Source organism: Emys orbicularis, chromosome 6 (assembly GCF_028017835.1).
Source record: "Emys orbicularis isolate rEmyOrb1 chromosome 6, rEmyOrb1.hap1, whole genome shotgun sequence".
In the NCBI taxonomy this organism is placed as follows: Eukaryota; Metazoa; Chordata; order Testudines; family Emydidae; genus Emys; species Emys orbicularis.
In genome coordinates this window covers 122,169,210-122,305,283 of record NC_088688.1, presented here as the reverse complement: position 1 = coordinate 122,305,283, position 136,074 = coordinate 122,169,210, and the positions used below count along the sequence as shown (strand labels likewise).

The window sequence follows — 136,074 nt, the reverse complement described above, 5'->3', positions numbered from 1 at the left end:
ACAAGTCTGCCTTCTGCTAGATCGAATCATTCATGTGCCTGGGGCCTGATCCAGCTCTCACTGAAATCTATGGGAATTGGATCAGGCCCCATGGATGGGAGTCTGGTGGTGGCTTCTGTCTGCAGAGTTCTATGCAAAATTTTCCAGCTTGCTTCCCAGCAGTTCCAACCCTCGAGTTTTTGCTTCAAGCGAACCCCAAATTTTAAGGGGAGAATACTGAAACCTTGTAAGTCTACTGTGATGTGTATAGCTGCAACCTGTCCAAACCAGCCCTTCACCAGATTCACTGGAAACTTGGCACCGATTTCCCAGCCCTACAAGTCACAGCCAGTGAAACAGTTTCCCTGAGAAGTAGGAAGGAGGATTTTTCTCTCTAACATGCTGCTGCACCATTAAACAATGCTGGAGACCACCTAGGGCTTGTCTACACTAGGAGTTTTTGAATCCATAACTCCCACCGTGTGCAGCTCGACCAGTGGAGACTGTAGTGTAGACAAGTGGCCTTGAGTGTTTTGACCACTCTTATTTTCTAACCTTTTCTACACTGCAGCCTTAACTAGAGAAGCTGCTGTCAGGAATTAAGGGTCCGAAAATCCAAGTGTAGGGCCGGTGCAAGGATATTTTGCACTCTAGGCGAAACTTCCACCTTGTGCCCCCTTTTCCCCCCCCCCAACCTCCGAAAACTAGTAAACTTAGCATTATAAACAGCCTGTCAGAATGGGTAAGGGCTTTATAGTGTTGTTTTTTTACCTTTAAGTTGTTTCAATTGTTTGCCATTGCTTCTGATGGTGTCCCATTCAAAGTCTTACTATTGTGCAAAGCTAAACAACTGAGCCTTGCATTGCATCACCAGCCAGGTTAGGCAGGGTGACAAATCCCCCTGGTGACTAATTTCTACTCCAAGTCTATAAAGCAGACTTTTAAGGTAAATACATTATTCCGTTAGTATTACCCATGCACACATCTCACAAAGATTCTCACTCTTGACAAGTTACCAGCCTTGTGTAGATCCCTTCCACGTTCCTCTTTGTGGGCAAGTGCCCTGTAAGACACGTGTGGGGTGCAGTGAGTTTGTCAGGCCTGTGGTGACAGCTGTTTGTGAAGATCAGGGGGCCCTTTGCCAAAGGGTGCTGGTGTCACAGTGAGCTTGGGGTGGCTGACAGTATGGGAATGGGCACTGAGGCTGGTGGGGCAGGTAACACTCACGGCTGGGGTGCAGGCAGTGCCGGGATGGGGCAGGGGCACGTACCTGTCAGTCTCCAGCTCTCGGGCCCCGCCAGCAGCCTCTTCACTTCGGAGTCTCCCCCGCTTGCCCGGGGGCCACTCCTCCTCTCAAGCTCCCCGGCCACCGCGGCCGCCTGGGAGGACGCAGGCGGGGGGTGCCGCCGCGGAGGAGATGCATAATGCCGTGCTCAGCTGGGGCCCTGCACTTGCTGGCTGAGAGCATCAGGAACCGGGCGCCGCTCAGGGGGAGCCGGGAGGCCCGAGCCCAGGGCGGCGGCAGCCTCCACAGCAGCAGGGGCAGGCGGGGAGCGTAGCCCGCCATGGGGCAGGAGAGGCCACGCTGCTGCTGCTGTTTCCCGCCTACAGCCGTCCTTCTATGCCTGGGAGCTGCAGAACCTGAGCGCCGCGAGGGGGGAGCCGGGGGGGGGGGGGGGGTCTGCCCAGGCTGCAGCCCAGCGCCGCCCCCCCGGGGGCTCCTGTACTGGATGCATGCAGGCGGCGGCTCCCGTGCGCCCCCCGGCTCCTCCCTTGCCACACTCGGGCTCTGCGGCTTCCGGGCCTGTGAGCAGCCGCCGCTGGCCCTCCCGGAGCAGGTTAAGGGCCCCGTGCCACAGCGGCGGCTCACATGCCCTGGAGCCGCAGAGCCTGAGCACGGTGAGGGAGGATCTGGGGGGTGTAGGGGGGCTGGTGCCCGCATGCATCCGCTGCAGCCTGCAGGAGCCCCCGGGGAACCGGGCCGCAGCCTGGCCAGGAGGGGCGGGGGGTGCGGTTGCTCCCCGCTAGCGGCGCCACCGCCTTTGCAGGGCTGCTGCCCCCCTGCGCTGCGCTGGCTCCTCGATGGCTGGGGCTCACCACCCCCGCAAGCCGACGCTCTGGCAGGTGTAGGAGAAGTGACGGCAAAAAGATACCTGCCCAAAGTCATAATCTGACAGAAAGCACTGGGGATCTTTAATGTTTATACTAAGTTACCTGAGGGTCTTTATCCTAAAGATCCATGGATGGTAAACCGTATGGAGTTCAATTATGTACCTTGGCAGAATCAGGGCTGGCCCTAGACCAAATGGCACCCTAGGCGAGGAGCGTCTTCGGCGCCCTCTCCCTCCATTTGTTAAACTTTTGAATACCTAATTTTTTATTGCATTTGTAGCCCATTTCATGACTTTGATGCATGCTTTGCATGCATGATTGACCCCTGTGATATAAGATGATAAATTTGCACACTAGGATCTGTAAATCTGTATTTATTCATGCTGTATATAAGCAAATCAAACTATTAGTTTCCTCTAAGCTTATGGCAACTTTTTAATTTTAAGAATAATTGAAATGTACTAACATCAAGAAATGGAACTGTTCATCAACATTGGGTGGATCATTATTAATTAGTGCTACAGCGGTGACAGCCTTAAAACGTTAACCCTAGTCCTTTAGTTCAAAAAGTCGTTTTTCTCGCCTTGCCCCGCGAACTGAAGCATGGCATCAGAGAGATCTAAAGACTGGCCAATTCATTTCCTCGAAGCTTACAGAAACATTCTAGGAGGTTAGTGAAACATGAATCCATGTACGGAATACCGGAAATATTTTACTTCAAACATTCTATTTTCCCTTTTGTCACTAACAACAAAAACAGCACCCCAGGCCAGGCAACCCCCAAGCCTGGCACCCTGCCCCTAAATCCTGCCCTTGACAGGATGATGGACTGAGTTGACCCTTTTGAAATCTGAACATTTGTTTTGAGGGAGTTGAGAAATTTCAAACCTAATATTTGCCCACTATGTTATCCCCCCTGGATGGATGGACAGAGGCACACATGCACACATGCACTCTTTTTGATGTTCAGCGAACATGGTGAAAGGTGCCACTATAATAGGTAGATAACTGCTGGTCTTTTCTGAACAGGTGGGAAAATATTTTTTGGAATTTTTTTTTTTAATTTAAATTGGATGTTTGATGTTATTTAAACTACAAGTTTTTCTTTTGTTTAAAAAAATCTGTTTAAAATGAGAGCTGAATGTAATATAAAATATATTAAGGCCTAAATGTATTATAATCTCTTAACATTTAAATTAAAATATGCTGAATCCATGAGCCTCTATCGAGATTTTGGAGCTAAAGGCTGCTTTTCTATATAGCAAAAGAATCAGGGGGCAAATATCTAACTTTTGTGGTCAAGCTTTATAAATATGGCACAATAGGTCACGTCCTGTATTAAGGACTTGATCCTGTGGGGGACCCAGGGACTTTGCTATAGGTGCAAGAGACTGGCAAAGTCATCACCGGCCTGGGGACTTGGCCTCAGACACCATCAGGTATCTCTCAGGTGCCTCCCCTGAGCCCAGCTGCATGGACTAATACTCCTATTTTATAACTTCTCCCTACCTGAGCTCTGATTGGCTCAGTTCTCAAATGATGAATACTCATGACTCCATATATCAGTTTCTAAAATACTAACAATGCACAATAGGAATTGGAAAATATTAAGCTACATAATGATTTAAATAAATGTATATGGTTATAGTGCACCCTCTAGGTAGCAAAAAGATGTTCCAAAGCCCATGTAAACGCTCTATTTAGTTATAAATCAACATGGTTATATCAGCCAATGAGAATGCATCTTTCTGTAGCAAATAACTGAAGTAGAAATGGAACAGTTGATTCAAATCAGTGATTTAAATGAAGGCTTTCCGCTCAGTGATTTAACTGGCTGATTTAAGTCACTCCACCCTGCTTGTGAAGCATTCTCTCAGCAGTGCTGAATCAAGTCAAAACAGTTTTAGCAGCAATCTGAATGGTGACGTTTCATCCTCAGAGCACCTAAAAGATGCTCAGGAAATAACCACTTACACCCAGGGTTACAGAGCTCACCTCTCCAATCCGCTTCCTAATGCTTTTGGTTGGCCTTGTCCTGAAATCCTCCTCCTCTTTTCTGATGAAGTGGGTTTTAGCCCACAAAAGTTTATGCTCAAATAAATGTGTTAGTGTAGTAGTTTTGGGCCGCGGTTCGGCCCTCAGCGGGGCTGTGAGGTAGCCCACCACCTCGCTACAGTCAGAAAAGAGCCCCGAGCCCTCAATCAGGGTGGGGCAGCAATCACACAGTCAGGCAAACACCCAGGCCCTTAAGCAGGGGCTGGGTCGGAGTTTGTGGCAGCCCAGGCCCTAGGTCAGGGCGGGGCAATAGTCAAGCAAATGCCCAGGCCCTTAAGCAGGGGCTGGGTCAGTTTGTGGCAGCCCAGGCCCTAGGTCAGGGCGGGGCAATAGTCAAATAGTCAAGCAAATACCCAGGCCCTTAAGCAGGGGCTGGGTCAGTTTGTGGCAGCCCAGGCCCTAGGTCAGGGCGGGGCAATAATCAAATAGTCAAGCAGGCACCTAGCCTCTCTAGGCCAGGGAAAAAGGGGGAGTCTGCCACCCAAGGAGTGGGTGGCAGGGGGGACACAGGCCCTCCCACTCCTCTGCATCCCAGCCCGGGGCCCTAGCAGCGACGGACGTTCGCTGCTGTCAGTGGGGATCCTGGCCGCAACACACTGACATCGGCTCTGGCAGTGCAGCAGCCAGACTGGGGTCGGCTGCCCCCGGGCTACTTCCACACTCCCCCTCGTATGGTACCTGGGCCGTCTTGATGTCGTCGGTGCTCTCCACCAGCATTGGCTCCTCTGGGTAGGTAGCGAAGGGCAGGCTCGGCCCGTCCTCCTCGGGGTAGCTGGCCCGGGGCAGGCTCGGCCCGTCCTCCTCGGGGTAGCTGGCCCGGGGCAGGCTCGGCCCGTCCTCCTCGGGGTACCTGGCGAGAGGTAGGCTCGACCGGCCCGGTGAGTCAGCAGGCTGCTCGCGGCCTGCGGCTGTCTCCCAAGCGGGAGCTCGACCAGGGACGTCTGCTCTCTCTGCCGGCCTGGGCTCCACTGAGCTCTGCAGGCAGGCTTTTATACTTCCGGGTCGGGGCCATGACCTCGGAGGGGCGGGCGCCGGACCCGGTGGCTCCGCCCACGTTGGTAGTAGGGGAGGTTCGGCCCTCAGCGGGGCTGTGGGGTAGCCCACCACCTCGCTACAGTTAGTCTCTAAGGTGCCATGAGGACTCGTTGTTTTTGCTGATACAGACTAACACGGCTGCTACACTCTGAAACCTCCTCTTTTTGTTACTTCCCTCCTCTCTCTCTGGACCCTTCCTTCTCACAGGAGGGGACCGGACAGGAAGATAGAGGGAGGGAAAAGGGGACGGATTAGGCAAGAGATGGGAAGGGAAGGAGACAAGAGGCAGGCTGGGAGTGTGGGAAGGAAGGGGAGGAGATTGAATCTACTGGTCCAGCCAGCCTCTCCCCTTTTTATTTAGAAGCAGTCGCGTACTACATAATCCAGCCAAACGAGGACTCCTCAGGGGCAAAGCTCTTCCTGCAGGGCTGTGGCTCAACGTGTTCTCCCAGCAGGGCCGGCTCCAGGCACCAGGCACCCAAGCACGTGCTTGGGGCGGCACCTGGTAAGGGGCGGCGGGAGGAGCGCGGCTCGGCATTCCGGGGGGGGCGCTCCGGCGGCGCTCGGCGGGGGGGGGCAGCGCTCGGCAGGGGTGGGCTCGGGGGGCGGGCTCCAGCGGCCCGGCGCTCGGCGGGGGGGCAGCGCGGGGCTCGCGCTGGGGGGGGGGGGGTTCCGGCGGCTGCGGCGGCGCTCGGCACGGGGGGGCGGGCTCCGGCGCGCGGCAGTCGGCGGGGGCGGGTTCCGGCGCGCGGCGCTCGGCGAGGGGGCGGCGCGGGCGCGGCGCTGGAAGGGGGGTTCCGGCGGCGCTCGGCAGTGGGCGGGGGCGGGCTCCAGCGGCGCTCGGCGGCGGGGGGCGGCTCGGCTAGGGGGGGTTCCGGCGGCGCTCGGCGCAGGGGGGGGTGGGCTCCGGCGCGCGGCGGGGGGGGGCAGCGCTCTGGGAGGGGGTTCCGGCGGCGCTCGGGGGGGGGGGGGGGGGCGGCGCGGCCGCTCGGCTGGGGGGGGCTCAGGGGCAGCAAAAAAGCTAGAGCCGGCCCTGTCTCCCAGTAGCCCGGCAGGATGCTATGGGAAAGCTGACGGGCTGATTTGCAAGGAGACAGAGAAGTCTGTGGGAACAGAGGAGTCACAGCTTGGGAAGCCTAGAGAGCGCAGGTAGGAACTGGGCTCAAAGGCTTGTGCAAAACTGCGGAGCACTGGGGTGCTAAGGGCCAGCTGTTAAAAGCTATGTGCACCCCTCAAGCTGCAGCCAGGCACTTAGGTGCTTTTGAAAAGCTCACCAGGTGCCTGACTCCCATTGATTTCACTGATATTTGCATCTTTAGGGGGCTAAATACATGTAAAAATCTCTTCTTACGTTTGCAGGAAGCTAATTTTCCTTAGCTGCATCCCAAGCCAGGAGAGGGGAAGAGAAAGGAGGTGAAAGACACTGCAACAGGAGCTTATTGTGATTGGGGAGCGAGGCAGTCTTGTGAGCCTGTAGGGATTGAGGGTAGGTGTGTGAGCCTCTGTGGAATCAGCAATATACTCAGGGAATGTCTTTCTGAGTGCGTCTGTTAGTAAACAATTAAGAGAGAATGTCCTGTGTATAAGCAACGGGTAATTGGGTAAAGGCAAAGTCCCAGGTTCCCAGAACAAGTGGCCTCACTAATACCAAGAATGGATTTAGGAGTCAGGGCAGCTTGGAAGTAATCCTGGCTCTGATCCTAACTTGTTGTGTGGCTTTAGGCATGGCACTTGAGTGCTCTGTGCCGCAAATGTAAGTCACGCTGTAGACCTGGACATATTAATTTGTTTCCTATACGTGGATTTGGAAAATGAGCAATTGTTTCTAGCGCGTGGCAGTGCATTCGGGCAGAGGATGTCCTGGAGGATGAAAACACAAAGACGGTGCTTTTGCACCAGCACCTCTAGTATTAAAATGAACAGCTCGACAGTACTAGTTCTCTGTCTTGCAGGAGTGCTGAGGCGAACTGTGTCACAGATGCTTGCATGAATGCTTGTCAAATGCTTTGAGGCCCTGGCACAGAAGATGCTATAGAAGTACTACTATTTCTGCCCAGAGAGCTATACTTCATAGCCAGCTATTGCTGTAGAGGGGCACTCAATAGCTAATAAAACAGAAAAAGCAGAGACAACCAGTTGACACAAATAAAGTCGAGCACTTTGGGCACCAAATAAGTGCCTTAACCGATACAGGCTTTCATAGTATCATTCTGCTCAGTTCTGGAAAATAATCAGCTCTCAAATCTTTCCTCTAAGGCCCCATTATTCAGAAACCCTCAGTTTCAGCTAGAGATGAGCCTGGCCTCTAATTCGCTCTGCTTTAGGTATTTACAGAGCACCAGTCCCTAAATTGTCTGGGTGCTGTAACATACTGAAAGAAAAGAGGAACAAGTTTCAAACAAAAGTTGTCTCTACTCAGTGGGATCTCAACACATTCTCCCTCAAACCCTGAGAAATGTGGTGTGCCGTTGCACTCCGTATGTTTATGGAAATATTCTTATGAGTGTATATATTATGTAAGTGGAATATGCTTTATGCAAAAGGTCTCATATATTGTATCATTACAAAGCTTATGATCTACTGTGTTCATCCTATTTGTTTGCATGTATTATTTCTATGTCTGGAGCTAGGAGAATAAGATATAAACTTGTATTACTGATGTAAACATGTTAAGTGGAAGCCACTAAGGGTGCTTCAGAATCAATGAACTGTGAATGGGTTTGTTTACCTGCAAGCCTTCCTATGTACCTGTCTTCCAGCTATTAGACTATGAAGGAGATCTTACAGTGACATGTGATCATGTCACCTGAACTGGAATCCAGCTTAAACCTGGCACTTTTCCATTTAGAAGGAAGGGTGGGAGCCCAGAGAGAGACAAAGGATTCCTGCCTTGTGCCAAAGCTATAAAAGGGGGTGGAACCGAACAAAGGGGAAGTCAGTCAGGAGAAATCCCTGAGTTACAACCTGAGCTGGAACAAGGGCTGTGCCAGGGGAAAGGATTTGGCCCAGACTAGGAAGAAGTCTAGTCTGTGAAAGAAGTTTATTGGAACATCTCTGAGGGTGAGATATTACCTGTATTCGGTTTCTTAAATGTATTAGGCTTAGACTTGCGTGTTTTGTTTTATTTTACTTGGTGACTTACTTTGTTCTGTCTTATTACTTGAAACCACTTAAATCCTATTTTTTATACTTAATAAAATCACTTTTGTTTATTAATTAACCCAGAGTAAGTGATTAATACCTGGGGGAGCAAAGAGCTGTGCACATCTCTCTGTTAGTGTTCTAGAGGGCAGACAATTTATGAATTTACCCTGTATACGCTTTATACAGAGTAAAAACAGATTTATTTGGGGTTTGGATCCCATTGGAAGCTGGGTGTCTGGGTGCTGGAGACAGGAGTACCTGCTGAGTGGTTTTCAGTTAAAACCTGCAGCTTTTGGGATGTGGTTCAGACCCTGGGTCTGTGTTGCAGCCGGCTAGCGTGTCTGGCTCAACAAGGCAGGGTTCTGGAAGTCCCAAGCTGACAGGGGAAACGGGCTCAGAGGTAGTTTCAGCACATCAGGTGACAGTCCCAAGGGAGTCTCTGTGACCGAACCCATCACATGTGGTTCTTGCACCTCCAGCACATTGCTATTTACATCTTAACTGGGTGTGGAGGTTGCCGTAAAAACTATTCCAAGCAGAGAACTAGCAGATGAGCCCCTTGGTCTATGATCGACAATCCCTGTGGCATCCAGAAATCCTAAGCCCCACAATCAATTGGGCTGTTCCATGTTTTTTTCATGAGTTTCTCTGAACCGTGAGCTCCACTCAGACCTTTGATTCAGTGATGCCTTGGTGACTGCTGCTGAAACCTCCTAGTACACCACATAGCCACGTACACAAGTGCTTCTCACAGTGCACAAGTGTTCACACCATTGTGATTGCATTTGCTGTGAGCAAGACGAAGTATTACCAGGCAATGGGCTGGATGGCCTGACTTAATTGGAATCTTCCATGCCTACCTCCTATTTCAGCACACTGTAGTTTAACCGTTTGGTATTCCTAAGTTCATCCTTTCATCTCTCCTTGTTTCCCAGGGACCTGAGGGCTATCAGCAGCCCCTGCTTTAGCAATGATCAGGCTCACAGTCACCCCGAAGATATCCCTTGCTGATGAACCACTGAAAATCCAGGTCTCTGGCTTGCCCCCCTCCCAGCTGGTGACCCTCCAAGCCTCTCTGACCGATGAGAAAGGGGTGTTCTTCTGCTCCCAAGCGCTCTACTGGTCAGATAAGGCTGGCGAGGTGGACCTGGAGCGGGCTGCTGCCACTGGAGGGGATTACACTGGTGTGCAGCCCATGGGTCTGTTTCAGTGCCTGAAGCCAGAAAAGCTGTTCCATAGGCTGATGAAGCGGGATGTGATGCAGAGTCCCTTCCGGGTTCGCCTGGACTTGTTCGACTCATATCACGTGTTTTCCTCACCCCGCGATCAGCCTGCAGCCAGCCAGACTGTGGAGAGGTGGTACGTGGCACCCGGAGTACAACGGGTCCAGATCAGGGGCAGCAGAGTCCGCGGAGCCCTCTTCCTCCCTCCAGGTGAGAGAATCCCCGTCTCCTCGGTTCTAGAACTGGGTGAATGAGCCATAAATAAGAACTTGATTCAGCAAAGGTTCCTTTTTCTGTTCACGAATGGTCTGCCAACTGATTGCAATCTTCTCCAATGTATTTGTTTGCCAGATAATTTCTGTGACTAATTCCTGGCCTGAAGATTGTCCACAGCAGTTTGTCATGAGTGCACAAATCTCAGCTGCGTTGGTTAGTTATGATTGGATCAAGAGGTCATGTGATGGTGATTTTGCTTCATGCGTGGATGAGCATGACTTTCAGGATTCGGTTTCAATTGCGAATACTCATATTGATGAGTTCTGAATCACTTTCAGTGACTCTCCTCCAGTATTAGCTTACAATTTGCTGTTTCCACAAACATTCCTGCAAGTAAAACGCAAACACAAACACACAAGGGTACACACACAGAGCAAAGCACATTCATTCAAAAAAAATTCATTCATGAGTATTCAAATTTTCCTTGCTTCCCCCCCCCAATTCCATTCCTTTCTCTCTCTTCTCTCTTCTGTCCTCCACCTCTTTCTCATCTGCCTCATCTTTCTACGTAAGGCACAAGCCCCAGTGCTTGTGAACAGCCATGCAGAGCTTTCTTCCTCTTCATAACCGAGCTCTCTGTGTGCAAACTGGAGATCCTGAGGCTGTTACGCTGATGTGATTACAGAGCCATTGGCCATTATCTTTGAAAACTCGTGGCGATCGGGGGAGGTCCCGGAGGATTGGAAAAAGGCAAATATAGTGCCCATCTTTAAAAAAGGGAAGAAGGAGACTCCGGGGAACTACAGACCGGTCAGCCTCACCTCAGTCTGTGGAAAAATCATGAAGCAGGTCCATAAGGAATCCATTTTGAAGCACTTGAAGGAGAGGAAGGTGATCAGGAACAGTAAACATGGATTCACCAAGGGCAAGCCATGCCTGACCAACCTGATTGCCTTCTATGATGAGATAACTGGCTCTGTGGATATGAGGAAAACGGTGGATGTGATATACCTTGACTTTAGCAAAGCTTTTGATACGATCTCCCACAGTATTCTTGCCAGCAAGTTTAAAAAGTATGGATTGGATGAATGGACTATAAGGTGGATAGAAAGCTGGATAGATCATCAGACTCAATGGGTAGTGATCAACGGCTCGATGTCTAGATGGCATCCAGTATCAAGCGGAGTGCCCCAGGGGTTGGTCCTGAAGCCGGTTTTGTTCAACATCTTCAGTAATGCTCTGGATGATGGGATGGATTACACCCTCAGCCAGTTTTCAGATGACACTAAGCTGTGGGGAGAGGTTGATATGCTAAAGGGTAGGGATAGGGTCCAGAGTGACCTAGAGAAATTGGAGGATTTGGCCAAAAGAAATCTGATGAGGTTCAACAAGGACAAGTGCAGAGTCCTGCACTTAGGATGGAAGAATCCCATGCACGGCTGGGGACCGACTGGCTAAACAGCACTTTAGGACAGAAAAGGATCTGGGGATTACAGTGGACGAGAAGCTGGATATGAGTCGACAGTGTGCCCTTGTTGCCAAGAAGGCTAACGGTATATTGGGCTGCATTAGTAGGAGCATTGCCAGCAGATCGAGGGAAGTGATTATTCCCCTCTAGTCGGCACTGGTGAGGGCACATTTGTAGTATTGTGTCCAGTTTTGGGGCCCCCACTACAGAAAGGATGTGGACAAATTGGACAGAGTCCAGCGGAGGGCAATGAAAATGATTAGGGGGCTTGGGCACATGACTTATGAGGAGAGGCTGTGGGAACTGGGCTTATTTAGTCTGCAGAAAAGAAGAGTGAGAGGAGATTTGATAGCAGCCTTCAACTACCTGAAGGGGGGTTCCAAAGAGGATGGCGCTCGGCTGTTCTCAGGGGTGGCAGATGATGGAACAAGGAGAAATGGTCTCACGTTGCAGTGGGGGAGGTTTTAAGTTGGCTATTAGGAAAAACTATTTCACTAGGAGGGTGATGAAGCACTGGAATGGGTTCCCTAGGCAGGTGGTGGAATCTCCATCCTTAGAGGTTTTTAAATGCCCGGCTTGACAAAGCCCTGGCTGGGATGATTTAGTTGGGGTTGGTCCTGCTTTGAGCAGGGGGTTGGACTAGATGACCTCCTGAGGTCTCTTCCAACCTTAGTCTTCTATCATTCTGTGAATCCATGCTTCCCTTTCCTTGTTTATGTCTCTGGTTTTCACTCATTTTCTCTTCCTTGTTCTCCTCAGGGGAAGGTCCTTTTCCAGGGCTGATTGACATGTTTGGTGGCGTGGGTGGACTCATTGAATTCCGAGCCAGCCTCCTTGCCAGTCGTGGCTTTGCTGCACTGGCCCTAGCTTACTTTGCGTATGAAGACCTGCCCAGTTTTCTAGATGAGGTGGATCTGGAATATTTTGAGGAAGCTGCCAACATACTCTTGGAACATCCAAAGGTACTTTCTGCTCACAGATAAGTTCTATATCTTGTCTCCCTATCGCAACTACTGCCGAAGAAATCCAACAACCCTCCATAAGGTGTAGCTTGTGTGTCTAAGGATATAACTACCCTGCAAAAAACAGTGTGTGCTTAACTTGGGTTAGCTGACCCAGGTTAGAAGAGCAGTGAGGACACAGCAACGTGGCTTTTAAATCAGGTTAGCAGCTCAAGGTCACCCCCATTCTCCCATATAATCTTTAACTTGAGCTACTAACCTGAGTCAAAAGCTGAATTGCTGTGTCGTCACTGCTATTTTAACCCGAGTTAGCTAATGTTGGTCAGCTAAACTGAGTTAAGAATACACCATTTTTTTGCAGTGTAGACGTACCTTGAATTACTGCCTGGTCCATATTGCAACTCCCTGCAATCCCCGCCATTAACGGGGTATTCTTACCCACTGTCACACCTCCCGGGAAGACAAAGATGACCAACTGCAAGTTTTATTCTCCTCCTGTTCAGTTTGCTCAGAGGTGCTCCAGACTTCGTCTTATCTTTGGCCTTCTGACTAGATCACAATCTTCTCTGCTTCACAGAATGGGTCCTGTTGGATCCGTAGGAAAACTAGCTCTGCGTTCAGAGAGGAACATGTCCTATCATTTTGAGTCTCACCCAGCGTTAGGCACTACAACTTGTTATTGAGCAATGCAATAGGGTCAAGACACCAAGGTTTTTATCTAACATTTTGAGGGGGGGGGGGAATGCAATGGGATTTCCATGGGAGATGGAAACCTCATCTAAACTTTTTCTGAAGGATGACATGTCTAGTGGTGCAACCCCATTCTCTTCCCTCATACTGCTCAGCAGGGTTAACATCACGCCCCTGCCTGCTAGCTCAAATGTCTACCCAGCTATCAACTAGCATGTATGTAATCAAAGTTGTTATTTTTTAAAGCAGAGGTGGTGATGGTGGTGGTAGGGAGACAGGGAGCTAATTTCCAAGGTAATTATGACAGCCACATTTAAAGTGGAAAATATGGGGAGTGGATACATAGTTCTGGAGATGGAGATAGCAAGATGGAGATTTGCAGTTCATACTTATAATTGCATATTTAATTTAATTGCACAATTGCATGTAGAAAGCTGAATATTTATATACATCTAAGTGGCCATGTGCAAATACAGTCTGCATTTGCAGGCTTGGTGTTTGCCTTGCATAATTTAAGGTGCAATGGTGAATATCCATCTTTCAAACTTATGTCAGTTGGATGCTTATGTTATCTTGACTTACTAGTGAAGGTCCAGATATCTTGGTGATGGCCACACTAAATATGCTTAGATAAGACTGTCACTGTTGTGCCACTTGATCAGAGAACAGGAATCATTAAAGGGCAGAACACACACAAAAAGGCTGCACATTAATTTAACGTTTAATGTATTTCTTTATGGTGTGTTTTCAGGTGGGAGGGGCAGGAGTTGGTGTGGTTGCAACCTGCAAAGGTGCTGAGATTGCACTGGCAATGGCAACGTTCCTACCACAGATCCCAGCCACAGTTTGCATTAACGGGACCAATGCCATCCACGGGACTGCGCTGCGCTACCGTGATCTCCACATCAGTCCAATACCTTGCAAATTTGAGTGTGTGCGGCTCACACCCCTGGGGCTGCTCTCTTTCTTCAGTGTCATTGGGGACACTCGAGCAGAGGCAAATCAAGGTAGCATCATCCCTGTTGAAAAGGCCCAGGGTCAGCTCCTCTTGGTCGTGGGAGAAAGTGACCAGAACCACAACAGCAAAGCATATGCTGAGGAAGTGATGGAGAGGATGAGGAGACATGGGAGAAAGAACTGCACTCTGCTGTCTTATCCAGGCGCCGGGCACCTGATAGAGCCCCCGGGGTCCCCGTTCTGCCCCTGCTCCTGGAACCCCTTTTTCCTCTTGCCCTTGATGTGGGGAGGCGAAGCCCAACCCCATGCTGCCGCACAGGAGCATTCTTGGAGAGAGATCCAAAAATTCCTTTGGCACCACCTGTGCCCAACAGGAAGCAGCAAACTCTGAAAACAGGGAGGCCTGGACCGAAAAGTTTCTGTGCCCCATGCCCTCCTGAACCCGATCAAGAAATATTGGAACAATCTGTGAATTCTGGGTCTCAACTGAAAGAGAAATACACCGCCTGGGGGACGAGGGTGCATTTCCAACCACTAAAACGTGGACATCTTCTCTTGTAGGCCTGCAGCCAATAGCAGGTGGGAAACACAAATGCACGAACAAGTCTGCCTTCTACAAGATCGAATCATTCATGTGCCTGGGGCCTGATCCAGCTCTCACTGAAATCTATGGGAATTGGATCAGGCCCCATGGATGGGAGTCTGGTGGTGGCTTCTGTCTGCAGAGTTCTATGCAAAATTTTCCAGCTTGCTTCCCAGCAGTTCCAACCCTCGAGTTTTTGCTTCAAGCGAATCCCAAATTTTAAGGGGAAAGTACTGAAACCATGTAAGTCTACTGTGATGTGTATAGTTACAACCTGTCCAAACCAGCCCTTCACCAGATTCACTGGAAACTTGGCACCAATTTCCCAGCCCTACAAGTCACAGGCAGTTAAACAGTTTCCCTGAGAAGTAGGAAGGAGGATTTTTCTCTCTGACGTGCTGCTGCACCATTAAACTATGCTGGAGACCACCTAGGCCTTGTCTACACTAGGAGTTTTTGAATCCATAACTCCCACCGTGTGCAGCTCGACCAGTGGAGACTGTAGTGTAGACAAGTGGCCTTGAGTGTTTTGACCACTCTTATTTTCTAACCTTTTCTACACTGCAGCCTTAACTAGAGAAGCTGCTGTCAGGAATTAAGGGTCCGAAAATCCAAGTGCAGCCATAGCTCTGTAGGAGAGATGTGTACCTTAACTTGGACAGCCTCCATTGTTGTATGCAGTGCAGTTGTGGCTGTGTTGGTCCCAGGATATTAGGGAGACAAGATGGGTGAGGTAATATGTTTTACTCGCCTAACTTCTGTTGGTGAGACAGACAAGGTTTCAGCCACACAGAGCTCTTCTTCAAGTCTGGGAATGATACTCCCAGTGACACAGCTAACTACAAGGGGTAACACATTGTTTAGCGTAAGTAGTTAGCATCTATACACATGCACTCTGCCTTGACTGGTCCTTTAGAATATGTGCTAACTACGTGTGCGAAACAATCTGTTCCATCTTCTAGTTAGCTGGGATGCCCGGAGTTCCTTTCCCAGACTTGAAGAAGAGCTCTGTGTAAGCTGGTCTCTCTCACCAACAGAAGTTGGTCCAATAAAAGATATTACCTCACCCACCTTGTCTCTCTAATAACCTGGAGAGGATGGTTCTTAAAAAAAGTCTCCATTCATCCATGCCAGGGAATCAATGATAGAACTATTCTCACTAATACGGTTTCAGCTGTAGTGGGGTAGAACCTGTAAGAGGCAGACCTGCACACTTTGGATCTACCTCACCCAGCTGACAGAAACATGGTTCTGTCTCATCTCCTTTCTACTGGTGTTTGAAAATGGCTGAGCTGCTATTGCAGAGAGCAGGTTAGAGAGCACAGGTTTGTCACATCTACGATAGCAGCAATGGAGAGGAGCACCTGCTCCTGGGAACCTTTGCTAGCAAGTAATCCTCTTCCTGGTACAGCGGGATGTAGGAAATACTCCCACTGATTTCATTGGGCTTTGGATCAAGGCCCGAGCGTGGAAACCTGAGACCTATCAGTGGTTCCACCGGGGGTCGCTCAGGAACCCTAAAACCAATCCCATGTCTACATTCTGCCACTCCCAAGGCAAAAAGTAGATTCCCAAGACAATACCAAGCCAGAAGAGTCACGTGTAAGGCAAGACACAAAGAACCATCCCAGCATCTTCAAAAAACAAATGACAGAACCCTGGATGCAAGTTTTTTTTGTGATTTCACCCCCCCCCCCCAATTTGTTTTGGAAAAAAAAATACGGTATACAAAAAAGCCAAGAACCACCAACTTGGAAGAGTCAGGTAAACATTCCAGTGAAAGTACAGAGAGGCTCCATTCCTTAAAAGGGATATACATCAGTTTTCACCATGCTAGAAAAACGAGAGGCAGGAAAACCCTAGGAACAAGTGAAACTATTGCTCTGGTTCTGTTTGTTGTAAATGGGCTCCCCTTAGTTTATTTTTAATAATACTGTGCAAACTGTAAAAGAGCAGGTTTGTTAAAAACTCTGTATGATATGATTTACAAAAAATGCAGACTCAGCGATTATGGACTGTGCCATTTATTCTTATGGCTCATTGGAGGCTCTGAATGAAACAGCGTGCCAGACCCCATGGAGATCATCAGGGCCAAATTGACCGCTCGGTCACACCAGTCCAAATCCCAAGTAACTCCCTTGACTTTAGTGGTTTTGCTTTTCATTTACACCAGTGTAACTAAGGACACAGATTAAATGCAAGGTTCATGTTATGACACCATAATGCAGTTATGAAACATGGACACGCCCACCTCAGAAAAATACTGTGCAAATCCCCAGTAATGGCTTCAAGCCCATATGGCCCTATTTCTGCCCTTAAATATGCACATCTGACTTCAAGTAGGAGTTGTGTGCGTATATCTGAGGGTGGAATTGGGCCCCGCACCAATGCTCTTGTCAATTGGAGTACCGTGGGTCATCGTTGCAGAATATTCTAGCATTTTTAAAAACACTGACCCTATTATTTTAGTTATTCTCTAAGAACTAGCACAATCTTCCTCCTGCCCCAGCTCAATCAGGCCCTGATACAGCAAGAGTCTAAACACCTTCCTCACTTTAAGCACATGAGTTGTGCCATCAATTTCAAGTGGACTATTCCCATACTTAAAGATAAGCGCATGCTTAAGTAACTTGTTGAATCAGAGCCTGAGGGTTTATTACTTGTTGTCAGTACCCTTCGGGCTAGATTCCTGATCTCAGCCAAATCTGACGTATCTTTATGCCGCTAATACAGATTTACACTAAGATTCCTGAGATCAGAATCTGTCCCTTTGTCCGAAGTGTTTCCTATGATAACAAAAGGTAAAAGTGAATTATTATAATTATTTTATTTCAATGTATATAAAACAAAAAAAAGTCTGTGTACAAATATCACATAACAACATCAACAATTCCATAGATGTAGTTCCTCAGTGCACACTATAAACAAGAAAAGAGGTTGGGTTCTGTTTGTTTTGTTTTTGTTTTTAAATTCTGGCATAAATATATTAAAGCTGACAAAAAAAATCAGGGCAAGCTACATCACTTCCTCATACAAAAAATGTACAAAACATCAGCCTCTAACTAGACATAACATAATACTGGTCGTCACAGTTGGACATTTAGTAACTGTGTGTCTTGGAGCATTGTACTGAAGGGTAATAAAAATAGCTTCTCTTGCCATCTTCCAGCTCAGGTTACTTCAGTCATAGAGGCAGAGTGATTCTACAGAGAGGAAAATGAAAACACATGAAAGCTTTCAATACATTTTGATTAGGGTGTCTAGATATTTGAAAGGGCGGGGAAGAATCTGTATACTGACTCATCAGGAAATAGTCCCTCCATCTCTAAGAGCTTAAAAAGAAAAGATCACAGCAAAGGTATCATTGCTGATTTTTAACCCGGGCCAAGATTTCCAAAAGGGACTAGTGATTTTGGGTGCCTAACTTGAGACACTTTAAAGGGGCCTGGTTCTCAAAGTGCTGAGCACCCTCCCCTCCACCCCCTGAAAATCAGGCCCCACATTGGGCACTGCAGAATTGGGCTACCCACACTTACTGTGTGGCTCTTGAGAATCTTGGTGCCCGTCATATTCCTAATTTGGAATCTCTGGGGACTTCAGTAATAAATGCAACCCCAGGGAGAGTTCGCCCTTCCTTATGGACTGGACTAAGCTCTATCCATGGACGGGGGGAGGGATAGCTCAGTGGTTTGAGCATTGGCCTGCTAAACCCAGGGTTGTGAGTTCAATCCTTGAGGGGGCCATTTAGGGATCTGGGGCAAAAATCTGTCTGGGATTGGTCCTGCTTTGAGCAGGGGGTTGAACTAGATGATCTCCTGAGGTCCCTTCCAACCCTGATAGTCTATGATTCTAGGTGCCAGTGCAGCTACAAAGGAGCGTGACTCAAGATGCACTGGATGTAAATGTTGTCTAACAGTTCTGTCCTCAAGCATGCAGAGCTCTGCAGAAAATGGTCCAGCTGCCCATGCAAACCGTGCACATAGGGGGAAATGGGTAAAAGGGGGCATGTTGAGTCCTGCCCAGCTTGATGATCCTGTAGTGCTAGGCGAATTCATGTCAGGGGGCAAGGAAATATAATGTAGAGCTGACCCGTGTGTACGGGGAGACTTTGGCAAACCACTAAAGTGCCCAAAACCACTATGGCTTATTGTTAAAAGCAAGCTGTAGATTGGCCATTCAGCAATCTCAGCTTGACCAAGGCAGGAGGGGGGGGGACTTTTGGGGTGCCACAGAAAGGGCAGCTTGACCCCGTGTCCTTCCTGATAAGAATTGTGTTGAAGTTGCTGATACATGCATTTTAAAAGAGCAGGACGTGCCCAAGGAATGTCTATTGGGGTCTCAAGGCTGCAAACTCTGGAAAAACCCACACCTGGTTACTCAATAATCAGAAGGAACCTCTTGCTTGATCATTGAAACGGCTTACTTAACAAGGTTTCTTTAAGGGACATGTCATTCTATTACTAATGTATAAATAAGGGGGAAAAGCTTGAGATAGTTGGACTCGTTTGGGGACTCTTCTGGACTCTTTCTCTGGATACATCTTGCGGTCCCCACCAGCAGACGGAAGATTTGGCCACCAGAAGTCTGCCGCTGTGTCACTCGAAAGCCACACTCAGCTTTGGTAATTATCAAGGGTTGGGGGTGTTTTACTAATCTTGTTGCGGACGTGTGTAAGTGCTTGAGAGTAAGTAAAGTTTAGCTTTAAGTGAAAGCACTCTTGTGTTGTCCTGTTTGTGCCAGCCATCTATCGGTCGGACGGCCATGTCGCCCCTGATTTATTTCCTGACACCTCCTCGCACAGAGTAAAAGTTACCAAGAGCTTTGGGTTGAAAGAACCCTGGGTAACACATGCATAGAGGTGGAATAAATCCAGCATAGCAATGCACAGCCAGCAACAATCCAACAAAAAGATCAAGCAATGGAGAGGTGCATATTGTGCAGACACAGCCAGGGTAGACACACCCTCCCCTCACCGTACCGCTTTGAGGGGATGGGACATCCGTTTGGTAGGGCCATTCCATAACTACGGTACTTGGGGAGCGCAAAGGAAAATTAAGTGGGGCCATCTGCAGAAACCTGTGCAGTTGGGGGTGGATCCCTTTCCCACATTTGGAGAATTAGTGCAATAGGTAACCACTCGGATGGTAAACCATAATGTAAAACCCCACTCTGAGCCTACTCAGTGTAGGTGTTTTTACAGCCTGATCTAGAGCCCACCGAAGCAAATGGAAAGACGCTCATTGGCTTCATTGGGCTTTAGATCAGGCCTTTTGGCAATTCTTACACCTAGAAGGAAGCCTTTGGCCTCCTTTATTTATGCCACATATATCAAAAAGCCCCAGATATGTATCTGTATCTGAAAAGACAAAGCACTAATGTTTCCATATACACAGCGTATGCTTACCGGGCTGGTTTTCAGGGTTTTTTTTGACATAAAGTCAAAATTTCCCTGAGGAAAATCCCTCATTTGCTGTACATCCGTAATATCTGTACATAATTTCCGAATGCAGTGCCATTCTCTTAAGTACTACCGTTTCTTTACCAGGAACAATATGTAGGACACAACAGGTGAATTTTGAAGCAAAAACCTGTTACATTAGGCAGCCTGGAAGAAGTTAATCTAATAAACTGCAGCTTCTTCATGTTCCTAGTAATTACTGGGGGCAAAGTCTTCTTGGTTACACCGTACAAACAATGGAAGTGAAAAGGGGAGCATCAATGTAAATGCAGAAAAAAAATGCTCATCCTGCATTACTCAGTTGCAAACACGTAGGAAGTTTCTGTTTTTCTGCTGCTGAGTTAGAGAATGGTTTGCTAGTTGTTATTATTACGAAAGATGCTGAGCATCCCAATGGCCAATGAAGAGGGGGTGTGAGGGCTCAGGATCTGTCCCAGGATTAGGACCATTGTACAGCACATCTGAGTCTGTGTTCTGGATTACGTACATGAATGTCAGATTTAAGGGAAAGAGAGGCATTGTACGGAGAGAGTTCCAAAATGTAATGAGACGGAATTATCTACCTTCCTCCCCTAATTCTCTGCCCAAGCACACAAGGAAAGGGTGAAAGTTTATTCCCCAAGCAACATGAGTGAAGATTCATTGTCATTGATTGCATTTGCTAAATCCTGCCTCTTCAGCTGTAGATGTGTGTCTGTGGCATTTGAAGTCTACAAGGCTGGGACACAAGGGATATGTTAATAGATATGTATAATGGAACAAACTCATCTCTGGTATAACTCCATTGTCTTCGGTGGAGTTATACTGGGGATGAAATTGGCCCTACAATTGCGTGTTTACAGTGAGGTTAAAAGGTGCTTTTACTCAGCTATGCCTGACAATGTTTCTGATGACTGACTGTGACTGAGGGATTTACGATACCTGTGCACTCAGTGTCTCCAGGGGACTTTCCACTCTTGGAAAAGCCATGAGGGGCATCCCTCGGGGATCTTCAGGCTTCGGTTTAGAAGGAGCTCCATGTGTTCCTTTAAAGTTATGGACAACACACATTCCCTGCATGATGTGGAAAAAAGAGCTAAATCATCATATAACCTCCACCGGTAGGTATTAACTGGAACCTTTGCCTTCCAAGCATTAACTCGAAACAGCAAATTTGGGTCCTGAGCCAAATTCTTTCAAAGTTCTGGGTATGCCTGCAGAGGGATTTGATTCCAAACCATCCCCTTCTCAGAACTGGACTACGGGCAACGTGAATGACATAGCTGGGAGCAAGGGGCTCTTTCAGTAACCTAGCCTGTGTAATTGTTACCTGTGGATATGAACCATTCTTACTGTTATTTTATGATGGTCTAGAGAACAGAAGCCTTGATTATAATTGTGTTACTCTTTCAGAACCACTAACTGTAATTGGCACTGAACTCTACAGGCCAAATTTTGCATCAGGATATGTGATTCCCAGGCAAGTAAAATTTGCAACCTCCCATTCCATGAAAAGTGCAAGGATCACTCCTGGATGACACCAGGCTCAATTATTCACGGTTTAAAGCAAAGAACATGTCAGTCTCATGCCTAGTTAAGGACACACTTGCCCATTCCAGGCCTGAACTTTGCCTCCTCCCTGTGTGGTGCTTGCATTGCTGTTCGCAGGGGCTGCTGTATTTCTGAAAGGAGGTTTCACTGGAGTCACAGTGTTTCAGATCCGGCAGGTCACACAGCAGCACACCTGGGCAGTAACGCATGTTCATTGCTAAGCATTCAAAGGCAGAGGACTCTGGAGGTTTTGTGATTAATTTTAATTGGAACCGGGCACATTTCTCAATGCAAATACCTGAATTAGCTAACGAGGGAACAAGAAGTCTGAGGTCTCATCCAGAAAGATGCCATTCCTGGGCACTGTGAGCATTCCAGACCCATGGGCCTTTGATGGGGAGATCCCTGGCTGGCACTGTTGACTATCCCATGTCATCTCATGGGGGTGAAGAATCATCCCAAATCCCCAGTCTCAAGTGCCAGAGTGGGAGGGCTGGTCCACACTAACCCCCCACTTCGAACTAAGATACGCAACTTCAGCTACGTTATTCACATAGCTGAAGTCGAACTATCTTAGTTCGAACTTACCGCGGGTCCACACGCGGCAGGCAGGCTCCCCCGTCGACTCCGCGTACTCCTCTCGCGGAGCAGAAGTACTGGCGTCGACGGCGAGCACTTCTGGGATCGATCCGGGATCGATTTATCGCGTCTAGACAAGACGCGATAAATCGATCCTAGAAGATCGATTGCTTACCGCTGGACCCAGCGGTAAGTATAGACGTACCCAGAGATACACGTCTCCCAGATTGGCTCAGCTTTGAGCCTACCTGATTCTCCTCTCTGTTACACTTGTTTTAAGTCTGTGTGATTCCCCTGTAACAAAGTGGAAAACCAGGCTCTTTGTTTAGAGCCTTATACACTCAAAGTAAGATCTCAAATCCCACATCTGCCAAACAACAGACAGCCAACGAGGCTGTGAAGCATAGGTGCCATGACTCACATAGGCAGTAGCCTTAGGGAAACCATGCTGCCCTTTTTGCACCTGCTGCATTCTTCTGCATGCCAGAAGTGCTTTCCCAGGATGGCCTCAGAGTCGGCACTTTGCAGTGATTAAAATACCCGAAAACGTGTGTAGATACAAGTCTGATTTCATGTTTGGATTTATCTTCAGAGCAAATCCTATTACATTACACTAGAATTAGCAGTTACAGGGTGTGGGTTGAGTAATCAGCTGTGAAAGACAACTATAGTATTACCATGAGAATTTTTCTTTGACTTTAGATTGTCCTGAAATTGGGTGGGAGAGGACTAATTGGCTTACCAGAAACAACGCTACCGCGCTTCCCAAGATGAAGCCTGCAATCACATCCGAACAGTGGTTTCGATACTCGGAAACTCGATTTAGCCCGGTGAGGAAGGCAGCACAGAGGGTCCCCAGACACAGCACAGGCTTTGCTAGTCTGCTGCTCTTTGTTTTAATTGTGCTTGTGATGTACATCTGAAAACACAGCGCAAGCCACACATGAAAGGGCTCGGACAAACATACAGGTCATTTTTCATCTACGCATGTTGTGCCAAGCAGGAATGTGACAGATGTTCTGACTCTGGCACTCTCAGGGGGTTGTGTAGCTTAGGCCTTGGCTACACTTGGCAATTCACAGCGCTGCTGCGGCAGCGCTGTGAAGCGCGAGTGTAGTCGCGCCGCTAGCGCTGCGAGAGCTCTCTCGCAGCGCTGTAAGTACTCCACCTCTCCGAGGGGAGTAGCTTGCAGCGCTGCGAGCGAGCGTGCAGCGCTGCAGGCGCTGATTATACTGGCGCTTTACAGCGCTGCACTCGCTGCGCTCGGGGGGGGGGGGCGTTTTCACACCCCTGAGCGCAGCAAGTTGCAGCGCTGTACAGCGCCAGTGTAGCCAAGGCCAAAGAGAGGGGCCTCAGAAGGGAAAACAGATACTGCAGACACATGGCTTCAGCATGTCTAACATCCACTCAACTATAGCCAGCAATAGGGCAGTCAGGGCTGGTCTAAAAGGGCGCCGTTCCTTTGGCTACCAAAGTCGCACAAGAATTTGCACGTGTGCAGTTGAACACTTATATTGCATAGAGGCTATTGAATGTGTGCATGTGAGTCAGCGATTTGTGCATCTACCCAGCCAGATGCAAATCCCCAATTTTGGCAGACACATACCCGTGCAAAGTAGGCGCGCACGTGACCAAAACCAGACCCTGGGTGTTAAAAAGCAACCAATCACGCCCTTTTTCTTGCCATGGGCCTTTGTTTTGACTTTGGGACTTAATAAGTGACAGAAGTGGAGAAGAGTATGGGAGGGTTTGTTGTGGTTTTTAACAAAAGAGAACTCTGAAAATGTAATTACATGGTAAGAAGTTTTCCTGTGCTCAGAAATATCGGTTCAGTAAACTCCACAAGCTGTGTCAGCTCATTTTTTTAAGGGCATTTTTGACAAAGAAAATAAACGATGTGAGGAGCAATTAACAGCCATGCACTAATTTCAGAGCCTGTGATTACAGGACTAGCATGAATACAAGGATACTGTAACAACAAACAAAATTTGACAGCATAATGATAACCAAGTAAACACAATGGAATCCTCCTCAGTGATGGGTTAAGTGTGAATTTCTTTATGGCTTCCAAACATAGCTTGGCTTTGTTAAGCAAAGCAAACGCATCAAGTGTGCTATTATTTTGCTTGTCAAAAAGGTCTCCAGCAACAGATTTCTCTAGTGTGCCATAAACACTAGGCACTGCAGTGCCACTTCCAAGGGCGATGGGGACCAAGGGGCTTTTGTCCAGAGACTGGGATGATCAGGATGATCCAACTGTAATATTCATTGGTAAGTTATTACCTCATATGTAGTGCCCTATAGCTGCTAGCTTGTAAATGGACCTGAGCCACACATTATGGGCTTGATCAAGGGAAAGAGCCATCAGAGGGTTTGCAAATCCACAGACACACCTCGAGAAGCAGGAACGTTCCTTTGGTAGCTACTGTAAAATGCTGAGGGCTGGTCAAAACATTTCCATAATGGAAAACTGGGTTTTCACCAGAGTAAAAACATTTCATGGACGATGTCAGCTTTCCTTGAAAATTTTTTGTTTTTTTTTGTTGGAAAACCAACAATCCCCAATCTGAAAATACATTGATTTTCAGACAGTAGCTTTTGGTTGCTGAAAACTGAAAGGCAGACAGCACAACAAGAGCTGTGCAAATAACGGATGTGTCGTTTGCTGGCAATTCTGAAAAAATCAGAAAACTGTTTCAGGTCTAACCGAAAACAAATGTTATCAAATTTTCAGTGAATCGAAAAGTTGAAAAAAAATTGTTTCAGGACAAAGCAACATTGAGTATTTATTTTTTTGTAAATGCAAAATGTTAAAAGCAATTTCAAAATGCAATGTTTTGAACAAAACAAAGTATTTTGACTTTTTCGGACATTTATTTTCCAACATGGACAATTCAGTGAAACAGATGTGAATTTGTGACATGTTTTGATGTCACCAAATCTCATTTTTGGCCCGAAAAAAGTTTTGTCTGAAAAATTTCACAAATAAAGCCCTAATCAGAGCTTTATTACACATATAAGCTGTGATATAAAGTTACAGCTTTTTGCTCTGATCAATTAATTGTGTATCTTCAAATTACAAGCCTCCGAGAGTTGTAAAGTTTTTTTTCAAAGGCAAAATACACACGAAGCCAGCCTCTATCTACAGCACAAATTTACAGTAAGTGCTATAAAATTACAGATGATGAGTAAGGGTCAAGGAGGGACACTAGGGGGTACTCTGGATCCACTGCTGGATGGGTAAATTGGAATGAACCTAACTATTGTTACAAAGTGCCAAGTCATTATAAGGTTTTCTATGGAAAACAATGGAGAACATGATATCAAAATAAAGCATGGTTGTATGAATAGTTACACCAATTCTATTCTCCTTCCTATCTCTGTCTTGAAAGAATAGTTCAAAGTACACCGCTACCTCAATATAACGCGACCCGATATAACACGAATTCGGATATAACGCGGTAAAGCAGTGCTCCGGGGGGGGGGGGGGGGGCGGGGCTGCGCACTCCAGTGGCTCAAAGCAAGTTCAATATAACGCGGTTTCACCTATAACGCGGTAAGATTTTTTGGCTCCCAAGGACAGCGTTATATCGAGGTAGAGGTGTATCAACTGGGACTCAAAACTGGAGTCTGTGAGCAGTGTTTTTCCCTTCACCTGACCCAAGTTCTGCCACAGTGATTTTAGAATGTCCTAGTGAACATAACAGTTGAAAGTAACAGTCCAGCCCTAGTGTGATAACTGCCAATTCTATATGGCAGAAAACATTCATTCACACTCGTTTTCTGGGAGCAGGAGAAGACTAGTGTATTATTCACATGGGAAAATGACAGGACATTACAGATGGGACAGGCTATTGATGCTCTGCATTTAATAAAATCAAGGCCCCAAAGTCTAAACATGTAAAAGATGCACGTTTTTTACAGTGAGAACAGATTGTCAAAGGAAGTGGTAACTTCTCCAGAAGGCTTTAAATCTTTAAAGACTCAATATTTTCCTAAAAGACCAGCTCTAGTTCATCCGCACATTATGGATACCTGATGCAGGACTCACTGGGTGGAATTCCACAGCCTCCATTACACAGGAGGTGAGATAGATGATCATAGTGTTCCCTCCTGGCCATAAGATCTATGAATTCTCTGGAGCTTTTTGAAGCTCTACCATTAGTGATGTTTTTTCAGGGTTCACACAACATGTCCGTCCCCCCCGTCCTCCCCACCCGCGCTTAACATAGGGGGAGGTTTTCAAAAGCATCTGAGTGATTTAGGAGTGCAAGTGGCAATCTGAGCCAGTCGGACTTGTGCTCCTAAAACCCTTAGAAGCTTTTGAAAAATCTCCTTTTTACACTGTTGTTTTTCAAGAGCAATTTTGATTTTAAATATTAAAAACATGTATTGGATTTTTTTTACGGGGTGCAAATAGAAAAAGAGGAGGGAAAAAAGGGAAAAGAGAGCAAGAGATCTCATCTTAACACACACACAGCAAAAGGTATCTGTGATTCAATTACAAATTTATACATTAGGACACATATTTGCAGTTATGAAAATTGTACTTCTCTCATTCATTTTTCAGCCAAAAATCATTAACAGGACTCCGTATACTCATAAATATTTCCACTCTATTATTTTTCCACAGGAAATTTAATTAAAAGCATGTATTTCTAACTAAATGGAAGCCTGTGCAATGTAAAATCAAATGACTTTTTTGAAACCAATTCTTGCCCTGCTTCTGGGGGACTAAAATAAAGATGAATGTAGCAGCCCAGGAATGATGTTTTGCCAGTGAAAAAAGCAACTCAGAAACTCAAACATTTCCAGCTCTGACTTAAATCTAGAACCAGTCCTTCTTTCAGTGGGTTCTAAATTTGGCAAAACAGATTCTTCTACCCCTGCTTGGAAGGCGCAAAATCTTCCGTCCCTTACCCCCAAAATATGATTGGAGTCAGTGTGTCTGGATTACGCAAGGGCTGCGGGAATTGGGTTTTTGCTGGTTCATAACCTGTTTGGCATCAGTCAATAAAGCACTGATTTTAAAATAATGATGCAAAAATATTGCACAACTGGTGCAAATCCTCAGCCCAATTAGCTGGGCCTGGTACTGAGCTGACACGTAATTCTGCACTCCAGGGAGTTGGAGGAGAGGAATCTGCAAAGGATATTCTAGTTTAATGACTGAAGTAGGCTCCCTGGCCCCATGTGTGCCTCCCATTGATGTCTGAAGGAGGACAGGAAGACTCACACAGAGCTCTACTCTTCCCCAACCTACTCATACGCCGTCCCCTCAATTATTTTTGTTTGGTGGTTAGAATCCAACTTAGTTCATTGCGTGTTAGGCTCTGTTGTAATAATTGGGCCTTGCATGAGGTCAATTGTGAAAGGGAGCGAAAGTTCATAAAAATGTCACAACAATGTAGAACAATAAACGTGCATGGGAAATGGTGCAAAAGGGAGACAAAAAGACTAGGTTAGTTCAAATAAAAAGGCCTACTGATATAACTCAAGGACTGTCTTAAAATCATGCCTGGTAAACACAAGAAGTGTGGGACCAGATATCAGTGAACCAAACTTGGTGTGCTGGAAATTAGACCTAACTGGTGGGCAAAATAATGAGGATTCCACCCATCCCTCCCTTTCAGGGGACTTTAAAAAAACAGACTTTAGGGGGAAAATATGGATGGACACTACTGTGATGCTGGCTGACTGAAAGCAGGGGATGCGAACGCTGGCTGACTGAAACATGAAAGAAAGGGAAGGAGCGAGCTTCCTACTCATGGCTGCCACCCCCACCATCTCCTGGGACCCTGGGCCTTCTTCATCCTCATCCTAAGAGATGGCCTCACCAGACCAGGCCAGAGAGAGAAACCCAGATAACTTCACCACCTCCATCGGCTTCAGCTCATGTTAACACCAATGACTGTTTGGGCCCAAATAGTCCATCTAAATTAATGCAGCTGGTCACCAGCCCCCACCCTTTTTTATAGGCTTTACCGCAAGCAGGAAAACATTTCCAACACGCTGTGTGGCAAAATGATTAAGTACAACTGGGCTTGAATATAATTCCTAAAGGACCTTGGACAATATAAACATGAGTGTAATGTAAACCATTCCCTTTTGTGGCTATAAAAGTATGTCCATGTTAAGAGTTTGCAGGCAGGCTACTCCCAAATTACAGCATCTTCAGGACTAGATGATGTCTGTAGGCACAGCCCTGAGCGCAGGATGGTATTACCCTTTCCGTGGAGTCTTGGTCCTCAGAGGAGCCGGGGGTAGCGCAGGCAAGGAGGAGAACCGGGTAGCGTGGCTCTAAAGGCATTGTTCTGGGGGCAGGGCTGTCAGTGACAGAGTCAGTGGAGAGGTGTGCAGCCTGCATCTCAAAGCAAGTAGCCAAAAAACCTGCTGCTCCCAAAAGGGTATGTCTACACTGCAATTAAACACCCGCAGCTGGCCTATATCAGCTGACTCAGGATTGTGGGGCTCAGCCTATGGGGCTTTACAATTGGGGTGTAGATGTTTGGGCTTGAACTGGACCCCTCGAGTGGGGAGGGTCCTAGATTCTGGGATCCAACCCAAGTCCCAGTGTCCACACTACAATTTTATAGTCCCACGAGCCTGAGTCAGCTGACACAGGCCAGCCACGGGTGTTTACTTGCAGTATAGAATCTTTGGGTATGTCTATCTACCAGGAGCCTATTTTCATGCATTACTGTTACTAATCATTTGTGGTAGTGCTCACGATGAGCCAGACACCTTCCAAACACCTAAAGGCAACCCCCGCTGAAAGGAACTCACAATTTAAAGACATAAGTCAGGGGAATAACAATAAGCATCTTAGACACAATTTATATTGCTCTAAACTATACACTTTTGCAGGTATAGCTGTGTCAGTCGGGGTGTGAAGAGGTGTGATCCCTGACCAACACAGCGGTGCCAACAGAAACACCTAGTGTAGACACAGTTATACTGGAAATACTGTACTTTTGCTGGGATAGCTTATTTCACTCAGGGCATGTCTACATTACACGCTGGATCGATGGGCAGCGATCAATCTAGTGGGGGTCGATTTATCGCATCTAGTCTAGACGCGATAAATCGACCCCTGAGTGCTCTACCGTCGACTCCGGTACTCCACCAGGGCGAGAAGCGTAGGCGGAGTTGACGGGGAAGCGTCAGCCATCGACTTACCACAGTCAAGACACCGCGGTAAGTAGATCTAAGTACGTTGACTTCAGCTACGTTATTCATGTAGCTGAAGTTGCATAACTTAGATCGATCCCCCCCAGTGTAGACCAGGCCTTAGGATGGAGTGGGTGTGGGTTGGAAGTGCAGTTTTGCTGGTATAGCTCCGCCCACACTAGGAGCACTTTTTGCCAGTAAAGTGCACTAGTATTCCTAGTGAAGTAAAGAGCTCCTAATCTGGTGACGTTTCCAGGCTAGCTAAGTTAATGCTTTTGTGTCACTTTTATAGTTCATGTGACACACAAGAAAAATATGCAACAAACAAAACAGCAACGGCCTTGTCTTTCCCACTCTAAATATAATTAGTGGCCTTTAAGTCTCATTCATCAGCTAACAAAGTACATTTAAAACATTCAGCGTTAGTACGTTGAAACCCTGCATTTGCTGCTACGCCAAGGAGAGAGAACAACTTTCTTGGGCCCAATCCTGCTGTCTTCAAGCCAGATTCTGCCACTCTTATGTTGAGTGGTACCTAACTTCCTGAACAGTCTCATTCATTTTGGGGAGCCTGCTTGTGGATCAAGATGCTACTCAACCTGAGGCAGAATCTAGTCCATTGCAATGAATGGCAAAACTACCAGTGTCTTCAATACTGTTATAACCCTTACTGTATCACTTAAATAGCCCTACACAAACTGCAACTAGTCTTGTATCACACTACAATGTTATAAGGTTGCCAGAGAAAACAAAGGTGGATGATATTTTTAGAGGGGCTTTTACAGACATTGAATATTCCCCATATGGCAGAAAAGCACTATCACCTTTAAACTGTACTGTACCTTTAAACTGACCTTTATTATGCTGGCAAAATTGTAACACTGCCTTTAATGGGACCTTTGCTTGCAAGAGGAGTTTACGCCTAACAGGGGATTAAAATTCAGCCTAAGACTCCCCCCAAAATAGTAACACTTAGCACTCGCTATTGTACGGACACTAAGGAATAGTAACGAGCTTCCCTGTGAGGTAGGTATTATCATCACCGTTTTACAAGTCAGGAAACTGAGGCAGGGAAGTGCGGTGACACATCCTAGGCCACATAAAGTCAGTGGCCTAGCCGGGATTAGAACTGACGATCTCCTAACTGCCAAGCTGGCCCTCATGCCTCCAGATAAGACTGCCCCCTCACTGGGAAAGCCATGGGCGTTGCACTTGTTTACACCAGGGCTGAATTTGGCCCAGAAAAGCCATTGACCCCACGAAAAAAAGAAGGGCTCTTCCCCATACAGCACAGACAAAAGAAAAATATAGATGAGATTTAAATGAGACAGGGTCGCTATAGCAACTGAAGCCCATCATGGGAACTGGCAAACAGCACATGCACTCACCGTGGCGTAAAGGGCTGAGTAAATGCTCAAAGCAGCATGTTTGGATGGAAAGGATCTCCTTGCCTCTTCAATCACCTCCAGGTCCCCGGTGCAGATATTCCCATTGTTTATGAACTGATGGTGAGCCCGGCAGTCGCTCCCCGTGTAGTTGGGTTTACACACCGTCAGGAAGTAAGGAGCCAAGTTCCCGGTCACTACCTGGCCAGCATTTACAAATATGTCAGTGGCAAAAAGTCCAAATGCAAACACCCCTGTGAAAAGGTTAAAAATAATCATTATTCACAAATGTTTAAAACATTCCTGGAGCAGGAGACAAATAGAAGTAATGAGAGACAGAGGCCAAACCCTGCAGTCCTTACTCAGGCAAAACTCCCATTGATGTCAACTGGAGTCTTGCCTAAGACCCTGATTCAGGAAAGCACTTAAGTGTCTGCTTAACTTTAAGCATGTGCTTAACTCCCAGTCAGTCCCATTGACTTCAATGGGAAATAAGCACAAGCTTAAAGTTAAGCAGACACTTTAGTGCTTTCTGAATCAAGGCTTAAGCGATGACTGTGCGAGGACTTTGGGATTTCACCGGAAAACATCAAATCAAAATAATTCTCATAAAGTTTTCCTGATGCCAAAGACCCTGACCCTGTAATGTCCTATGCATGTGCTAACCTATAAGTATATGAGTAGCTAGGACCAGTCGTGTGCTTAAAGTTAAGCATTATGTAAATGTTTACAGGACTGGGACCGAAGACTGGCAGAAAACTGTCCCCCACTGTAACGCAAGAGGCTAAGGAAGCAATCTTAAAAAGACACTATCAGATTATTGAGCCCCAAAATTTGATTTATCAGGGAAGGAATGTCCTCTGGATTCCAAATATCCACCAATCTGATGCTGAGAAATTTATATTCTGATCCAGCAGCACTGACCATCTCCCACAGGCCAGATTCTGCCATCTTCACTTAAGGTGAACAGTATCTTACTCCTTGAGTACATACTGCGGCACATACTGCGGCTCCCAGGAAGCAGCCACCAGATCCCTGCAGCCCCTAGGTGCATGGACAGCCAGGGAGGCTCTGTGCACTGCCTTCGCATCCACAGGCGCTGCCCCCGCAGCTCCCATTGGTAGTGGTTCCCAGCCAATGGGAGCTGCAGAGCCGGCACTCGGGCGGAGGCGGCGCACAGAGCCTTCCTGGCTGCCCATGTACCTAAGGGCTGCAGGGACCTGGCAGCCGCTTCTGGGATCCACGTGGAGCTAGGGCAGGCAGGCTGCTCTGCCGACCGAACTTTTAACGACCCAATTGGCAGTGCTGACCAGAGCCGCCAGGGTCCCTTTTCGACCAGGTGTTCCGGTCGAAAACCGGACGCCTGGCAGCCCTACACCTTGGGAAACATGAGCAGAATCTGTGCTCATGTGACCAGTAACACTGATGTCAACGGGAGCTCCACTTATAGCGCACAGGCGGGGGGGATAGCAGAATGCACACATGTTAAACAGCCGCTCTTTCCAGACCCACGCTAGCATCAGTGTAAATCGGTCCTGCAAGCCTTCCATGCTCCAAGCTCCCAATGACTTTAATAGGAGTTTGATGTTTGCATGGCTGCAGTACGGGGCCCCGTCAATGGTGAACATTCATAAACAAGGAGGTAAGGGAAGGCCCAGCTTACTGGCTTGTGCTCTGTGCACAGCATATACATTGGGGGTGAGGATGAAGGACAATCAATAAAAAGACGGCAGTGGCAGTGCATTGTAGCAGGTTACCCTAACAACCTGTTTTATAAGAACACCCTGCACCTCTATGGTACTTCCCATCCAAAGACCTCAAAGTGCTTTACCAACATTAACAAATTTACCCCCACTCCACTCCTGTACAGCAGCTACTATTCTTCCCATTTGACTTATGGGATAGGGAAACCGAAGCACAATTTTCAAATGTGTCCAGTTAATTTTGGCTGCTTTGATTTTTGAGGTGTCCCACTGAAGACAATCTGAATCTTATTTTCAGTCACCCACGACTCCAGCCAAGGTCAGTGGGAACCGTGGGTGCTCAGCACCTCTGAAAATCAATCCCTCGCTGTCTCAACCTGGACACCAAAGTTGATGGACAGTTTTAAAAACACGACCTGAATTCCTTGCTTAAGGCCACGTGGAAAACTTGTGGCAGAGCTGGGAGCAGAATCCAAATCTAGAACTGGGACTGGAACACAGGTCTGTGCTTTAACGCCAATATCCTCCTTCCTCCCTTTCACACGTAAAATCATTTTAACATAAATTATATAGGTATTAATCATTTATATGAATGTACCCCTATGTCTTGGCCGTATTCCAAAACGGGTAACTCTAAGCGCCTGTTGTAGTTTAAATTTAAAACCGTATTCTTTCCCCCCCCCTTCTTGTCCTAAACTATGGAGTAATGTTGCTGAGTGCTGCTAAACAGCTGCTGTCTTCCACTCTAGAGATGACTGCATTTCAGTGGTGGGTAACGTCATCCTTATGAATCCCTTACCTAGTTCACAGAGTTGTTGTCAGACTAAATTAATGAACGTTTGTAAAATGTTTTGAAATCCTTGGATGACAGACACTGTCTTAGTGTATTATTAAGTATTATTATCATCATGTTTTCAATGTTAGAATAGAATAGAACAGGGGTTGGCAACCTTTCAGAAGTGGTGTGCCGAGTCTTCATTTATTCACTCTAATTTAAGGTTCTGCGTGCCAATAATACATTAACGTTTTTAGAAGGTCTCTTTCTATAAGTCTATAATATATAACTAAACTACTGTTGTAGGTAAAGTAAATAAGATTTTTAAAATGTTTAAGAAGCTTCATTTAAAATTAAATTAAAATGCAGAGCCTCCCGGACCTGTGGCCAGGACCCGGGCAGTGTGAGTGCCACTGAAAATCAGCTCGTGAGCCACCTTTGGCACGCATGCCATAGGTTGCCTACCCCTGGAATAGAATGATCATTTATTATTTAAAAGTAATTTATGTTAACAAAGTATTAATTATTATAATAGTACAGATAAGTTAGCGTACTTTAAAGTGTTACCCATTAACCATGCTGCAAATGACTGATATGAAAATTTAGATAAAATGTTCCACAGAATCAACTATATAAAACAAAGTAAAATAGTCAGAATTGCAGAGTGGCCTTATGTTATATGGATCAAAGTATCCTGCCTATAATACACAAGAAGCAGAACATCATGGTTACAGTATTGCCAACCCTATGCATTCATAAACCATGAATCAAGCTCCCCAAAATCATCAGATTGGCCTAAAATCATGAGATTTTGAAATAAGAAACGTTGGGTCTTTTAAATTTGCTTTCTGGTTCTGAAGCTTTGAGGGGTCATATTTTCAAGTTTTTCTGCACCACCACGACAGTAAGATTTTTTTTTTTGTAAAGTAAGAAAGCTGAGATTCTCAGGTATTCACATAAAATCAGAATCTGGAGCTTCAAGAAAAACACCTAATCTCTTGATGAAATCCCAAAAGCTGGAAACACTATGGTTACGTTTATTTCACTGGTAAGCTGTGTATTTTTTTGCTATATTCAGAGTGATAGACATCCCAAACAGTGACATAAGTAAGAAGCCAGCAGTACAATTCACTGAACAGCTCTTTTCATAAAATTAACGAGGATCAAAGCAAACTGCCATAGATACAGTAATCCATCACGTAATAACAGACCGACAATAGAAGGGAAGTAATTGACGGAGTAACATATACCCAATTTACTCAGGGAGCGTCTATGTAGGGATATTTATACTGGCATAGCTACTCCAGTGCAAACCCCTAGCATATGTTGTACCGATGTAAAATGCGGCTTGTACCAGTGTAACTCACCCAGGGAGTTTGTACCAGCATAGCTATGTTGGTGTACAAATATCTGTCTTAGGCTCTTACATGGTCCCCAGTACCATGGTAGCTGAGGGGTGTGTGTGTGCATGTGTGTGTGTGTGTATTTATCCTCACGACATCTCTGTGCGGTAGGGAGGGATAGCTCAGTGGTTTGAGCATTGGCCTGCTAAACCCAGGGTTGTGAGTTCAATCCGTGAGGGGGCCATTTAGGGATCTGGGGCAAAATCAGTGCTTGGTCCTGCTAGTGAAGGCAGGGGGCTGGACTCGATGACCTTTCAGGGTCCCTTCCAGCTCTATGAGATAGGCATATCTCCATATATCAAGCAACATAGACTGGCCTTTGGGGCAAAATATGCCAAGGCAGTGGGGGAGGGACACTCTTATTTGTCTGTAAAGTACCATGCATATCCGTAATGCTGTATAAATAACCAAACAGCAATAATAAAGAATGGGCTGTGCGCAAGGAGCTAAGGGGGGGGGGGGGGGACAAGAACACAGCCCAGCCCCAATGTGGCTGCCAGGCCACTCAGTGCCAGGGTTCTTAGCCACTGGATTCACATAAGGATGGAGCCAGTTAATCCTTCTGGAAAAGGGGAAAATCCCCAGATACAATCACACTGCTTGCTTGACTCCACACCTCCCTGAACTGCTGCAGGCCTTGTATTGTTGGGAGGGCAGTGGGAGGATCCTCCATGCTGGATGGAAAGTCATCCCCATGAGGGCTTTGCCACATACTGGAGTAGGGAAAGGGCTGCATGAGTATAATACAATGGCTGGCTCTGGGCTGCAGAAGGGGGCATGTTCTCAGATTTATGCACTCTAGGTTTGATGCGAAAGATTTTGTGGGTTTTCATAGAACACATACAAACACCGCCATCAAGCAGCTACCACAGTCAAGCCAGGTGCCATCTGGGGTGGAAAAGCTTGACCAGAGGTCAGAAGTCTTGATGCAAGAGAGAATGGGGCAACAAACTGGTATTAAAATATACCCTCTGTAGCCTGGCCCTTTTAACCTCCCCGCGCCAGACCCACACATGCACTGGAACTCTGTTCACTCAATTTGGTGGCGAGGGTACAGGTGACTTTCTGCCACCTTTCTGTCTCCCACCCCTAAATCCCAGGGGTATCCAGGAGCTAGTTTCACTCCCAGCATAGGTTAGAGCAGTTTCAGGGCCATTATAACTTGTAACTTGGAGGAATGCACTCCAGAACTTGCAACCTGGAGTGCATTCCTCCAACCCAGGGGTTCTCAAACTGGGAGTCGGGACCCCTCAGGGGGTCGCGAGGTTATTATATGGGGGGTCGCGAGCTGTCAGCCTCCACCCCAAACCCCGCTTTGCCTCCAGCATTTATAATGGTGCTAAATATATAAAAAAGTGTTTTTAATTTATAAGGGGGGGTCGCACTCCCTTGCTATTTGAAAGTGGTCACCAGTACAGAAGTTAGAGAACCACTGCTCCAACCTAAGGCAGCTGGAGGACAGCATGCTCCAGTCACGCGGTGTCCCCACCCAGCACATGCCCAGAATGCCTGTTACGCTAGGGGGCCAGAAGCAGGTGGCATAGAGCCAGTTATGCTGGCTTCACCCCATCTAGGGATTCCCTGGCATAAGGGGGTGGTGGGGAGGGGAGCTGAGGATCTGGCCAAGAATCTTCTTGTATTTTAAAGGGGATGGGCTGGAGGAGGGGCTTCCTGTCCCCTTATTCCCCTTTATCCACCAGCGAGGGGCCAGGTCTTGGTCTCACTGACATCAAGAGAAGTTGCATCAACGGTATCAATAGAAACATGCTCAGGTCCTTAAATCCTGATTAAAAAGAATTCATTGCACCAAATTCTTCCCTGGTGCAACAATACTGACTCCAATGGTGTTACACCAGAGGCGAATGTGACCCCTTTTGTTTTAGGTCTAAAAATATGAAGGCTGAATTATCAGTAAATTCCAGCTCTTGTGTTCTGTGAACCAAACTGGGGTGGGGAGGGGGGGGAAGAGTGTCTGCTATGATTATTTTTAATTACTGATCACCACACGTGTACTTGGCCCTGTGCAATACAGGAGAAAAACTCAATCCTTGCTCCATGGACATTACAAATGAACTAGTCAGGTAAAAGCTGAGACACTTAGTGCCAGGTGTTCAAAAGCCCACGTGCAAAAATGCACATGGACTTTTGCAAATCTGGCCTATACGATGACATGAAGAGGTCCACTCTCAAAGCAGTGCAGATATCCTCCCTTCTGGGGCAGCGTAGGGAGAGGGGGAGACTGCCACCTGCGAGGTGGGTGGCAGGGGGGACGCAGGCCCTCCCACTCCACTGCGTCCCAGCCCGGGGCCCTAACAGCGGCAGAAGACCCGCTGCGGTGTCAGTGGGGATCCTGACCGCAACACACTGACATGGGCTCTGGCAGTGCTGCCGCCAGACTCGGGTCGGCTGCTCCAGGGCTACTTCCTACCTCCCCCTCTAGAGGTACCTGGGTCCGGACGGCATCCCCCACAGGGTCACACACTATAGGCTCCTCGGGGTAGCTGGCGAGCAGTTGGTTTGGCAGCTCCTCGGGGTAACTGGGGCACACGGTAGGCCTGGCAGTTCCTCAGGGTAATGGGCGAGCGGTAGGCTTGGTAGCGTCTCTGGGCTCGGGCTAGCATCAGGCGTTGGCTGGTCTGGCCAGTCCTTGGGTCGGCTGCCGATCGCCGTGGTCTCCCCACCGGGAGCTACGCCACAAGCGTCTGGTCGCTCCGGTGGCTGAGCTTCAAGTGAGCTCTGGGCTTTTATACTTCCTGTCCTGCGCCTTGACCTGTGAAGGGGGGGGGGGGGGGCGCGCAGGGTTTGCTGGCTCCGCCCACTTTGGTGTCCAGGGAGACTTGTCCCCCTCCGGGGCGGCGGGGAGCCAGACCGCCTCGCTACAGGCAGCGTGCAAAGGGGTTCCAAGGCTTTGCAGAGTGAGTTTTAAGACCTGTCAAGTATCAGGGGGTCGCCGTGTTAGTCTGTATCTACAAAAACAACAAGGAGTCCGGTGGCACCTTAAAGACTAACCGATTTATTTGGGCATAAGCTTTCGTGGGTAAAAACCTAACTTCTTCAGATGCATGTTTTTTTAAGACCTGGATTTTGATCAGTGCTCTCGTCGTACAGTAAATGCAAGTTGGCCTGTTTTCCGCTTCCAAAGGCGGCAGCACTAAGGATACAGCAGGTCAGGCTACGGCTGAAACCTTTATCAGGCTTTTATTGTGATGTATATTGATCACTGTCATTCCCGTTTTGCAGCTCTGCCCAACTGTGCTCTATGAAAATTACAGCTATGCACAGCAATGAATTCAGCTGGCTGGGTTTTAACCCTTACAGAGAATACTGCTCACATGTCAGACATTCTCCGAATACTTCCAGATGGCTTTCGGGCTCACTCATAATTGACTTTAAGGTTTGAACACTAGTGTACATGAATATCGAGGGTCCAGTCCCCTGATAGCTTTTATATCTGGGGAATCTATGTGTCTCCACAAAGTCACTTCATGATTTTGCCTAAAGTAGCTAAAGTAACTGACCACAGCACAGGAATTCAGAGACTAGGCTGACATCTTTTTAAATGCGAGACAAGGTGGGTGAGGTGATATCTCTTACTGGATCCCCTTCTGCTGGCGAAAGAGACAAGCTTCTGAGCGACACAGAGCTTTTCTTTTTTAAAGGCACAGGAATCACAACTGAAAGCCCTACCGTGAAGGTTACAAGCCACAGCTCTTTAGCGGGAGCTCTGCGGAAGTCAATGGTGACATGCCAGAGTAAGTCTGATGGAAGCGAGAGGTGAATCGGGTCCTGTGAATTCACACCTGTTCCCAGATCCATCAACAAGGCTGTGACCATCTCCTCGCGGCTTGGAAGGGGCTGCTCCAGAACAATGCAAGGTGTGCCCTCTGCATTGGGACTGACCCCATTTATAATATTTTCAGTGCCCCTTGGCCCAGAGAACCAGGGACTGAGCTCCCTTCCCAAATTCAGGATAAAACGATACAGGATGGCAGTGCCCAAGCCAGAGGGCACAAGCTGATCCCTGAGATAAGGAAACGACGCTTCCAAAAGACAGCAATGTGCTATTAGATATACAGCAAAGTGGAACACACACAAAGGGCCTTATTCTCAGTTATACTAAGGCCCCTATAACCTGCTCAGGGAGCAGAAACAGTCCCTGAAAATATTCCCTGCCAGGGGGACTCCCTGGCCAGCAGAGAGCTGGCATAAGGGCTCTATACAGGCCTTGCTCCCAGCTTGTCATGGGCAGCCACTGTGGCTGGAAAGCACTGTGCTATGTCTATTCTCTCTTTCCCAGGGCCGCTAGAGGTCCACGGGAAGCAGAGAGTACATTAGAGCCACCCTGAGACTGCTCTAATTTACACCAGGGGCTTAAGGCTACCTTCTGCTTTTAGCCTCCTGCTTCCCCCAACCAAGCCTGGAGATGGAGGAACTGAGAATCAGGACTGACATGACTTACAAATGTTTCCTCCACTGCTGACATCTTCCCCACAAATCAGCTCGATTTCTCTCCTCTCATTGAGATCTGATGCCTACAGCCCCCTACACCTGTTTCCCCCCCCCCCAATGACTCCCTCCTCAACCCTTTCCTCCCCCAGATCTCTCTGACTCTAATACGTCAGCAGGTAGCAGACTCCATGGAAACGCTCGGCGGCACGGATACTTGATGGTAACTATAAATGGCATTTCTTAAAAAAAGCTGCCTGTGAGTAGTAAAAAAGCAGCTGACAAGCAGGGGGAGGAGAAGAGTGGGAGGCGAGTGGCTGGAGAATCAGGAGCAGAAGCCCTTTATTACAGAAAAAACATGAAGCCCTGTAAGTAAAGTGACAGAGAAACAGTGCGTTGAAGGGTGTGCAGGACATCAGAAGCGCTGCTCCTGCAAGTTACATATCCAGGTCTCCTGTAAGGCACATTTCCTTAAAGCCCACAGTGGACTCACTGTACTTGTCATGTTCAATTTCATCTGCCATAGAAAAGTGATATCATCATATGGCTCCTGAAAAGTACATAGAATTCAATTATAGGGAGTCCGGCAGGATTCTGAGTGTCAGAGGAAAGCTGATCCTCAGTCTGTCTTTGGAGACTTTGCGGTCCTCTAGCCAGCCGCTACCCAAGCATAAAGCCACCAGCTTACAATTTAATTCTAAGTGTTCTGCTGAGGGATCCAGGTAACATCATAATAGCTAGCTCTCACACAACACTTCTCATCCATAGTACTTTACAAAAAAGGTTACTATCATTATCCCCAGTTTAGCGATGGGGGAAACTGAGGCACGGAGCAAACAGACTTGCCCAAGGTCACCCAACAGGCCAGGTGCAGAGCAGGGACGAGGACCCAGGCCTCCTGAGTCCAGGTTTAGTGCTTCACCCGCAAAGCCACACTCCTTTATAGAGACTTTATGTTTACATGGTAGGTTTGTGTCTCAGATTCTTCCATTGATTTTTGGGGCCAAGGAGGTTTGAGTACTCTCTGCTCTGGGGAATGGAGGTGTGGGGAAAACTGAGTTTGCATGAGTCTGGCTCTGATATCTGCTAGAAAGTGGCAGATTAATGGCCAGTTCCTACTCCCACTATGTTACTGGGAAGTTTGTCACTGACTGCAATGGGAACAGGATTGGGCTCTATACCAGGCTTCCTTGGAGCAATCAGACTCTGACCTCGGTGTTAGGATATAGATATTCAGGCCTGTCTGCAAAGGCCTAGACTTTAAGAATTTAGGTGTATTCTTATCACTTAGCTAGTTAGAGAGGTATAAAAGAAAGAATCAAAATCACTGTCTGCCGGTGTAAGGACCTTCTCTCACTGTGACAGTCTGAGGCCCTGTTCTTAGGCTAAGGCCTTTGGCTAAGCAGCAGCGGCAGCCATAAGCTGGGAAATGAATGGTCACATCCTCACCAGTCACACTGAAATAAGGTGCTATTGGGCTGTTAGGAATACAATCCTGTCCTGATATTCCTATCACCTCCAGAGAAAGGGAAGAGCCTAGAAGATGTAAAAGGAAACTTAGTTTGATAGCATCCTGTCTGGCAAGAACTCAGGCTACGTCTACACTACGGGGGGGGGGGGAGGGGGGAGGATCGATTTCAGATACGCAAATTCAGCTACGGGAATAGCGTAGCTGAATTCGACGTATCTGATCCGACTTACCCCGCTGTAAGGACGGCGGCAAATCGACCGCCGCGGCTCCCCCGTCGACAGCGCTTACTCCTACCTGGGCTGGTGGAGTACGTGCGTCGATTCGGGGATCGATTATCGCGTCCCGACGAGACGCGATAAATCGATCCCCGAGAGATCGATTTTCTACCGCCGATCCGGGTGGGTAGTGAAGACCAGCCCTCACTTAGCAATAGCTGGGGTGTGAAATCCTCATTTCTGTGTTGTTCTATCACTGTAGTCTCCACTTCCCTATTGTTTGTCTGTATAATCTCTGTCTGGTTCTGTGATTGTTTCTGACTGCTGTATAATTAATTTTGTTGGGTGTAAACCAATGAAGGTGGTGGGATACAATTGGTTAGATAATCCTGTTACAATATGTTAGGATTGGTTAGTTAAATTTCAGTAAAGTGATTGGTTAAGGTATAGCTAAGCAGAACTGAAGTTTTACTATATAGTCTGCAGTCAATCAGGAAGTAAGGGGGGAATGGGAACAGGGAATGGGGGTGGGGAAATTGGAATCGTGTTTTGCTAAGGGGCGGAATAGGAACAGGGACACAGGCAAGGCTCTGTGGTGTCAGAGCTGGGAAGGGGGACACTGAGGAAGGAAATTGGAATCATTGCTTGCTGGAAGTTCACCCCAATAAACATCAAATTGTTTGCACCTTCGGACTTCGGGTATTGTTGCTCTCTGTTCATGCGAGAAGGACCAGGGAAGTAAGCGAGTGAAGGAATAAGCCCCCTAACACTCAGGACTAGCTTGGGCCTCCACATTTGGACCACAGAGCACTGAGCTCCAGGGAAGAACCAGGTAGCAGGCTGGGAAGCCTGGCCTGGATGAGAGATGGTGGATACAAATTCAGTTTTAACTCTGTTAAGTGCTGATAGGATGACAGCAGGGCATGCATTGCTTTACACATTTTAGAGCAACTGAGTCAAGTAAAGCACCAGTATAAAGGCATGTGAATTACACACTGCAGCTGCCTGGGGAAGTGAGTTCAGAAGCTCTCTGGTTTATATCTTTCCTATCATAATAAACCCAACAAGCATATAAACCCTGTAAGCCTTTACTTGCTGAAATAAAGCCTTAATTTCATTATTCAGCGGCCCCGTGTTAGGTGTCACTGTTTTAAATTTAGCTGTTGGTGGAAGCGGAGCCATGAATTTGTTAACACAAATCATGCAGTCGTAAAATACAAGCTATTGGCAACAAATCCATATGTGTTGCATTTCTAAATGTCTAAACAGGAGAGGTTGTTTGCCTGGTAGCAGGTCGATAGCTTAATCATATGAATTAGAAACCCTAATATAGTGAAACACTCCACAACACACCCTCCAATCACTCTGCCAGCTCCGGAGTCAGTAAGGTTTCAAGCCACAATACAATGAGGCTATAGCCACTGTATATAAACAAACCAAATACTCATTGTGCTCCGTTGATTTAGGACTTCTTGGAGCTAGAGCTGTAGGAGTGCGATGTAGGGTTTAGACACCTGACGTTCTGCCTGCATGGACAACCTTAGTTCTGGGATTTCCTAACTTTCGAGTGCTTATAGTTAAGGTTGTCTGACCTGGATGAGATTTTTGGGGGAAGTTTTAACTAAAATGGTTCAGGCATTTTCGAGCCCAGGTTGAGAAACACTGATCTAAGTGAGTTGACATACCCCCTGGAAGACCTCTGGTACCCTCAGGGGTACACATACCACTGCTCTATAACCCACAATCACCAATGGGTAAAGAGCAGTTGCTCTCACTGTAGGATGTACCACATCTCCGTGTTCAACAACACACAGTTTGATGGCTCAACCTGTGAAAGGAAATTCAGTTCCCATCTTAAAATTTAGTTCTGCAAATTCTGCACCCATTCGTGTCAGCAAAAGGGGACAGAAACCCAATATATGTAAACCCCAGACAGACTTCTGGCTCCTTCTCTGAGCTCCAGGCAGTCTGTAGTACATGGAACAACTGGCCCGCTAGTATAAAAGCCTACCAGAGAATGCATTCATTGCAGAAGCACCATAGAAAGGGAGTTAGCCCCTTGACTTGTGAAAATGAACTTGCAAACATTAACATACTAAGTAGACATTACACTTCCTGTTTCATCCTTGCTCCGGTCAGGGAGTTGTGGGCCCAGCACATGTTTAACAGATGACAAACAGGCTCTGAAAGTGGAAGGGCCCTATTCTGCTGTGTTGAGTGCCTTCTGCAAAATGCAGGACAGCGCCTTAATTTGCTAGCTACAATTAGGGAGCCTAGAAAGATCTGACTGCGGGCTCCTGATTTATGAGGTCATTATTCCCCTCAGCCCAATAAGCATCTGACTACCTAACCCATACCTTGGCCAGCTATTTTAACACCAGCTTAAACACCAGAAAGAACACAGGGCAGGATTTTCCGAAGTGCTCGGCTTCGACCCAACTCTGCCACCATTCAGGTCAATGGGAGGAGTTTTGCCACAGGCTTCAACGGGAGCAGAGTTAGGCCAATGCCGAGCACTTTGGAAAATCCCACCCATAGTGCATTACTCTAGTCAATTTAAATCAATTGTTGTCTAATGTGAGCAAGTGCCTTGGCCAGATATGAAGCAGTGCATCATTCATGCCATTCAGTAGGATGAATAGGGTTGGATGTTTTATTTCATAATAATAATAATATTGTTATGGACTACTCAGGGCTCCTGGGTGCCTTAACAAAATTTAATGAAATCGATTATCAAAAGGCCCCAAACTAACCATCATACTGGTGCAAAATATATCCCCCAGCAATAATCTTTGTTACCCGGAGTTAAGATTGCAAATATCTATCAGTCACTGACAGGGGAAAAGACATTCAGGTAACAGTGCAGATTTCGCATACGACACCAGGGTTGGACAGTGGAAATTCCAAGTTAAGGCTATAGTTAAACAAAACCAACCAAACATGAGAGAATAGAGATAACTGTGGCCAGATGAGAGAAAAGACTAAAATCCCTTCACAGCTAAACAGAAAGGTGCTTTTGGCCACCATCAATCCTGGGAATCCAGAATCCTAAAGCGCCACCAAGCAGAACCTCTTGGACAAAGAGTTGACAAATCCCCTCAATATGACGGACAGGCACCACTCCTGCCATACTCCCTAGATGCTGCCCTCAACCTACAGGCTCATTCTCACCCTGGTCCGTTTTAGCTAAGCACTGAGGAAGTGAAGACCTCCGTAAACAGCCGTAGAGACTGCTGTGACCTGCACTTTGATGGCACTGTGATCCTTGCCACAGTCCCTTTGATAGCAAGGGTGACAGAACAGATCGCTCAGGGAATCCATGTAAGAGAGGCCTTGGGAGGAATTAGCAACCTGTAATGGGATAAAGCTACCATACAGTAGACAGACTATCACCCTAGAGCAGCTGCTATGTACCTCCATAAATGCCAGCCTTGATAAACAATGAAGGATTGTAGTCAAAAATTGTTTGCGGTTGAAATGCTATCCATTTCTACATTAACAAATGCTTCACTCATAGATTAGGCTAGGTGAACAACTGGGATTTCAATCTTTGTCTCCCTAGTCTTGGAGGTGATGTCAACACATCCAATACAATGTAGTTGGCTTCAGTAGAGCTCTGCCAATTTATAGCAGCTGAGGATCTGTCCCCTTGTGTTCTAATTCTACAAACACTTCCAGATAGCATCCTCCTTAACTATTGTGTAGCACGTCTTACACTGACTCAACAGGTTGTACAAATGGCTGTGATAACTACAACACTCTCAGTCAATGGCTGAGCCATAGTATTTGTATATGCTTAAATGAATTCTCTGGGTGGACTTTGTGCTCTGCAAAGTGACAGAGCATTAACCTCATGATGCACTGTCCTCACTGGCTCCCCGTTTACATGCAGGACTCAGTTCCAGGATCTTAAATGTTCTCCAGGACTTGCAATGTATTACTGTACCTAGCTTGTCTTTTAACTTATTAACTCCACATACCATCATTTGCTCCTACACTGCATCTGTCACTCAGAGTATCCAATTGATCTTGGTGGATTCATGGTTGGCTTTATTCTGTGCTTTGCTCAGTCACACTCAATATATATTAGAACTTAATTTTAATTCTGTCTTTTAAACACACTTGTTTATTTATGTGCTGAAATTTGCAGTAATCTGTGCTGATGACTGAAATTTCTCTCTCCTGATACTGAGAGCACAGTATTGAGAATTATGTCAAAGGCACTAAATAGCAAAACTTTTGACAATTATTCTGAAGGTTTTTTTTTTTTTTTTACTTTTTGTACTAACTTCTGTATTGTTTTCTACCATTTCTTTACTTTCAACTTTAGAACCTTCATACATCCAAAGAATAAACAAAATGTGATGGTGGCACAAATACAGAGAATATAACTATGTGACATTACTATGAGACCCTGCTGAATTTAAAGGGAGTTGAAGTGCAACTTATAGAATAGGACCCTTGCTCAGCAATGGCCATGTCTTCCCAACCACCTTGCTAAAATGCATAGAAAAAAGTTTCCCTATATGCCCACTCCACCCACAAATACTGGATTTGGGTCGACAATCCCAGTTTGCACGTGCAAATGTGGGCTGGGGATGGGAGATGCAATATCTGCACATACCCTGTTTGCAAGCATGATTCAGAAGGTCAGTTTGGGCCTGAAGTAACATAGTTAATAGTTAATCTTTTGAACTCAACTACAACCGCTGTGAGCTACAGCCCCCAAAGGAACTAATGTTGAACCTTGTTCCAGCCACGACAACGTTTTATTAGTGAAAACAGATGTAGTGGGAAGAGTTTAATTTCAGCCTTTTCTGAAAACACAATTCCCTGGGAGAAGTTCATTCCTGGTGTTGAACATTCTGCACCACTTCAGCACAGTGCTCACATGCCACATCTCTGTGCTGGGCCCACATACTCCAGCACAGAAAACCACCAATGATGGTGGCCAAGTAGTGTTTGCAGATCTGAGTTTATGCAGATTGCCTGGCCCCCATATCCTTTGAACCCGATGCATAAGGGCTTCCGCTATTATTCTATGTGCTGGAATAGGAGCATGTCTGTGCAGCAAGCCTACATTCCGTCCTTGGGTTGGTGGAGGGGAAATTATCATGTCTCTATGCCGGTGGAGTGAATTTCATGCCTAGTGAATAATACAATTCAGAACTGGAGTCACTGGAAACTGAGACATCCAGCACAGGCCCTAGTCAGTCCCCACATTCTTGTCAAACTAAGGGGAACAGCACAATACTTGGAAGCTCGCTTTTTATTTTAGTTCAGTTTAATTTAAAGTTCACTGCAATGAAGCAACACTGGAAATTGAAGCAACAAGGATAATACATGAATTCATCATGAAGGGGCCTCAGATTCTGTTACTAGGTATTTGGCTAGCTCCTCAGCTGGTGTAACTCCCTTGAAGTCGACGGAGCTGGATCTTTTTACACCAGCTGATTTCAGCACATTAGGAAAAATAATTTACTTCTGGCTCCCCAGAGTCTGAAGCCAGTGGGAGCAGAGGGGCCTCCCTCCTCCCAGGAGATCACCACAGGCTCAGGGGCAGGTTCGGAGAGAACTCAGGGCCTGAACTAATGGCTGGCGAAAGCAATGGGACTCTCTCCTTTGACATCGATGGGCTTTGGAAGATGAGTGTTTTGGAGGCTAAAGTCAATTGGAATTTTTTCTTTTAGATTTGGTGGGCAAAACAGCCTAAACAGAAGCCACGTGCAAACAATCTGATCGTTTGTCCCCATTTATATGTTCCACCAGCTACCTATCTTTCTGGAACAAACAACTATTATTTAGTTACCAGTGACCATCACCACTCAATATCTAGCTCTTATTAGAGCTAGACGCAATTTTACATCAAAATTTGGAATTTTGATTAAAAAAGTGAAATTTTGGCAAAAACATTGCCTGATTTTTTGAGGGGAAGGGACCCCATTTTTCAAATAGCTCCAGTTCTTACATTCTGCAGGGGAAACAGGATGCTCCTTAAAAAGGTCTTATTCCACCATAAGGGGAAAAGAAATCTCACTTTAAAACCAGGGGGGCAGTTCAGAAACATTCAGGGGGAGGGGGTGAAATTGTGTCAGCACCCCTACTTCTGACTCCCCACTGAGCCAATGGCTGCTCATGGGGTGTTAGTGGACCGATTCCATCCTGAGGTTAGAGTGAGGAGGGGGAGCAGGTCATGTGCACGTGTCTCTTACTGATGGCTGGCCCGGGTCAGGGATTGGGGCCTGGCTTGCGCCACACCCAGCTCCGGCCCTGGACAGCAGTGCTGCTTCTTGTCCGGCCAGTGAGACAGCAGAAGCCACTCAAGACAGTCTGCTTCCCTCTCCTCATAGGGCTTGGGTGGCAGATTTGACCTGGCTGTCCTGCTATGAGGGAAGGATAGCTGGGCCCAATCTGAGTGAGTGGCATTGAGACCTAGAGTGAGGGGTTGCAATGCCACTCAAATTTGGCCCAACCATCCGTCTGCCACGATGGTGGGGCAGCCAGGCAAATCTGCCACCCTATGAACCTGTCCAGAAATCTACCCCCATTTGCAGCTGCCCAAAAGACTGGGAGGGCAAACCAAGGTCACCCCCAGCCTACAGCATATGCCTCCCCTGTTTATAACAAGACTCATGTTTAAAGCAATTTATAACCAGGTTAACTTCCTCTCCCTCCGGAAAACAAACAAACCTGCAGAGCTGAGATTGATTTGTGGGGAGAAGTTAATATTTTGCTGCTCTCTGTACACAGTGGTAATTTTTTTTCCCAGATGAGAAATGGCGAGAGCGAATGCTCAGGAATAAAGCTAATTCAAATGAAGGCTACGCACAGGGAGAGCGACATATAAGAAAACACGTACAGCAAATGTTTTGCCTCGTTGGTTTGAGCTCTTTTAGCGCTGGCCCCACAGGCGAGAATATTTGATCAGTCTATTGTCACACGCAGAGAATGCTGGGACAGCATCCTGCTCCCTGTTAATGGCAGTTTACTACCCATTAACGTGTGCTAGAGGCTAGCTGAACTTCAAGGGTATTTGGTTTTTAATGACAGCTCCCTGATCTTTTATTTTCCTACACGGCACAGCTGAATAACTGATCAGAGGAGTGCCATGCTGAGGATCAGACTGTGCCTGCCCCTTGTGTCTAGGGCGGGTGTAGAGTGGGAGAAGGGGCAAGGAGTCTTACTGCGTAAGGATTGCTCTCTCAGTTTGCCCCCGGTGGTGCAAAGTGCCCCAGAGGCAGCAGGAGAGGAGGTAGGACCATGCCCGGTCTGCAGCAGTGAGTGGAGAAGACCAGGCTCAGCCGGGGAGCAGCTTCACAAGGAGAGCTCAAGGAGGAATAAGGGGTCCATGAAGCACAATCCTCCCAACCAGGATGGTGTCTGACTGGAGCAACACAGCCCTTCACCACCAGCATGTCACCCTTTCATTTCCATGCAAAACTGTAAAGCATTGCGAGGGGTGAGGAGAAAACCCCCGCTAACGTTTCATGCCTCATTTCCTTTGGGCTAGAATGTGACTTTAGGCACAGCCCTGAGTAGGGAGCGGTGCATCTCCTCTGAGTCTCAGTTCCTGCTCTTGTTCCGTGGGGCATAGGATTTATGGCTGGCTTATACCAGCAATAAACTAATATTCCCCCACCTGTGTGCTGGTTCAGCTACTCTGACCAGCGAGTGGGGGTCGTGGAGCCCAGGCTGTGCCCGTTCCCTGTCTCTAGCTGTCCACTTCCCACAGACTTGGGAGTAAGTGGTCAAGTAGCCCTGCTAACTTGTACATGGCCAGTCCCAAGATCGTGGTAGGCCATGCAAGGAGAGAAAGGGGTTCTCACTCCCACAGGTGGGACAATCTAGCCCTCAGTCAGTTTGCTTTACAGTGCAAGCTACTGTGCTGTTCTTCCCGCTCTGAAATAACTATAGGATGATTCCCAGTGACAGCTGCCAAGTTTACTTTTCCATTAAGCGAAATTCATGAACTAAACATAGCTGCTGGTAAATGCCACCAGAGGAAGCCTCCACAGTGTTTGGAAGTCACATTTTTTTCACCAGTTCCTTAGCAATTAACTCAATAAAGTCTCAAATGAAAAATGAGAGGAATATTATGTCCGGGGTCTCTGTGTTTGGTTTGTTTGTTGGTTCAGCTCAGCTGAATATTACATACTGTTGCTTCTCAGGTTAATTTATATTTGGAGAGAAAAAAGGGTGAAGAGATGGGCTGCTGAGTAAAAAATTGTAATTTGTAATATCAATGATAGAAGTATTCAGATAAGGATTTAATGGGCATAACCTTGCTTCCAGGGTCCAGGAGAAGCATTACACTTAGCAAAATGGCATATAAATCAGCTCTATATGGCGTGATTTGGCGCATTTTAAACATTACCTTGCAAGTCCTGAGGGGGACTATCCCTCTAAGGTGGAAGAAGCCTGCAAAGATTTCACAGCTTAATTTTGTGCTGTAGATCTTAAGAAGTCGGTGTTCTTTTGTTTTCGCAAGCAGGGGCAAAACTCTCTGTGTTTACGGACACTTACCTATAAACCGTATAATTCTTCGAAGTAATGGGTTCAGGTAACAGCACTCTCCGGTCAAGATAGTTTTCTCCTGGACAATCAGGGTTTCTCGGGTTGACTTTATGAAATACATGGAGATCTCGCCGATAAAAATCTGCAGCAGTGGGGAAAAAAGAAAGGGACGTTTAAGAAACATAAGGACACATGTTCAAAGGTGGATGCCTGAATCAAGGCCATAGACAATACTTCTGCACTAGTGTGCCTACAGAACATTGCACTTACACACTGTTACCTGTCAGCTCTGTGTTCTTGGGGAACCAGGGCGCAGTAGCCAGCCTGTCTGACTCACGAAAGACCCGCCCCCCCCCCCCCCGCCAGCCTCTGCTTGAACCAAAACTGATCAGAAGAAAGACTTACAAAAAGCAATGAAAAGGCAGTGGGAGACACACCTAAACCCCTGGGATAAGGGTGACAGAATTAAGGCAACTCCCCTAGCCTCATTTGCATCGAAGATGGGACAAGGAGGCATCTCCATTAGCATACAGAATGGAGAACAGAGATTCCAAGGCAAGAACCGCACTGAACTCTGGGACCAGCAAAGCAGGGAAGCACTGCATGATGGGGGATCTCTGCTCCAGACGTTAATGAACCCACGCCTGCACACACCCAACTCAGTAGTTATCAGACCAATTCTAGTAATGAATCCTTTATTGGTATCCAAAATAGTGAAGCTGCCTAACTGCATTGTGAGCTCCCTCCAAGGAACACGGCCCATAGCCAGGAATGATCAGTTCCTATTGTCTAGCCTGAACAAAACAATTTTGGTATACTCCCTTGAGCCATCAGTTTACACATAAACAAATCTAGTGTTCTCCCTTGAACCATTGTGTTGTTTCTCTACAAAAACCCCTACCCACGCTCAAGTAAGTGTTCTGATGCCTGGATCCAAAATCTGCATCAGTTCCATTGGGACTTCATCTTCTCCTGACTGATCGTGCTGGGGGCTCTGTCTGTCTCCAGCACTCCAGACCCTCAGCTACTCCCACCACCTGGGACCCCCGATCGATTCAAGCTTCACAGACTGGTGAGAACCTAACTCTCTCTCTCTCTAGGTATAGCCTTCTGACCCTGACTTGTGTGATCAGTTATAGTTTTCTAAACCTGACTTTTATAATCAAGTTTAAGTTAGATTTAATATTATAACTGTTTTGTTTGTTTGGCTCCCCTATGGTTATTACCTGGCAATAAATAATTTTCATGATTGAGCTGGTTGCTTCTCTCTCTCTCTGTCCCCCTCGTGGGTGTTTTTTGGTTTCCTCATTCGCTCTGTAGCAACGCTTCTCGTACCTAAGCTAAAAGATCCCTGCAGCGCCCAAAAATCCTGTGGGGTTTGCTCATCAAGTGGGTTACTACCAGAACAATTGTAACGGGAAAGTGGGGATAGAGACGTGCTGAACCTGGGACACATGAGGGTGGCAGATTGAAAGTGCTGCTCGACCCAGCCTGCTCAGGCGTGCTCTATTCTGGTGCAGTGCCCATGGCATATGAGGGTGACAGCTTGGAGGTGCTGCTCAACCCAGCCTACTGAGTCCAGGGACATATAAAGGGTCAGCTTGGGAGTGCGGATTATCCCGGTCCTCTCAGACGCGCTCTGTTAATGTGTGTGTTCGTCTGATTCTGGGGCTGGAGGAACCCAGCCCTGGGGAACCTAGGTCCTGCAGGATAGCTCCATTGGGAGGGAACTTGCAGCAAGGAGAAGTAGAGCTCCATATGAGAACACAAGTCACACAAGCAGTACATTGACAGAAGTACAGAAGACCCCCTCCAACCCCAGAAGAGTAACCCTAATAAGTGAGCATACGCCAAAGTAACAGGCAAATCTGGTAACAACACCTAGGCTGTATTGTCATTAGGAAATAAATGGTGTGTTCTTAAGTTAGCTAACTCAAGACACCTAATAGGAGGTCAAATCCTAGTGAAGACAAGGCAGTTTGTAGTTTTCATACGCACTGGCAGGTTAAGCTCCCCCATAATCTTTACCTCAACCTGCTAGCACATGTGAACACTACACACAGTCTTGTCTTCCCTAGGATTTTACCTCGAGTTTGCTAACTTAGCTTAAGAACACACCTTTTTCCAAGTGAAGAAAAGCCCCCCAAGCATGATCCTGCTCCCATGAACTTCAATGGCACAGTGTTTATCCCTTAACTAGCCAACACTCACACACACATTTTTTGTGTGTGGATGCAACTGAGGCGTCCACACTGGAAAATGCAGCTCAATTTTCTGGGCCAAATCCTGGCCCACACTCTGGAGATGTAACAGGACCGTAAAGCCTCCTTAGGTAGGCAGTTGAGGATTCCCGTGGCATGGAGGAACCCTCAGCTGGCACAAAGAGGGTCCTATGCCCTCCCCTCCTGGCTTTAGCATAGGGTGGCTCAAATGCACAATGTGGCTACATAAAGGCCTCTTGGGAGCCACTGCAACTACGCATAACTTAGAACAGCCTTGGGACCACTCTAAATTATGCTGGGGATTGGAGGACCAGCAAAAATAAACAGAGATTTGGTGCAACTGTGGATTCTGTGGGCCTCTTTTTTTTTTTTTTTTTTTAACTGGAATTAATATGAACATCATTTCAATGGGAACTAGTCTGAGCTCACTAAACTTATTTGAGATAGGGTCACTAGAAGCTGATTATCTTGGGTTGGGTTTTCAAAAGCTCTTGCTACTGACCTAACTCTGCTGCCATTGAAGTCAGTGGCATTTGACCATTATATATTTCTAATGGACTTCAGTGGATAAAAGAAGCCAGACTGAAGTAACATAAATGAACTTTATACAAAGGGTGTACTCACAGCAATTCTACGTAACTGAGCTAATAAGGATGTGGGAAAAGAAACCACGCCATTAGGAGAAGGCCCAAGTAGTAGATAATAAAACACATGCACTGAGCTCACCTATAAATATCAAATGACTACTCTTAGACCACTTTACTTGTTGCAACAGGACATTGTTTCAAGTGCAACAATAATTTATTCTTATTAACCTGGATGAGCATCCTTATTGATTCAAGCCAGGTATGCCCAGCCCCATTGTAATTCTAACCGCTGATGGTTAGAGATGCCGGCGTTATAAAATGCACATTCAAAATGGAATTTGAGAGGGAAGAGCCAAAGCGTGAGGCTGCATTGAAATATTGTCTTTATCCAGTTTATTCTATCTGCTCTCAGAGCTAGCACGTAGTTCAATAGAGTTCAATTCAGTAGCTAGAGTGGAAGAAAATAAAAGACCATGAGCACCAATACAGTTTAAAAGTGACACATGATTTGTTCCCCTCTATTATTTGTGCTACTGCAGTACCCAGAAGCCCCAGTCATGACCGTGGCCCCATTGTGCTAAGCATGTGTACAGCACCTGTAGAGCTTCCAATCTAGTTTAAGACGAGGTACAATTAGGTGGATAAAAAAAACCAAACGTTTTCAGTCAGGCGACATCGAAGTATAAAACACAAAAATACTGATCAAAATAAAACGTCTCCTTTAAAAACAATCTATTAATTTCAGTAGAGTTACTCCAGATTTAGACCAGTCTGACTAAGAGCAAAAACTAGATACCCACAGTCCCTTGGATTTCTGTGCATATCAAATTAGCGTAGCACTTAAGAAGCAGTTAGATAGTGTTTGTGAGGTAGCATCAAATGATTTGACACAATGGGCCTGATTCTTCTCTCCAACCAGTTTTATAGCAGTGTAACGGGTGTAGACGTTTCTGATGCAGATTGCGGTATGGCAGAGTACACGAGCATATGCACAGCTTTAAGCATCTCTATAGTTCTGCTGACTTCACTAGGACTACTCCCATGCTTGACGTTATGCACAAAAGGACCCTGTTAAATCAGGATATTAACCCACTGTTCGACAAGAATGAGGCCATTGTAAATGGAATTCAATTCCAGATTTGATTGGCGTATGGTATATTTCTAGATAAAGCATCTATTACTGTTACTTCCACTGGGGAAAAAAAAGTAAGGCTCACAAGCTGCCGTTTCACACGAGCTTCCTACTTAATTAAACAGTAGAGCTGACAAGAAAATTGCATTGGAGGGTGGGGCCTTTTATTCAGCGCTGTAAGAACTGATGATGTGCTGTCTATGGTGACGTATGCAAAAGGAAACAAAGCCGGTATGAGATAATTGTTGGCCCTGATACTGATCTCACCTACACTGGTGTAAATCTGGAGTAACGCCACTACATTCAATGGAGTTAGATTGCTATGAGACTAGTTTCAGGAGCTATAGAGTGCCCAGTGAGATCTGGTGGTTGCAATAAGCTTTGTACATTTTCTTACATTTCTGCTTTCGGGGGATCTCGTTATTAACGCATCGCCTCGCTGTTTTTTAAACACAGTCTGCCATTTTTAAGCAAGCATTCAAAAACGCTGCACATACATACAGAAAATAGAATCAATTCTGCAGCGTTGACCGATCAGTAGCAAAGTATTATGTCTGACAGTTTAGACAGTAGAAGCTATTCTCACCAGGTATTAGACGTTTATTTCATGGACCACTACATTATGTAACAGAGGACACCTCTAGTTTGAAAAGGCTTGCAATTACAAGGGAAGGATGTGTGTGTTGGTTCTCTGCTCTGATATTCTGCTTTTGATATATTATCATTATTAGATTTAAATATTCTGGGAGTGCCCATAGGCCCCCAACAGGGATTGTGCTGAGCACTGTGCAAACACAGATCGGAGACAATTCCTGCCCTCAATGGGTGGTGCTCCCCTTTCTTGTACTCTGCTTACAACCAGCCAGTTCCAGAAGAAAACGACCTCCTTAATTTCCTATTGTTTGCCCAGCCCTTGTTCTGTCCATCCTCACCAGTGTCAACAAAAATGTTCCCTTCAGTATAGGAGTTTACCCAATTGTCAAAAATCTGCCATTGTCAATGAATTCCTTACTCCCTCCCCCTGGAGCCTGACATGCTGTCCAATGACTGATCCTCCTCTAACCTCTCCTTTCTGGACAAAGAGTGCAATAAAGAGCCCTTCTCTCATTTCTCTAGCGAACAAAGCACATATCACATAACAATATCCTGGACTGATTCTCATCTGACAGGCCATAGCATGGAAACCACAATCCTCCCTGTGGCCAATTGCCTCCCTCCTTGTATTGAAATTTTACTTCTCTCCTCCTCCACATCCCCCTTGATCTCAGCTCAGCTTTTGACAGTATGGTTCGTGCCATCCTCCTCAACTGCCTCTGGAGCTGCTCAAAATTCTCAATTTTCAATTTTTCAGTGGGAGCAGGGGGAGAAGGAAGTGTTACCATTTTCCAACTAATTCTACTAGATAGCTGTGTAGGCATCTCCTCGGTCTTGTCTTCTTGCCAAATGACTCTTATTTGCCTCTACTGTCCATAAAGTTGGCATCATGCTTAACCCCAAATAAGCCCACCATGTTCCATGTCTGTATATCAGCCTCAACTCTCCCTTTGCTGAAGTCTTCTTCCATGCCTTGCTTGTATCTTGGCCTCCCTGAGCAAACTCCCTTTTAGCCAAGTCCCAGCAGGCACCATGCTGCTGCCTGGCGTCTCACCCTACTTCACTGTCTATCCCTTTGCTTCAGGGTCCAATTTAGAATCACTCTCCTTGCTCTTCATAACCACTATTGGCTCACTCTAGCCTATCTGAAAAGTCTCCTCTCTCTGCTCATTTAGCACTGGCCTCCTCTGTGTTCCTCTACACACACTCAGCATGTGAGATGCAAGAGCCTTCATTTGGAACAAACTTCCTCTCTCTCTCCACCTCCCTTAATCTCCATCTCATTTCAAATCTCAGCTGAAAACATACCCTCTTCCCCTCCCTTCCTTACACCTCTCCCTCAGCTATTATTTATCGCAGTCATTCTATTATTTAACTCTGCAAACGTGTGTGTGTGTGGGGGGGGGGGCATACGGTTTGTCTGAAGGATGCTGGACACAAATTATTATACTTATGTTAATAAGATTTAAACACATGCAGAGAGGACAGAAAGTCAACTGAGATCCATCGAGGGCAGATCTGGTACTAAAATTTTGCCCTAATTTGGAATTGTCTTAAAGTCTGTTTATTAAAAAAACATCCTTTACCAGTTCTCACCAGAAAAACAGACAAAAATAAAAGGAAGGACCTACACCACACAGACTCTCGCAGCCTTTGAGAGCTCTCTCTGTTAGGTACTTACATAGCCTCCATCACCGCAGTATCCAAGAGCCTCGCCATCTTTTAACATAGGTATCCTGACAACACCCCTGTGAGGTGGGGAAGCACTGTTATCCCCATGATACAGAAGGGGAACTGAGGCACAAAGAGAGTTGCCTGAAGTCATACAGGAAGTCTGTGGTGGAGTAAGGAACTGAATGCTGGTCTCCGGAGTGCCGCAGTAGCACCCTAACCATCCTTCCTCCCTATCTATGAGATGCTGACACGGTGCGAACACCTCACCAGCTATCAATTCAAGGCATGAAGCAACTAAGTGCTGTGGGATGTTGACTGAATTTAGTGTATAGGAAAATTTGCGCAGATGCATTTTTAATGCCAGAGTACAACAGCAGAATGAACTAAATTAATCAAGAGCACAGCACTCGATTTGCAGTGGAGGAACGTATCCCATAGGAGAAGGACATACCCTACGAGGCAAGCTGTGAGCAAATCAGCAAGGAAAAGGGAAAGGAAGGATTCAAACTGCTGAAAGTTACTGTGTTCTCAGCCTCAATCAACCAATATTTAAGACCCCATGCAACCACCACCCTCAAGCTTTGAAAAATTACCTTCCCTGGAACAAATCTGTCCTGTCGAGCAAAGCCATGCAAACAGACACAACCATTGCAATGTGACCTTTTCCAAGTCACTGCAGCAGGTTTAACTTTAAGTGAAGGAAAGATGACTGAAAGCCAGCAAGTGATCCAGGTGATTTTGCTTTCCTTGTGGCTCAAACACTCAAGCACATTCGCTCTCTCACATCCCTCAGGATGTGCATGAGCCCAGTTGCAACCATCACCCCCTACCCAGGTGCTGTAAAGTGGTTCATGGCTCCAGTTCGTTTATCGTCACTTACACAGCGGTATATTTTCAAGAGTGTCTAACAGATTGAGGAGCACCGAGAGGGGGTTCACTCAGCCCCGAGCACCATCTCCTCGTGGCCGGGAGTGGCATAATGGCTCCGTTTCCATCCGGTGCCCCCTGCCGATGGATGCTCCAGCATTGCGGTGGTCTCTCTTGCTGTAACGCAGCCCTCCGGCCAGATCATGATTTAAATCCACCCCTTCTGGGGTAACAAACGTACAATGACAAGTCTAGAAGTGTCCCAACACAAGAGATTCTTCCACCGCTCATGGGCTATTTCTTGGCCTCTCCTTCAGGATCAGTCTTCAGCTCCCACCTTGGGCTTGTACACCCCTTCCTTGTGGCTGGTAGGGAAATCCAGGCCCACCCCCTGCTCTGGGTTCTGACCCAGGGACCCTGTATTAAGCAGCTAGGTCTGCTCCTTTAGATGTGCTGCTGCTGTTTCCCTGAGTAACTTCCGACTTCCGAGTCCCTTGTGTTGCTTCCCTGCAGCAGGTGCTTAACGCAGCCTCTCTTCTGAGTCTCAGTCCCCTGGCTTGCTGCTGAGTCCCCCCCAGCTCCTTTCTCTGCTGGAAGGACTGATTCTCTGTGCCTGGTCCCCTTTCCAGGGCCCATCATAGGATTCATTCCATCCCTGTGGCCTTTTTTCAGTCGGCCTTCCCCAGGCCCTTCCCAGAGAGAGGGAACGCCCTACCTCCTGTCTCCTGGGTGTCTCTACTGTTTCTAGTCCGGGAGAGCGACGGCAGACTCTCTCCCTGCACCTTCCCTCTGCTCAAACTCTTACCCTAGTCCTTCCTCAGGTCTGCTTCATCCTCAGTTAAGCCTGGCTCTCCCTCCAGGTCCAGCCTGGTATGTTAATTGGGAGAGCGACGGCAGACTCTCTCCCTGCACCTTCCCTCTGCTCAAACTCTTACCCTAGTCCTTCCTCAGGTCTGCTTCATCCTCAGTTAAGCCTGGCTCTCCCTCCAGGTCCAGCCTGGTATGTTAATTGGGAGAGCGACGGCAGACTCTCTCCCTGCACCTTCCCTCTGCTCAAACTCTTACCCTAGTCCTTCCTCAGGTCTGCTTCATCCTCAGTTAAGCCTGGCTCTCCCTCCAGGTCCAGCCTGGTATGTTAATTGGCCTCTTAGGTCCACATTAACCCTCTTAGAGCCTGTGTGGGGTAAATGCCCCATCACAAATTCCACCGGCTTTCATTGGGATCTGTATTCCTAATTCCCTTAGGCAGTTTTGAAAATCTCCTCAACCGTTGCTTTTAAGAATAAGACAATTCACACTTTTAAAGAGCTATCAATCAGCTTTTGTATCTGCTACCTATAATTTTGTTGCGAGATCCAAGGATACTTGATATTCCATAAGCAAGTCACTGGTAGCAAACACTGAACAAGAGGAAGCACCGGTTTCCTTATTTTTTCTCCCTATGTGTATTAAGCTAATACACCTCTACCTCGATATAATGCTGTCCCCAGGAGCCAAAAAATCTTACCGCGTTATAGGTGAAACTGCGTTATATCGAACTTGCTTTGATCCACCGGAGTGCGCAGCCCCGCCCCGCCCGGAGCGCTGCTTTACCACGTTATATCCGAATTCATGTTATATCGGGTCGCGTTATATCGGGGTAGAGGTGTATCTTTGTTAAAATACATTCAGAAGAGGAGCTCCATTCTCCCTCAACTCACACCCAGATGATGAGACTATCAATGAGTATGAAAAGTACTGAAATCATGACTGATGATTTCTACTCACATAGCCCTTTTCATCTAGAAGGACACCAAAGCGCTTTACCAACCTCATCAATTCTTAACATAGGGCCCACAGAATTTGCCATAACACTGCACATCTGCTCTTGTGAAAAATAGCATGGGATTTTGAGAGCACAAATGGTCAGCACCCGGCCTTTATATCCCCTCCAAAAGACAGCATCTTTGTCTTCCACCTAGCACAGTGGGGTCCTGCTTTAAGACTCGGGCTACTAGGCACTACAATAATACAAATAAATAATAACAACAATAGTACCATGGGCCTGATCCTGGATTAGGTCTCAGGCCTGGACACAGATTCAATATTGATTGAGAGGGAGGAGTCAGTTCCCAATACCAGTCAGTGCATCACCTGAGTTGTTCTCTGGAGATCTCCCATCCTTACTGTCACCCAGGACGACCCAGCTTAGCTTCAATAGGTATGTCTATAGTCTTGTGCCTTTAATTACACGTGAAAATGAAGTATGACAGTCAGTTGAACATTGCAGGGCAAATCTACCCAGGGATCCATTGATCCCATAGATGAGAACAGAACCAAAATTTGAATTCTTCCCTTTGTGTTCCATTTATGACACAATTATTTGAAAATAAAAGAGGCCGTGACAAAGAAATCCATAATCTATTTTAGGGCAAGTATGGAAAAGAATTATTGCAGGAAAAAATTATTGGAGCATTACACTGGTCTTTCTATTGAGATGCTGAGCCTGATACCAAGCCCGATTTTCCAGTGTCTTGCTCCTTGCGCAGACTGAATTGGGAGAGATGAGTTATTTACATGTGTCTGTCACTGGCTTGCTGTGCAAGTCTCTTTGGACCTGGATTCTCCTCTCCTTAACAGACCTGGTCGAAAAGCAGCAATTTTTGCGTGTGGAAAATATCATTTATTTATCCTGAAATTTCCTGCAAGCATTATTTTGGGTTTTTGACTGGGAAAAAAAAAAAGTTTCAGTTTTCAAAAAAAAGTTTGTTTTTTGTTGGAAAACTGGAAAATGTTCAAACTTACAATTTTCCATGAACATTTTTGTTTTGGTTGAAAAGTGATTTTTTTGCCTAAAAATGTTTAGACAACAATATGTACCCCTTAATATCTACTCCTGCGGGGGCGGGGCAGGGGCCAGGGGTCTCCGTGCACTGCCTGCACCCCAAGCCCTGACTCCGCAGCTCCCATTGGCCAGGAACTGCGGTCAATGGGAGCTCCGGGGGCGGTGCCTGCAGGCAGGGGCAGCGCACCTTGCCCCCCCCAGGGGCCGCAGGCACATGCTGGCCACTCTGGGAGCGGCGCGTGGAGGGGGCAGTGGGCAGAGCCCCCTGGCCCCGCTTACCTTGGGCGGCTCCCAATTGGCGGCGCAGCAGGGTAAGGCAGGCTCCATCCCTGCAGCTCTCATTGGCCACAGTTCTCAGCCAATGGGAGCCACGGAGTCGGTGCTCGGGGTGTGAGCAGCGCGTGGAGACACCTGCCCCCGACCAGGGCTGCCGGGCCGCCAGCCGCTTCCTAGAGCAGTGTGGAGCCAGGGCAGGCAGGGAGCCTGCCTTAGCCCCGCTGCATCGCCGCCCGGGAGCTGCCCAAGGTAAGTGCCGCCTGGCCGGACCCCGCACCCCTCACCCCCTCCCACACCCCAACCCCTGCCCTGAGCCCCTTCCAGCACCCAAACTCCCTCCGAGAGCTTTCACCCCACATCCCTTCCTGCATCCCAACCCCGTGCCCCAGGCGCAGCCCAGAGCCCCCTCCCACACTCCGAACCCCTCGGCGCCAGCCCAGAGCCCACACCCCAACCCCCTGCCCCAGCCCAGTGAAAGTGAGTGAGGGTGAGGGAGAGCAAGCGATGGAGGGAGTGGGGCGGGGCCTCAGAGAAGGGGCGGGGCAGGGGTGGGTTCTCGGGGAAGGGGCGGGGCAAGGGTGTTTGTGTTTGTGTTTGTGTGACTAGACAGTTGGCAACCCTAGGAGAGACAGATTGCTTATGAGGGAAACCTGAAATGCTGGAGAATTCCTTCCTCCTGTCTCAGTAACCTCATGGTTCTGCATTTCTGGTGTAAATCATTTCCCAACACTGGAAGTCAGAGGAACCAACATTTATGTGGAACAGAGAGAACTTGGGGAGTGAAATGAGAGACACTGGAAAGCTCTGTATTACACAATACCACATAGAGAAAAAAGGGCCAGATTTTTCTACCAAGGATGACGGTGTGGAGCGGATGCTGCAGGCACACGTTTCCCCTTTCCACAGAGAATTGTCAGCCCTCTACTTTACCCTCACAACTTGCGCTGGCACTGGAGTTCTCTGGTGCTCAGGGATTTCTGCCTGAAAATCTGGGCGGATGTTACTGTAAAACAACCCTGAACTGAATTAACTCCCTTTTGGTTTCCTCAGCATCTGTTGCCGAGCAGCCAAAGGAGGACTCAGCCAACACGATGCAGGATTTTCCTGGCTTCTCTTTTAGAAATAAATCACTATAATAATACGGTTCTAATAAACCAACCCGAGTCAGGAAGGAGAGAAAACACATTTCAAAGGAGCACATTTCCAATCATTCTGGAACAGATTCAAGGGTTGGGGGAAAGCTGCACATGGTTTCTTCCTGCCTTGTACATATTTGATCATCACTGGATTTAGAGATTGGCTTGACCGAATCCTACATGGAAATGTCATCCTCATCCTTTTTGGCCTGTGCAATCCATTCACACAAAGGTTGCTTTTTTCCCCATCAAGAAAACTAGAGATGATATGAAAATGCTAAGGACACTTGTTAAACTTGTTTAAAAAAAACAACACCTGTCTGCTTAAAATTTCCTATTGCAACCCCAAATTCAGTTCAGCATAGAACTTTCTCTTTTTGAAATAAGTTCTCCGTCCAAACAGTCAAACCATAATGGACAGGCCAGTGTAAGCAGAAGCCTTGAATTCTGTAATGATTATTTGGCTTAGGCTAGAGTTTCGCCCAATCACAGTAATCTCATATTTTGGAAATTAGTTTTGAAGGGCAGTAAAATGGCCTGAACCATCTTTTTGTCCTGTTGCTACTCAGGTCTCATGCATCAAGGGATGGAGGGTGCTGAAGTCTACTTTATGTATATACCATATTTACAGATGTGCAACGTGATGTCCCTGGCTAGGTCAATGGCAGTGGGGATCAAACCTGGTACCTTAGAATTTAAAGCATGAGCCTCTACTGCCTGAGCTAAAAGAACCAAGAGCTAAGAGACTCTTACTGAATGGGGCAGGCAGCCTAGTGAGAGATGATGTGGAAAAAGCTGAAGTACTCAATGCTTTTTTTTTTGCCTCGGTCTTCACAGACAAGGTCAGCTCCCACACTGCTGCACTGGGCAGCATAGTATGGGGAGGAGGTGAGCAGCCCTCAGTGGTGAAAGAACAGGTTAAGGACTATTTAGAAAAGCTGGATACACACAAGTCCATGGGGCTGGATGCACTGCATCCGAGGGTGCAGAGGGAATTGGCTGATGTGATTGCAGAGCCATTGGCCATTATCTTTGAAAACTTGTGGCGAATGGGGGAGGTCCCGGACAACTGGAAAAAGGCAAATATAGTGCCCATCTTTAAAAAAGGGAAGAAGGAGAATCCGGGGAACTACAAACCAGTCAGCCTCACCTCAGTCCCCGGAAAAATCATGGAGCAGGTCCTCAAGGAATCCATTTTGAAGCACTTGGAGGATCAGGAACAGTCAACATGGATTTATCAAGGGCAAGTCATGCCTGACCAACCTGATTGCCTTCTATGATGAGATAACTGGCTCTGTGGTTATGGGGAAAGCGGTGGATGTGATATACCTTGACTTTAGCAAAGCTTTTGATACCGTCTCCCACAGGATTCTTGCCAGCAAGTTAAAGAAGTAGGGATTGGATTCATGGACTATAAGGTGGATAGAAAGCTGACTCAATGGGTAGTGATTAACGGCTTGATGTCTAGTTGACAGCTGGTATCAAGCGGAGTGCCCCAAGGGTCGGTCCTGGGGCAGTTTTGTTGAGCGTCTTCATTAATGATCTGGATGATGGGATGGATTGCACCCTCAGTAAGTTCGCGAATGATGCTAAGCTGGGGGGAGAGGTAGATATGCTGGAGGGTAAGAATAGGCTCCAGAGTGACCTAGACAAATTGGAGGATTGGGTCAAAAGAAATCTGATGAGGTTCAACAAGGACAAGTACATTTAGGATGGAAGAATCCCATGCACTGCTACAGGCTGGGGACCGACTGGCTCAGTGCCAATTCTGCAGAAAAGGACCCGGGGATTACAGTGGATGAGAAGCTGGATATGAGTCAGCAGTTTGCCCTTGTGGCCAAGAAGCCTAAGGGCATATTGGGCTGCATTAGTAGGAGCACTGCCAGCCAAAGGAGGGAAGTGATTATTCTCCTTTATTCGGCACTGGTGAGGCCACATCTGGAGCACTGCGTCCAGTTTTGGGGCCCCCACTAAAGAAAGGATGTGGACAAATTGGGGAGAGTCCAGTGGAGGGCAACGAAAATGATTAGGGAGCTGGGGCACATGGCTTATGAGAAGAGACTGAGGGAACTGGGCTTATTTAGTCTGCAGAGGAAAAGAGTGAGGGGGGATTTGATAGCAGCCTTCAACATCCAAAGAGGATGGAGCTCGGCTGTTCTCAGTGGTGGCAGATGACAGAACAAGGAGCAATGGTGTCAAATTGCAGTGGGGGAGGTCAAGGTTGGATATTAGGAAAAACTATTTCACTAGGAGGGTGGTGAAGCACTGGATTCCCTAGGGAGGTGGTGGAATCTCCATCTTTAGAGGTTTTTAAGGCCCGGCTTGACAAAGCCCTGGCTGGGATGATTTAGTTGGTTTTGGTCCTGCATTGTGCAGGGGGTTGGACTAGATGACCTCCTGAGGTCTCTTCCAACCCTAATCTTCTATGATTCTGTGAACCAACTCTGTTAGTCAAAGCTGTAGCAGGCTCATCAACTTCTATATGTGACCCAGCCACCACTAGGAGGGACAGAGTGCCACGCTGCGTGGGTGTGGATTATACATGCAGATGAATTGCACTGATTTTTTTATGATACCCTTGATTTTTAGGATTCCCATCACTGGAAAGCCAGCTAAGATTATGAGGTACATATCCTATATATCTCACATACACAGTTCTCATTTTGAAAACCCAGCTCTGAAAATGATGTTAGCATCCCCACAGCCACTTTGTCTCTTCCCTAGGGACATCTGTCCATTAAATCACTGGAGTGAGAGGTTGGTTAGGGTCATTTGGATTATTAGAACTCCGCAGCATCTAATTTGAGAGTTTAAAAACATTTGGCTCTCTGAATGTGCAGTGATTTCTGTGTATGTCAACTTCAGTCCAGGATAGAAATACCTGATGGAGACTTACGGCGCTATGGCAAGCAGCATTCTGACTTTGTACACTGCAATCTCTTCAAGGCATGGTTCAGTGAAGAAGGAAGTTTGCAAGAAGAGGATAGAAACACTGTAGAGAGGAACAGAGGATTCCACAGACAATAGAGTGCTAGCCTATTTACCCACACACATTAAGCTCTATGAGGAGGTCATCAATATAGAATCATAGAAATGTTGGGCTGGAAGGGTCCTCAAGAGGTCATCAAGTCCAGCCCCCTGTGCTGAGGGAGGACCAAGTAAACCTAGACCATTCCTGACAGGTGTTTGTCCATCCTGTTCTTTAAAACCTCTAATGACAGAGATTCCATAACCTCCATTAGAAACCCATTTCAGAACTTTATTACCTAGTTCATAACTCTAGTTAGAAAGTTTTTCCTAACATCTATCCCAGTGGTTCTCAAACTTCACTGCACTGCAACCCGCTTCTGACAACAAAAACGGCTACACCAGCCCAGTGCTCTGTGTTACTCGAGAATCAGGGCTGGCGTTAGGCAGTGGCAAGCAGGGCAATTGCCCAGGGTCCCACACTATGGGGCCCCCCCGCAAAACTAAATTGCGCAGTGGGGGGTCGGGCTGCTGTTCATCAGTGTCGCGCCACTGAACTATCCTCAATGGAACACTGGGGTGAAAAATGCATTTCTGAGATTTGAGACCAGTGTGTGTACCTTTTATTTATTTAACTGTGACCCAATGAGAGGCAAGCACTTCCCCTTGCAGGGACTTCCTGACAGCAAAAGGTTACGTCACATATTACATCAAAAGATGTTTGTCACGCACGAGCCTAGTGATTAAACATTCAAATAGCTTAATGGATCCACTTGCACAACAGCAAGTTTCAACGAGAGCAGAAGCAGGGGAGTCTCATTCATGTTGCAGGTACTAGATAGCTAAAAGCACACCGCATGTTACTAAATGAAAAGAGTGTTTCTGATAAGCGTTTGATTTGCTTGGGGTACATAGATTTATGCATGCATTTTGCCACCCGTAGTCACAGCCGTTTGATTCCAACTTGGATTGCAAAAAGAAACCCCAAACAAAACAAACTTTCCACAAGATGCTCCGTATTCGCTAACACGCTCCCTTCAAATCCTGCAACATTTCAAAGCTGCACTAGAATTAGGACTTTCAAACATGTGCATGTGGGACCGCACCCAAGCATGCCTGGCTGCTGTATGCCAGTGTACGCACTAGGGTAGGCGTGTGGTTTTACCAAACTCTCTCTAGTTGTTTTTCTTTGAGATGCCAAGAAGCTGGGTTAATAGTTATTTCCCTCATGCCATGTGGTGCTGGCACTGTGATAAAATAAGGGCAAATCAGATTCACAGTAATAAATCCTCTTAGTCAAACTGACCCATTGCTCTGACTTGGACTCTGCTTACAAGCGCATGCAGTGTATTTGGTAAGCCTGAAGCAGCACATTGTTCATGGTTTATGGGTTAATCTGAAGTGGGGTAGTGTCTATTAGCCCCCCCCCCCCCCCCCAGTGCAGACAGCTCTTATCAAATGATCCTGCAGATCATCTTGTAAGAACAGCAGCAATAATCTCACTTGTGAGGATCATTGCTATAAAAGAGGACTGACATTACCCTTGATTTTAATGCACTCTCCATAGGCCTGGCTGTGGGCTGACAATGATTACTCTTGATAGCAGAGTGCCGAGAGTGAAGCTGTGGATTAACCTGCAATGAGTGTAGGCTCTCTACAGGGCCGGTGCAAGGAAGTTTCGCGCCCTAGGCGAAACTTCCACCTTGCGCCCGCCCCCGCCCCCCCAGCCCTGCGGCAGCTCCCTGCCCCCCCCCGCCCTGAGTCACACCCCCCCGCGGCAGCTCCCCCCTCCTGCCCTGAGGCCCCCCCCCCCGCAGGAGCTCTCCCCCCCGGGGAGCCATGTGGCAGCTCCCCACCCCAGCTCACCTCTGCTCCGCCTCCTCCCCGAGCACGCCGCCCCTGCTCTAATTCTCCTCCCCTCCCAGGCTTTGCGGCGCCAAACAGCTGATTGGCGCCGCAAGCCTGGGAGGTGGGAGAAGTGGAGCGGCCGCTGCGCTGGGAGAGGGAGTCTGAGCTGCACGTGTCAGCGCGCCGCCGGCAGCCCAGGCCAGGAATGCTGTAAAAAAAAAAATTGGGGGCACTGCTTTTTGATGCCCCCAAATCCTGGCGCCCTAGGCAACCGCCTAGTTTGCCTTAATGGTAGCACCGGCCCTGGCTCTCTATATGCACCTGTGACTCTCATTCATGTGAAGCAGAGTTAGGCAGATACACTGAGGAGAGAACCAACCCCAGCACACCTAAAACTTTTACCTTGAACATCGTCTGTTCAATGAGCCACAGAGGAGTTCTTAATGGGATGCAGTTTGGTGTTTGAGAAGGAAACCTGATTTGGGGTTGTTCTCTTGAGGATACAATTGCCATAGCATAAATGGAAGAGACAGGATCCTTTCATTTGGCTGAACCTCATGTGGGTTCCACTGGCTTTCAAATCACGCCCCCTGGTGCAAGAGCTGCCAGGACTGTAAGCATCAGTAAGGATGTGTATTGCAGGGTGATTTGGTAGGCAGTGCAATGCACAATGACCAAGTCATGCAGGTTAGGGATGTGGGTGACAGTTTAGAGATGCCACAGTATGGCAGGGGTTGCTGAGACTTGATTAGAGATAATGCTTCTAATGGTTGGTGTGCGAGGAAGGCGTGCATAGAAAGAGCCGCTGAGAGTGGGAATGCGGGCCTGTCGCCTGAGTGTACTGGGGGCGGGTAGGAAATGGTGGCCCGGAAAGAAATGGGTGTGGATGTCTTAGAAATGTATTGAACTCACTCAGATCAAACCATTTGTGAAAGTAGAATGAATTATATTGTAGAAGTAGAATGAATTAATGAAATGCTGTATGTTCCTTTAAAGCAGGAATGAGGAATGTTGAGATAAAGTTGTCAGGAAGAGGAACATTAAGATATTGAACAATGGGTCCACTTAAACTGATGGTGTGACATTAACAGGAGATTGGTGAGAGTTAATAAGGACATGAGATATGTGTCTAGACCCAGGTAAATTTATCAGTTCTGCTCCTTTTGTAATCTTGTTAATTTCGCGCCCTTTTCTCTGTATAAATAAGGTGGTTTGAGCCTTGTATGGGGCTCACATTTTCTGGGTGTGTTAGCAGAGCGCTTTTGCTAATAAACAGAGTGGTCTGACAAATTGTGAGTCCTGAGTCTGACTTTGACACATTCAAGTTTGAAGAAATGAGACAGCCCCTGGCACATGCTTTGTTTTGGGATTAGCTGGGAAAGAGAACCTAGTGCTAGACACCAGAATATACTGAATATGAGACAAAAAAGGCTTTAGATGGCTGGTCCAATAGCTCTGAGTTTGACTCCCAGGCCTGATCTTCCATTCCCTGGGCTGGCAAGGGCTATGTATGCTACAATGGCAGCACTGATCAGCTCCTGGCAGCAGAAGCACATCACATTAGTGTGGGATTGAGGAAGGATCAGCTCTGAAGGACTCCAAAGATAACCCCACTCAGCCTTTCTTGGCCAAGGAAGGTAGCTGAGGGCCCTGATGAAAGAAAGCTCTGTCACTGACCTTTGGGGTGGAGGGGAAATGTTCCCCCAGTGAAACAACATTTAAAATGCCACAGCAACTTTGTCCTGCTCACATGAAGACTCTCAAGGGAAAAAGTTCCCAGAGAGCAGCATTGTACCAAATACTTGGCCATCTCATGCCAGAACCTGTTCCCCTGAAGTCAAAAGACAAGTCTCCCATTGAGTTCAATTGTGCAGTACCAAATCCATAGTGAGGAGTGCATTAAACCTCCCTGTACAAACGCTGCTTTCCAAAAGCTACTTCCCTAGATGGCACAAAATGCATTTTGGTGGGAAAGGATGGGTGTAAAGCGACAACATTCTCTGGTCTCAATGTAACTCCTTCATTTGCAAACCCTGAAATTGGTGCAGCATTAAGTGAACTCGACCAAGTCAAATTACCTATTGAGCTTGGAGTGCTAATGCAGAAAATACAACTGCTAGTAGGGAATATTTTCAAAAGTGCCTAAGGGAATTAGACATAAAAGTCCCATTGGCTTTCAGTAGGACTTGGGCACCTAAATCCCTTAGCCACTTTTGAAAGTCTTCCCCTTATTTTTCTGATTATTTTCTGTATTGTCTGTGTCTGCTATTAGTTCAATTACGATCCCAAAGTTGCAATAAACTAAAAAGAAACCCCAAGAAATTTAATGACATACACTTCTGCAATCACCCGTCTTAAAGATCCACATATACGAGTTAATAACTTTGCAGAAAAAAAGACACACAAAAAGGATAATATCTAATTAAATTGCATTCATTTAGCTAGATTATTAACAAAGCTGGCTATTAATTATATTTGTTATTTTTTGTGCAAAAAAAGAAGAAACACAATGTTTTGAGGTTAGAGTGACTTTAAGAAGCAGTTTAGAGCTTTTGGTGTCCTGCAACTTGAAAACAGCTTTAGCACGGGGGCTGTTTTTATTGTTTTGTGGGATCATAAAAGAAAAACAGGTAAAGAAGAGAGTGAACTGTATGTGTGTGAGAGAGAGAGCAACACACATAAAAATAAAGCACGTTTGCCCTTGTCAAGAACTAGAAACCGTTATAAAGCAGCTTTCCCCTCATCTGAGCCCTCAGCCGTCCTTTCAGAATAGCAGCAAATAGTCCTGGCTGTATCATTTCAGATCTGATGCAAATCTTATTACAGTTATTTTATTGCCAAGAACACATAATCTTTGCATTTGGGGCCTCTCTGGAAACCATGCAATTCATAGCCAACTATTAAAGTGAGCTAGTTACTGTACATTCTTAAACTGCAGGCAGCTTCACCTTGCTTTTTTTTAAGTATTAGAATTAACCAGAACCTCTGTGGATAACTGATGTGGATTTTATGAGTCTGCTCTCTTTGTTTTGCCACAACAGAAACATACATCAACTACAGTTGAAAAGAAGACAGGGGAAAAGGAAAATCAGGGATTACAGGGATTTTCTTTTTCTTTTTCTGCATCAGCATTGAAGAATGAAAGTGTTTTTATACTTACAATAGCTGTCGGGGTCGAAGCCAGCACGCAATACAGCACCAGAGGTGAAATAAAGCTCTCGTCCTCCGTTCCTGGGTAAGGCTTCATCAAATCTCCATCCTGACAGAAGAAACCCTGGATATGCACCTGGAAAGTGTCAGTGCACTCGAAGTAGTAGGCGAGCAGAACGGTCCCAGCCATGATGACAAGCTGAAAATACAGCATGGTCACACGGAGACATTAGTTGCTGTTTAGCAGATGCAGCTGTGCCTCTGTGCTACTTTAGTCCCACAGAATATCCTCCCTCCATCACCCCAACAGCTCTTCCAGTATTGCTCTGTGTGTGTGTGTCTCTCTCTCTCTCTCTCTCTCTGCTTTGTAACATCTGTTACATAAACCTTTTGGCAAACGACACTAATGAATGTCTCAGATCGAAGTGGGTCTGCAGCATGGCTCACAGAGGGACTGGCGCTTTGGCGGCTACTTTATCAAAAGGCGTACGAGTGTCACCAGCAGCGACGTTCCATGCAAACTAACAGGACAGCAGGCAGCACCATAGACTTTGGTGGCAACAACCTAAAAATCAGTGCATACTGGCGGGGTGGGGGTGGGGGGGCGTTTGAAAGAACAAGGGTTGTGGGGACCAAAAGCCGTCGGAATTCAGCCAGTGCAGGGGAGAGTATATACCGTGCTAGTCCAGTGAAGCCCTGTGTGGCCCAGAATGGGGACTACTCTCCAGGTAAAGCAGAATATCGAGTTTGCCTTTTCATGGAGCTGCCACTTAGAAGGGAAACTTTAAAAATCTATTCAGGAGGAGCCCAAAATCTGCCAAGGGGAACAATGGACCCAGCCTGCTTCCCAGACCCAGCAGCTCTTTCTGTGACCACTTCTCTGCTCCGGGCTTCACACTTTCTACAGCCCCTCCTTCCCTTTCCTAGCAAACGGCAGGTGGTTGTGCCTACTTTTGTACTACTAGGATCCCTTTCGGGGTCTGCTCCAGCATAGACCCTGGGCGGAGTCTGGTCCTTCAAACATGCTTATTGCACCAGGATCCATCCTGGTCTCATTTTTTGTTTCACTGTAATGTTTGATAATGTATTGCTGGTGAACAATGCTGGCTTGGCAGCCCTGGAGACTGAAGCCTTCTATTTATCCCCAAACAGATCTGACAGGGCCACAGCAGTGTAAGCTCCTCCCCAAATTGCTGACCCCCACTTCCCTCAGCCCTGACCAGGAGGGATTATGCCACAGAAGTGAGAGGATAAACCAGGGGTTCTCAAACTGGGGGTCGGGACCCCTCAGGGGGTCGCAAGGCTATTACGTGGTGGGTCACGAGCTGTCAACTTCCACCCCAAACCCCGCTTTGCCTCCTGCATTTATAATGGTGTTAAATATGTAAGAAGTGTTTTTAATTTATAAGGGGGGGGGTCGCACTCAGAGGCTTGCTATGTGAAAGGGGTCACCAGTACAAAAGTTTGAGAACCACTGGGATAAACCCATTTGCTGCTTGGCCTCTCTGCCAGCTTGCAATGGGACCAATTAAGCACAACAACCTGTATCCAGCACATCATTTTTTTTAACATTATCATGTTGTCTTGTGAACACATTAAAGGCGCCACAAAATGCTCTTTTCCTTTGTATGATTGACCACCAATCAGAGCTGTGCAGGAGCAAAAGCTGGCTAGTCCAAAGCCGGACTGCTAGAGGCACCATTCAGTACAAAGCAGGCCTGATTCTTATAATCACTTGTGCATCTATCTAGCTCCTGGCCTGACCTTGAGTCTAGATGCCTCTGACATTAGAAAGTTTATTGAAAGTTAGGAAAAGTGATGATTCAGTAGGGTCATTATGACCTGTGTTTTGTAAAAGTTAGTTATAAAAGTTTAGCTAATAGAGTGTACTTTGGAGCAGTCCTCTGAAGCCATCTTGAGAGATGTTTTTCCTGATCCCTTTCTCCGTGGTGGGTGAGCAACTGTCCACTGAGAACCTGTTGTTAATTACTCAATACCGTTAGGCCGCAGCACAGAAGTAAGGGTGGCAATACCATATCATGCCATCCTTACTTCTGTGCTGCTGCTGGCGGCGGCACTGCCTTCAGAACTGGGCTTCCGGCCCAGCAGCCACCGCTCTCTGGCCAACCAGCTCTGAAGGCATCGCCACTGCCAGCAGCAGCACAGAAGTAAGGGTAGCAGTACTGCAATTCCTCTACAATAACCTTGCAACACACAACTCCTTTTTGGGTCAGGACCCCTACAATGACAACACCGTGAAATTTCAGATATAAATATCTGAAATCATGAAATTTATGATTTTTTAAATCCTATGACTGTGAAATTGACCCAAATGGACCATGAATTTGGTAGGTCCCTAATTATAAGGATTAATTACCAAATTTCATTCCATTTGAGTAAGCCTTTAAAAAAGAGGCTATGTTGTTACCGGGGTTTTCAGAACCCCCAACAGGGGCAACTAAACTATTTTGCTCTAGGTGGTGTTAAGAATAAATCAACAAGAACTCAGTGATTCTGTCTGATCAAGGATTAAATGCAAGTCAGCATGCTCTTGTCTAACACTGCAGTTTATTAGATTTAAGCACACACAAACATAAGCAATAGGTTTAGAACATCCCAGATATTTACCTAACATCTGGAACGGTATTGAGTAATTAACAACAGGTTCTCAGTGGACAGTTGCTCACCCACCATGGAGAAAGGGATCAGGAAAAACATCTCTCAAGATGGCTTCAGAGGACTGCTCCAAAGTACACTCTATTAGCTAAACTTTTATAACTAACTTTTACAAAACACAGGTCATAATGACCCTACTGAATCATCACTTTTCCTAACTTTCAATAAACTTTCTAATGTCAGAGGCATCTAGACTCAAGGTCAGGCCAGGAGCTAGATAGATGCACAAACATCTTGTAAATGGCTCTTTGTGGAAGTGTCCAGTTATGCCCACTGGATGCTGTAAGCTTATATGAGTTCATCAATTTAACAAATAAATTGATATGTACCAGGCTTGTTATCCCAAAGGGAGTCTGACACACTTCAAACCAAACGCACTGCTTCAGGTAGAATAAACAAACAAATTTATTAACTACAAAAGACCGATTTTAAGTGATTATAAGTCACAGCACAACAAGTCAGATTTGGTCAAATGAAATGAAAGCAGAACGCATTCTAAGCTGATCTTAACACTTTCAATGCCCTTACAAACTTCGATGCCTCTCACCACAGGTTGGCTGGTTGCCCTTCAGCCAGGCTCTCCCCTTTGATCAGCGCTTCAGTCGCTTGGTGGTGGTGGTTGTAGATGGAGATGGAAGAGAGAGAGCATGGCAAACGTCTCTCCCTTTTATCATGTTCTTTCTTCCCTCTTGGCTTTGCCCCCCCTCTTCAGGGTCAGGTGAGCATTACCTCATCGCAGTCCCAAACTGACCAAAGGAAGGGGGGGTGACTCACTCGAGAGTCCAACAGATCCTTTGTTGCTGCCTAGGCCAGTGTCTTTTGTTCCTGTGAGGCTGGGCTGGGTTTGTCCCATATCTGCCCTGATGAGGTGTGATCTGCCCCTCTCTCCTGGAGAGTTTTGCCTGGGCCTGTTTTAAGCCCTGAGGACACATTTTCAGCCTCATAACTATATACATGAAATTACAACCTATAACATTACTATAACAACAATGCTCAGTGCATCATGAGTCTTCCGAAGACACCCGACATGACAAACTTTGCATTGGATACTACACAATCATATTATAAGGATGAAAATGGGGGTGCAGAGTGTTCCCCCGAGATACAGAGTGTCACAGAGTGACAGTCCTTAAATCTGAGACTTTACAATAAATCACCTTGCAGCCAATGAGAGCTAAGCCATCTGCTTTACCAGAAATCCACATAACTGACAAATGAGCAAGTCTCCCCAGAGATCTGAAAACAACGAAGATGCTCATCACTTTATTGCCCCACTAACGCAGCCTTCTAGGAGAGGAACTAACTCTACATGAATTGGGGACACCCCACCCTGTTGAAAGCTGACATCGATCACTAGGATAGGAATTGATGAAATGCCAGTGCTATAGTTCAGATCTTCACCTCCATCTGCAAGGGGATATCTGCATTGCACAGAAGGCAAGGAGGGAGAAGTGCCAGCTTTGTAGTATTGTTTTTCTCATCCCACTAGATACCCCATCGCCCTAGGAATCAGCATTGACACTAGGAGACTAGGTAGAAGGGGGAGGATGGGTTGGATTGTCTTCTACTCTATGTGCATCTTACCACCCAGTCATATATCCACTTAATACTTATAGAGTCAATATTAACCCAAGTGCTCCCCCTTCCACCTGACAGAATCCACCACAATGGGGAATTCCAAGCACAGTGGCTGGTGGCTGAGCTCTGGCACCGCAGGAAGCAAATGAGCCAAGAGAACCAGAGGGGTTGCACAACACGGGGCCTTGGCCTGGGCAGTTCTTGTATCGTCAGCTTGCACAAAATCCTCTTTCAGCGTTGGAAGCTGCACCCTCATTTGTTCTGCAAAAGGAGGGGCAAGCTTCCTGTTCCTCAGAGTCTCCTGTGTCTGGTCTGTGTTCTCCATCTGCTCAGGGCAAGGACCACGTCTTCTCCTGGGTCTTGTACAGCACCAATCACTCCGTTAGCACTTAATGAGTAATACATGATAACTACAAGGGGAGTTTAGGCAGCAAATAAATAAAATAAAATAAAATAAAATAAAATAAATAATAGTAATCATCATCCAACCTAGCATGAGGACAGGAGACTGGAATTAACATTCTACTTCTGTGAAAGGAGCCATGAGATATTTCATTTTAAATGGCCACAAGTGATCAGGATTTCAATTTACATCTCTTCAGAAAAGCAGCATTCCAGTGGCATAGCACCCCTAGCATCATATTCAGGGACTGACCCGTTACGAAGAGCATCTACTGACTGAAATACAATTTCTCTAGCCACTCGGTGGTCTCCTAAGTACTGATACAGTCTGAAATTGCTTACCTAATGAATCTGATGATAATATGAAGACTCCACAAAGTGCACTAGAGACTTTGTTGTTCCTATTAATTTTATTAAGGTACTCAGATATTTTGGTGATGGACAGCACATAAAACCCTAAGATCCATCTAACTCTAATAATCGTTATTTAAAAAGTGAAACCACACTTTAAAATACACATGCCAACCTAGCCTCCATATCAAGATGACTAATTAGAGCATGACTCATCCTAATAAATATTTGCCATTTGCTAACTTGCCATTCTGTTTGCACGTTGCAAATAAAATGGGTTTTAAACATTCTGTCCATTATTTAATTTGTCTTGCTTAGTGTACTAATGTGCTACACTTTTAAAAGAAATGTATTAATCAATTTCATTTCAAAATGGAATAAAAGGCCACATAAATTACTGCCATGTTTTCCAAATCTACAAACTCCTCTCCTTTTAAAATGTGCTGCCCCATTCTGGGCTTTACTGAGTAACGCTGCCTAACTTCTATTGATAGCCAACCAGTCCCTTTGAAAATCCCAGCCTCAGGCCTGTTATCCAGAATGGAGATTCCAAGCTTGAAAGCTAGTACAACCCCTTCCCCGAGTCCACAGCCCACCCCCCAAAAATAACCTGTCTACTTACCAAACCATGGAAATCTGACATTCTCTTTGTCTGTGTCAAAGAGGGGATTATTTCAAAGATAGCTGACAAGGAAGTCAATATTTATCTAAGATAACAGCCTCAAAGATCCGCTGCCTTAATTATTGTTGTTATAGCTACGATAGCATGTAGGGGCACCAATTAAGAGCAAGGCCACATAGTGCTACGCTCAATGCACTATGAGGGAATACCTACCCAGGTTTTGGTAGACAGTTTTTGGACCAATGTAATTGTATCTGTTTTAGAAAGAGATACTTAAACTGATGCAGCTCTTAGTTGGTTACAGTGACACTCATATAAAGGTGCTTATATTATTTCATGAGCTTTACCTATATAAGCACCTTTGTCCTGCTCTAAAACTTTCCAAACGGATATCATTACATCAGTACAACATGTGCATTTAGACCAACCTTACAAGACAGTCCTGCTCCAAAGGGCGCATAGCTAACCAGACAAGAGTAACAATGTGTTGGAGTGTTATCATGCTTATTTTACAGGTGGGGAACAGAGTGACAGAGATTAAATGACTTGCCCAAGGTCATATGTAGTTGAGCCAGGTATTAAATCCAGTTCTCCCGAGTTCCGTGTCAGTGTCTTGACCACAAGACCACCCTTATTCTTTTGTGCTTTCTGGGTGTTTAAAGGACATTTGGGGAATAAGAACAAAAGAACTGGAGCACTGAAAGGTTATTATTATTATTTTTTCCAAATACACAATTCAAATATTGTTAATAGTAAAGCGTCATGTGAGAAACCAATTCCCATTGAAACTTTCATGATTCCTTGAAATAGACAAATGTTACTGCATCCTCAATATGGACACCAAAGCCATGCTGAAAGTATCTTGCATGATACTAGAGTCTGGGCTATATAATTAAATACTAATTAAAGAAAGCCAGTAAAATAACCCCTTGTCTTTATTTTAAGGTACATTAGGGACCGTACCCAAGCCCACTGAAGTCAAAAGGAGACTTTCCAGTGATTTCAATGGGCTTTGGATAAGAAAAGCCCATTGTAAATGTTTACTTCTTGCACTGTATGTGACTGTGCTGCCCCCAGACGTGCTTTACACAGTCTAGTGTTTCCCTGATTTGGTAATTAATTGAAAGAATGGAGACTTTGTAGGCTGCTAGTATTAGTCTCACATTTTAAAAATAAAATGTCTATCTCTGTACAGATGTGTGCGCATGGACACACACACACACACACTTTATTATAGCGGGCGCATGCAGTAATAGCTCTAATTAAGGTTGCCCGATTGTGTCCAGGCTTTGAGCCACGTTTTCAGTTGCATGTATATTACTTTTACTGATCATGCTGCTATTTTCCAGGCTGGATGTCTGCCCAAGGGTGACGTCTTTAGTAACGTTACAGCAAGAATTACTCAGTTGCCACCTTTGCGTGCATTCCCCCAAAGCCCTGGAAAGAATTCTGACTGACTCCGCCAAAATTCCCTTGAGAGGAAGGATGGAAGCTCTCATCCTCTCGCATCTTGATTACTGCAACATCTTTCCTTGACAACTGCAATCTTGCTCCATCATAGCCATTCAGAATACAGCTGCAAAGAACATTTTCCTAACCTGTCACTTAGACCATGTCACCCCCTCTTTGAATTCCTCCCCTAGCTCTCCCTTCTCCTTGGATTGAACATAGATGCTTGTGATCACTTTAAGGGCTCTTAACAACCTATCATCTCTCATTTGCTACTGAGATATAAATTGGTGCTTCCGATGTGCCAATGATACCAGCCTCCATCATCCGCTTGTTAAATTTTCAAACAAGAATCTTCATGCTTTCTCCCATGCTGCCCCTCAGGCTTGGGATGAACGACACAAACATCCATAAAACTCATTCATTATCCTCCTTCAGAGCCCTCCTTAAAACTCGTTTGCCATGATGCCTGCAAAAAGCTTGACAAAGCTTAGGCTGCTGGCGTGCTGATACCCCTGCCTGTCATGCAGACCAATATTGTCTCATTGTTTTCTTGTACTCACCCATCTATTTGACTGTTGTCTCTTGTCTTGTACTTAGATTGTAAACACTTTGGGGCAGGGACGGTTTTTCTGTTCTGTGTTTGTACAGCACCTAGCACAGTGGGATCCTGGTCCACGTCTAGGGCTCCTAGGTGGTATGGTAATAAATAATAGCAACAGCCCAGAGTTCAGGAAACCTGGGTTCAATTCAGTGCTCCACTCTGGGCTTCTTGTGCGATTTTGATGAAGTCACTTAGGGGATGTCTACACTTTGAAATGGGGGTATAGTTCCCAGCTCAGATATACCCACACTAGCTCTGATTGAGCTAGCAGGTAAAGACAGTGGGTAGGTGAGGGTGGTGTGAGCAGTAAGACTACATACCCCTCCAAGATGCACAGTGTGACATTGCACTCCATATGTTTTATGGAAATATGCTTATGAACGTGAATATGATGTAACTGGAATATGCTTTATGCAAAAGCTCTCTTGTAAGGTATCATAATAAAGGTTATAAACTACTGAATATATTCCTCCTATTTGTATGCATGTATCATTCTTGTACCTGAAGCTAGAAATATGAAGTATAACTCTGAGGTCCTATTGTAATTAAGTGTGAGCCATTAATGGTGGTTTAGAATCTTGATGGCTCCCATTGACTAGGACAATTGGTTGTAAATGGTTTATTTACCTGAAAGCCTTCCTGTGTATGTGTGGGTCAACCCAGGAAGAATGGAGACTAGGGGTCTTACAGTGACACGTGACCATGTCACATGATACTGGAATCCATCTTAATCCTTGTACTTTTCCATTGATGAAGCGGGGGTTGGGACAAGCATAGACAAAAGATTCCCACCTTGTGCCAAAGATATAAAAGGGAGTAGAACAGAACAAAGGGAGGTGCCAGTCATGAGAAAACCCCTAGTTTCCATCTAAGATGCCTACTGGAACTAACAAGGACTGTACCAGGGAAAGGATTGGGCCCAGACTAGGAAGAAGTCTAGTCTGTGAAAAAAGCTTATTGGAACATCTCTGAGGGTGAGATATTACCTGTAATCAGTTTCTTAATGTATTAGGCTTAGACTTGCATGTTTTTGCTTTATTTTGCTTGGTGACTTACTTTGTTCTGTCTGTTATTACTTGAAACCACTTAAAGCCTACTTTTTATACTTAATAAATCCAGAGTAAGTGATTAATACCTGGGGGAGCAAACAGCTGTGCATATCTCTCTATCAGTGTTATAGAGGGCGGACAATTTATGAATTTACCCTGTATAAGGTGTATACAGAGTAGAACAGATTTATTTGGGGTTTGGATCCCATTGGGAACTGGGTGTCTGGGTGCTGGGGACAGGTAACCTGCTGAGCTGTTTTCAGTTAAATCTGCAACTTTGGGGGCATGGACCAGACTCTGGGTCTGTGCTGCAGCAGGCTAACGTGTCTGGCTAAACAAGACAGGATTCTGGAGTCCCAAGCTGGCAGGGAAAACGGGCTCAGAGGTAATTTCAGCACATCAGGTGACAGTCCCAAGAGGGTCTCTGACTGAACCCGTCACACACAGCATATACTTGGAATGGCCAGCCCTTCCTGCCCTTTCCACCTACACTCTATTTTTAGTGTGCTAGCTCAGTCAGAGCTAGCATGGGAATATCTCTGAGCTGGGAATTACCGCCCCCCCCCCCCGCCCCCTCGAAGTGTACATGTACACACGTCTCTCTGTGTCTCACTTCTCTGGGATAATAGCATTGCCTTGCTTCACGGGGATGTTTGCGGGGATAAATACATTAAAGATTGTGAGGCACTAAGGGTATGTCTACTCTGCAATTAGACACTTGCGGCTGGCCTGTGCCAGCTAACTCGGCTCGCTGGACTCGGGCTGTGGGGCTATTTAATTGCAGTGCAGACGTTTGAGTTTGGGCTGCAGCCCGAGCTCTGGGATCCTCCCACCTTGCAGCCTTCGCCCCACGAGCCTGAGTCAGCTGGCACGGACCAGCCACAGGGTTTTAACTGCACTGTAGACATACCCTCAGGGTATGTCTACACTACAGGATTAATTCGAATTTATATAATTCGAATTTAGGAAACCGATTTTATAAATTCGAATGTATTCGGCCACACTAGGCACCATTAATTCGGTGGTGTGCGTCCAAGCTACCATAGTAGCATCGATTTCCAGAGCGTTGCATTGTGGGTAGCTTTTACATAGCTATCCCATAGTTCCCGCAGTCTCCACCCCCCTTGGAATTCTGGGTTGAGACCCCAGTGCATGATGGGGCAAAAAACATTGTCGCAGGTAGTTCTGGGTACAGCCTCCCCCTCCCTCCCTGAAAGCAACGGCAGACAACCATTTCGCGCCTTTTTTCCTGAGTGAACTCTGCAGACTCCATTCTGCATCAAGCATGGATCCCGTTGTGCTCCAGAACGCAGTCTTGAACATTATAAACACCTCGCGCTTTCTCGTGGAGTTTATGCTTACACAGGACCAGAAAAAAGAGGCGAGGAGGAGGAGGAGGCGGCGATTGCAGCGCAGCGACCAGCGTGATGAGGACATGGACACGGACACAGAATTCTCTGAGACCGCGGGCCCCGGTGCTTTGGAGATTATGATGTTAATGGGCCAGGTTATAGGCTTTGAACGCCGATTCTGGGCCCGGGAAACAAGCACAGACTGGTGGGACCGCATAGTGTTGCAGGTGTGGGACGATTCCCAGTGGCTGAGAAACTTTCGCATGCGTAAGGGCACTTTCATGGAACTTTGTGACTTGCTTTCCCCTGCCCTGAAGCGCCAGAATACCAAGATGAGAGCAGCCCTCACAGTTGAGAAGCGAGTGGCGATAGCCCTGTGGAAGCTTGCAACGCCAGACAGCTACCGGTCAGTCGGGAATCAATTTGGAGTGGGCAAATCTACTGTGGGGGCTGCTGTGATGCAAGTAGCCAAAGCAATCACGGAGGTGCTGCTACGAAAGGTAGTGACTCTGGGAAATGTGCAGGTCATAGTGGATGGCTTTGCTGCAATGGGATTCCCTAACTGTGGTGGGGCAATAGATGGAACCCATATTCCTATCTTGGCACCGGAGCACCAGGGTACCCAGTACATAAACCGCAAGGGGTACTTCTCAATGGTGCTGCAAGCACTTGTGGATCACAAGGGACGTTTCACCAACATCCATGTGGGCTGGCCGGGAAGGGTTCATGACGCTCGCGTCTTCAGGAACACCAATCTGTTTAAACGGCTGCAGCAAGGGACTTACTTTCCGGACCAGAAAATAACCGTGGGGGATGTTGAAATGCCAATTGTTATTCTTGGGGACCCAGCCTACCCCTTAATGCCATGGCTCATGAAGCCATACACAGGCAGCCTGGACAGGAGTCAGGAGTTGTTCAACTACAGGCTGAGCAAGTGCAGAATGGTGGTAGAATGTGCATTTGGCCGTTTAAAAGGTCGCTGGCGATCCTTATTGACTCGCTCAGACCTCAGCCAAACCAATATCCCCATTGTTATTACTGCTTGCTGTGTGCTTCACAATCTCTGTGAGAGCAAGGGGGAGACCTTTATGGCAGGGTGGGAGGCTGAGGCAAATCGCCTGGCTGCTGATTACTCGCAGCCAGACACCAGGGCGATTAGAAGAGCACACGATGAAGCGCTGCGCATTAGGGAAGCTTTGAAAACCAGTTTCATGACTGGCCAGGCTACAGTGTGAAATTTATGTTTGTTTATCCTTCCTGAAAACCCGCCCCCTTTATTGACTCATTCTCTGTAAGAAACCCACCCTCCCCCTTCCCCCAGCTTGCTTTCAAAGGAAATAAAGTCACCATTGTTTAAAAATCATTTATTCTTTATTAATTGATTATAAAAAGAGGGAGAGAACCTGATTGGGGTTTGGGAGGAGGATCAGCGGGAAGGAAAAGCCCAGTAAAAAAAGGTTAAGAAAATGGCAGCCTTTTGCTTGGGCTGTCCACTGGGGTGGAATGGGAGGGTGTACGGAGCCTCCCCCCCCCCCGTGTTCTTACACATCTGGGTGAGGAGGCTATGGAACATGGTGAGGAGGTAGGGGGGTTATACAGGGGCTGTAGCGGCACAGAACCTGAGTGGGGTTTGGGAGGAGGATCTGCGGGAAGGAAAAGCCCAGTAAAAAAAGGTTAAAAAAATGGCAGCCTTTTGCTTGGGCTGTCCACTGGGGTGGAATGGGAGGGTGTACGGAGCCTCCCCCCCCGTGTTCTTACACGTCTGGGTGTGGAGGCTATGGAACATGGTGAGGAGGTAGGGGGGTTATACAGGGGCTGTAGCGGCACTCGGTTCTCCAGCAGCCGTTCCTGAAGCTCCACCAGACGCCGGAGCATGTCTGTTTGCTCACGCAGCAGCCCCAGCGTTGCTTCCCGACTCCTCTGATCTTCCTGCCGCCACCTCTCATCTCGAGCGTCTCTCCTCTCCTCACGTTGGTCCCTTCTGTCCTCACGTTGGTCCCTCATGTCCTCACGTTGGTCCCTCATGTCCTCACGTTGGTCCCTCCTGTCCTCACGGTCACTGGCTTCTTTCCTATACTTGCAAACCGTCTCCTTCCACTCATTCAGATGAGCTCTTTCATTCCTGGTGGATTGCATGATTTCGGAAAACATCTCTTCTCTCGTCTTTTTTTTACGACGCCTTATCTGGGATAGCCTTCGGGAAGGAGGAGGGAGGCTTGAAACATTTGCACCTGCTGGAGGGAGTGAAAAAAGGAGAGAATTTTTTTAAAAGATACATTTTTCAGAACAATGCTTATACTCTTTCACGGTGTATACTATTCACATTACATAGCACATGTGATTTCTGTGCAAGGTCGCATTTTGCCTCTTAATATTGAGTGCCTGTGGCTTTGCTGCTAGAGATCACAGACGCAGGTCGGGGCAACAGAATTCACCTTGCATGCTGCCATGGTAAGCCACTGTCTTTAGGCTTCTGCGCCCTGCTTTCCCACATACCAAGCAAAGCCCGTTGTGCTGCAGTTTTCCTGTTAGCTTGTTTTCTGCTGCTGAAGGTTAACACCCCCCCCCCCCATCCAATTCTCTGGGATGAGTGCTTTCTCCCTCCCCCCACCGCGTGGCTGGTATCAGGGAAGATCCCTGCAGGAACCAAACTAACACCAGCCCCCCACCCACCCGCCATGAATTCTCTGGGATGAGTGCTTTCTCCCTCCCCCCACCGCGTGGCTGGTATCAGGGAAGATCCCTGCAGGAACCAAACTAACACCCCCCCCCCACCCGCCATGAATTCTCTGGGATGAGTGCTTTCTCCCTCCCCCCACCGCGTGGCTGGTATCAGGGAAGATCCCTGCAGGAAACAAACTAACACCCCCCCCCCACCCGCCATGAATTCTCTGGGATGAGTGCTTTCTCCCTCCCCCCACCGCGTGGCTGGTATCAGGGAAGATCCCTGCAGGAACCAAACTAACACCACCACCCCCACCCACCCGCCATGAATTCTCTGGGATGAGTGCTTTCTCCCTCCCCCCACCGCCTGGCTGGTATCAGGGAAGATCCCTGCTAGCAAAACGCGAAAAGCTCTGGGCCAATCCTCCCCCCCCCTTTGCACTTGGCTAAATGCAGGGAAGGATTTCTTTTCAGCCACAGGCAAACAGCCCAGTAGGAACGGCCACCTCAGTCCCCTTAATTAAATTCCCTTATTTCAACCAGGTTACCCTAAGCGATATCACTCTCCTGAGGATTACACAGCAAGATAAAGAACGGATGTTGCTTGAATGCCAGCAAACACCGGGACCATACGCTGCCAGGCTCTGTCAGGCAATGATACCAGATTACTTGCTACTAGCATGGCGTGGTCAAGTGTCCTACCATGGAGGACGGAATAAGGCTGCACTGCCCAGAAACCTTGTGGCAAGGCTTTTGGAGTACCTCCAGGAGAGCTTCATGGAGATGTCCCTGGAGGATTTCCGCTCCATCCCCAGACATGTTAACAGACTTTTCCAGTAGCTGTACTGGCTGCGAATGCATCCCAAGTGCTCAGGGCAAATTAATCATTAAAAATGCTTGCTTTTAAACCATGTTTTATATTTTAAAAGGTAAACTCACCTGAGGTCCCTTCCATGGGGTCATGGTCTTGGGTGCTGGCTTGGGAGGCTTGGGAGGGTACTTCAGTCAGGGTGAGAAACAGTTCCTGGCTGTTGGGGAGAACGGAGAGCTGGGTGCTCTCTGCCAGCTCGTCCTCCTCCTCCTCCTCTTCCCCTTCCGCGGAATCATCAGGTGTACCGGATGAGATTATCCCCAGCTCGGAATCCACAGTCAGAGGTGGGGTAGTGGTGGCGGCCCCCCCTAGAAATGCATTTAGCTCAGCGTAGAAGCGGCATGTCCGCGGCTCTGACCCGGAGCGACCGTTTGCCTCCTTTGCTTTTTGATAGGCTTGTCTGAGCTCCTTGACTTTCACGCGGCACTGATCTGTGTCCCTATTGTGGCCTCTCTCCATCATGCCCTTGGAAATTTTTTCATAAGTTTTGGCATTTCGTCTTTTCGAACGCAGTTCAGCTAGCACTGAATCCTCTCCCCATATAGAGATCAAATCCAGTACCTCCTGTATGGTCCATGCTGGTGCTCTTTTTCGATTATCAGCCTGCATGGTTACCTGTGCTGATGAGCTCTCTGTGGTCACCTGTGCTCTCCACGCTGTGCAAACAGGAAATGAAATTCAAATGTTCCCGGGGCTTTTCCTGTCCACCTGGCCAGTGCATGCGAGTTCAGATTGCTGGCCAGAGCGGTCACAATGGTGCACTGTGGGATAGCTCCTGGAGGCCAATAACATCGAATTGCGGCCACACTAACGCTAATTCGAATTGACAAATTCGATTTTGGCGCTACTCCGCTCGTCGGGGTGGAGTACAGAAATCGAATTAAAGGGCCCTTTAATTCGAATTAAATGGCTTCGTTGTGTGGACGGGTCAAGCGTTAATTCGAATTAAGGCAGCTAAATCCGAATTAAAGTCGTAGTGTAGACCAGGCCTTAGATTCTGTGGTAATGGAGAATGTGCAAGTACCATGGAGAGCTCTCTCAGGAGCTCCTTCCCTCACATGCAAACACAGCTTGGGCTGTAGTGGAAAGTTACAATCCACCCTTGTTTCAAGCTTATTAATTAGATTTACAGCTATTACACGACTAAGCCTAGTATGGTCATTGTGCATTATTGTTTTCTCTACTGGAAAGAATTAATACCCAATAAGACTTAATCGCCTAGTAATTGTATTGCCAATTATGGTGGCCCAGAACATAATCGGGTGGTTTACAAGACTACACAACATGCGACAGTTTTGTGTTTGAACGACATTCTTGTACAGTACAATGACAGTCCTTCAAGTGCTGATGCCAAGCTTTAGAAACAGCAACTAATTTAGGCCCCAGTCTTGCAAGCTCATATACACAGGTAGATTCCTTCACCCATGTGAAGCCCCAGTGCCATCATCAGGGCTCTGTACGGGTGCAGAAGTCAATACAGTACTCATGTTATCCTAATCAAGAAAACAATGAGACAATACTGGTCAGCACGATATGCCAGTGTGAGGGGCAGGATGGGAGAGAGCACAAAGGGGCTTGTTTGAAATTTAACAAGTGGATGATGGAGGGTGGCATCATGGGCCGATCGGAGGCAGGAGTCAACATCCTGACAGCGAATGAGACAGGACTGGTGTGGTGTGGATAGGTCATGAAGGGCCATGAAAGTGAAGACAAGCAGCTTATGTTTGATGTGATAAAGAAGAGAGAGCTGGTGGAGGGATTCAAAGAGGGGATGACATGGTCAAAGCGCAGGCTGTGATCTATGCAGCAGTATTCTGAATGGAGATGAGTGGGGCAAGGTTGCATTTGTCAAGGCCAGAGAGAAGGATGTTGCCGTAATCAAGATGAAGGATGATGAGAGCCTGGACAAGAGTTTTAGCTGTGTGGATGAGTAGGAAAGGCCATAACTAGGAGATGTTACGCCGAAAGAATCTTTGACATTGAGAGTGTCTGAGTCATTTAAAACTGCACTTGCTAAAAGTAGTGTAGAATATAATTTACACTAAAGTACTGGCCTAAATGATCTATTTCTAATTCAACTTCAGATTCAGGTGCTTCACATTCGGAGGTAAAGATACAACATGCTGTGTAACTGACTGGGGTCTCTGATTGAGCTTCCGCAGGTATGTTCACCCAGCTTCAGTAGAGACATACCCTGATTGTCTCAATGAGCTCATCATGAAACACCAAAGAAGTGTCATCAACGGCCACTTTGAGCAAAGGAACAGCTTTGATAGCATCCACACTCATTTGACTTTCCTTGTCACCCCAAACACTGTTCATCATACTGTACTCATATTCCAGTGGACTCTTTGTTCCTAGTAAATACAGAGCAAGTTCGAGGCAGTGTTTCCATGTCTCTTGAAGAAACATTTCCTACTTGTAAAAAAATAATTAAATGTTTTTGTTAATAAAATAAACCTGGGGCAAAAAACTGTCCCTATTGAAGCCAGTGGGAGCTGTGTCACCGACTTCAATGGGACAAGGATTTCACCCTAGGTCATTTCAAGCATCCTAAAGAATTTCCTGGGACACGGTATGAAAAACTGGGACTGAGCCAGTGCTTATAAGTAGTACAAGTTTATTTGTAGTGGAATAAGCCCATTGTCATCTAGGAAATTCATGGCATCAGTGGGCTGCAGCCATGGCCAGCTGGGACAGCAAGGATGGGACTCACATCATCTGCTCCAAAAAGATGAGAGCCTAGGATGACCAGATGTCCCGATTTTATAGGGACAGTCCCGATATTTGGGGCTTTTTCTTATATAGGCTCCTATTACCCCCCCACCGTCTGTCCCGATTTTTCACACTTGCTATCTGGTCACCCTAAGAGAGCCCTACTCTTTGTGCTAAAGGAGAGCCTCATTTAACTCTTAGCAGCAGTGTCTTAACATGCACAGGGAAGCAGTTCGGATGTTGTCCAGAAGATGGCAGTGGCAACCATTCAACAGTGCTTAATAATACTGTATGAATTTAGCTATACAAGAGCTAATTGCCCTGGCATATGAGCACCTTGGCAACAGTTAAAACTAATGCAAGCTGTAGTGCAACCTGAGGACATCTTGCCATACAGCACATGTATAGTGCGCCCTCCCCATCCCCACACAATAAATGCAGTGGAGCAGCAAAAAGCATCATCTGTGTGTGCATGTGGTGGTAGAGTCAAATCCTGTCTTAATTCGCCCCAGAGGAGATGAATATTCTCAGCCCTGTGTTCTGCAGGAAGTCAGACTAGATGATTTAATGTTCCCTTCTGGCCTTAAATGAGTCTAAATCTAACTTTCTAAAGACAGCCTGAATTTCAATATTCTGGAGGTTGACTGGTAGGAAGGAACACGTTCCAAAAACATGGATAATGAGAAAGATTGAGACAACATGATAATTACAAGTCCATCCAATCCAGATGCTGATCCGGGGAGGTTGTGGAATCTTCAGTTCTGCAGAAAAGGACCTAGGGGTTACAGTGGACAAGAAGCTGGATACGAGTCAACAATGTGCCCTTGTTGTCAAGAAGGCTAACAGCATTTTGGGCTGTATAAGTAGGGGCATTGTCAGCAGATCGAGGGACGTGATCATTCCCCTCTATTCGGCTTTGGTGAGGCCTCAGCTGGAGTACTGTGTCCAGTTTTGGGCCCCACACTACAAGAAGGATGTGGAAAAATTGGAAAGAGTCCAGCGGAGGGCAACAACAATGATTAGGGGGCTGAAGCACATGATTTATGAGGAGAGGCTGAGGGAACTGGGATTGTTTAGTCTGCAGAAGAGAAGAATAAGGGGGGATTTGATAGCTGCTTTCAACTACCTGAATGGGGGTTCCAAAGAGGATGAATCTAGACTATTCTCAGTGCTAGCAGATGACAGAACAAGGACTAATGGTCTCAAGTTGCAGTGGGGGAGGTTTAGGTTGGATATTAGGAAACACTATTTCACTAGGAGGGTGATGAAGCACTGGAATGGGTTCCCTAGGGAGGTGGTGGAATCTCCTTCCTTAGAGGTTTTTAAGGTCAGGCTTGCCAAAGCCCTGGCTGGGATGATTTAGTTGGGGATTGGCCCTGCTCCTCCTGAGGTCTCTTCCAACCCTGATATTCTATGATTCTACAATTTTTCACTGGAGATTTTTAAGAGCAGGTTAGACAAACACCTGTCAGGGATGGTCTAGATAATACTTAGTCCTGCCTTAAGTGCGGGGGACTGGACTAGCTGACCCTTGAGATGCCTTCCAATCCTACAATTCTATGTTTCTAACTGCTACAAAGTCTATTCTCCCATTGAGGTGTGAGGATATTAGATCTGTAGCTCCCATTAACATTAATGCAACTTAATGGTTTAAATTCCTTGGGAATCGGCACAAGACTAGGCCTATAGAGCAGTTGCTTAAGCATCTGTTCTATTCCATTTAATCACGAATGACATTCTTTGGGCGAATGGCTCATCTTGATAGGTCTACAGCACATCCAAGCGCACAGAACAGGGGAAGAACATATACACAGCAGGGGTCACTTCCTGCTCATCTTGCTCTTGCAATCTCCAGCTGAAGTCCATGGAAGATTTGCACGAGAAAGGCAGGAAGGATTTGGCCCTCTCTGTAACCTTGCACGGTTGGGGAGCGATTCGATGCAGTGAGCAATCTTTGTCATAGGTGAAAAACGTTATACCAGCAATGAAGTCCAGACACTACAGAGAGGAAGTGAGAGGCCTGCTTATACAATTAATAATTCACTTGCAGTGAGGAGGAAAAATAACCTGGACTGGGTTTCTGTGCACTAAAGAAATGATTCTAAATGAGTGGCCTTAATATGCACAATACATATTTTTAAATAATATCAGAACATACATAAAAGCCCCCATATCTATATTTAAACATTGCCTCACATCCCTAAGCACAGCGTTTTCTGCTCTTCATCCAAGGTAGCTGACTTTGCAACCTGATTTCCGAGATGGAGCATTCTTAAGCGGCTGTGGCGAGCACCAGTCATGATCCGCTCGGAAAACATTCCGTTCAAGAAAACGGCTTTGCTCCAAGACGTTTCAACTCTAATCAGCAATGTGACACAGGCTGGAAAGCCGCATGGATGCTGGGGAGGTGTTACTACCAGAGGCGCTCCTTTGACGTTGGGGCTGTGTAAGAATCAGAGTGGTCTCCCTGGAGCTCGCTAGGAGTCTATTCCAAGAATTAATTGTATTTTACCATTTTACTGTAATAATTAAATTAGGAAGAAGAATGGCTTATAAAGACTGAAGCAGACCCCCTCTGCCAAAATAGGCCCTCGGTGCCTTCTCAAGACATCTGTTACAGTAAAAGGAAGTTTCTGAGAATACTACAAGATCCTAAAGCATCTGAAAATACACACACTTCATCACAAGGTAAAAAACAGCATCTGATTCTCATTTCCAGGAACACTAATGCCCCTTTATAGCATTTTGTCAGTGTAAAGGGATCTTAAAGATTTTCTATCCGTTTTGAATGCCCTCTTCACTGCCAGAGGAATGTAAAGGATCCTCATGGCTCACCTATACTGGTATAGTTACACCAGTACAACCCCTACTGCAGACACCGTTATACTGGTATAAAAGTGCTTTCACTAGTAGATCTTATTTCTGTATGGGACAGGGCCGCTCAGAGGATTCAGGGGGCCTGGGGCAAAGCAATTTCGGGGGCCCCCTTCCATAAAAAAAAGTTGCAATACTATAGTAACATGTATTTGGAAATGTAAAAAATAACTAGTGAAATACATTCAAAAATTAATTTGTAATAATTTGAAAATACACTAAATACATTATTTAAAAACATTAAAAGCTGTAATGGTATGTATACATTTGCAATTACATAATGGGCTGTCGCTGGGTGATGTTGATGGTTGGTATCAATGGGCTGTCGCTGCCTGGGGGTGGTGCTGCTGTTGCCCAGGGCTGAGTGGGGAGCTGGGCTCTGGGTTCAGGGGTGCCCGGCTCACAGGGGCTGGGCTCAGGGATGTGGGGAGATGGGGTCAGGGGGGTGTCCGGCTCAGAGGGGCTGGGCTCGGAACTGGGGTCAGGGCTGTGGTGGGGATGGGGCCGGGGGGTGTCCGGCTCAGAGGGGCTGGGCTCGGAGCTGGGGGTCAGGGCTGTGGGGGGGATGGGGTCGGGGGGTGCCCGGCTCAGAGGGGCTGGGCTCGGAGCTGGGGGTCAGGGCTGTGGGGGGGATGGGGTCCGGGGGTGCCCGGCTCAGAGGGGCTGGGCTCGGAGCTGGGGTCAGGGCTGTGGGGGGGAAGGGGTCGGGGGGGGTGCCCGGCTCAGAGGAGCTGGGCTCAGAGCTGGGGGTCAGGGCTGTGGGGGGGATGGGGTCGGGGGGGGTACCCGTCTCAGAGGGGCTGGGCTCGGAGCTGGGGGTCAGGGCTGTGGGGGGGATGGGGTCGGGGGGTTTCCGGCTCAGAGGGGCTGGGCTCGGAGCTGGGGGTCAGGGCTGTGGGGGAAGTGGTCGGGGGGGTGCCCAGCCCCTTACCATGCCGCTTACCCCCTCTCCCAGGAGCCTCCGACATACTCGTGGGGGCCCCTGCAGGGCCCGGGGCCTGGGGCAAATTGCCCCACTTGCCGCCCCCCTCTGGGTGGCCCTGGTATGGGAAGGGGAATAAACTATACTGGTAACAGATATTACCTGACCCACCTTATCTCTCTAATATATTGAAGTAAGGCACCTTTATACCAGTATAAGAGTGTCCACATTAGGGGTTGTAGTTGTGTAACTATATTGATTTAAAAAAAAAAAATCACACTCCTAGCCAAAATGGTTGTACTGGTATAAAATCTCAGTGTAGACCAGGCCTTACAACAAATAACAATCAGGCTCCTAGCATCACCGGAGGAGGTATCTGGATCTGCTGCTGGTATCCTGAAATCAAGGTGGAACAGGTGATTTGTGCGTAGTTCGATAGAAGTTTGTAAAATCTTAAATATAACAGCTGGAATCTAAACATTGCAATTTTTCAATCACTAGCCACAATCCTCAAATTTTAGTATGTAAAAAATCTCCTGGTGGCTTGCAGCATCCCAAATAAGCAAGTGCTGGGGATTGAGGCTAGTGATACTAGACACAGCCACCCAAGACAGAAGCAGGAATAGGTTCTCTGGATATTACCTGGAGATACAGTTCTAGGGAGAGTGACAACAGTCAGGGGCACATGCTGTCAGGGAAGGAACTGTGAAAATAGAGTAGCCTAATAATGGCCTAGATCGTCCCCCACAGATCTAGGCACTGTGACAGACCCAGACCAGTGGGGTACAGGAGTCTGGTAGAGGGCAAATATACTGGTCACTGGATAAGTAGTTTTCTGTTCCCTGAGTGACCAGAGCAGGGGCTGCACTAGAGTAATCAGGAACCTGCTAGAACCAGTTCAGGCAGGCAGGCTAATTAGGACACCTGGAGCCAATTAAGAAGAAGCTGCTAGAATCAATTAAGGCAGGCTAATCAGGGCACCTGGGTTTTTAAAAGGAGCTCACTTCAGTTTGTGGTGTGAGTGTGAGGAGCTGGGAGCAAGAGGCGCAAGGAGCTGAAAGGGTGTGCTGCTGGAGGAGTACAAGCGTTATCAGACACCAGGAGGAAGGTCCTGTGGTGAGAATAAGGAAGGTGTTTGGAGGAGGCCATGGGGAAGTAGCCCAGGGAGTTGTAGCTGTCATGCAGCTGTTACAGGAGGCACTATAGACAGCTGCAGTCCACAGGGCCCTGGGCTGGAACCCGGAGTAGAGGGTGGGCCCGGGTTCCCCCCAAACCTCCCAATTGACCTGGACTGTGGGTTCTTCCAGAGGGGAAGGTCTCTGGGCTGTTCCCCAACCCACATGGTGAATCTCTGCGGCAAGAAAAATCCGCCAATAAGCGCAGGACCCACCAAGATAGAGGAGGAACTTTGTCACAGCACAGAAGTAACCCAAAACAACTGAGTGTCAAACTTCACTAAGTCACTGACAACTTCCTGCTGCAGACTTTAATACAGAAATTAACATGGGGCCCCAATGGCCTGACTTTGGGGTAAGTATTACATTTGATTCTGTTATCCCTAACTTCATCTCTTCCTGCTACAATATGTATGTCAATTTGGGGCTTTCCTACCAAGAATGTATTTCCAATACCAGCTGTGGAGGTCACGTAGACTTGCCACTTGGGAACAGAGCTCGGGGCAAGATGTCTTGCCATGACAAACATGAGCACATCAGCTGGCACTGCCCTGTGAAAATCAGGACCGCAAGCAACCCCGCCCAAGCCCACTGAAGCCAGATATCATCTTTGTCTTGAGTGCAGCTGACCTCAGCAGCAGTCCCTCCTCCCTTTTCCACCTCTGCCCCAGCACCCTGGCTGCTGAGAGTGCTTCCTGTTCAAAGCAGAGGTAAACTGCCTTGTTTCAAGTCCATCGGGTGATGCTCCCCTGTCCTGTGAAAGCTGGAAGCAGTATGTGTAGAGACATTTCATTATAGCTCTGCTGGAACAAAGCCCCCTGACCGCAGCTCAATGCACTTTCCTTTCTTTTTATTTCCCCACCTCCTCACATATGTGCAATTAAAACCTGTGATGGAAGCTCACAGTAATGGGGAGACTGAAAACAACTGCTCTCTATTAATTATGAAAGATACTTCCTAAAAAGCAGCTGCTTCTAGCGTCTTGAGGATACTGGTTATTCTGGAGCTCAGTATGGGTGGGTGGGTGGCAGGAAGGGCTGTAGGGTTCTATACACTGTAGGATTTGCACGAAGTCCTATTTACAGTGGCAGTGTAAAGGAATCTTAAAATGGAGCATCATACACACTCACTTGAAGGCTCCTTTGCGCTGTACATGAGAATCTGGCCCGTGTTGGCATTTACATCAGTGCAAAGTGAATGCTGAGTAGGTATAAAACATGACTGGTGTAATCTGGGAGCATCTTGCACCCCCTTTGCACTCGTGGCAACATCACATACAAAGCAGTGGAGAATGAGGCCTGGTTTATACTACAGCCCTAGATCGACATAACCACATCACTCGAGGGTGTGAAAAATCCACCCCGTTGAGCGACATAGTTCTACTGACCTCACCCCCCATGCAGACAGCGCTATGCTGCCAAGAGAGCGTCTCCCGCCGACATAGCTACCGTCTCTCGAGGAGGTGGAGTACCGACACCAACAGGAGAGCTCTCTCCTGCCGGCATAGAGCATCTTCACTAAAGCGCTACAGCGGTGCAGCTGCGCCGGTGTAGACGTGCCCTCAGGCTCAACATCACTTTTTATTTCTAGTATCCATGGTTAATAGCCATCCTCATTTACCTAGGGAAGTTATGGAATCCCCGTCACTGGGGGGGTTTATGAATAGGATGGACAACCACCTGCCAGGGGCGGTCTGGGCTTACTTGGTCCTGCCTCAGTACAGGGGGCTGGGACTAGCTGACCTCTCATGGTCCGTTCCAGCCCTACATTTCAATGGTTTAGCAGCTGCACCTTTACAATGAAAGCCTGAGTGGAATGTATTAAAATATACCAGACACTACCCTCTGTTGAAAGCCACGATGGGAAGGAATTCCATTTAATGGAAGCCATGGCTTCCAAATGCAGATATCCAGTATGTGGTATGTCACTCTAAGGAAAGGAGATCCAGAACAGGTGTTTGAAACATGGAACAAGCGGCCTGATTCGACACTGTTTGGCACCATCCGTGTGCCGTCTTTTAGCCCTGTGCAGTCATTTGGTGCAGTGCTGTCCCCTCAGCCCTTATGTCCACTTGGCACAAGTGTAAATGGACAATGCAAGATGCAGGGCAACGGAGAACCAGGCCCACTCTGTGCCAAATGGTGCAACTGAAGACGGGCTCAATGGGAGGGATGAGCTGGGTTCTCTGAGCAGAGCTTTTACAGGGGTGGAAAGATCACCCTGTAATGAAACTGTGGCGTGACCTGCAAGTCCCACTAGGGGAACAGGCACTCGCGGGAGAACAGATCAGGCTGCAAGGGCTCAATGGAAGCCCCTGACTCCCCAGCTTGTTTCCCCTTGAACCTCTGTTCCCTCCAGTCTACTTCCCCATTTGGTCACCTCAGCTTTACCTCCTCATTAGCCCCCAGTCCCTCCTTTTGGCCCCTTTCCCTACTCACAAGGCCCTGCTGCATCTGGCTGGGCACCTGCAGGGGGGCGTTAAGAATGGAGGGGCATCACAACCATCCCACTGGTGAGGAGAAGGGACTGTGGGAAAACTCTGCTCAGCCATTGCTACCATGCAGCAAGAGGGTCTGTAGCAGAAACTGGGATAAGCACCCCAGGAATCGCATTTTCTTATTGTCAAGGTGGTAAATCAATAAATTGTAATACTAAAACAAAGTTCAAGGCCCCGCCAGGACATTGGCCAGATCCCATAGTTTGAGAACGCTCCTACTAAATGACCCAATAGGTCTTTCCTTTTTACTAGTTGCTATTTGTACTAGGAGTGCCTAGAGGTCCTAATCAGGGCCCCATTGTGCAAGGTACTGTACAGACATGCACATGGTAGTTTTTAACCTCTATGTTGCCCTGAACCATAGTGTACCCCATTGGTCGGTGTAGGTTCCACCTCCTTCTGTGCCCAGTCCACAAAGTACGTGGGTCTGGTACAACTCTACAGCTAGAGACTCAGACTTTTAGTTCTGGAGGTCCCCAGTTCAATTCCCGTACACTGACCTGTAGGTGATGATGCTGGGACACTAATGAGCAATGTCTCGCAGTCTTCTCCCTTTGACAAAATAGGTGTTTTAAGGTTACAGAATGTGCCTGTCCCCTGCACTGCCCGTTACCAAACAGTCTCCTTTGTCTTCATATTTTGATACCCACAGCACGTGCAAAAGCTCACAGTGCCCATGATGCTGGTGTGGGAAATACCCATCGGTCAGTGAGCTATTGCAGGTTTTTCCATGGCAATCTGTTCCGTGCCTGGCTGAAACAAATCAATTCTCTGCATTCAGCATGAGTTGTCAATTAACAAGAGTCAATGATAACAACAGGGTAGGCCCACTGCTTAGTGAAGAGGGAGAAACAGTAACAGGAAACTTGGAAATGGCAGAGATGCTTAATGACTTCTTTGTTTTGGTCTTCACCGAGAAGTCTGAAGGAATGCCTAACATAGTGAATGCTAATGGGAAGGGGGTAGGTTTAGCAGATAAAATAAAAAAAGAACAAGTTAAAAATCACTTAGAAAAGTTAGATGCCTGCAAGTCACCAGGGCCTGATGAAATGTATCCTAGAATACTCAAGGAGCTAATAGAGGAGGTATCTGAGCCTCTAGCTATTATCTTTGGAAAATCATGGGAGACGGGAGAGATTCCAGAAGACTGGAAAAGGGCAAATATAGTGCCCATCTATAAAAAGGGAAATAAAAATAACCCAGGAAACTACAGACCAGTTAGTTTAACTTCTGTGCCAGGGAAGATAATGGAGCAAGTAATTAAGGAAATCATCTGCAAACACTTGGAAGGTGGTAAGGTGATAGGTAACAGCCAGCATGGATTTATAAAGAACAAATCATGTCAAACCAATCTGATAGCTTTCTTTGATAGGATAACGAGCCTTGTGGATAAGGGTGAAGCTGTGGATGTGGTATACCTAGACTTTAGTAAGGCATTTGATACGGTCTCGCATGATATCCTTATCGATAAACTAGGCAAATACAATTTAGATGGGGCTACTATAAGGTGGGTGCATAACTGGCTGGATAACCGTACTCAGAGAGTTGTTATTAATGGTTCCCAATCCTGCTGGAAAGGCATAACGAGTGGGGTACCACAGGGGTCTGTTTTGGGACCGGCTCTGTTCAATATCTTCATCAACGACTTAGATATTGGCATAGAAAGTACGCTTATTAAGTTTGCAGATGATACCAAACTGGGAGGGATTGCAACTGCTTTGGAGGACAGGGTCATAATTCAAAATGATCTGGACAAATTGGAGAAATGGTCTGAGGTAAACAGGATGAAGTTTAACAAAGACAAATGCAAAGTGCTCCACTTAGGAAGGAACAATCAGTTTCACACATACAGAATGGGAAGAGACTGTCTAGGAAGGAGTACGGCAGAAAGGGATCTAGGGGTTATAGTGGACCACAAGCTAAATATGAGTCAACAGTGTGATGCTGTTGCAAAAAAAGCAAACATGATTCTGGGATGTATTAACAGGTGTGATGTGAGCAAGACACGAGAAGTCATTCTTCCGCTCTACTCTGCTCTGGTTAGGCCTCAGCTGGAGTATTGTGTCCAGTTCTGGGCACCGCATTTCAAAAAAGATGTGGAGAAATTGGAAAGGGTCCAGAGAAGAGCAACAAGAATGATTAAAGGTCTTGAGAACATGACCTATGAAGGAAGGCTGAAAGAATTGGGTTTGTTTAGTTTGGAAAAGAGAAGACTGAGAGGGGACATGATAGCAGTTTTCAGGTATTTAAAAGGGTGTCATAAGGAGGAGGGAGAAAACTTGTTCACCTTAGCCTCTAAGGATAGAACAAGAAGCAATGGGCTTAAACTGCAGCAAGGGAGGTCCAGGTTGGACATTAGGAAAAAGTTCCTAACTGTCAGGGTGGTTAAACACTGGAATAAATTGCCTAGGGAGGTTGTGGAATCTCCATCTCTGGAGATATTTAAGAGTAGGTTAGATAAATGTCTATCAGGGATGGTCTAGACAGTATTTGGTCCTGCCATGCGGGCAGGGGACTGGACTCGATGACCTCTCGAGGTCCCTTCCAGTCCTAGAATCTATGAATCTATGAATCTAAAACTGGAATGCTGAAAGCAGAGCTGACACGTTCTGGTCTGAGTCACCCTGCTGAACAACTGAGCTTTGCTGGCATCATACATACAAAGGAGACCACTCTATGCATGGGATTTTGTTGGTGCTAGTCAAAGGTTGGGATTCGCCCATCAGGGGCTGCTCCACTGCAGGTCAGACTCAATGGCAGGAACTGCCCTAGGCATAGTCCATGAATTAAGTACTAGAGAGGGTTCATTCCATAGGCAATCTTCTACATTGCCTGCGCTCAAAACAGTGGGTTGAATGATCATCTAGTGAGAAGGCCAGGACACTATTAACCCATACACTGATATATCCAGCTGTGACGCTCTAACCTGTTGTAGCCATGTAGCACAAAACCCTCATCTGACAGTTCTGGTTCCTGCCCACCACTAAATAAATACTAGTGTCACTCACATCACAATGAAAAAAAACTAGAGGCTTTGAAATAAGAAAAACCAGAGAGTCAGACCAGCCTCTAGTGGAAAAAGCTGAGAATGACACCCTTCTCCGACTCAAGGAGTGAAAATCCCTGGAAGACCTAAAGCAAACAATCACATCAGTTAAGATGAATGTACACCAATAGTGTTAAATAAAGTTGCTTGATTCTTGCCTTCAGTAAAATTCAGAACACAACTGTCAAGTCCAGCAGATCCAGGTTGCACAGGTAAACTCTGCGAGGGTAAAGAAATGAAGGAGTTTTATATGTATCCTAAGATCACACAAGATGACCTATAGGAACATTAGTAGGACCCTACCAAATTCACAGTCCATTTTGGTCAATTTCATGGTCCTAAGATTTTAAAAACCATAAATTTAATTATTTCAGCTATTTAAAACTGAAATTTCACGGTGTTGTAATGTAGGGATCCTGACCCAAAAATGGAGTTGTGTGTGTGGGGCGAGGTGGGGAGGAGGGGTCGCAAGGTTATTGTAGGGAGGTTGCGGTACTGCTACCCTCACTTCTGCACTGCCGCGGGCGGCAGCGCTGCCTTCAGAGCTGGGCAGCCGGAGAGCGGTGGCTGTTGGCCAGGCGCCCAACGCTGAAGGCAGCGCCGCCGCCAGCAGCAGCACAGAAATAAGGGTGGCATGGTATGGCATTGCCACTCTTACTTCTGCGCTGCTGCCTGCAGAACTGAGTCCTCAGTCAGCAGCTGCCACTCTCCGACCGCCCAGTTCTGAAGGCAGCAGCGCGGAAGTAAGGGTGGCATGGTATGGCATTGCCACTCTTACTTCTGCGCTGCTGCCTGCAGAACTGAGTCCTCAGTCAGCAGCTGCCACTCTCCGACCGCCCAGTTCTGAAGGCAGCAGCGCGGAAGTAAGGGTGGCAATACCATACCAGGCCACCCTTATTTCTGCGCTGCTGCTGGCAGGGCGCTGCCTTCAGCGTTGGGCGCCTGGCCAACAGCCACCACTCTCCGGCTGCCCAGCTCTGAAGGCCACGCAGAAGTAAGGGTGGCAATACCACAACCCCCCCTAAAATAACCTCCTGATCCCCCTGCAACTTTCTTTTGGGTTAGGACCCCCAATTTGAGAAACGCTGGTCTCCCCCGTGAAATCTGTATAGTATGTTGCATCTGAAGAAGTGAGGGTTTTTACCCACAAAAGCTTATGCCCAAATAAATCTGTTAGCCTTTAAGGTGCCACCGGACTCCTTGTTGTTTTTGTGGATACAGACTAACACGGCTACCCCCTGATACTTGTATAGTACAGGGTAAAAGCACACGAAACACCAGATTTCACGAGGGGAGACCAGATTTCACGGTCTGTGATGCATTTTTCATAACCGTGAACTTGGTAGGACCCTAAACATTAGGAATCACAGGGAAAGATTTGATCTGCTTCAAATTCTATTTTTAAGATTTGAAATTCCAGTGGCCAAACTATTGCTGGGATTCACCAGTGCTATGCTTTATGTTGTCTGCACGGCACACATTACCAATGAGAGCGCTGTTAGGTGTTGCAGAATGTGTACGTAAATTCTGCAGACCACGTGCAGTTAAAATAAAGTGGACGCCAAGGACCTAGGCGGCTACTGAGTATGCCACAACTGTGGTAGGCTGCAGTACCCAAGTGAATTGCTCCTTGTTTTAAATGAGCATCGAACGATTCGCAGAAGGAAGAAAGCCAGGTTCATTTCCTCTATTATCCCTGAGCCACTCACCCATTCCAATGATGACCCTGACACCAGTGTTGGTGGCGTGGTGTATTATTGCTGCTGTTTAACATTCCTGTGTTTGTTCCTATAACATTCCATACATCTGGATCCCAGAGACGAGCACAGCCCTTTACCATGAGGTGCAGCATCATTCTGAAAAGCTCTGTATTTGGTCTTGCCTTCCAATATCAAGGGCCAAACCCTCCTCTCATTTCCACCAATGCAGCACAACTGAGTTCAATAGCAGAGCAGAATCTGAGCCAAACCTTGATGTTCTTGACTCCCCGAGGCTCCCCTGCCCCAGCTAATGCTGTTCTCATCCTATTGGTCATTGCAGATTATCCCTCCGTATTGACAGCGCGGACTCATAACCCCTTAACACTGATGTCGTATGGGTCATCACAGTCCTCTCCCCTGTGCCTCTCTCTTTCAGAATCTCCTCCCCCAATCAAGTTGGAGTCAATTTAGTGCTGGTGAAAGGGGCTGGAGGGATAGCACTGAACGTAGAGACATCCAGTTTCCCTACAGAACTTGTACGTATCAAGGACCTGAGTCAAACCTTTTTGTAGAGATTGGTGTGGAAGGGGGCCTGGCACAAGATGGCAGGTAGAAGCCCCTCCTAGCAGGTTTCTCCCAGTCATTCTACAGGTGGGAGGGAAGGTTTGACCCCAACAGTTCTGACTGCAAACCCCACGGATCCTGGTGGGTCTGCAGCCTCCCCCTTCATATGGATCCCCAAACCCTGCAGAGGGAGCTCCATGGAATCAGAGGCAGAGGGGGAACATATACAGAGTGGACCCCCTACAAGCTTATCTCCAAGCAATCCAGCCTGAGTGCACCAGCACCGGAGGCTCCTCCACCCCACCCTGAGTTTCATGCAGAGGCTGTTATACATCACAAACAGATGAATGGATAAACAGACAGGGTGCAGGGCCATCAGTATTGGTGCTAGCTGGAAGAAATGTACCGGTGTAATTGTCACTATAAAAACCGTATTGCAGGAATTACGTTTTCTCCTAGATAAATTCAGCCGTCAAACACATGAAATCCCTGGATCTTTTATTGAAGCACTTAATATCTGCATCGACATTTTCAACAGAAACTATATAAAATCTATATTAATGATCTCTTTTCTTTTGCTAGCAATAGATAATGCTGAATACAGTAAAAAGATTTATTATTTAGCTCTCTACAGACTGAACCTGAATGGCAATACATCTGTTCAACATTTTGCAGTGTCTAGATTTAAGCAAGATGCTTTTCATTTTTGGTCTGCTTAATAATTTGCTTTTAAAATATTTTTAGTGGTTTCTTTTTTTATTGCTGCGGTTATATTTTTCTCTTATGAATTAGATTTAGCTCCAAGCAAGCCATGTTATGTCAACTTGCTCTTATTACCAAACAATCACCAGAAAAGGGCTTATTTGTGGTAATGATTGTTTTAGGGGTTTTGTTTTGTTGTCAAGGCACAGAGGCCTTTTGCTATGGAGGGGCAAAAAATTAAATTTTATTATTTAAACTGAAACCAGTTTTGAGGAAAGTATATTGGATTTTTTCTTTCAGTTCAAGAATGATATTAATGCAAAATATTATTAAATACTTGAGCCTCATGTATCTGTGTTTCTACTTAAATCTAAAGCAGTTCTTTTGAGGCTTATCAGCAGGGGGCATTAATGCTACATTAAATTCAAAATACCAAACAACCATACAAAAAATGCTGTCTGTAGTATTTCATGATTTTAATTTCACTTGCTTTCTTCTAAGTGTATTTTCCTCAACATTTAATTTATGACAGTAGAACTCGAATTCCAGATAATCTTCTGATGGGACAGTTTGCTTACTAATTGCTACATGCATTATATAGATTTCAAAAATCCATCGTATTATAGCCATAGGGTTAAAAAAAAAAAAAAAAGAGGTGGTTGATTTTAGGACCACCACCACCACCATCTATAGTTATGCAGTACAAGGGTGCATCTTCAGTAGGCCAAAAAGGAGTGTTCTTAACTCATGTTTGCTAACAAGTGGTAACTAATATGAGGTAAAATCCTAGGTAAGATGTAGTTGTAGTTTTAACACAAGTTAACAAGTCATGATAAACCCGAGGTTTCCTCAAAGCCTTTAGCTCATCCTACTAACTCCTATTAAAGCTACAAACTGCCTTGTCTTCATTAGGATTTTGCCTCATGTTAATTGCCACATATTAGCTTACAGGTTAAGAACACACCTTTTTCCCCCAGTGAAGACAGCTCACAAAAGTCTTGATTTGGGAGGTAAACTGATCATTGCAGGGGTCAGGAAAGCAAAAATAGGGCTAGCCTTGTGTTGGCTTTCTGCACAGAGCAGAATTTCACATCAGGGGCATTTTGGGCCAGTTTTTGTCTGGCTGACATTGGCTACTGCTGGAGGAAGGCAGGCCATTCCTGACAGTCCTACTTTTCTAAGGTTTGTCCCCCAGCTGGTACTGAGACAAAACCAGAGGAGGTTCTGTCCAACATAGGGCAGGGTTTTGAAGAGCATTTTGAAGAGCATGCTGCTATGACCCACTGCCTCACATGCACCATGCGTGTGAGAGCATGCCTGTGGGGGCAGAATGGCGCGGTCTTCAAAATGGCATCCCATGTGCGGCTTGATCTTGAATGCATTGTGTGTGGTCACACTGGCAGGGGCAGGGCAGCACCCGCTTCAAAATGGCATGCCCCCCACGCAGCATGACCTTGTGTGCATGGTGCCTGCGTAGTCACACCAGTGGGGACGGGGCCTACTCCATTCCCGGAAGTGCTGGAATGGCCAATATTCTCGGAATCCGTGAGTGGCAGGTTACTGGATGTGAGAGATCACTGGCTTGCTCCAGTGTGGTACAGTCTGTGTCAACCACAGAAACTCTTGTAATAATACATTGTATGTTACCTTTGAAGATGTGTAGGCATCGCTTTGAATAACTTTGCTTGAATTACGCTCAGAATCCTAGTTGGGATTGCCAACGCTGTGAATCCAAATAAATCATGAGTCAGCCCCCCACCCCCCCAAACACCAAGACACTGTTTTTAGATCTCATGATCTCAAGCCAAAGACAAAGAGATCCAGAGGTCCCAGATTCATCCCCTGCTGACAACCCATCAGGGGCAGCATAACACTTTGCACTCTGATTTTTCTATAATTAAGATAAATACGATAAGTCAATTAGTATAACCTGTTTAAGGTAAAAAGAGCCCAAGTCATCTGCTCCTTTTGTTTTATGAGAGCAGGAATACGTCATAAAAATGTTACATATGTCCCTGAACAAGCAACAGTCATTATGGGCTTCAAAACTCCAGGTGAAGTCAGCGGAGACTTGTATGTGACAGGATTTCAGGATACGTCCTTTAGCAAAACTTTAAGTGATGTCTATACTGTAGTTTTCATATAACCCATGAACAGCATGAAATATTAGGTCTCCTTTGCTCTTGGGGAATATCAGTAAGATTTATGCAAGTATCAAGATGAGAAAGTTAGACATCAAACTGTCAAGAAGAAAGCATGTTGGATTTTTTTAAAATGAAGAATGGTATTACTGCAAAGTATTATTAAAATACTTCAGCATCCATGTATCTTGTTCATGCTCCTGCTCTCCTAAAGCAGATCTCCTAAGGTTTATCAGTAGGGGGCATTGATGCTCTGTCAAATCCAGTACACACCAAAAAGTGCTGCTTCCAGCACTTAATACCTTAAAACGATCCAAACTATGGCAGAGAGTAACTATTTTTCCTCAGAAAAATCTGCATTAAAATGTCATCTGTTCTGAATGAATCTCTTAGCAATGAAAGCAGAGTGTGGATGCAACTAGACTACACCACATTAAATTAAAGATGCCTAGGGCTTGTTTTTCATTTCAGGACTGTATGTGTCTGTCAAGGCACCTACAGAATCAGCATTTCCAAATCAAGAGAACACGGCTGAATTTCCAGCACGTGCCTGTGCATCAGTAAGGCTTGCACAACTCTCCATAAAAGGAATGGGAGCTTTTTCACAGCACTCTCTATGTAGCCTGCCTCAAAAGAAATCATCCTTGGAACTAAAAAGTGATGGGGGCGGGGGGGAGCGACAGAGACACAGGCATCAGAGCAATAGGGACTGAAAGTTAGTGGTGTGAATTCTGAGACTCCCTATAGTGAGTTCTGGACTACTGCAAAGACAGCAGTGATAGATCTAGGGACGAATGACACAATGTCAGATTTTAAGACTCAATGCTCCTGATCAGAACTTTCTGAAAAATCAGGCTGCTTTAACAACAATTTACTTTGGCACAATTTACCAAGGGTCGGGATCGATTCTCCATCACTGACCATTTTTAAATCACGATTGGATGTTTTCCTAGGAATTTCCCAGGTCCTTTTCTGCAGAACTGCCGCTTAGCCAGTCGGTCCCCAGCCTGTAGCAGTGCATGGGATTCTTCCGTCCTAAGTGCAGGACTCTGCACTTGTCCTTGTTGAACCTCATCAGATTTCTTTTAGCCCAATCCTCCAATTTGTCTAGGTTGCTCTGTATCCTATCCCTGCCTTCCAGCGTATCTACCTCTTCCCTAGTTTAGTGTGAAATCAGAAAGCAAATTCACACATTCTGATAAATACCATATGGCTTCTTCTCCCCCCCAAGTTTAATTCTCACATGACTCTCATGGCCTCCCTCTCAAGAACCAATTGAGTTAGATGACAATGCTTCACCCATTCATGAAGCTTGGAAATCCAGCTTTCAAATGGTTCTAAGCATTATTGTCTCATTCTAGTGGTTTGAGAGATGTTGGCTGATATAATCCTATCCAAACTGAAGTGAACCCATAAGAAAAACAAACTGGTAGAATTAGAAAAACTCAGATTTCCAGGTTCAGTGTCTCATGATGATCTACTCGGATGCAAAATGGTTTGTCTGACCAGTGTAAATGCTTTGAGGAGCAACAATCTATTCCGAGTACTTGTCCTATACCAGTGATTAGGAAGAGGAAAACAAATTAGTCCTTGAAACAAGAACACATGCCAGTATATCATATGGAAAAGAAAATGGTAACACTATTGTCTACCTTCATTTCAGTCTAATAAGTGCTTTATAAAGACAGCCCATTTTTCGTAGACTTCTACAGTACACTCCACTCGATACAAGCCTATTGACATTCTTTACAGTTGTTGCGTGCTTAACTGAAAACTTTAGTTTGGGTCCAACAATAAAGCTAGATATTTTTTCTTTGTCATGTGAACTAGTTCACTACTAATTGAAACTACTAGCTTATTCCTCCCCCAGTGCATCCCTTTATGCTTAAAATAGATACATGACATTTCATATTACATTTTTGAATCAATTTGTCTAAACATTCAGGATTATCCTAGAAAACATCTACAACCATCTTAACCATGTGTTATATTTTAGAATCATCTGCAAAGATCATTAATAAACCTTTAATATATAGAAACGTGCTGGACTCAACTTGGAATCAAACTTCAATGCAGAATATCGTTAATTCCAATCCTCTGGTTTCCCTCTACTAAACAATTCCTTTGGAATCTTAATTTATCACCTATATCATATTTAGTGAGTTTATACAATAAAATATAATGTGATATTGTCAAAAGCTTCCTGAAAAATCAAGGTGTATCTGTACTAACCTAAATGTATTCATTCCCTTCTATCTAGTCCAATAGTGTAAAAAAGAATAAGATTTCTCTGACATAGTATATCTTACACAATTCAGTGCTGACTTACTCCTACTGACTTATGTATGCAGTGTAGCTATAGCTGGGTTGGTTCCAGGATATTAGAGACACAAGGTGGATGAGGTAATATCTCTTATTGGACCAACTTCTCTTGGTGAGAAAGACAAGCTTTTGAGCCACACAGAGCTCTTCTTCAGGTCTGTGAAAGGAACTCCCAGTATCACAGCCACTGACTTGTAGTTTTAAAAATGTATTTTTAAACTAGTCCTAAATATCAACTAAAAACATTTCCTTGTCACAGATTATGAGATAGGTGAGGTAATGTCTTTTATTGGACCAACTTCTGTTGGTGAAAGGGACAAGCTTTTGAGCTTCACAGAGTTCTTCTTCAGCTCAATTAGAGTTACAGGTCTAATTTTCAGCCTCTGTCTTAGAATCTTGTTTCTTATATTTGGGAATTATATTCACTATTTTCCAATCATCTGGTAGTTCTCCAATATCAGAAAACCCCACAAATAATTATTGGTTCCTAAATTTCAGATCTCCTGTGGGAATAACCCATTGCCACCTAATACTTTGTCTACTTCTGCACTACCTTACCCGAAATACTTGCTTATTACTGAAAAAGTAATCTCATTCTTCTCCAGCTTACCCTCATTAGTACACACAGACCTCGTCCATATATGTTGTTAAAACTCCACCTTTCAAATTCAGAAGCACATATCCCTTAGTTCTTCTGCCATATTTTACAGCCCCAGTTCAACCAAGCATATATGTATGTGCTTAATTTTCAGTATGTCAATAATCCCATTCCTATTTACCAGAACATCCATTCCTATTCACCAGAACACTTAAACCTGTGGTTAACTTTTGATTATTGAAGGACTTGAAAAACACTTTAGAATGAGAGACTTAAGGAGCTCAAATTGTTTAGCTTATCAAAAATAAGGCTGAGAGGTGACTTGATTAGTGTAGCAGTACCTTCACAGGGAGAAAATATAGTGTACTAAAGGACTCTTTAGTCTAGTGGAGAACGGCAGAGCAAGAGCTGAGGTTGGAAGTTAAAGCCAGACATGTTCAAATTAGAAATAAGGCAAAACATTTTTAACAGTGAGGATGGTTAGCCATTGGAACAGACTACCAAGTGAAATGTGGATTCATCATCTCTTGAAGTCTTCAAACCAAGACTGGGTGTCTTTCCGGAAGATATACTTTAGTCAAACACAAGTTATTGGCCTCAATGTAGGGGAACTGGGTGAAACTCTTTGTCCTGTGTTATATAGGAGGTCAGACTAGATGTTCTAATGGTCCCTTCTGGCTTTAGAATGTATGAGAATCCAAAATAACAAAACACTCATAATAATATCATGAAAGTTGATCAGACTGTCAGTGTAAACCCACAGTACCTCCACTGACTTTAGTGGAGTTACTCTGGTTTATACCAGTTCAACTGGGAACAGAATCTGTCTGTCAGTGAAAAAGGTGGGGTTTGATCACTGATTGTTTTTATACAGTGAGTCATACCCCGGACTTCGTTGTCCATAACAGGTCATACTATACACCGGAGACAACAGGTACCTATGACCAATCACTTCTATAATTCACTGCCCATCCATGACTAATTTCAATATACAAATTGCAAGTGCTCACCGTGTCGTTCTGAAGCAGTGCAGACACTGCTATGTGCGCCTTTGATTGGCATGTACACAGTGATTGCACAACATATGTGCTGCAAGAGTGTCTGATGCTATAACACTAAAGTAAAAGTGCTGCCTTTGCTAAAGCAATTTCCCAGTTACTATACATCCCTGAGAGCCATGGTGCGCTGACTGATATTTCACTGTAAAAATGACCCATAAAAGCTATTAAATCTGTCATGTGCTCTAAAAGCTTAATGACAAAGTTTTAACTTAATGATTATTTTCACTTAAGCAGGAATTGTCGGGAAAATCCATTTCTCACATGACACGAGACGGCAGCTCTTTTGACAAGACACAGGATTCTGGCTCAACACACTAATACATCTTTTTAGTACTGTCCTAACTACTCTGGGGTGTCTTCCGCTGCAGACCCAGATGACTACTGAAGGAAGTCCAAGGTACATTGAGACTTCCAGATTACACAGTTGCCAGGATATCCTTGCAGCAGGAAAGAAACAGAGCTTCTTTTTGAAGGTTGAAATGAGCGACACTGGGAAGGTCTAAGACATGGTGGAATTATAACACAGCAAAATAAGGGAATAAAGACCCAAGGGAAGTAAAAGCCGAGGTCTTAAATTGACTGTTGTCAGAACTAAATAAAGATTTTGAGATCAGATATTGAACCACAAAGGGAAATGATGCTTTGTTTCAAGCCAGTTTCCCTGCTCACATATTGATTACAGATCCTGAGAAAACTGCATGGGAAGAATAGGTTCTGACCACCTTCTAAGCAAACATATCACATGTATGACAGCAGGTTGGCCATGCTGCGTAGCAGTAGCACATTACAATTTCATTTAGGAGAGGTCAGTTCAAATCCCAAGGGTGTTTTTCCACGCTTCAAGATTCTCCCCCGAGATCTGGCCCATTTGTCAAGTGCCAGCACAGAACTACCATTGTGTAGGGGAACCGCTTGTCAATGCATCTGAGCTTAGATCTGGGCCCCACTGCTTTCCCCTCCCAGCATCAGGATAGAAGTAGGGGTGTGACAAAGTGGGGCTGTTATAGGATCTTCTCTCAGTGGAAGATCACAGAGCAGCCTGGAAGCAGCTCTGAGCATTGTTGTGGCCAGGGCTGGCCTTGAGAATGAGGAAGCTGGTGACCAGCATCCTGACATTCCTTTTTCTCTGGCACAGGAGAGAATCCTTCCTTCTCTCTTTTTCTGTAGTGCTCCCCTGACTTAGCAAGATTAGTCAGGAGCATGTTACTACAGCATTGTCCTAATATAGATGGGGGAGAGGGATGGTCATGCTGGAAGGCTAATATTGCCAATACAGGCTAAAGCAGAAGGATTGCTCTTATGCTTGGTGCACGGTCCATGCACGGAATATCGTGAATTAGGTAGGCTGCTTGCTTTTAGCCTTGAATCCTTGCATGACCCTTGCACTTTTGGCAGTGTGGATGTCATGGAGTAATCCACAATTGTAGGGGGTTAAATGGGGGAGGGAGGAATGTGGCCCACCATAAAGCTGTGAGTATATTCTTCCACTCCCATGTTTGTAGTCCCTTTTAATCCTAAATTGCCAGCCCTGCAGCTCCCATTGTGTAGGGAAATCCATCCAAATAAAGCCATGGAATAATGGTGCCTGGTTGGGAAGTCCCCCTGTTTAGAGTTTACCCTTACCCCACCCCCACACAAGCATACATTACAAATCCACCTGTACCATTTTGGCTCTTGCCTTCCGTCTCAGGTCTTTTCTCTGCTGTTTCTATCTCACTCCAAACATAAAAGAAGAGCCTCCTAATCCACCCCAGTTCATCAATATGCCTGTCATAAGCCAACCTCAGTTGCTGGTCCTGTCACCTACTTAAGAGTTGCTGCTTTGGGCAGCACCAAGCGTTTCAGAGGCAAAACCATGGTGGGCAGGAAGGAAGAGCAGCTATAAAGCGAGTTAGTAAAATTCCCCCTCAACTTTCCAAACCTATTTGTAAATACACTACAGGGAGCATCTGGGACTGAAGCCCTCGGGCTTCCGCTTTGGCCCCCTCACCTGGGGCAGCAGATCTCAGGCTTTGGCTTTGCCGCTCCCTCTCCCTCGGGGCGCTGGGACTCGGGTTGGCTCAGGCTTGGGATCCCCCACTCCTGCGGTCCCATTATATTTTTTGTTGTCAGATGTGAATTGTGGTGCAATGAAGTTTGAGAACCACCGATCTAGTTAGTACCTTATTCGGAATGTCTTTTCCCAGGTACTGTTTCTTCTTTTTCCTTTTATTTTCCTGGCAGGGAGAGCGAATGAGCATTGAGTGCTGACTGCTATAACCCAGGCATGTTCCTTTCCTGCATATACGAGGCTCTGATGATTTCATCAATTACAACAAAAGACAGTTTTAATTTTTCCCCCTGCTGCCAAGTGCTTCAGTAATTTCTTCTTGTAGTAGTACCTCTAATTTACTCCTCCCTTTTATTTCCTGCTGCGGCGTAGCCGTTTGACATGTTTTAAGGTGGTTGCTTCATTATCTCCCCCATTTGTCTATGGAGGAAGGCATTTTAATTCTTTTTTTTTCTTAAATGGCTGATACCTCACTATTTCTACTTTACTACCTGCTGGGGAAAGAAGAGAGCCTTAATAATGGTTTTGAAGACAACTATTTTATAAGTGGTTTTATAGGTTTTTTTATATAACTCCAATTCACCCCTTTTCTATAGAGCTGAAATCATGTAGCTGTTTAGTTTTAAGTGGATGCTCTTTTGCCTGATGATTACTGCACATCTTATGGATGGGGAAAGACTCTTTTTAAAATCCAAGGAACGTCCATGGAACAGTGAGAGCTGAATTGCTGGAGGGCAGCGATACTCTGCCAGCAGCTGCCGAACTGTATGCAGGTCTCATTGGATCTACAAGAGAGGGCAGGATACTGGGAGGGGAGTTTGGAGAGCCTACTTCTGATACTTACTGGCTGGATGAGCGTGGTCAATTTATTTATGCATTCCATGCCTCAGTGTCTCTAGCCGTATACAATTGAGATAATAGTTCCCTATGTAAAAGTTGTGTTGTGGGGCTTAATTCACCATGGATGAAATTCATCCCTCTGCAAAGGACCATCATAATGCTCATGACCCACTTATGTGCTAGTCTGAGGCCCTTAAGAGGAACCCAAGTTTTGTGCTGGCCCTCTGCACAGGGGTGGATTTCCCCTTAGAGCACAGAAGCATTTCCACTGCACAAGGGCGAGTGGCTACAGAGCAAGTGTGAGAGAACCTCCCAGCATGGCAATGCCGGGCTTCATTCCAGCTCCGTGTAACCCATCACAGAGTGAGCAGCTAGGGGCACTGGCCACTGAGACCATGTTTGCATAGCTCAAGTGGCTACAAGCTGGAATAGCGACCGCAGAGGGACAGCAGGTCTGAGGCTATTGGGGCTTCCTCCCAACTCCCCCCAAACATGTCCAACTTAATGCCCTAGTGTTTTGGAAGTGCTTTGAGATCCTCAGATAGAAGCACAATAGAAACAACATTGATTCTATTATGGATTAGCGCCACAGTGCAAAGGATACACGATCACAGACAGTGCAGCCTGGCTTTCATCCAACCACTCCTTGCAAGTCAAAATAGGGTGGGAGCATCCCTGCCTGGGCAAGGAAAGGGGCTAGCAGGATTCCCTCATCCTAGCAGGTAAGAGTGAAGCCACCCTTCACATTCGGAGCCTAAAGAGGCCTGGGGGAGAACAATACCTTAGCAGTCACTGCATGGCAGGAACAGTGTTGTGATGCACCCCTAAGGGTGCGTCTACGCAGCAAAAGCGATGCACGGGCTAGTCTACCTGAGCTAGCGTGAATGCAGCTAGCACAGGTAGCCATAGCAGTGAAGAGCTTCAAGTCCAGACAAGTCCAGCCCAGCCCAGCACACATCCTGCATTCGTACTGGGCTCGCTAGCCTGCTCTGCATCTCTCTTGCTCTGCCTTCATTGCTCTTGTTACCAGCAGCGTTAGCTGGAGTCAAGCTCGTTTGATAGGCTAGTCCAGGCACGGCTTTTGTTGTGCAGACATACACTCAGACTTTGTGCCATGGCTGTTTTGTGGCTTTGAATAGCTTCTCTTTCACTGATGATGGAGCTCTGCACCTATTACAAACATCAGTCCCATGAAAAAAGAACAGGAGTACTTGTGGCACCTTAGAGACTAACAAATTTATTAGAGCATAAGCTTTCGTGGGCTACAGCATCCGAAGAAGTGGGCTGTAGCCCACGAAAGCTTATGCTCTAATAAATTTGTTAGTCTCTAAGGTGCCACAAGTACTCCTGTTCTTTTTGTGGATACAGACTAACACGGCTGCTACTCTGAAACTTATCAGTCCCATGGACTCAGATGTGCTTAAAAGATCTCTGAGTTCCATTGTATTGGCCTTGAACTGTTGGACTTGATGCCCTAACACACAGGGGTACTCATCATGAAATCATTTAGCTTAAATAGAACCTCTAATACAAGTAATCAAGTCCTGCCCACTTCATCACGGCAGGCTTGATTGCCTTATTCCCAAACCATCCATAAAAGATGGGTCTCTGGTCTAGCCTTTTGCACCTCCAGTGATGGTGATTTGCCGTTTGCATTGCCTATTCCTTATAATTATAAAGTTTTTCTTTGTCGCTTGACAGCCCGATAGGCAGTTAGGGCACAGAATACCTGGCTGTAATGGAACAGCACTCATTGAAATTCATAAAACTTGCCTACATTTATAGTCCTGGGTTATTTAATAGAGTAATGCGAGTGGATAGTAGTACAACACTGATGAATGCAGCAGTGTGGGCCAGAGGAAATTGACAGGTTGCTGATTTGAGACCACAGGACTCTCACAGCAACCATAAGAATAAAATGGAGACAGCGTTTTAAATAAACCAGGAAACCATCAGATGCACAAATACATTTTACAGCAGCTTAAGCGGAAAACCATCCTATTTAAAGATAGGGTTTTTTTAATTTTATAATCAGCTGTCCTTGCCTCTTCTATTTTAATCATCAAAACTGAAGGATATTTTAAAAATCCAATTCACTTTTCACTCCTAATCATGTGTGTTTGCTTCATCTCCTTTCTACTCCTCGGCCTCACAAATTATAATTCACCAGACATGCATAATGTCAAATTTAAAAGATCAGTTTCAATTTTGCTTCAAGACAGTTTCAGTTTTTGGTTCTTAGGCATGAGTACAATACTGCAACGTTTGGGTGGACAAGAATGTCCTTTTGGGAAAAAAGTCTTAGATAATTTAATAGGGATGAAACCAGTCTTGCTTCATGTAAATTAAATAGGGCTCTATTTCCATTACTCTACTCTAAAACATAATCTAGAAGATGTAATAGAGATACATCTCTATTTCCACACAATTTTTAAACCAACCTACAGAATTTAATAGAGAATAATCTCCTTGCTGTAGAATTCTATAAGATGATTTAAGAGTCATACAGAAAGGTTACCATTCTATATCACCTTTCTGTAACAGTTCAAGGGACTATTTAAAAATAAAATACAACAAATAACTGTTTTCGTTGGAACTAAAAATAAAAGTGGAGACTTTAGGTTTTAGTAAAATCTTTTTATAAAAACCTAAATGTTGACTCTAAATCAACCAGCATCCCTTTAATTTAAAAGATAATACTCCTTTCATCTATTAACCCTGTCAAAACAAGTAAAAGTGAAAAGATAGCAACTGCAATTATTTAAGCATTAAGAGGGTTTGTTTGAGGCTACATTTAATAGATTTTATAGGTGGTCTCCATGGAAGGAGAAGTTTCAGGAGTAGAAAAGCCAGTGTGAAGAGAAATCTCTCAGGCAGACAAACGGCAGTGTCAGCTTACCCGTGGATCCAACATCTTTCTAATCCAGGGCAGGAGAATGAGAAATGAAAAGTATTAGGTAGCAAGTGGACACTTTGTTAGACCTGTATCAACAGGAAGCGTGGAGAAGTCCAGTGAATATAATTTGTGAGGCAGAAATTTAGGAAGGTGGTAAGAACGAATGGATATAAACTGGCCGTGGGGAAGTTTAAGCTTGAAATTAGAAGAAGGTTTCTAACCGTCAGAGGGGTGAAATTTTGGAACAGCCTTCCGAGGGAAACGGTGGGGGCGAAAGACCTTTCTGGCTTCAAGATTAGGCTTGATAAGTTTATGGAGGGAATGGTTTGATGGGATAACGTGATTTTAGTCAATTAGGCATTAACGTGCCATTGCGGGTAAAATGAGGGTCCGGCTGTAGAATCTTGCCTGTATGCTCGGGGTTCTGCTGATCGCCATATTTGGGGTCGGGAAGGAATTTTCCTCCAGGGTAGATTGGCAGAGGCCCTGGAGGTTTTTCGCCTTCCTCCGCAGCATAGGGCAGGGGTCGCAGGCTGGAAGATTCTGTTGTGGGTGGGTCAGCTTTTGTGGCCTGCATCATGCGGGAGGTCAGACTAGATGACCATATTGGTCCCTTCTGACCTTAAAGTCTATGAGTCTATGAGTCTATAAGTCAACCACAAGCCATAGCAAGCTACTGATCTACAAGCAGACAAGACTAGTAAGAGTGAATTCGGCGCGGTTCAGATTTTGAAACTCTGATTAATATTTTAGGGACCCAGCAATAGGGTGTGTGGGGAGGGGGAGGGGAGAGAAATGAGCAGATTGACTGTTGGTAATTAGCCCCCAGTTGAACCCCATTTTCTTAAAATTCACACAATGAATATATTATCAGGGAAAACTTAGTAGGAACAAACCTCAGCATTGTTTGGAGGTTTAATTTGGATATGTCCCGAAAGTTCAGGTGTTTTTATTAAATTATCCAAGACTTTACTGATCTCCTTTTGCCTGCCTCCTCTTTGCCACATCCCACCCCCTCTCTTCCTAGCGTAACCACATACTTCTACCTTTCCATCTGACCAGACCTTTTTTCACTTCTGAGCCCAACAGGCCCCCACACCTTTAGTAATATTCCAAGGAAGTGGCAGGGGGGAAGAGGAAGCGGTTTCAAGTTTGGCATTTTCTTTGCTTGGCTCTAGCTGCCTATTTTATTCAACTCATGTATGCTCTGGGGTTTTCCTGAGTCAGAGGTATCCCATAATGCATTTCCCCCTTCACCCATCATCTCTACGGGACTCATGTAATAAGTGTGAAAAATGTATAAATCAATGAGGTAAAGAGCACTCAAATTCCCACCCCCCACCCCGAATTTGGCCAGTCAAAATAACTTTAAAGCTAGTTATTGTGAGTCTGTGAAATGCCTGACTAACAGTTAACTCTGATTTTTAAAATCAGTGTGAGCAATGAGCTCATATAGATCACTAAGGACAACTTCACTGCACTGCTAATTTAATGGGCTCTCTGAGTCAAGTTCAGTAACAGCCCAAAGATAATAAAAGTGTAATCCTTTATCCAATCTACTTGAAAGATTACTCCACTCCATTGTAATTGGATTCTTAAATTAGTCAGGCACTAACAAAAATATGGTTTACATTTCTAGGATAAATTTACATCTATCTATAATATAATTTTATTAGAAATGCAGTCTCCGTTATAGGCTGCAGTAAACCAAAGGCAAATAAAATCAATAACTCCATTATGTTAAACAAAAGATCACATTCTATTTTGGGGAGTCCAATCCTTCATTCCTTTCTCAGTCCTAAATAAGTCAAAACTCTCATTAACATATTAGTACTCATATTGTAAGATAGATACCAATGCTATTAGAATTTAAATTCTGGTTGTCCTAATAGCACTGCTCCATTCAATGATTGGTTAGTAAGGACTAACCAAATTCAATTTTTAAACTTTGACATTTTAATAAAATATATGCCAAACCTTTTAGGACTAACCAAATTCAATCTCTCTAGATTACAAAATCTTTGGAGTAGAGGCCATGGGTGAAATCTTGGCCCCACTGAAGTCAAAGGGAAAAACTCATTGACTCCTATGGGCATTTCACGCCATGTCTTTATGCTTTTGTACAGCAATTAACAGTGAGAACTTGATCCTGATCGGGACTCTGAATGCTAGTATAATATATCTTAAACGGTCCCACTTTATTGTGAGGGTGATTTATAAACAGTCTATAAAAGCTTAATAAATGATTAATAGATGTTATAACAGACATGAGTAGTGTGTGGGGTGATCAGACAGCAAATGTGAAAAATCGGGATGGGGATGGGGGGTAATAGGAGCCTATGTAACAAAAAGACCCAAAAATCAGGACTGTCCCTATAAAATCGGGGCCTCTGGTCACTTTAGAAGTGTGTGTTATAGATTGTTTTAAACGCATCTGCAGGAGGTGCTGAAGATGGTTATAAGCAACCGATTGACCTCTTAGACAATATAACAATGGACTTATTTATTAAAATGTCTATTCATCATTTATATATAAATTATTTCTAAATATGCCCTTAATAGAAAGTGTGACCTACGGAATAATAGTTATAAGAAGGTCTCTCCTAAGAAAAGATGCACCCCGAGTTCAGATCCTGTACACTAATGCTGTAGTAAGAGCCAAATGCAACTTACTGTTGTACATCTGTACAAAAATCACAAATCTCTGCCATTATATAGCCCGCATTTGTGAGGCTAGGCAAGACTATGCTAGGCATTGTATAACGCTGGAAAATTACCATGAAGATTAAATATCTCTTGACCTTTGCTTAAATTAATAATTTCAATATCCTCTTTCCATATTTGTTGGACATGATTGTCTTTATGACCTCCTTTTCATAGGATGTCACAGCTTTGGAAACACTAATTCACTGGTGCTGCAATATTATCTTAATCAAGAATTCAGTCCTGTAAACACATTGATGCACATAAATAATTTTGAGTTGTGCCACTGAATTGTCCAAAGGGAGTACTCGCATGAGTAAAGTATCCAGGATCTGGCCCTAAGGCAGTATTTCAGGAACATTACAACTTATGAGGGGTTATCTGAGGATGGACACAGTTATTATATCTGACTATCCTCAAACCATCTTATATAAAATGTGTCATGAAGACATGGTGGCCTCTCTGCAGTTAAGGTCACCCAGCAGTCTTTGTATCATAAAGAAAAAGGATGTTACCATCTATGCATGAATGCAAAAATATTACAGTTCTTGGGGCAAAGGTGGTATGGGAGACATCCTTTCAGACTACTTGGCAAACAAGAATATAAGTACATAAGAATGGCCATACTGGGTCAGACCAAAGGTCCATCTAGCCCAGTATCCTGTCTTCCAACAGTGGCCAATGCCAGGTGCCCCAGAGGGAATGAACAGAACAGGTAATCATCGAGTGATCCATCCCCTGTCGCCCATTCCCAGCTTCTGGCAAACAGAGGCTAGGGACACCATCCCTGCCCATCCTGGCTAATAGCTATTGATGGACCCATCCTCCATGAATTTATCTAGTTCTTTTTCTCCAGAAGATGAAGGTTTATTTTGTCAGGTAACATTAAAACTACCTAGCAACTCAACAGAAGTAATCCAATGTTCGATAGACACCTATTCACGGAGATTAAGCCAATTGTGCAATATGGAATTATCTAGTCATCCGTAACAAAGGTAGAATAAGGCACAGAGCTGAAAAAAGCAAATAATAAGGAATGACTGGCAAATAGGGAGAGTTTAAAGAGAAATTAAAAGAGTAAAATATGTAGAGAAATTAATACGTATTATGAACAAGGTGAGAAACAATGGAGCTCAAGCAAATTAATAGAGTGGAGCATTTGGACCCTTGAGAAGTATTGTATGTTCTCATAGGAATGTAGCATAGTACCACTGTGAAACTGTATAGAATTTTTTACCATTGCTTCATGGAGGTCTGCGGTACGTATACGGCCCTCATCACCATCATATCTAAGCACCTCACAATCTTTAATGTAATTATGCTCACAACACCCCTGTGAGGCCGGGAATGCTATTAGCCCCATTTTATAGATGGGGAAATGGGGCACAGAGAGACGAGAGCCCAGGTTCACAAAAGTATGTAGGCTCCTAACTTCCACTGATTTCAATTGAAACGGAGCTGGGTTCAAGTGGCTTGACCAAAGTCATACAGGGAGTCTGTGGTAAAGCAAGGAAACACAGACCTCCCAAGACAGAGGCTAGCACCTTAATCACCGGCCCATCCACCTTTCTGACAAGTCAGCAAAGCATGACAAAGACGGATGCTGCCACATACTACAATTATAATTTAATTAAAACTACACCTCTACCCCGATATAACGCTGTTCTCGGGAGCCAAAAAATCTTACCGCGTTATAGGTGAAACCGCATTATATCAAACTTGCTTTGATCCACCGGAGTGCGCAGCCCCGCCCCCCCGGAGCGCTGCTTTACCGCGTTATATCCGAATTCGTGTTATATCGGGTCGCGTTATATCAGGGTAGAGGTGTATTTGAAAATAATTCAGCTCACGGTGACTTTATAAACTATATATTCTAGAGCAGGGGTTCTCGCAACAAATTTTTTGGTGGCCTCAGAGCGCAGCCACCAACTCTTGCTGGTGGCCACACTTACACTTTTTCCTAAAATTATTTATTTCTCCTAAAGTTAATAAAGTAATATGCACATATATACATCAAATCATTGTAATTTATTTATGTAAGGTTTTGGGTTTATTTTTTTTGCAGACTCAGTAATAAAAAATCATGCACAGTTCTCGCTATTCCTTACTGGACCTAACAGAATAGAAAAATAAATAAGATGCTTTGCACGTTCTTGTCTTTTTTATTACTGTTTCTTTTGCTTTTTTGGTAAAAGTGGCTGTCTGTATAACAATGCTGAAGTAAATTTAAAAATGCTTTTACATAACAGAAGTCCAAATGATAATGAAAAACATATCTGGGTGGCTTGGGTCTAGGGAGGAGAAGGGAGGCACGGCTGCGGTTGGCCCGGGGCTCCTCCAGGCAGGTGAGGGGGGGCAGGTTTCAGGGCTTCGGCCAACCCGGGACTCCTCCGACGTGTGTGTGTGGGGTGCTCGGGGCTTCTCTGGGCTGGGGGCTTGTGGCTCCAGGCACAGGGGGTCTCGCGGCTCCAGCTGCCAGGGGCAGGAGCGCAGAAGGGGTGCAGTCGGGGGCTAGCCACCCCAAAGAGGGGCTCCACCCACTGCCCACAAGCCCGCCTCTCACCTCCTCACCCCCCGCCTGCCTCCGGTGTCCCTCCTCACTCCCCCACCCGCTGCTCGCCTCCTCACTCCCCTGTCCGCCACGAGAACTCCTGCTCACTGGTGGCTCAGCGCTCTCCTCCTCACTCTCCCCCCCCCCGCCCGCCCGCCTTGCATCCTGCTGCTGGCTCGCCGCTTGCCTCCTTACTCCTCCGCCAGGGCCCCCTGCCACTCGCCTCCTCACCCCCCACGTCCGCCCACCACTCGCCTCCTCACCCTGCAGCTGGCTCGCCGCTTGCCTCCTTACTCCACCAGAGACCCCTGCCACTCGCCTCCTCACCCTCCCCCGCTCGCCTCCTGCCCCCCCCCCGCTCGCCTCTTCACTCGCAGCCAGACCCCCCTGCTCACCTCCTCACCCTCGCCTCACCTGGCTCCTTAAGTGTTGTGTGTCCCACCTGTGTCCCCAGAGAGGCAGCGCATGCAGGAGCAACAGGGAGGAAGGGGAAGTGCTGATGCTGCACAGGAAACTGCCGTGGCCACAGGGAAACCCCACGGTGGCCGCATTTGAGAAATGGTGGGTTCTAGAGCATGGGTGAGAATTTTTCCAGTGTTGCACAAGGGCAATTGGGCGTCCAAATCCCCCTAGGTCTATTACGAAAATCTCAACCTGTATATTTTAAGTTTTCTTTACTGGAATGAAGGTTACCATGGACCAACGGCTTTGTGAGGACAGGAAGAATGAATAGGGTTTCCCAAGGAAATAAGGATGGAAAGGAAGTGGCTCCAACAGTAGCCCAACCCTATCAAAGATACTTGCTCTGAGGACTAGAGTACATGGAAATATAAAACCTAAAGGGCCCAATTGTGTTTCCATGGAAGTCTATGACAAAACTCCCATTGACTGCACGAACTCTAGTCCCAAGTTAAGAAGGAAAAAATGGTACAATAAAAAGGGGGGAAATCTTTCAAGTTTCTAGAAAGCTGAAACAAAAACTTAGATTTAAAAAAAAAAAGAAATGTTTACTCCATTATTTCAATATGCTCCCAGCCTTTTTGTAGCAATATAATCCCTGCTGTGTTACCGACAACAAACATGCGTTCAAGAGGCACTTGCATAACATAGGGAAGTAATCTAAGGCAGTATCACAAAAAAGTTCAACTGAAAAACAATTCCTCAGCCTGATTTATCACATAAAAATCACTGCAGCAAAATGCAGGGAGAGAGAAAGAGAGAAATGCTTTGCCGCCCATGTGTCTCTAAATATTAAAGCTATATATTTTTTATTTTATGTGTGAGGAGGACTGCAGGCCTTCTCCCATAAGACACGGCTATTTCAAAGCAGGTAGCAAAAATAGCACTTTTATGAGCACTTCCGCTGAAAATTTCATTTCCTGGCTGTCTTTAAATGAAAAAGAATGCTGCTGCATTGACTAGATTTATAAAACGGTATGAAAGGATAATCTTCCAAATGACTGCGGGCACAAATCAGCTGATCAACCGCAGGTCTAATTTCTAGGGTGTTATGAAGGAGAGAGTTCATAGCAAATCTAGTTTGACTTTTTTTTTTAATTTATTTTAGCAATTGGCTCACTCAGAGTGTTTGTCTCTAGAGCTGCACCTGAATTTTCCCAACATTCAAAGGTCGTTAGATCTGATGTTTTGGTTTGTGCAGCAATTTATGAGGATGGAGACCAGACACGACGTTCGCAACGTTTGGAAACCGACCAAAATTGTTGTTCCAAAAGAACTATTTCAATATACACCCCCATAAAGACATAGACAAGCCCTAAGATTCTGAAACAGCAAAGCACTTCAACATAAACTTAATTTTACCCACATAAGCAGTTCCACTGACTTCTCCCCACTCTCCTTCTCTCTCACGAGGAAAGAGACAAAATGTGAATAAATAAATGGAAGGCATTTTATAGAGCTGGTTGAAAAATCGTAATTTTCCATGAACATTTTCAAAACTAACTGAACCTTTTTTGTTTTGTTAGACTTTCAATGTACATTTTCACTTTTACAAGGAAAACAAAATAATGGAAAAATTCTAAACTGAAAAAAGGAAAGGAGGAAAAAATGATTGGGGAGGTGTTTTGTTTTTGAAAACAAATTTCAATTTCAGTTTTTTGATGGAAAACAAAATATTTTGATGAAAACAAATTCTGAGAATTTTTTTAAATCAAAAAGCCATTTTTGACCAAAAATAATTTAAAACAAAATATTTTTGACCAGCTCTAATATTTTTCCTACTTGGATTTATTATCTTGGCTATGGATATTTTTTAAGTTGACAATTCAAAAAATACAGGAGTTCAGAGTCAACAAAGGCATTCAATAAGTGTCCAGTCATCCTATGACAATATGAAAAACTACCAACATGGCAATCAGAAATGAAGATAATACTACAGGGTGGAAACTATGGAAAAATCCAATACTAGACGGATGACTCAATCACCTGGCCTTCTGAGACCCAGTATTTTTTTCAGATGACACCTATTCTTGTGTCTGATCGCAAGGAACAAACCCAAGAATTTAGGTGGTATTGTATGTGCACTGAGGTAGATTGGTAGGGGTGTGTGTGTGTGTGTGTGTGTGTGTGTGTGTACCGCCAGCCCCCCCCCCCCCCCACACACAGTATGTTTTTAAGGGCACAACTGAGATTGGTTATTCTTACTGTAACATATCAATCTTTTGTCCCAATTACCATAAGCATAAGTGGTAGAAGTAACAGAGGGTATACAACAGAAGCCAGATTTGCATTCGAAGTAAGCCCCCTTTACACTGCTTTGCCAGTGTAGAAGAGTATTTAAGTGGATAAAAGGTAACCTACATACACTTTGAGGACCCTTTACACTGCAAGAGTGGTGTAAAAGGTCTCACGAGGAATGAGAATAAAGCCCCAGAAATGGCGACATCATGAGCATCAGTACCACACACAGACTGAAGCAATTCTACCACCGTTTTGTAACTGGTTATCTTAACATGCCAACCAATGTACTGACTAGATTTTTTTAAAGATTATGAAGTCACAGGAAACAAGAGCCATCACTGCCAGGGACACCTCCACCCATTGTGGCAGAGACAGAGTTAATCGCCTGACAAGGGAACAAACAGTGTGGCCAAAAAAAGCCCGACTGAGCATCTGATGACCACATGGAATGGGGTAATGGATCCTGCAAAGGCACAGTGAGATCCCCCAGCTCTGCTCGCTGACGAAGGGTAGGTGTATGCCAGGCTGTCCTGGCCCCACAGGTGGGGAGGTTGCCAGTGGCTTGGACCTCTATCTTTCAGAGCCACTACATCACTTCCAAACCTCTGATCAAAGAGCTATGGGTAACATGGCTTCAGTGAGACAGCAGTATCTCATTAGCTGAAGTGTAAATCAGTTTCTGTTACTTTGCTTAGAGAAAGCAGCTCTACACAAAAAACTGTTCCCCAGCTCCACCCTCTCCGTGCTTAATTATGCCCTGCTGAAATTCGGGAAGCCCCAACTTAGCAGTTTTCATACATGGGACATCCACAGCTAGAAGGAAGGCAGTTCCAACTTCACTCCTCGAGGCATGCAGCCTGGACATTTTTGGCCAGTCTTTGTGCTTCTATCATTCTTTCCATGCCTAAAGGAGACGGGAATGATCAGCAAGGCCTACAATATTTTGTGTGTGTGCGCTAATTCTGGCTAGAGATGAGACAAATGAGGAATCTCTTGTTTAAGGTGAAGTGCAAAGTAAAAATGGAAATTGCATCCTGCTCAGATTTATGTTCTGACTGCTCCCATTAACCAGGCTGTGGGGGGCCATTAGCACAGAAATACCTGTTCATTAACCTTTTTAAAAAATCTTCCCTTTGTGAGAAGTCCTTTGGTGTGGAATCACTTGATGTACTTTACTCAAGATGGTCCAGAATGCATCATTCAGCAACACCGCGAATATCATGGGTTGGCAATGAATATTTCTGGTATAGGTGGGTTCATACTCAGGGATACGTTTTTGATCCAAGGAGAATGTCAGAAGATTTTACAAAGGGGAAAGCAAATCTTTAAGAAGTCCATTAGAATTAATCTCTCTTCTGAGGGTACATCTACACAGGGATGGCCATGGCTGGTCCGGGTCAGCTGACTTGGGCTTGTGGGGCTCGGGCTGCAGGACTAAAAATTGCTGTATAGACATTCGGACTTTGGCTGGAGCCCGAGATCTGGGACCCTCACCCCGTGCAGGTTCCCAGAGCTCAGGCTCCAGACTGAGCCCAAATGCCTACATGGCAATTTTTTCAGTCCGGAGCCTGAGCCCCATGAGACCAAGTCAGCTGACTTGGGCCAGCCGAGGATTTTTTTATTCCTGTGTAGACGTACCTTGAATGACTTCCAGATTGGGTGGGGGGCGGAGGGGAGTTGAGCATAGTACATTGGTTTCACTCCGATTTCATTTTGCCATTTACCTGCAAGGAAATTCAGCAGCACCAAAGATCAATTCTGTGCATCTAGTTAGGACCATATCCTGCTTGAAGGGGAGACGGGTATTACAGCAAAAGTACAAATGGCACCAATGGAAGATGAGTGTACAGATCAATAATAGGACATGGCATAGGTCTTTTGTATTTTACCTGTTTTCATACTATAATGAAAGTGAGACATTTATTTAGATCTACCGGGCATTCAACTCTGATCTGCAATGTAATCAACTGAATTAAATGATGATACAGTACAATGTACACCACTATGGACCAGACTGTGACTTGGATCAGACACCTACGCAGGGCCATAAGGGTGAAATAAGAATCCCCCTTAAACTCCGGAATGGGCTACTAGGACCTGGATCCAGGCACGCAGGATAGGCAAGATCTGCAAGCTTAGCATTCGTTGAGCCTGGCTCTGCACCCACAATGCACCAGGCAGGGCTTGCGTGAGAGGTGTTGCAATTTGCTGTCATAGGCCAATACCTCCCAGAGTAAGAGGAAGCAAGGGAGGAGTTGTGCTTTACAGGCCTGGTCTACACTACGACTTTAATTCGGATTTAGCTGCTTTAATTCGAATTAACGCTTGACCCGTCCACACAACGAAGCCATTTAATTCGAATTAAAGAGCCCTTTAATTCGATTTCTGTACTCCTCCTCGACGAGAGGAGTAGCGTCAAAATCGGTATTGTTAATCCGAATTAAGGTTAGTGTGGCCGCAATTCGAAGTTATTGGCAATTCAATGTTATTGGCTACCCACAATGCAACGCTCTGGAAATCGATGCTACTACGGTAGCTTGGACGCACACCACCGAATTAATGGTGCCTAGTGTGGCCGAATACATTCGAATTTATAAAATCGGTTTCCTAAATTCGAATTATATAAATTCGGATTAATCCTGTAGTGTAGACATACCCACAGAAGCACAATCCCTTCCCTGCCCTATGCCTGGGACAGCATAGGCATGGCACTGTCCCACACACAAGTGTGTGACAAAGCTGCAACCTTAGTTACATTGTGTTCTGCTGGATTTTCCCTTTGTCTAGTTCTGAAATCAGGATGAATAACCTGTTGGCTTTTTATCCTGAATTCTTTTATTTGTCACGCTAGCCTGTGGGCACTATTTTAATTTTAGTTATACTAGTGTAAAACTAAAACCAGGAAACATAAGGAACATTTGCTCTAACGAAACAGAGAGCCAGGGATCCCATAAGGTCAAATATGTTTTAGTACAAGTGAACGTTTGGATCAGACGAGCTGCATGACTGTCTTCAACTTTTGCTACATCTTTCAGCAGCTCGCATCAGCTTGGAAAAAAAAAATCTCCTGCAAAATCCTCTCGATTCTACGCAGAGCACTATATATCAAGTTGTCAAGAAGACACAGTTTCCACTCCGCTTGCAAAAGCTTTCCTGAAGGCAGAAATCAAAGGCTTTGCACAAAGAAGTAGGCTCTTCAAATTGCAGAGTTTGAAGGCTGTCTAACCTTCTAAGCTTTGATGGTGCTGTTGCTTGTTCCAGTCCCTTCCCACAGCCCTCCCGTCATCAGTCATTACTCTTCACCAGACCAAAGAACACCACCGCACATATCGTACGCATCAGAATCACTCAAATTAGATACCTCTCTGTAATCTGTGATCAGATGGAGACATTTCCATTTAAAATGTGTGCAGGGAAATTGCTTTTATAACACAAAGCTCTTTAGAGCCTGTCCATCATCATGTTTGCACACAATGGTTCAAGTTCTGCCCTCAAGCGTACATACGGAGCCCCACTGAAGTCAGTGGGGTTGTACGTGGGATACTGGGGGCATATTGTTTTCTCATGGTACAAACACATCTCTGTCTTGATGTTTGTAGCAAACTAGCACATTGGAACTAGCTTTCCGATTTCTTTTCACAACAGTCAGAATGTTGCAAGATTCAGTATATTTCCACAGGCCTCGTTCCTACAAACAATTACACACATGAACAGACCCATTGGAAACAACGGAGCAACTCACAGGTGTAACGTTACTCATGGGAGAGTCTTCAGAATCAGGGGCGTATGTTCAATAATTATGTGTTTTTTTATATAATGCAGGAAAATATGGCTATAAATAACACACATTTCAAAACAAAGAGGAGAATGAACATTGGTTTAAACGACGCGTGTTAAAAATGGGATGTTACTGAATAGCATGAAAAATAGACAAGTGATTACAGCAGAGTGCAGAGAGACCCCATTCAAGATCAGGGCCCCATTATGCTAAGTTTTATGCATATATATAGAAAGAGGCAGTCTTGCCCAATAGAGATTACAATCTAAATAGGCAAGACAAAGAAACGGTGAGAGGGGAAACAGAGGCCTACAGAGTGGAAATGGCTTGCCCAAGGTCACAAGGAAGGTCAGGGAACAGAACTTAGGTCCTTCAGAATATTAGTCCCGATAGCCCCACTTTTTCTCGATGTAGAGAACTTCTCTCTACAAAGTGACCCCTAGTCAACAAACAGCCTCCAATCAAAACTGACGTCCCCTGTTCAATAATTCTGTCCACATGTACCATAATTGACCTATGAAAATTCTGGGTACAAAACATACCTCCAGCTAATCAGGGCTTTACTTTTCTCGATTGCAATCTCCGCACCCACCATCCTTTTAACACAATCAACCAGCTCTGATTGGGCGGGATGATTTCAAGCCACGTTTGGTTGTGTGTGTAGTGCATTGGGACTAAAGGCTCAGTCCGACAGGGATGCAGACAACGAGAACGAGCAAGCAGCACTGAACCGTTAGAGGACTTTGTGCTAGTACTCTCCCTCGTTGCTGGGCCCTCCCTCTGCTGACAGCCACTCCAGCCCTGCAGCAGTCTGCTGCGTCTTGTGACTCACCCCTCCATCCAGGTCACATTTAGTCTCAACCCATCCAGGGTCATAATGTATCATCCTAATCAGTGTCCACCAAGACACTGTTGATCAATCCATCATCTGATGCCCATCCTATGTGCTTCTGTTCAGAATATCCTGTCCCAAGGCTTCTTTCCTAGATATCCCTGATCCATTCCTCCTCCAGAACACCAACCCTCAGGGCTGCCTCCTTGGTGTCTTGCCCCTCGACCCAGGACCACCACAGCAGCTCATTCCTCTCCTTTAGCCCTTCCTTGTCTTTGCTGCTCCTGGCCCTTTTGCCAGAGCTGCCCTCTCAGGAGGGGGATCCCAAAGCCCATTCTCCCCCTAGGCCTCAACCAGGGGCGGCTCTAGGCACCAGCTAAACAAGCTGGTGCCTAGGGCGGCAAAATGTATGGGGCGGCAAAATGCTGGAGCCTCACCTCAAGCAGCGTCCTGGGCTGCATCCTGTTCTGCTGCCGAGTGCGGTGGGGCACGGAGCCGGCTAAGTGGGGAGCGTGTCCCCGCCACTTTCCCGCAGGCAGCGGCCACCCCCCCCTCAGGCGGGAGCCGGTAGCGCAGCCCTGCCCCGGCTGCAGAGGACGGACAGCTCCTCCTCGGCTTGTCCCTGCCGCTGCAAGCCGAGGAGCGGCCCGTCCTCTGCAGCCGGGGCAGGGCCGCGCTACCGGCTCCCGCCTGGGGTGTGTGTGTGGCCACTGCCCGCGGGAGAGCGGCGTGAACAAGCCGAGGAGCGGCCCATCCTCTGAAGCCGGGGCAGGGCCGCGCTACCAGCTACCGCCTGGGGGAGGGGGTGGCCGCTGACAGTGGGAGAGCGGCGGGAGCCGGTAGCGCGGCCCTGCCCCGGCTTCAGAGGACGGGCCGCTCCTCGGCTTGTTAGCGCTGCTCTCCTGCGGGCAGCGGCCCCCCCCCTCAGGCGGGAGCCGGTAGCGCGGCCTGCTCCGGCTGCAGCGAACGGGGGAACATGGCGCCCAGGCGGTCCGCTCCTCCTCGGCTTGTCCCCCCCCTCTGCCTCCTCCTCCTTCTCCTCCTCCCTGCGCCGCCTCCTGCCAGGGGAGGGGAGAGGGGAGTGAAGCGGCAGCCCGGGCTGAGCCCAGCTCGTACCAGGGCCAAGGCGAAGCCCAAGGATGAGCAGGGCTGGGATCCAGCAGCAGCCCCAACCCCTGGCCCTGGGAGCGGCGGTCACCGGAGATGACTCCACCTCAGGCCAGATCCGCAGCAAGATAAGAGTCGGGCCAGGCGGGAGGGTCCCCAGGACCCCTGGGGAGCTTCTGCCTGCTGGAGCCCCAGAGGCTGCTGCCTCCCTCCCCAGCCCCTCACAGCACTCCAGTGCCTGGAGTCTCCTTCTGCCTCCCCTCCTGCAGGGGGTGAGCGACCTGGCAGAGAGGGGCAGCATCTGCCCAGCAAGCCCAGCACCTCTTCCTTGGCTCCTCCAGCCCCAGAGCTCTCTCCATTGCATGCCCTTCGGGCTCCCAGCAGGGTGGCCTCAGGGTGCCAGTGCCTGGAGTCTCCTTCTGCCTCCCCCCCTGCAGGGGGCGAGCGACCTGGCAGAGAGGGGCAGCATCTGCCCAGCAAGCCCAGGACCTCTTCCTTGGTTCCTCCAGCCCCAGAGCTCTCTCCATTGCATGCCCCTCAGGCTCCCAGCAGGGTGGCCTCAGGGTGCCGGTGCCTGGAGTCTCCTTCTGCCTCCCCCCCTGCAGGGGGCGAGCGACCTGGCAGAGAGGGGCAGCATCTGTCCAGCAAGCTCAGCACCTCCTTCCTTGGCTCCTCCAGCCCCAGAGCTCTCTCCATTGCATGCCCCTCGGGCTCCCAGCTGGGCAGCCTCAGCGCTGGGAAAATGCCAGCAGGGCTGGGTCCAGTGTGTATCCGAGCTCGTGGGGAGCTCTCTCGCCACAATGACTAGCGCCTTACCTACGGCAAGTACAGCAGTGCGATAGGAGTGTGACGTGAAAAATATCATGTCATGTTGTGACACGGTCACTCAAATCACGATTACGTGTGTGTACTGTGCTGCCCTATCGGCGCCATTCGCGCTAATTTCCGTTTCGCATCGGTGCCAGTGGTTATAGGGCTAAAATGCCGGGACAAAAACGAAAACGACTTTCTGGTGCTGCTTACCGGCAACAAAGAGAGAAACGGCAAAAAGAATTAGAACAACTATCTCGTACTTCAAAAAAGTATTTTAAAAAAGTTGACAAACAAGGAGAAAGCTCTAAGCAATGCATTGAAGGTGATTATTCATCAATTGACGAAGACCGATCGAACCAAAGATTACCTTTATCAACTGATAAAGATGAACAACAATCTGACCAAAGATTATCTTCACTAACTGATGAAGACGAACAATCACAATCCATCCAAAGATTTACTACTTCAGCTGAAGAGTCCAGAAATGAAGAACTGTTATCCAAATCTAAAACTGAAGAACAATTATTGGAAGGTGGAGAGACTGACATAGGATCGGATCCAAGTACATGGCCGACAATAATTACTGATACAATGCGAATTATTATTGTGAAAAAAGGTCCTTCAAAACTAGATCCTACATTTGAATATCCATTTAATAAGTCGAATCGTCGATTTATGCCATCCAGTATGATAAAAAATGGGGAACAAATTAAAAATACACAAAATGAGATAATAGAATTAATTTCTAATGGAGTGCGAAATGAAATATTATCGAATTTGAAACATGCCAAATATTACTCAATTATAGTTGATTGTACTCAAGATCTGAGCAAAACCGAGCAAATGTCAATAGTTTTACAAATTCTGAAAATTGATGAAAATGCAGAAGTGAAAATTTGTGAACACTTTCTAGAATTTATACCAGTGAATGAAACTACTGGGAAAGCCCTCACAGATGTAATTCTACAGAGACTGGAACACTATGGAATACCTTTAGAAAATATGCGCGGCCAAGGGTACGATAATGGCTCAAACATGCGAGGACGACATGCAGGTGTACAGCAAAGAATATTGAATTTAAACAATCGAGCTTTTTTCATTCCTTGCCATGCGCATTCGCTCAATCTGGTTGTCAGTGATGCCGCCAAATCATCTAAAGATGCCGTTTCATATTTTACCACAGTGCAAGCAATTTACAACTTTTTTAGTGCTTCCACACACCGTTGGGCAGTCTTGAAGAAGCATCTTGAACAAAAACTCACACTTAAACCTCTGAGTCAAACTAGATGGGAAAGCAGGATAGAAGCTATTAGACCATTCCAATATTCATCAGGAGAGATTTACGATGCACTATTCGAAATAAGCCAGGACTTGTCGTATGATCCTTCATTTCGACATGAAGCTGAAACATTGGCTCAGAAAATGATGCAGTTTCAATTTTCATGTTGCACGGTTATTTGGCACAATATTCTAAATCAAATTAATTTGACCAGCGAAGTTATGCAGAACATAACCATAGACATATCCGAGACAAAGATGATTTTGAATAAAACGCTGGAATATTTAAAAAAAATACCGTTCAGATGAAGGATTTGAAGAAACTGTCAAAGAAGCAATAACAATAGCAGAGGATCTTGATTTTGAACCAACATTTGCACCTCAAAAATTCATTCGTCCTCGGAAAAAAACAAGACAGTTTTGTTATGAGGCTCATGATGATCCTATTCTCAATCCAAACGAAAGGTTTAAAGTTGAATGTTTCTATTGTATTTTGGATGTAGCTATAACTTCCATTGAAGAAAGATTTTGTCAGTTGCATGGTCATTGTGAAACTTTCGAATTTTTATACGATATTGGAAATATTAAAAATCAGTTTTCCAAAGAAGACCTTATGTAGCAGTGCCAAGACCTACATTTAGCGCTCAGTACTGATAACGCTGCTGACATTGATGCAGTAGAATTGTATGATGAATTAATAGCTTTATCTGAGCTATTAAGTCCTAAAACGTCTCCTCTAAAAGTATTAGAATTTATAGCAAGAAATGATTTTTTTCACTCCAAACACTGCTATAGCATTACGCATTCTTTTAACATTACCAGTATCAGTGGCTTCTGGTGAGCGCAGTTTCTCAAAACTGAAATTACTAAAAAATTATTTGAGGTCCACCATGTCTCAAAATCGTATGTCAGGACTGGCATTAATTTCAATTGAAAGTACTACTGCAAAAAATTTAGATTTCACTGACTTATTAAAAGACTACGCAAGTATAAAAACCAGAAAAATTCAGTTCATATAAATTCTTTTAATTTATGAGAAACTGGAAGACACTAACGTTTTTCATTACAGTGTATAGTTGAACTCAAATGGTTTGTAATTGTGTTTTTGTTAAAATTAAATGTTAAAATTACACTAGTAGGAAATTATTTTATTTCACTAACTACAAATTCTCTGTTTTCATTTTTTTTTAAATTTTAAACAGTCAAAACAAAACTGCAAAGTGCAAACATGTGTAAAAGCCAAAAAAAAAGCGTGCGGGGGGGGGGGGGGGGGGCAGCCAAAAATTTTTTTGCTTGGGGCAGCAAAAAACTTAGAGCCAGCCCTGGCCTCAACACCAGGATTCCTAAGCCCCCAGTCTCCTCCCACCAACTGAGCTCTCTCGGACTTTTGTTCCAGCCCCCTCATTCTCTCATCTGGGTCCAATCATTACCCGAGGCCACCTGATCCCCAGCGGAATAGGATCATCTGGGAGGCTACATGATCCTCACAGGCAAGGCTGAGCCTGACTCCCCTGAAAGGGCCAGCCAGCTTGTGGCCAGTGCTTTGTTACTCGTGACCTGATAGCATGAGGGGGAGTACAGCCTACAGGGCAGTGTTTCAGTAATGACCCTGTGGCCAGCAGAAGTCATGAGCCATGGATGTTAGGGACAGTTTTCTTAGACCCCCCCCCACACACACACACACTGCCAACTGCAACTCTTACGCGCACCCAATACCTCTTAAGTGTTTGCTGCATGGTGCAGGACATGCCGCGTCTCTTCCCCGTTGTTCAAGTTGTCCCAAGGTCTCTTATTGCCTTTGCAAAGTCCTGCTGGGCTCTGAGTGGCTGCTGAGCCAGCTGTGACACAGTGTGTCCAGGGAGGCAGCCGGATGTGAAGGGCTCAACTCTCCCCCCACCCCCCATGCCCCTCTGGGTGACTGGGCTGGGCAATGTGGAGAGTGACGACTGGGAGCTGCTACTGGGGGGCCCAGGCTTCTGCCTCAGGGGAAGATGCCGATGCTGGAGCCCTGCTAACCGGAAGAGAGATTTGCCCTGGTGCTGGCAAGAGCAGGGCCTCTGGACTCCTGATCCCCACAACCAAATTCCCTGCCCCTGGACAACCTCATCCCTACCCACAGAATCATTGTTTAGTTTCATTATAAGAAGTTCCAGGATATTTGGATTCTTGTATTTTTTTTTTTTTTCCAAATAAAACTGTGTGTTCAACAAAAAATATGTCTCCCATATTATATGGTGCATCAGATGGGGAGGGCTCTGAGTTACTAGGGAGAATTCTTTCCCAGCTGTCTGGCTGGTGGGTCTTGCCCACATGTTCAGGGTCTATCTGATCACCCTAACTGGAGCTGGGAAGGAATTTCCCCCCAGTCAGATTGGCAGAGACCCTGGTTTTTTTTCTGCCTTCCTCTGCATCATAGGGCACGGGTCACTCGCTGGTTTGAGCTAGAGTCAATGGTGGATTCTCTATAACTTAAAGTCTTTAAATCACGATATGAGCACTTCAGGAACTCAGCCAGAGGTCAGGGGTCTATTACAGGAGTGGGTGGGTGAGGTTCTGTTGCCTGCAATGTGCAGAAGGTCAGAGTAAACGGCCATGATGGTCCCTTCTGGCCATAAAGTCTGAGTCCCTCAGTTCAAGGTGTGTTGTCCCTCATTTCAGAGTTCAGAGGTTGAGACACATGAGCACACCTGAGTAGCCAACAGTCTTGGCTTGCAATAGGAGTCAATGGAAATCCTAAAAATAGCTGCTATACACCATTTGCATTCACGATAATACATGTAAGGCTGTGGCCAATGCACAAACCCTATCTCCAGCCCCACTCACTTTGCCTCCCTCCTTACAGAGCTCATTTCAAACCCAGTAGCCCATTGAGCACATATCCCTCTGGAAGCTCCTGAGCAAATAAGCCCTCGTGCGTTGGCTCTCTGCATTTCTGTTAGCAGCCTTCAATAGCTTGCAGGACCAAGGCCCATGAGCTGTACGGTCAGATCCTCATCTCGCCACAAACTGAATACCAGCACTGTGTGAGAAAAATTGGCTTTAAACCCACCTTTGCACTGCCCTGCTCCTGTTGCAGCCTCTGTGCACCATCTGTCCCCCCCAGTGCTAGACTACAGCATCCTGGGGGCTACTCTAATTTACACTGGCAGCAACCAGCCCCAGGGGTCCTGCATTAGCAAGCAACATAGAAAACCTGAGACAGATTAAGTATTCCCTATCTCTTTCTTAAATAAAAATTGATCAATACCATCAAGATTTGCATACACAAGAGTGAACACTCCTCTTTATTTCCCATATCCTTTGAGTATGTATATAATATAACATCTAATACACAATATCAGGGTTGGAAGGTACCTCAGGAGGTCATCTAGTCCAAACCAAAGCAGGACCAATCCCCAACTAAATCCCCAAATCACCCTCTCAAGGATTGAACTCTCAACCCTGGGTTTAGCAGGCCAATGCTTAAACCACTGAGCTATCCCTCCCCCCAATAATAAATAATCATGGCAGTTCCTGTCATATAATATTTGGAAATATATGCTGCACTGCATGGCAAAACATAATGATATCTGATACAACACAATAAAAAGGAACGATCAAGATACTTGCCTTGAATATTTTAGACACAGACATAGATTTGATAAGTCACTGAGAATTATTTTAATCAAGACTTCTTTAGCCTTTAATGTGACATAGCTTTTCTAATTAGGGATTGAAATGTTGATTTAACATTTCTGTCATTACAGATTAGATGTTGCATGTTACCTCTTTATTTAAATGTCCACAATCTGAATTTATAAAGGAATTTGGAAAAGTCAGCCAGGGGGGAAAGTCCTTACAATGAGCCATTCATCTTCAGGTCAGGTTTTATAATAACTAACTGCTAAGATAAGTGAGCTGAGTGGAGAAAAATAGGATTAAGAAATGGTGTTGAAAATGGAAGTCTGAATAACGATCGGAATTATAAAAAACTGTCAAATATCACCATAAACAGGATGATATTTAAAATATCAACACTGTGTGTGTCTAATACTTTCATATTCAGTCTTAAGCTCGTCTAAACCTGAGAGCATTGTAGAGCTGATATTGTAGAGCAGAATCATAGAATCCCAGCTGGAAGGGACTGTGACGGGGCTTGTGGTGGGGACCTGGTGGAGCAGGAAGGGCCTGGGTCCCCCCAACCGGCCGCCATCCACCCAAGGGTGGCGGCCCACTCCCCTAACAGGCCACTAGGTCATGCAGCCCCATGGAAGGGGCAGTGATACTGACTTGGGCCACTAGGCCACGCAGCCCTGAGAGAGGGCAACCTTACTGACTCTGGCCATTGGGCCATGCAGCTCTGAGAACAGCCCTACTGACTCTTCCCGCTAGGCCTTGCTGAGCCAGGCGGCCACACTGACTCTGACCACTAGGCGATACACCCCAGCCGAACCAGGAAGCCATGTTGACTCGGGCCATAGGGGCTGTCACCATGACTCTGGCCTTTGGGCTACACAACCTTGAGAGAGCGAGAGCGGCCATATTGATTTTACCATTAGTCCATACAATCCCAAGACAAGAGGGGACAGGGCACACTTGTCCCATGACAGGGACTATAAGGGGTTATCAAGTCCAGCCCCCTGCACTGAGGCAAGACCAAGTTTCATTGTGAGCAAAAATGTACTGGCATGAAATTTTGGTGCTCAGCTCAGCTGGGAATTGAAAATAAGTTTTGGGGCAAGGTGTTTAAACTTTATCAGTGAGTGGACAAAACCTTATTAGGAAGATCAGTGAGAGAGGCAGTGGGATCCAGTGGATAGGCCTCTGAATTAGGACACAGGAAACCTGGGTTCTCTTCCTGGCTCTGCCACTGAGCTGATGTGTGACCTTGGGCAAATCGTTTAATCTCTCTGAGCCTCTGTTTCCCCTTCCCTGCATCTGCCTTGCCTATTTGAACTGTAAGCTCTCCCGAGCTGGGGCTGTCTCTTACTGTGTCTGTGCAGCACCTAACACACTGAGGCCCCAATTTCAGTTGGGGGCTCTAGGTTCAACATAGAATCATAGAAGATTAGGGTTGGAAGAGACCCCAGGAGGTCATCTAGTCCAACCCCCCGCTCAAAGCAGGACCAACAACAACTAAATCATCCCAGCCAGGGCTTTGTCAAGCCAGGCCTTAAAAACCTCTAAGGATGGAGATTCCACCACCTCCCTTGGTAACCCAGGAATATCAATGATGATAATACGGATTGTGGGCCATCTCTCCTCTCATTTGTGATCACATAACACCACTGTTTTATCAGCAATTGCTAAACATGGAAAAGAACTATTAGGAAATCACACAATGTGTTTCTAGCTGTCCTCAATGTGATTTAGCAGCTGGAAACAAGCAGGAGGAGAAGCCCCATGTAATCAGCCAGCTTTCCTCAAGTCACCAAGAAATGCTGAGAATCACTGGTTCAGGGCTACTATCAAATTACTGACATGGTAAATACAAAGACTAACTAGTATAGAGCTTACCATGAAGTGTAGCCTCTTGAAGGCACATTTGAAATGATCTCCAGCAACCAACAGACTCCTAGCAGCTTGAAAAGCAAAACACTTTCAGTGAAACTTATTCAGAGTTGTAGTGGCTTCTCAGAGTGAGTGGGCTGCTGTCCATCTGCTCTGCCTTCCCAGTGGGAAATCAAATTCTAAGCGCTGGTTAGATCGATACTACTTGGGATAAATAGAAATAGCCTTCAGATTCCAATTCTGCTGCACTGGACACGGACAATCTACATCACTTTTCCAGAAAGGCAAATAGTAACACGAGTAAAAGATGAAGCATAGTCCATGGGAAGAGCTGGCATTACCCAACGCCAGCAGAGAACATCCATTTTAACACTGGTTCTCTGTCTTTGCGTCTGTTTCTTAATAAAAATTGACTGTTGTCATCACATCTAGCGTGCCAAAGGACAGGGGAAGTATGCTCAGGCAGTGAACAATGATCTTCCCTTCCTCCTGGCACTTGATTTATTTTTACGTTCACCTCAGCCTTGTCTATATGCCAATTTATAACTCTGTTGACTCTGCTACCCTCAGACTCATCATTCACACATTAGAGGGCTAACGTTCTTCAGAGATGATTCAGGCTATAAATTTGAAACATCTTATTTCTCACCTTTCTGGTATTTCTTACACGCATTTGGAAAAAAAAGTGGTTTGGGGGATGAATGAAATAATGATGTATGGATTTCTGTCCTTTCCTGTGTTTGAGGTTCCCTAAGAAATTTGGTCTGGTTTCCACAGGAGACAGACCTCTATATTCCTTGAAAATATGGGTATTAGGTCAGTGATAAATCCCTAAGGACAACCATAAGACACAACTGAGGGTCAGTTGCCTTAAACCACTCACTAGATATTGCTGTCTGCTATAACTCCACCTCTTGAGATGTACTACTCTGTTTCTACAATGGTTTTGCAACATTTTTCCATAACAGTTGGTTAATCAGCCTTGGCCCATGTGATTATGTCCCATACCTATACAGCTAGTACTTTCTTCAGCCAGTCTGCTTTCTGTTGATGAGAGTGGCTAACCAAAGCTCATTCAAGGCAATAGGAAGACTCTCCTTGACTTCAATGGGCTTTGGATCAGGCCCACAGAGCAATTGATTGCACTCTCAGGGCAACCTCTGGGAAACAGAAGGTGGGGAGTGGGTGCAGAGAAGCTCTCCCTTAGCAGGAGCAGGCACAGTGCTGGATGTGTGAGGCCAAGAGAGGTACCTATTACAATCACATGCTCTAGCTATCCTATCTCCCTTTGTAGAGGTTACTATCCTTGCACTATGGAGAGCAAGCCTCCTTGCTTGCATGGGGCCTCAGACAAACTCCATACCCAGCAAACAAAGGCCCTGGTTCCATGCAATGGAACGTCCCTTCATTGACTTCAGTGGGAGCTGGATCAGTCCCACAGAACACAAAGACAAGACTGTGACTAGGCCTTCTAGCCCTTTCCAATGGGTTCTTCTTGTGCCCTGCTCCCTCACTCCTGCCCCTGTGACCCTCACAGACCTAGTCACAATCTGGCCCACAATGTTAATTTTACAATTCAGGATTAAGGGACAACAGGTGTGGGGGTATGAATTACACAGCAATAGGGGATGCCTCTGACTCCTTAACTGTATAGCTCTCGCCAGACAAACTTTTGACCAAAGTTTCCTTGAAAAATTACCCAAATCCAGATCCGCAGGTTGGGATGTGACCTACCTCCTAGTAGGAGGAGAGAACAAGAGGCTTTTGTATTCATTTATTTTGATCATAACAGGAAACAAACTCACTAGAGTGAATAAACGACTAATAAAGAACCTGCCAGGCTGATAAAAGAAAACAAACTCCATACCCAACAAACAAAGGCCCTGGTTGTCCGATCCCTTACTTAAATTAAGTGAGCATTCACTCACATGACTTCAACATTAGTTAACTCACAACTGTTGTATCACCTGACTCCACCACCATGTTTAAACCGTAGAAGCACCTCACTAGATTCCCACTGGACCATTCGCCTGAGTGAATGCTCACCGATTGCAGTAAGAGTTGAACTACTGGGCTAGGCTGAGAATTAATTCACTCCCCTGAGCAAGGGCTGGTGCCTATGTTGCATCAACCTGGGGTAGCTCTAGGGACTGTATGCCTCAAAGACACCCCTATAAATAACAATTCTTCCCTCACTTTCTTCTTGCTCCAGAGGGCAGTGGCCACTTACAGCAATAAATGATGACACCTCCTCCTAGATCGGCTATGCTAGCCAGTGAGTTGGGCAGGGAGAACCAACGCTTCCTCTAGTCCCTACTCACCCGCTCCAGAGATGGACTCACTGAGAATGCAGCACCTGCTCATTCTTCTGCACCTGCATCTGAAGTCTGACAAACCTATATAGGGCGGTAAGGGAGGGATGGGGGATCCGCTTATACCCCATTGTGGGATTGTAATGCGAGACCAATCTGGCCCTGATGCCTTGTTAAATAAGAAAGCTGTGTTCATGTGTGATATACAATCCGTGTCATTTCTTTATCAAAACAGGATACATTTCACAACTGCTGACTTGCTACTCTTCATTCTTACAGAGTTCAGCTGTTTTTGTCCCAGCTTCATCACAGCATGACACAAACTCCTGCAGCATCTGTGCAGTGCACTCACCTCGACAAAGATGAAACATGGGATGATGGAATAACTTCGCTGGGTGTTTCCTAAAGCCATTTCTCATCACACCTCTTGGGAAAGCACTGTCCAAAACTTTACCAGGCTGAAAGAGAGACACAAATATGTAGAGTAAGTTACATTCGACTGAAAGTTCTTCATTTAATACAGCCTGAAGAATATCACGGCAAGCTCATGTAGCAAGCAGAGAAAAAGAGGAACAGAATATTAAGCGCTAGATTGTAGTTTTACAACCTGTCCAGTGTCTTGCTGCATAGCTCCTGGAGCAGCCTGGGAGGTGAGAGTGTGACTCAGACAGAGGTCACCAGGTTTAGGGTGGTGCAGATTACATCTCCCATTGAGCGAGGAGGAAGCAGGATCAAAATCTCAATCACAATTTGACCCTTTCTCTGCTTCTGGACCAGTGCAACCATGCACTGCTCCTTAACTCAGAGCAGATTGCAAGATCACAATCCAGCGCAGAAGTGACTGTACTGCCTGAGTCATAAATGGTTTAAATCAATTATGTTTTATGCTAAATAAATGGTGAAATTGTACTTTAAAATAAGATGGGTTTACAGTGATCTGAAAGCCACTCTGTGGATGATCAAGAGATTTATCTGGGCAAATATGTCCAATTTAACATGCCAGCACAGCTTACTCAGGCAAAACTATTGACTTCGGTGGGAGTAAGCACCACACAATCGGCAGTGAAGGATTGGGCCCTTTCTGGAAAGTACTTTTGGCCCAAGGTTAATTAGTAGTTTAAACCACAAAACCCCTTCCTGCTAAGCATTACTTTGAGATGCTGACTTGATACCAGTCAGCTCTGTGTTCTTGGGGAACCAGGGTGCAGTATCCAGCCTGACTCATGAAAGACCCCCCATCCCCACCCCAAGCCTCTGCTTAAACCAAAACCCATCAGAGGAAAAAAACTTGCAGAGAGCAGTGAAGGGCGTTGGGAGACACACCTAGACCCCTCCTGACAAGGGTGACAAGATTAAGACATCTCCATTAGCATACAAAATGAAGAACAGAGACAACTCCCCTAGCCCAATCTGCATGAAAGATGGGACAGGGAGACATCTCAATTTGCATACAGAATGGAGAACAGAGAACCGCACTGAACTCTGGGACCAGAAAAAGCAGGGAAGCACTGCATCATGGGAAGCTCTGCTCCAGCTGTTAATGAACTTATGCCTGCACACACCCAGCTCAGCAGTTATCAGACCAATTCTAGTAATGAATCCTTGATTGATATCCAAAATACTGAAGCAGAGTAGTTGCATTGTAAGCTCCCTGGAAGAAAACACCACCCATAGCCAAGAGTGATCAGCTCCTATTGTCTAGCCTAAAGAAAACCCTTGAGTCATCAGCTCACCTATAAACAAATCTAGTGTTCTCCCTTGAACAATTGTATTTTCTCTACAAAAATCCCTACTCACCCTCTAGTCAGGGTTCTGATGCTTAGATCCATACTATGCATCAGTTGCACTGGGACTCCATATTCTCCTGACTGATCGTGCTGGGGACTCTGCCTGTCTCCTGCCCTCAGGACCCTCAGCTACCACCATCACCTGGGAACCCTGACCAGGTCAAGCCTCATGGAGCGGTGAGATCGCCCCCCTCTTTCTCTTTCTCTCTCTCTGTTTTCCTTTCTACCTTAGGTATTAATCTTTAATAACGTATGTTATGTTGGTTTAGCCCTCCTTGTGTAGTTATCACTATTATTCAATACATAACTTTTATGGCTAACTTGGTTGCTTCTCTCTCTCTTGCTGAACTTAACTCTTCTGTGTTTTTAGCTTCCCCTATTCACTCTACAGCAACGCTTCTTTTACCTAAGCTAAAGATCCCTGCAGCACCCAAAATACTGTGGGGTTTGCTCATCAAGTAGGTTACTGCCAGTACAATTGTGATGTGAGAGTGGGGATAGGGACGTGCTGAATCTGGGATGCATAAGGGTAACAGCTTGAAAATGCTGCTTGACACAGTCCATGGAGCCCAGGGGCATATAAGGAGAGGCAGCTTGAAAGTGCTGCTTCCTCCAGCCCAGTGAGTCCAAAGACATATAAGGGGTCAGCTTG

At 46.1% G+C, this 136,074-nt stretch overlaps 2 protein-coding genes across 2 annotated transcripts; one reads left to right on the top strand and one right to left on the bottom strand.

The window, feature by feature from the left end:
- The first annotated feature begins 9,295 nt into the window (after positions 1-9,295).
- On the top strand, positions 9,296-14,232 carry LOC135880532 (acyl-coenzyme A amino acid N-acyltransferase 1-like). Its single transcript, XM_065406858.1, has 3 exons — positions 9,296-9,758; positions 11,992-12,194; positions 13,636-14,232. Exons 1-3 carry the CDS (start codon positions 9,296-9,298, stop codon positions 14,230-14,232), a joined length of 1,263 nt encoding a protein of 420 aa, XP_065262930.1.
- A 3,362-nt stretch (positions 14,233-17,594) lies between these two features.
- Positions 17,595-134,047, bottom strand: PLPPR1 (phospholipid phosphatase related 1). The gene is made up of 7 exons (XM_065406745.1): positions 133,988-134,047; positions 68,361-68,549; positions 49,083-49,215; positions 30,550-30,800; positions 22,734-22,910; positions 20,804-20,935; positions 17,595-17,627 (listed from the first exon to the last, which is right to left on the bottom strand). The coding sequence occupies exons 1-7, from the start codon at positions 134,045-134,047 to the stop codon at positions 17,595-17,597; spliced, it is 975 nt and encodes a 324-aa protein (XP_065262817.1).
- Positions 134,048-136,074: the final 2,027 nt, after the last annotated feature.

Excerpts from the sequence above, each read along its gene's own strand:
- LOC135880532 (XM_065406858.1), top strand. The coding sequence starts at position 9,296 with ATGATCAGGCTCACAGTCACCCCGAAGATATCCCTTGCTGATGAACCA. Across the intron at positions 9,759-11,991 it reads AGCCCTCTTCCTCCCTCCAG|GGGAAGGTCCTTTTCCAGGG; the intron begins GTGAGAGAATCC and ends TGTTCTCCTCAG. Across the intron at positions 12,195-13,635 it reads TACTCTTGGAACATCCAAAG|GTGGGAGGGGCAGGAGTTGG; the intron begins GTACTTTCTGCT and ends GTGTGTTTTCAG.
- PLPPR1 (XM_065406745.1), bottom strand. The coding sequence starts at position 134,047 with ATGGCTTTAGGAAACACCCAGCGAAGTTATTCCATCATCCCATGTTTC. Across the intron at positions 68,550-133,987 it reads CATGTTTCATCTTTGTCGAG|CTTGTCATCATGGCTGGGAC; the intron begins GTGAGTGCACTG and ends CTGTATTTTCAG. Across the intron at positions 22,911-30,549 it reads ACTCAGCCCTTTACGCCACG|ATGTACATCACAAGCACAAT; the intron begins GTGAGTGCATGT and ends CTGTGTTTTCAG.